The following is a 139,565-nucleotide window of genomic DNA, read 5'->3' as shown; positions in this document are numbered from 1 at the left end:
TTAGTTCCAGCCCCAGTGGGCCATGGAACTAGCTTTAATTTACCTCGTGTGCTGCCGTCCTCCGGTTAGTGTCTCTGTTAGCCATATGCTCTGCAGCCATCCCCTGGTCCCAGCGGTGGCTACCCTCTCACAACTCCCTTGGCATCGAGTTCTGCGTAAGGAAAACACCACACAATAAACTCTGATCCGATTGGTATGATATAATTTGCCCACCCAGACAAGTCAAATCATCCTGTGCGCATCCATCCCTTATAAGGTATCTACATCTGCCTCCATGTTGACTCCTCCTCCTTCCAGTTTCTCCCTGTCTTTCTAAAACTTTTTTCCTGCCTACCTTCCTTCTCGTCCAATGACAGGCTTCGTTTATCTTGAGTCAGCCTTCACCTGCATAAGGACAGCATCTTACAGGCAAGTGACAGGTGAGACCATGGGGCCATAGCCATAGAGGATCTCACAGAGAACCATTCTCAAACCTTGACAAACCCCACACCTGTCTTCCTCAGAGTCTTCCTAGCCTGGGACAGACTGTGAGGCAGGAGCCAAGGCATCTGTGTCCCTGGTCTGAGGCCTTCCATCTGCTACAACACGGGCATAATAAAGCACCTGCTTTGTGAGATACCTTTATGTCTTATAGTCCTCACCTGCTCACAAATGGGTACATATGTCTCTGATGCCATCCTGTTTGGGAATGCTAGGGGGAAGTTCAGGCCAAAGATGAAGAAAGGGTGTGTGTGTGTGTGTGTGTGTGTGTGTGTGTGTCGTGAGGCAGGGGCTCTGTTCTAGGTTAGTGCTTTATGTTTCTCTGCCGTCGGTACTGCCCATGGCCAACAGGATGTTCTTGCTGCCCTAGACCCTGTCTGTCTGTCCCGGAGATGTTCCGTACTGGGATCAGCTTGCAAGTCGAATTCATGGTGGTGTGTGTGGCTTACACATGCATTGGTTCTTCCGCCAGAAATCTTGAGTTCAGAATGGAGTCTAATACCATCATTGTGGGCTGTGCTAAAGCCAGTGAGGGAGAGGGAAAGAAGGGGGAGAAAGAGAAAGAAAAGGAAGGAAGCCATTTATGTCGATGTGAGGCTCAGTTCTCTAGCCACATTTAATTACCACTGAGAACATGTGACCACAGTTCATAGCTGGCCAAACATAGGAAGAAAGTGACTGTGTAAGATATCCACAGTCGGGCTGGAGAGATGGCTCAGTGGTTAAAAGCACTGACTGCTCTTCCAGAAGTCCTGAGTTCAAATCTCAGTAACCACATGGTGGCTCACAACCATCTATAGTGAGATCTGATGCCTCTCTTCTGGTGTGTCTGAAGATAGCAATGGTATACTTATAATGAATAAATAAATCTTAAAAAAAAATCCAGTCACAGGGTTAGTTGGGTACACCTCTCCGTGCCCAAACTGGGTTCTTTCATATCTTGCCTAGTGGCCTCTCATAGTTCCTTCCTTCCTTTTTTTCCTCCCTCCCTCACTCCCTCCCCCCTCACTCCTTCTTCCTTCCTTTCTTTTCCTTCCTTCTGTCTTTCTTTCTTTCTTTCTTGGACAACAGTGATGTTATAAACAGTAATAATCAAACAAATAGAATGTAATAAGACTGAACGTGTCTGTTTCTTTCATTAAATTCAATTGTAAAATTGGCTTCATAGCCAATGTAGAAGAATCCGTGTGGTCTGGGCAGAAAACAGCTCATCTGTAGCCAGAGCTCCGGCTGCTCTGGCAACAGAACTTGGAGGACTCCCTGGAGAGGCCCCTTACACTAGGGCGCTGCTGTTTTCTTCTGCTCTTGGTAGACACAATGTGTCAGAATTTAATTCTGCCTAATAAAAATGTTCAACTTGCCAGCAAGGCCTCTCTGAAGACTCCAGCTGTGTTCGGGAGTGGACCCCAGGGGACGCAACCAAACTCAGGGTGAGCACAAGGGAATCCAATGAGAAACCCCACTGGCACCTGGCACCCAAGTGTCCAGGAGGAATCTCTTGGTGCCTCTCTTCTGTCCCTCAATCAGATGGTCGTTTGATGAAGAGAAGCCGAAGGGGCCACTGGAACAGGGACCTTGGACCCTGAGGAGGTTCCCTGACAGAGCTGAGCTATACTTCCGCATGCAGAGGACTGGGCCTTGCCAGTTAAGAGTTTAAAGGGACACGGTGGCATTTCCCAAGTAACCGGCATGCAGGACGGTCAAGGTTAAGGCCTGGCACCTGTGCTGTTGTGTTTCCGAGCTCAGAAACCTGAGTAGAGCTGGGGCTGCACCTGGGGCAAGACTCCCCAAAGCCCCTAATACCCTAGAGAAGCTGCATGTGCAGGACTCTTAGGACTTGGCGCCTGCGCGGTGGTGCGGCCTCCTCACGCTGATGAGGACAGCTTCCACATGGCCAGAGTTAATTAAGTTGACAATCCCGATAAGTCCCTCAGTTAACTGCCTGGGGAGAAATAAGATGAGAAGGCTTGTTGGCTATTTCTTCTTGCTCTTTTAAGTACCTGATAGTCATTTTTTAAATTAAATTAAATGGTTTATCTGTGCTCACACAAATCGACAAGCCATCTTTCTTCAGCGGCTGAGTGGTTCCGACCTACACTCCCCGGGGAGGCGTGACTTGGCCAGGCCACAGTTTTTGTTTGTTAAAAATTTTTGTTAAATTCCACCGCGGTGGTTTGGGTTTTTTGTTTGTGTGTTTGTTTTGTGGGGTTTGTTGTGGGGTTTTTGCTGTTGCTGTTGTTTGTTTTCAGCTTAGTAATTTTTTTAGGACAAAGACAACCAAGTCCAAACAATTTTTAACAGAGGACAAGGACGGAAGAAAACAGTCTAGCACATCTCAATGACTGATCTGATGGACAACCAAAGTAGGCCTCTCTAATTGAACATGTGATGCTTCTGTCCAAAGACAGACTAGCAGGAAGGCTTTGTCTTGTTTTTGTAGTTTGTAACTTTGGCAATAGGGACTTTCTCATACATCTCACCGCCGAGCTTGGCCCCTTTGAAGCAAGATAGAGCAACACTAGAAGCAATGCTGGGCTTCCCGGACTAACTCTAACCCTGTCCCCGGGGTCGCCCTCGCTTTCCCGCGCGGGTAGGGGGCGAGCGCTGAGCTCTGGTAGAGCTTGCTGCCCCTTGCTCATTGGCGCTCACACTGAAACCTAGAGAGACTGCAGGGAGCGTGCTTGGTGGCTGGAGCCAGATGTCCCAGAGACCCACGATCAGCTCCAGCGGTTCGGCGTGACGCGTGCGCAGACACACACACACACACACACACACACACACACACACACACACACACACACACACACACTCCTGCACCAGGGACCTACCTCCCTGGACGCCAGGAAAGCGAAGGAACAGCACACTCTCCCTCCAAGAGGGCACTGTTTGCAGTAGCTGCTCCCTGACCCCCGTGGCGCCCGCGCTGAGACACTAGGACTGCACAGGGCTGGGCTAGGGTGGGACAAACTTCACCACAGGTTTTACTATGGCACCACAGTGATTTGAATTCTCTTCAGTAAATAAAAGCAGGAGAGGGGAGATGGCAGAAAGAGAGACTTGAACCCTGGTCGGGAGTGAGGGTAGGCAGTGCTGCTGACCAAAACAGAGGAAGAACCAAGCTGGAAGAAAACACATCCCGCAGAAGCGAAGAAATCCCCCAGGAGGGTTTGTGTGGGTAGACTTCTGAGAAAGGATGCAGAGAATGAAATAAAAGCAAATTGCAGATTAAAGAAATGTGTCTCAAACTAACATAGAAAACTCCAACACAAGGCTGAAGAGATGGCTCCATCAATACAGAGCCGGCCTAAGGACTCACATTGAAGACTTAGAATCACACAAGAAAGCCAGGCATGGTAGCTGTGCTGGCTAACTTTATGTCAACTTGACACCTGAGGATCATCTAGAACCATCTGAGAGGAGGGAATCCCAACCGAGAAAAAATTCGTCCATAAGATTGGGCTGTAGACAAACCTGAAGGACATTGTCTTAATTAGTGATTGATGGGAGACCCCAGCCCGTGGTGGGCTGGGCCATCCCCTGGCTGGTGACCCTAGATTCTATAAGAAAGCAGATTGAGCAAGCCACGAGGAACAAGCACCCTCCATGGCCTCTGCATCAGCTCCTGCCTCCAGGTTCCTGCCCTGTGTGAGTTCCTGTCCTGACTTCCTTCAGTGATTTGAACAGTGACCTGTAGGTATAAGCCAAATAAACCCTTTCCTCACCAGCTTGCTTTTGCTCATGTTTCCAGAGCAATAGTAAACCCCAACTAAGATAAATTGTTACCAAAATAGTAAAGTATTGCTGAAGGAGACCTGAACATGAAATTTGGGGAAGAATATGGAAGAAATATAGAACTTTGAGTTAAAAAAAGCCATTGAGTGCTGAGAATTCATTGAGGTGTTCTCTAGGAACTTGGAAGAGAAGAATTTTGAGGGCAGATGAAGGAAGCAAAGACTCTACTGGGGCTTGTGTATGAAGAATCTAGGGTTTTAGTCAGCTGTGATTAACAAGAAACCAAAACTATGGGGCTGGAGAGATGGCTTAATGGTTAAAAGCACTTACTGCTCTTCCAGAGGTCCTAAGTTCAATTCCCAGCAACCATGTGGTGGTTCACAACCATCTGGAATGGGATCTGACACCCTACTCTGGTGTGTCTGAAGACACCAACAGTGTACTCATATACATAAATCTTTTTAAAAGAGATTTATCTAAAACAGAAAGAAACCAAAACTACTAAAGGAAAACCTTTGTTTTTTGGAACAGTGGAGGCCGGTCAGCTGGGGCTGAAGAATCAACTGTGATTAAAAAAAGACCAGCATTATTGAAGTCTTCTAGGAAGTTTTTCCTCAGAGTCAGCACACAGAAAGCTGTGTTCAAGAGTTCTAAGGTTGTGCCTTGTTGTGGCATTCAAACGTGGTCATGTGTAAGGGCTCCCAAGTGTTACTGAAACTATGAAGGAGCTTGGGGAAAACCTGAGGCTTTGCACCGTGCAGAGAGCCCAGGAGAGGCTACTGGTGAAGGTTCAGCCAGTTTTAGAAGACCCCAGCATTTTGGAGATTCCAGTACCCTGGGATGACCACCAAGATCAGCAGACTGCAACTTGGAAGACAAGGTGTGTGTGATGGAAAGATGGAGCTGGAGAAGTGGCCCAAGCCCCGTGTAGGAGCCCAGAAAATCGTGAGTGTAATAAATCTCAAGTATTGTACATTGGCTTATTTATACAGTTGTTGTATGTGTTGCTTTGTTCAGACTGTTACTGTACCCCGGTTCCTTCCCTCTTGAAGTATGAAAGTATTTAACTTTGGTTTTATAGGATCCCACAGTTGAGAGACTTTGGATTTCTTTTGTTTTAATTTGTTTTTTGAGACATGGTTTCTGCATGTAACAGCCCTGGCTGACCTGGAAGTCACTCTGTAGACCAGGCAGGGCTCAAACACAGAGAGATCTGCCTTCGTCTGTCTCCTGAGTGCTGGGATTAAAGACATGTGCCACTATGCCCATTTGAGACTTTGGGTTTTTACAGAGACTGGAGTTTTAAAGTGTTTGAATTAGTAAATACTGTGGATCTTTTAAGTTTATAATGTTTAACATTTGTGATATGTATTAATCTGAGATCTTGGGAATGACCACACACACACACACACACACACACACACACACACACACACACACACAAAGGAAAAGTTGTGGGTTGTTTGTTTGCTTGGTTTGGGTTTTTGTTGTTTTTCAAAAGAGGGTTTCTCTGTGTAGCCCCAACTGTCCTGGAACTCACCTTGTAGACCAGGATGGCCTGAAACTTAGAGATCTACTTGCCTCTGCCTCCTGACTGCTGGTGTTAAAGGCATGTGCCACCACTGCACAGCTGAAAGTAATGTTTTTAAGTGTTGGGTGCAAAGCTGGCACGGGGCCAATTGTGCTGGCTAATTTTAAGTCATCTTGACACAGGCTAGGATCACCTGAGAGAACCCCAGTTGAAAAGAAGGCCTCAGCAAAACTGAGCTGTGGACAAGCCTGCAGGGCATTCTCTTAATTAGTGGTTGATAAAAGAGCCTCACCCACTGGGGGTGGGGCCATCACTGAACTGGTGGCCCTGGGGTCTATGAGAAAAGCAGACTCAGCAAGCCATAGGGAACAAGTTAGCAAGTAAGCAGCACCCTTTCATGGCCTCAGCTCCTGCCTCCAGGTTCCTGCCTTGAGTTCCTGCCCTACTCCTTTCAGTGATGGGCTGTGGCTTAGAAGTGTCAGCCAAATAATTCCTTTTCTCCACAGCTTGCTTTTGGTCCTGGTGTTTCCTCACACCAATAGAAACCTTGACTAAGACAGTAACTTGAACTTATACTCCCATCCCAGGGGAAATGAGCTTCAGTGAGCTTCAGGCCATTGAGAGCCTGTCTCAAAAAGCCAAATTTCCCCTGAATGAATGACCCTCAAGGCTGTCTTCTGGCTTGCACACAAGTATGCATGTGCCGCATGTGCACACACCCACCATTAAGGAGAACATGAAATCTTAAAGGCTATGTTAGTGTTTTCTAAAAGAACAGAATTGATCAAATAACTATCTCTAGCTGTGTGGTGGTGTCTGTGGTGGGGCACACCTTTGATCCCAGCACTTGGCAGGGAGGCAGGCAGATCTGAGTTTGAGGCCAGCCTGGTTTACAGAGTCAGTTCTAAGATAGTCAGGGTTACACGAAGAGACTCTGTCTCAAACTGAAACAAAACAAAGCAAAAGCACCCCCTCAATATTATCTATGACTCTCATTCTCAACACCCCTATAACTATCTATATGTAAGGATATGTATACATTAAATGGGATTTATTGTTGCAGTGACTTAAGGACTGTGATTCAGGTAGCCCAATAATGTCTGTTTCTGGAAAGTGATGCTAAGAATCCAATAGTTACTCAGTCCACAGGACTGGTTGTCTTGGCAGTCCAGTACTGAAGTCTCAGGGGGTTCTTCAAGAGCTGCTGGTCTTCAGTCTACAGCAGGATCCTGAAGAGGTGGGTTCTAATATCAGGGAAGGGTTACCTCAGCAACAATGAGATGTACCTGCCAGCAAGAGCGAAGGCAATTGGACATGTTTATCTCCCATTCTAGTGACCTAGACTTGGGGTAGGTCTCCCCTTCCAGTGTGCTCAACTGTTCAGGCTTTAATTTATTCCAGATGTAGGTAGGTTGAAAACCAAGATTAGCCATCACATGGGCCAACAAGATGACTTCACAGGTAAAGCATTTGCCTCCAAACTCGGCAACCTAAGTTCAAATCCCTGGGATCCACATAGTGAAGGTACAACTCTGTGGTGCCAATCATTCTAAATGAAGGCTACCAAACGCTGGGACAAGATTAAGGCACATTTATTTTATGTAAATCTTGCCTGCAGTTTTGACCAGAGTACACTTAAAGAGCAATGATATGTTTGTCATAAATAAGGCATGTCACACAAATATGGGGAAAGTTTGGCATCAACCCCTGTGGTGTGCCTTCCTCAGGACTTTGCCAGAGATTTCTCACAGCTTCATTTTGCTTCTGGGGTTTCTTTGTCTTTTTAGAAGATTTATTTTATATGTAAGTACACTGTAGCTGTCTCCAGACACACCAGAAGAGGGCATCAGATCTCATTACAGATGGTTGTGAGATGCCATGTGGTTGCTGGGATTTGAACTCGGGACCTCTGGAAGAGCAGCCAGTGCTCTAACCACTGAGCCATCTCTCGAGCCTGGGATTTCTGTAATAGAGTCACTAGTCTATCGTCTCTCCACAATTAGGACAGTTAGGATTGTCATCGTAATCAATAACCACATGGTAGTATCATTGGCAACTGTTTCAGCCATTCCAATGCTAAGGGTAACTAAAATTACACTTTACACGGCCATTCTGGAATAAGAAGACGCTTTGTGAGGGCGTCGCTCTGGAGACTGCTTTCCTACCCTGTGTGAAGCTCTAGGCCCAACCCTTACACTCTCGGTGATGTGTATCTACTTCATGAGGCAGAAGAGTCATGACCCTCCTCTGTCTAGCGTGTTTGAGGCCAGCCCTGGAGAGTGAGATGCTGCTTCCTCACATGTGACTAAACCAAGTAAGAATTAGCTTGGCATGATGGCTCACCAGCATCTGGAAGGCCAAGGTAAGAGGATTGCTATGAATTTGAGGATGGCCTTGGACTACAGAGTTAATTTGAATCCAGACTAATTTACATAGTAAGTTTGAAGGCTGGGCTACCTAGCAACACCTGTCTTAAGAGAAAAAAAAAGCACACACACACACACACACACACACACACACACACACACACACACAAAGTGGTTTTAAAATAATGATGAATGGGATAAAGTCCAGGAGTCTTTATTGGGCTGAAGGAGTCCTAGAGAGTACCTGGAATCCGTCTGCATAAGGCTGTGGGTACAGGACCCCTCCCCTCAAATCCTATGGATACACACCTGGGTTTCTAATACTCGCTCATCTTGTATTGGGAAAGTTCAGAAGTTGGGAATGAGACACCTGCTCAGAGGCCCAGAAGGCAGATGTAGGTCCTAACTGAAACCCTCTGTTGGGACTAAAAAGAGGGGCACTTGATCTTGAAGTGGGTCTGGTTTCTATACCTAACAGCCGAATCGCAGCCAACCATACATAACTTCAGCTCAGAGGATCAAATACTTTCAGCTTCCACATACACATTAGTGCAAGCTAAGCAGTCATACACATGAAGAATAAATCTACAAAAGGAAAGAACCATTGTCCACCCCCACCCACGGTCCCCCTCCTCTAGTCAGGGGCCTTGTAGACCAGCTCACTGACCCTGAGAAGCTGCAGGCCATGGTCCTGACAGTGAGCTCTCTGCAGCCCAGCAGCCTGTCCTTCCTCCCTGTTCAGACCAGCCTTTCCTGCCGTGCTCGGAACATGGATTGTAATTTTATTAAATTCTACATTTACTGTAAAGGGTGAGTTTCAACCTCTGCTGATACCCAGTTCCAAGCAAAGGCTTCTGCCAGGGCATGGAGGCGGGGTTGGAGGTCATAGGTCATAGGGAGAAAGTAGGATGCTCTGAGACATGCCCTGCAAGGCCATGTTCATCTGGAGACATATAAAGGAGTTGTGTGGGTAAAAGTCCTGGGTTGTGGCTGGACCCAGAGCTTATTCCTAAGAACCTATCCTAGCTAGTTTTGGCAAATTGATGCAAGCTAGAGTCATTTTGGAAGAGGGAACCTCAATTGGGTAAATGCTTCCACCAGAGTGCTGTAGACAAATCTGTGGTGCATTTTCTTATTCATGATATGAGAGGGCCCAGCACAGTGTGGACAGTGCTATTCCTTGGCTGGTGGTTCTGAGTTTATTAAAAAAGAAAGAAAGAGCAAGCCATGGAAACCAACGCAGTAAACAGCGTCCCCTTTGTGGCCTCAGCTTCAGCTTCTGTCTCCAGGTTCCTGGCCTACTTGAGTTCTAGTTCTGAGCTCCTTCAGTGATGGGCAGTGACACAGAACTATAAACCAAAATCCTTTCAGCCCCAGGTTTCTCTGGTCATGGTGTTTGGTCACAGCAATAGAAACCTAGAACAGAGACTTAATCAATGAAGGCAGGGAGTTGGGGGTGTGGCTCCACCAGCAGAATGTTTGCTGAGTACGTCTGAGGTCCTGTGTTGCATTCCCTGGATCACAAAGAAAAGGTTAAAATTAAAATAAGGGGGCCTGGCTGGAAGGAGGCATTGGAATCTGGAAGGTGAAAACACCAACAGCCTTGAGAATAGGAGATATTGGTTATAGACCCAGGGATCTCACACCTCTAGAACTGAAAAGAAAGGGACAAATTGTTCCCTGGGTCTCCACAAGGACCTGCCGTGGATGTCTGACCTACACAACACAGGAGCACCAACTGAGATTTAAAGAACAGTTACTTTGCATTATTATTATTTTTAATGTTCTGTATACAGTGTTCTGACTGCATATACACTTGTGGACCAAAAGAGGCCCCAGATCCCATTACAGATGGCTGTGAACCAGCATGTGGCTGCTGGGACTTGAACTAGGGACCTCTGGAGGAGCAGCCAGTGCTCTAACCACTAAGCAATCTCTCCAGCCCTTATTTGCATTATTTTTATGTGGGCGAGACTGTGAATGTGTGTTAAGAGTCCAGAAGTCGTCAGATGCCCTGGAACTGGAGTTACCAGTTGTGAGCCACCTCACAAGATTGCTGGGAACCTAACTTTGGTCCTCGGCAAGAACAGCAAATGCTCTTAACTACTGAGCTACACAGCCCCAACTGTGATGTTTTAAGTAGTGAAGGGACTGGCCTTTGAGGGCTGGCTGGAGTCCCAGGGATTGGGAGGAACTGGCCACCAGATAAGGAGAGGCATATACTGGGGATAAAATGGGCCAGGTCCCTGTCTGTGGCTCTTCTCCTTGGGAGGGCAGATCTCTATGTGCAGTTAGAGGTAATCAGCCAAGGAACTGATCTCCTGCGTGGCTGAGTACTTGCCTGCTCATTAGGTCAGTAATTTGCATTCTGTGTAATTCTATTCATTGATCCCGGGACTCTGTGGTATAGGAGCTGGGAGTGTGGAGCAGGGAAAGGAAGGAAATAGACGATCAGTTAAACAATCCTGTAACAGCCAAGAAGACCAATTAATGGCACTTAGAGACTGTGGGAAGGGGTGAGCCCGGGAGACACGAGCAGCAGGAGGCCTTAGTTATTTTTTATTTTGTCTGATTGGAACTTGCTCCCACCTTTAGATCTGGAAGGGGGAACAGTTTAATCCGGAATCGGCTTATAGCAAGGCCTGAATAAGATTGCCATCACCACTAATGTTGAAAGATGACCCCACTGTCTGAGTTCTCCATCAGCTGGGGTTCTTCTGTCAGGGTGGCTGAAGTAAGTCCTCAGGCTCCTATATCTGAGAAATGGCAAGCTTAAGCAGGTCTAGAGAGCCAGAATTCCCACCCATTCTCAACAAGTCAGGTCTCACCAATACCCCAGTGGGTATCAGTCCTGGGATAAAATGGTGACATAAGTATTTCAGGCTGCATCCTGCTTCTGGGCCACTGCCCCAACTCTTGTCTCTCATATGGCATCAACTCTGGGATGGAATGATCCCAACTAATGCCCAGGAGGAGTATCAGGGATGCTCAACAGATGTAAGATTCTCAGCACCATTCACTCATCCCACCCATAAACAGCAGGACCAGTGTGCGTCCCAAGAGAACAGCTCCAACCGCTGACCCCACTTCTCTGACCCCATGATTCACAGTGTTGCTGATAATTGAACATTCTCTTCTGAGTGGAGGTATCATGGCATCTCACTGTGTAACCCAGCCTGGCCTCAAACTCAGAGAATCCTACTTCAGTCTCTCAAGTGCAAGATTCAGACAGTCTCAACCAGGTCCCGAGGAGGCAGGTTGTGACAAGGCAAAGAACTGTGTCTCCCGTCATTTCTTTTTTAAAAATATTGTATATTAATGTATGGCATGTTTGTTTTTTATTGGGGGGTGTTAGTCAGGGTTCTCTAGAGTCACAGAACTTATGGAATGTCTATATTGAGGGAATTTACTATGATGACTGGAGTCCGACTCCCCAACAATGGTCAGCTGTGGATAGGAAGTTCAAGAACCTAGTCGTTGCTCAGTCCCACAGGGCTGGTTGTTTCAGCTGCTCTTTGTAGAAGTGCCAACAGATGTGCTGGCTAGTAAGTGCAAGCAGGCAAAGGAGAGCACATCTTTCTTCCAGTGTCCTTATGTAGGCCTCCAGCAGGTGTGTACTGTCCACCTGGATTTGCGACTTGTCTCAGGCTGATCTTGAACTCAGAAATCTCCTTGCCTCAGTCTCCTGGGATTAAAGGTGTGTACTACCTTGCCTGGGCCTAAGCTTTTCATGGCCACTGTGCCTCAAGATCTCCATGCCAAAATCCAGGTCAGAAACTTGTGTCTTCTAGCCTCAAAACCTAAATCCCATCTATCTCTCTTCAGCCCAGCTTTTGGCTGTCAGCATCTTTATCAATTAGAAATATTTTTTGGGGGGGAATCCCTTGCCTCTGAGGCAGCCAGCCTTGAAGCCCCCAAATTAGTATTAGGCTACCCCGCTCTAGATGACTGCCAGGATTCAGGTTAGCCAGCAGAACATGGCTGAGGCTTTGTGCAGACACAATCACCAAGGGGGGTGATTTATAGCAAGTTAAGCACATTCTCCTGGTCCTAACGTCTCATGAAGAGAGGCAGGCCGCGCTGAGCTTGACTCTGACTGTCTGGTAGTCAAGGACCTGTGGCCAGCAGATGCTTGTTGGCCCACTTTCCTCTGCAGACATATTGAAATTCCCTGGGCCAATTTCCTGAGTCAGAAACCAACTCAAGTCCAGCGTGGCAAACTGACTTTACAGGGTGATGGACAGATACCAACTGCTTCAGTCTCCCCAACTCACCAACCTCTCTCATGCATCAAGTCTTGTTCTGTTTATTTTTACTTTTTTTTTTTTTTTTTTAAATTATAAAGGTACTAAGGCTACGCAAAATTGAGGCAGATCTGGTTTTAAAGCGCCACCTAGTGTTCACAAAGCAAAATGACTCTAAAGAAAACTAGGAACCACTAACTGGCGGCTTGTGAGGTAGAGTTTCTCTAGCTAGTACTGAAAGGATTACTCTCAATGTGTGTCTATCCTGGGAGTCCCTCTCTCTGCCACTCGGCTGGCTCAGGATCTGAGGGACCTGTGCCAGTCACATTAGGCACATTCCAGGTCTTTGATGGAGCCTATGGATAAGGCTGGGGAAGTGTTAATTTTCCTCCCCAACAGGATATTGAATGGGATATTGGCTGTCTTGTGCCACTGTGCAGAACTGGCTGTTCTAGAGGTAGAATGGAGCAGATAAACGAGGCCAACAAATGGCCCATGCAGGGTAGCCAACTCTATTCAGAGCCTCAGATATTTATACCCTGAGGGTTAAAAAAAAAATGTTGAAAAAAAGCCTGTGGTGGTGTACACCCTGGTCTACAGGGAGAGTTTCAGGACATCAGGGCAAGGGCTGCACAGAGAAACCCTGACCTGAAATGTCATCCCCTAAAGAGAGGCCACATGAGTACATGAATAAAGTTCTTGGGCAAGCTGCATACAATCACATGGATATGCCACGTACGTGTCTTATAGTGGCGTATAGACATTTAATTGAATTAACAGCAGCAAAGCAACAATGAGTAACCTGAAGGGAACTATCTGCTACACCTGGAAGAAGCAGGAGAACACGGGACAATTCTGTCGTGAACAAACTGAGCTCACAGGACTCTTGTCTTGACTTCATTCCTGGCCCGTGCAGACCTGTGCCCTCTCCTGTAGGCCCACGAACTGTGAAGATGAAGAATGAGCCCCCATCTGGTGGCCGCAGGCTCACACCTCTGTCACATCTTTAACCTTCAATCCATGTCCAAGAATCTTGTTTCCAATAAACCAGAAAGGAACAACCAGGAAATGAAGCAAATGCCTGCACATAGAATCAAGTTGAAATAGATAAAGCAGTGACTCTGGGAGACAGGCAGATGTCAGATGTCGGTGAGGAGAGCAGACATCACAGAGGCCCACCCAGGATTAAGGAGCAGGAGCCCAGGAAGGAGCTTCTACTTTGTTTGACACAAGCTGAGAACTCTTGGATTAAAAAAAGAAAGAAAGAAAAAAGAAAAGAAAGCCTTGTGTGTGAGCTGGATTCCTACCTGCCTGGTGGTCCCAGTCATGTGGGACTGAGATATTACTCATATTCAAAGGATATTTTATAAAGGCAAGATCAAAGGGCCAATATAGATAAATGACCCACCCCAGAAAAGAGCATTTTTTGAATTTTTTTAGATATATTTTATTTACATTTCAAATGTTATCTCCTTTCCCTGTTTCCCCTCCATAAGCCCCCTTTTCCCCCTCCCCCTGCTTCTATGAGTGTGTTCCCCACCCTGACATTCCCGTACATTGGGGCATTGAGCCTTGGCAGGATCCAGGGTTTCTCCTCCCATTGATGCCCAACAAGGCCATCCTCTGCTACAGCTGGAGCCATGGGTCCATCCATGTGTACTCTTTGGTTAGTGGTTTAGTCCCTGGAACTCTGGTTGGTACTGTTCTTATAGGGTTGCAAATCCCTTCAGCCCAGAAAGAGCATTTTAAATCTGGTGGCTGATAAAGGAAACAGCAGTGGGGTGGTCAAATACTTCAAAAGAGGATCTGGAAGCACACATTGCAAGTTCCTAGGAACTACTGTCCATCCTGAGTTGGAGGCCACAAGCTGACTTGCACAGGTCTAGGGGTCACTGTCACCACAGCTCAGAAAGCAATGGACGGTAAAGAGGTATGGGAAGATAGGAACTTCAGGGGGACACTGACCCAAGAGGGAATAGGTTCCAGTAACTGTCACTGGCTAAAACCAAACCTGCTTTGTAAGTGGGACTGGTTGTGACCAGCCCCCTTTGATGGTTGTAAGGCCCCCTTGTGGCTGTCACTCCAGCTGCCTCTACATCTCCTTATGGCTAGATGTCAGCCATAGCCTTCTAGGTTTGAGTGGACAGCCAGCAGCTGCTGCAGATGCAGGAGCTTCAGGGGAGCCCAACCATGACCTGTGCAGCTATTTTGGGAAGAGTCACCTGTCCCCAGGTCTAGATCGTGTTGGTCCAAAGATGGCCCGAATCTTAGTCCTCTTACCTTCTACTCACCCCGCTGTGGGAATTCTCATGCAGAAGGAAGATTATGTCTTAGAATACATATTTTAGCACACAGTAATAAATTTAAATCCTACATACTAAAAGGAAAAATGAGAATTCATCAATTAGCTGGAATCTATGCAGCTGAGGTTGTGGTACCTTTTATCACATAATCCTACAGGACAAGCAGTTGTAGAGAGATGCTTAAAGACAAAGTGGGGCAACAGAGACACCCAGAGATGGATTACATAGTACTTTGTCAACGTTAAATTTTAAATGCTAATGAACAAAAACTATGGCTGTGGAAACATCGGACAGTGGGCAAAAACTGATGCACCAAATGAACCTGTTTATTTTTAAAATGTCCTAATGTCAGAATTACTCTTATAGGCATTATGCCTATACAACTTAAGTGTACAAGGCTTAGGCCCCAGTCCTTTTAATAGCTGCTATTACAAATTGTTTAAAATAATTAGGCAATGCAACAAGTTAATAATCAGATAGTCAAACTCATGGTCTCATTAGATGGTAATTTAGTTAATAAGATGTTTTCAAGGTTATTCAAATAGTAAGTAGCTAAAAATAATGTTTAACAATTAAGTTAGGCTAAATATAAATAGGTAGTCTCCAAAAATGTCAAAGATCTACAGAATATGGCACTTAAAATAATTTCATTATTAAAAGATCCTATAAGACAGGTCTGCTCCTGATAGTACCCACATTCTACTTCGGAAGTGATGAACATCAATTCCTCCACATGGAGTTGCTTCAGCTGTGGCAAGCTAGCCATTGGGCAAGAGATGCCCTAAGTATATCTGCAGACAAATGCTGTCCAAAAATGACAAGCAGACACAGGATAGTTGACTGCTAAGCTCTGCAATTCATAATTCCTGCTTCACTTAAGGTTTGTCAGATGGTCTGAGCCAGAAGGCTGAGGATAAATGCTCTAACATTATTAAATATGCTGGGGCTGTCTAGGCATCCAGCTGTCTTTGTCTTTTTTTTTTTTTAAGTTTGGAAGCTGCATTCTTGTGCTTCCCATATATTCAAGTAATATATTTTCCTTCTCAGGTCTCTGATAGAGTTGAAGATAGTTACAGTCTCACAGTTAAGTTGTTTAGCATTGAAGATATTCTAGATTTGAAAAGATGGTTTTAGGATGGTAATACAGGTTAAAATAGATGTTAGGTACAAAATTGTAAACTCATTAAGATAGGTGGTAAAGTACCTCATCTACTTACAAAATACAAACAGGCCGGACTTTTGAATAATTCATACTGGTTAATCTTCATAATTATTTCAAAAATATTTCCTACTATGTACTGTTTGTTACTATAAGAGTCTTTTTAATTGGACACAAAGGAGGAAATTTAGTGTGTTGGCCTGATGGTGTTTGTATTCTAATGTTTGTACTGGTTCCTCAAGATTGTTGCCCCCACAAGCAGACCATCACCTACTCAGTTGATGCCATGTGAACCTTCTTCCCACTTTAACTGGTCAATAAAAGGCCAGAGCCTGTGATTGGGCAGTGGAGGGGAAAGGTGGGACTCTGGAGGCTTGAGAGGTGGTGGGAGGGAGGAGAGAGAGGAAAAAGCCTTGATGGACCAGAACTGAATGTCCAGGAGAAACTGCAAGTAGCAAGGGGTCTTATAGCTGGGGGATAAGTTACTATGTATTAGATCTGCCCAATCTAGGCATATGGCTTATAATTAAAATATATGGATTGTGTGTCTTTTCTTGAACTCAGCCTCCTGGATGTGATCCACCACATTTGGCTTATTTCTTGAGACTGTAGTAGTAATATTCTATTGCTCAGGATAGCTTGCAGCTTCTGGATTCAGGAGACCTCACAACCCCAAGAGTAGCAAGGATCAGGCATGCTTTTGGTTACACAGTGAGTTTGAGACCACCCGAGTTACAGGAGACCTCTCAACTGAGATGGCTCCATTGGCAAATCCCTACTACACAAGCATAAGAACCTTACTTTGAAGCCTAAGCACCCAAGCAAACAAAGCAAGCCAAGTGCAGTGCAAATGCCTATAACAGGACAAGAGGGTTCCTGGGCACACTGGCCAGCCAGCCTAACTCAATTAGTGGGCTCTAGCTTTGGTAAGAGCATTTGTCTTTAAAAAAAAAAAAAAATGGTGGTGAATGACTAAGGAAGGCACCCAGCATTGACCTCTGGCCTTTACATACATGTCCACATACCAGGAAGAAAAAAAAATGGCTATATGACGTTTTACTATAATTTTCTAAGTTTAGTATGTCCCAAATGTTTCATGGACATGCATCTATTAAATGATTTTGTTGGGGCTGGAGAAATGGTTCAGAACCCAGGTTTGATTTTTAAGACCCACATGTCAGCTTGTAAATATCTGTAACTCATGATGCTATTTTTTAAAAAAAGACATGTCATTTATATGAGCACAAGTACACTGTTTTCAGACAGACCAGAAGTGGGCATCAGATCCCATTACAGATGGTTGTGAACCACCATGTGGTTGCTGGGAATTGAACTTGGGACCTCTGGAAGAGCAGTCAGTGCTCTTAACCACTACCCATCTCTGCAGCTTGATTTTTTTTTTTTTTTTAAAACAGTTGAGTAATATAACTCCACTGCCCAGATGTACAACATTTTATCTGTTCTTTAGTTGAGTTGAGGGACATCTAGGTTGTTTCCAGTTTCTGGCTACTATGAATAAAGCTGCTATTTGATGCATTTGTGTGTCAAGTTGAAGTCAGTTCTGGCTAGTTTTAAATCAACTTGATACAAGCTAGAGTCATCAGAGAGGGTGCCTCAATGGGGGAAATGCATTCATAAGATGGGGTTGTAGGCAAGCCTGTAGGGCATTTTCTTGATTGTTGACTGGAACAGGGCTTAGCTCATTGTGGGTGGGGCCTCCTTTGGCTGGTGGTTCTGAGTTATGTTAGAAAGCATGCTTAGCTGGGGATGGTGGTGCCACATGTCTTTAGTCCCAGCACTTGTGAGGCAGGTGGATTTTGCTGAGTTCAAAGCCAGCCTAGTCTACAGAGTGAGTTCCAAGACAGCCAGGGTTACTTTCTTGGCCTCTACTGTTAGCTCCTGCCCTATTTGAGTTCCTGTCCTGACATCCATTGATGAAGAGTTAATATGGAAGTGTAAACCAAATCTTTATCTCTCCAAGTTGTTTTGGTCATAGTCACAGCAACTGTAACCCTAATACCAACCCTTACCACCAGTGCTATGCAGGTGATGCTGGGGCCAGTGTCATTTAAAACCAGAACCTCTCCTCTTGCCTCCTGCAGTTGACTCTCCAGCCACACCTGACTGAATACTAAAAGGATGTCCCCAATACATGCTGATGCCTGATGCATACCTTTAACCACCGCACTTGGGAGGCAGAGGGAGGCAGATATCTGAATGGGTTCAAGGCTAGACAGAGTTCCAAGACAGACAGGGCTACATAGAGAAACACTGGGAAAACAAAACCAAACCACACCAAAAACCAAACCAAACCATTTATTTGAACCTAGTTATTGTGGTGCACCTTTGTAACCTTGGAACTGAAAAGGCTTAGGCAGGAGTACCACAAAGATACAGGCCAGCCTCACATAGTGAGATCCTATCTCAGATATACATACACAAAAACAATTCTTAAAAGGGGTGACAGTCAGGTCAGCTAAGACAGAAGAGCTGGGTACAGAGGTCATCCTGTCGACCTAACAGGCCTTTAGCTGGGATGAACTCCAGGGGTACTGACTCAGGCATCTTCTTCTTCAGGTCCTGCTCAAAGATCTGCAAAGGACAGATGGTGACCCGGAACTGCATGCAGTGGCCCCCGTGGCGTGTACCCCAACAGTCCTGCGTACGACACTCACCTCATATGCAGTAAGCTCCAGGAGTGGTGCGATGCTGACCTCGGGGACAGACAGCACCTGGTTGATGACACTGGCAGCTCTGGACACCTCAGGGTGATAGTGTTGCTGGAGGGTCTAGGAGTAGCACACAGTGATGTTAACAGGGACCTCATGTGACACACCGGCAGGACCTTGGGATGAACTTCAAGCCCTGAGCCAGTGTGAGGTGACTCACCTGCAGTTCCCACAAGCAGCTTTCCAAGGCACGGCTCTTGGCTGGGTCCTTCTCCGCTGCGTCATATGGGTCAGCGTCTAGGTCTAGAAACAGATCAAGGCTTCTGCCATTTCCATTTGCCACCCAGCCTTTCGGGCCACAGGAGGCAGGTAGGATTCTTGACAGGGTGTGTTACCATGTCCAGCTACTTATGTGCTCACCAGGGCCCTGTGGGCGGTGCACCATAACTCGGCAGGCAGGGTGTCTACGCAGCAGGTTGCAGATTAAGGGCAGGACCATAAGCAGGGCCTCAGGAGGTGCTGTTAGCGCCAGCCGGGCCAGGCGTTTGGCAAAGGCAGCCACCAGGTAGGCAGGGAGGTGGCTGGGAGAGCAACAAGTATGAGAAGATAGGCCCCCAACATTTTCCTCCCCCCCAAACAGGACTACAGCCCCCAGGGATAAGAGAGCTGGTTAACCCCCATACTCACGAGGACGAAAGGAAGAGGTCAACCAAATGAAAGAAACGAGCTCTGTACTTCACGTGATAGATGGATGGATCCAGGAGACCATAGAGCTTTTGGTAAAAGTCAGGGTACTCCCTGAGGGAGAGACCAGAGAGGATCCACGAGGTGAGCTGGTTAAAGGGACAGGACCCCAGGCAACCGAGACTTTATCCCTCCTCCTCTTGCACCTTTTCTGCTTCAACCGCCCCAGGTGAGCAACACAGGTGCATCGAGAAGCTAGAGAGCAGACCAATGCGATCCCATCCGATACTCACAGGTTATGCTTATGGATTAGGATGAAAAGCCCGTTCAAGGCCAGGAGGCTGATGGCACCACCTGCGGGAACACAGGAAGACATGAGGCCACACTGGCACACACTGAGCCTAAGCAAGGCTGTAGTTGCAGATGACCGGCCCATTGTGTGACTACATAAGGCCACACGCAAGAAGAGCATGACACTTAGCTCCAGTCTGTCAGGCTGCAGCTCGGCCCATGCATGCTGAGTGGCCCTTGCCAAACAGCCTAGTTGGGTCCCACTTACCAACATCACAAGCACTTGTGAGGAAGTCGATCATGAGGGTAGGCTGAGCCAGGTGGGGCAGGATGGAGTCATGCATGGCCACCAGCACCTTCTTATATAGACTGAGGGGCAGCTGCAGAGATTGTGTTAGTCAGGGAACCAATTTCCCTTGTCCCAATCCCCACACCCAATCTGGGCACTTTCACCCACCTTGTGTTTGAGGAAACCAAGCCACATCTCCTGGAAAACTTTCCTGTGCTCCTGTAATGGGACCAGGCGGTACATGTCTCCTGACACACCAGCCCCTCCTTGCTAACACTGACCCACCTGGCCCTGCTGGACCTTTTACCCCGACAGGCAGTGTGCAATGCCATGTCTCAGCATAAGGAGAGACAAGGTACAGAGAGGTTAGGGACTCAGGTCTGAAAGCTGGTCATAGAGACACATAAAAGGGACATCGCCTGACACAGAGTACACACATTGTCTATAATCTACAGAAAGGAAAAGTCTATACCAAGGAAGGTCCTCAAGTCTGAAAGCATCTCACCTTCAAGTGAACAACCTTCCACTTGTTTGATGTCTCTGTAATTACAGCAAAGAGAGGTCACCAACTTATAAGACAGGGAGTGGCCAACCAGGCTGACAGATCAGGACTCTCTTCAGCAGCCCACCTACTAGGGGACAGGGGACAGGCTCCTGTGGGCCTTAACATGTCCAGAACTCACGTGCATGCTTCACATAGAAGTTGGTGAATTCACGCTCTTGGAGGGGTAGGTTCACAGCAGATAGCAATGTGAAGGCATTGTTCCAGAAAGGGAGTGACACCTGTAGGGAGCCTAGCCTAAGCAGCTGGCCAGGCTGCTGCCACCTACCCGCCTCCCTGAGGTGCTAGGGCACAGCATGGTCTCAAGTAAACCCAGTTTTACCTCAGGTTGCTGGCTGGTGGCCGGGGACACGATGCTAGTGGCCACCTGCATCGTGTGGTACCGGATGTCATCATATTCCAAGTATTCACCGAACTGGGAGATAAGCAGGCTGTGGTCATCCTCTGGTGTGAGCAGGCCTCCTACCACTGCCTGGGGACAGAGACAGGGTAAATGACTTTGTCCCACAGAGCTGTTCTCACATGGCCAAGAAGAGTGCCTCAGGCCTCATACCACCAAGTTGTCTGCCATTTCCTCTCCAACGGACAAGATACTCAAAGACCAGTAAGCAGTCGCCTTGCTCAGCTCCCAGGTCAAGGCAAGACAGGAATAATTCCCCCAGCTACCTTTTCAGCCTGCTGGCTCATGGAACGGCCTTAGGCTGTGGCCACCACAGCCCTCCAGGTCCCACCAAGGCCTCACCCTCAAGAGTGTGCGGGGAAAGAGGTAGTGGCTGTCCCACTGGGGCTTCTCCAGGGGCTTCGCTCCTTCCAGCTGCACGAACTTCATGAGTGTCTTGAGGGCCAGTTCCTGGGATGCAGAGAAGAATGATCATGAGGCCTCCACCCTGCAGGAGGCCCCCCAAAGCTCATATAGCCTCTGGGAGACTCTTTCACAACCACGCTTAGACCTGGCAAAGAACCAGGAAAGCAAGGAGACCAGACCCCAGCTTATCTTGCTCTGTGTTATATGTAAGTGATGATGGTGACATGCTCTTGCCAACTTGTAACAGGACTTGACCTAGGCATGTACACAAGCTGGGCCTGCAGGGGAGGCCGTGTAACTGTTCCCCTGTCTGGCAATTTTGGAGGTGCCTCAGCAAATGTAACAATGTACAAAGTAGATATGCTGCTTAGAACTAGGTTTACAGACTTTGTCTTCAGGGCCAGATGAGTCACAGCACACAGTGAAAAAACACAAGACAAAAAAAATCAGTGATAAAAATGTCTAGGTAGAGGCCTCACAGACAAGTGAGGGAAGAGATGCTCGAATCAAAGGGTCCTACCCCTGCTTTAGAGATGAGGGGAGAAGCTGGACCAAAGACTTCAAGACTCACCTTGACCTGGAAGGAGGAATGGGTCAGGAGTTCCTCCAGGCGGTTACAGCAGCTGTGGTAGCGGTGTCTCATCCACACCTTGTATTTGTATGTGGCTCCCTGGGATCCTGGGGACAGAGTTGGGAGAGCTAACTCACACTGATGTTTATGTGTGCCAAGCTAGACCAACGTCCCAAACCCAGCCCCAACTTCCTACTGCCATCTTCAGTTGTAAACCTGTACTACAAGATCCTAGACCAGGGTTTGGAAAAGACAATTTTTGAGCCCTGCAAACTGGGAGGGGGTATTGAAAAGCAGTTCCTCTCACTTTGCCTCAGGATCTGGATCTCCCAAACACTAGGGCAGCAACAGTATCAAACTGGAAATGCTGCAAATAAAACACGTGTGTGTGGGGGGGGGGGGGCTATGTATACGAATCCATTCAGTCCTGGCAAGTACACGGATTTGACTTCCTGAGCCACAGTGAATTGACTGCGTCCTCTAACTAGACTGCACGGTCTATGACAGGGCCCTGGATCGGGGGCGTTTCTATGTTGACAAGGTGTCCCACCGGAACTGTCTGGTGGAGAGCACCCGACGCCCTCCGGGTCACTCACCTGCTAGGACCGTGTCTTCGCATGGCAGCGAGCCCACGAACAACTCTTCCCGCTCCAGCAAGGTACCGAAGAGTCGGCTGCATGTGCGCACTCCTTCCTTGATCTCTTCAGGGTCCTCGGACTGAGACCAGAGGGCCGACAAAGTGACGCTGGGTCCCGCGCCGTGATTCCCACTTGCCGCCCCAGGTCCGCCCCTGCCGACCGCGAAGCTCACCTGAAGCACAGCCAAGATGTCGAACACCGCGTTCGCCTGGCCACGACTCGTCAGTACCGCCTCCAGCAGGCGACCGAGCTCTTGCCTGGAGCCCGCCGAAGCCGGGTGGCGCTCCATGCCGCTGCTAACTGCTCCCGGGAACCGACTTCTGCGCCGAGTGTAGGCGCGCTCGTGACGTCACCGGCGCCGCTAGGTCGCAGGCCTAGCAGACGTCATCAAAGAGCGCCGAAGAGGAACCACGGCGTGCGGCTGCTATGGCGCTGTTCCACATAGCGCGGTACTCGGACCCGGAGGCTGCGGGGCTAGGAGATAATGAGGCAGAGGCGGGCAGCCGGGCTCGAGTGCTGCTCGAGCGGCTGCAGAATCGAGCCCGTGAGCGGCAGCAGCGGGAGCCGGAGCTCGAGTCCACCGAGACGGCTGGGGAAGCGCCTGTCAGGCGGCGACGGCGGCCCCGACGGCGGCGTGGGGTAAGCGGCTCGGTGGCTCTGAACCCGGACGCTCCGAAGGCGAAGAGGCAGAAAGCGGAAGACGACGTGGACGCAGGTGGGCCATGAGTCCGCGATGTGGATAGGGCATGGAGGTTCCCCGCGTGCGCGGCGGGGTTGACGTCTCTTACGTTGTGTTGTGTTGCTCAGGGAGAGGTGAGGAGTCGCCGGGGGAGCTCAGTGCCAGCTCAGAGGACCCAAGTGAGAACCCTCAGGAGGATATCCAGAGACCCCTGGCTCCAGACCGGGTGCTGGGGGACTTTGCAAGGAAGAAGATACCAAAGGTGAGTGAGCCTGTTGGCGGTTCTTGTTGTCCTCCCGGGACTCTCCAGTCTTAGAGGAGAGTTTGCCATTGTGTGGCTTTAACTACAGAAAGCGGGAGTCTTATAGAGTTCTTTGGGTATGCATGGACGCTCTTGGAACTGAAATCCAAAGACGGGTAAGAACTACTGGGATAAGCCCTGTGGTGTGCTTGTCTGCCTCCATTGAAAGCAACATTTCTTGGTGCATGAAGACATTTGCTGGGTTGGTATGCTTAAGGGCAAAGTACTTAATGCAGGGTGTTCAGTGCACCAGGGTAAGGTGTCTGCTGGTCCAGGTGTCTTGTCCAAAGGTTGCTAAATTGGGTGGTGGTGAAGGGTTGAAGAAAGACTGGTTAGGGGTCTCTCTTGTTGTTCCTGGTTAGTAATAACTCCACAAGCCTGGAGCTTTCTTCTCTTTTCTGTTTAAAGATGTATTTATTTGTTTATTGTATGTAAGTACACTATAGCTGTCTTCAGACACATCAGAAGAGGGCATCAGATCTCATTACAAATAGTTATGAGTCACTGTGTGGTTGCTGGGATTTGAACTCAGGACCTCTGGAAGAGCAGTCAGTGCTCTTAACCACTGAGCCATCTCCCCAGCCTGCCTGGAACTTTCTGCAGAACTCTTGTGGTCTTTTTCTTGCTTCCAGGTTCAGCCTTTCCTTCCAGCATGGTTGGCTAAGCCAAGCTGTGTCAAGAAGAGTGTCACTGAGGATCTTACTCCTATTGAGGACATCCCGGAGGTTCATCCTGACTTGCAGAAGCAGTTGAGGGCTAATGGCATCTCTTCATACTTTCCAGGTGCTTCAGCCCTGGGCAGATGATGGGGTGGACTCACAGCAGCCTTCCCTGGGCTGAGCTGCAGTGTCAGGGTAGTGACTTAGGGGTCCCTACTGCATACCAGATTCATGAGCTTCTGTATTCTTGGGTTCAGGTTCTTGAGGATTATCTGAGGCCTTATCTAGTCCTGGTGCCATCTTTGACCAGAAGAATTCCTAGGTGAAACAGTGTATCACGACATACACTTGACATGTTCCTTCCTTCCTTCCAGTTCAGGCAGCTGTGATTCCCGCCCTCCTTGAGAGCGCTGACAATGGGTTTCTCATAGGCAGAGGTGGCTACCAGCCTAGTGACCTCTGTGTTTCTGCCCCAACAGGCAGTGGGAAAACACTGGCCTTTGTAATCCCTGTGGTTCAGGTAAGTTTGAGGGCACAGGTTTCCAGCTGGAGCACAGCAGGCAGGGTCTGGGTGGCACACATGGTCTCTGTCTCTGCAGGCCCTGTTGCATCGAGTGGTCTGCCACATCCGAGCACTGGTTGTTCTTCCCACGAAGGAGCTGGCCCAACAGGTGTGTCAGCTCTGCATCCGGAGGACTGTATGCCCAGCTTTAGTTGTCCTGCATGTCCATGCTTATATCTTGACCAGCTGTAATCCACTTGGGTCTTTGCAGGGCCATCATCTACCTCAGGCCAGTAACAGGTTGCTTTTTGTAGGTGAGCAAAGTGTTCAACATCTACACGGACACCACACCACTGCGGGTTGCCTTGGTGACTGGACAGAAGTCACTGGCCAAGGAGCAGGAGAGCCTTGTCCAAAAGACGTAGGTGTGCAAGGTGGCAGGCTCTTCGATATGCCCCACCCCCTCAGCCCAGCTGGTGTCCTGTGGTTGGGGTGGTTGGTATCAGTACTTTACACACGAGCTTTGAGTTAGATGACTCTGGGAGGTGCTTCCTTTCTCTTAGTCTCTCTGGTTTGCAGAACGGATGGCTTCCGTTGCCTGGCTGACATTGTGGTGGCCACACCTGGCCGCTTGGTGGACCACATTGACCAGACCCCAGGATTCAGCCTCCAGCAGCTTCGCTTCCTGGTAGGCCACCTTCTGGACATTGGACTTCCAGCTGGAATGGTCTTGGTAGGAAGTCTTCATGTGGCCCTTGCTCCTGTCTGCTCTAGATCATTGATGAGGCTGACCGGATGATAGACAGCATGCACCAGTCCTGGCTGCCTCGGGTGGTAGCAGCAGCCTTCTACAACGAGGGCCCCCCAGGCTCTTGTGCCCTGCTCCAGAGGACACAGCCCCAGGCTGTGACTGCTGCCAGGTACCCTGCCTTGCATACCAGTTGGCTCTGCCATGCGTTTCCTAGCCCCCGTGCTGGCTCTATAATAAGGAATCAGGGTGGCACAGGGAATCCTGTCCTGCTTACATGCGCCTCCTTTTCCAGCACCTGCATTCCCCAAATGCCTCTGCAGAAGCTGCTGTTCTCAGCCACACTGACCCAGAACCCTGAGAAGCTGCAGCGCCTTGGCCTCTACCAGCCAAGGCTTTTCTCCACAAGGCTGGGACACCAAAGCCCTAAAGATACAGTTGAGGTGGATGGAAACTTGGGAAAGTACACCTTCCCTGTGGGGCTCACGGTGAGCAAGTAGGGTGTGTGGGGCAGGTGCGGGCATGTGGGGCAAGTTGGTCTAGGGCTTCTGGCTAGTGTCTGTTTATCTCCCACAGCACCACTATGTGCCGTGTGGACTCAACTCAAAGCCACTCATTGTCTTACACCTGGTCCTGGGGATGAACTTCTCAAGGACTCTTTGCTTCACCAACTCCCGAGAGAATTCCCACAGGTGAGGTGAACTAAGGTGGGTGTAGCCAATATACACTAGACCCAAGTACCACCTGGCTTCTTCTCTACCCAGGCTCTTCCTGTTAGCACAAGCTTTTGGGGGTGTGAACGTGGCTGAATTCTCCTCCCGATATGGGCCTGGCCAAAGGAAGAGAATCTTAAAACAGTTTGAACAGGGAAAGATCCAGCTGTGAGTACTTGAAAAACAGATAAGACCTACCTTATGAAGTTGGGGTGGGTCCCTCAAGTTCCTGGGCAGCTGATTTCTGAGAGACTTGAACTAACCCTGGCAGGGTAGCACAGGGGTGGACGTTTGTTTTTGGCCCTCAGCCCCACTGCCTGTGTCTTCTCAGCCTTATCAGCACAGATGCTACCGCTCGAGGCATTGATGTGCAGGGTGTGGAGCTGGTGATCAACTATGATGCCCCGCAGTACCTGAGGACCTATGTGCATAGGTAAGGGGTAGTTGGCAGTGGCCATTGGGATGTCACATATGAATTCTTGGTCATCCTATGTAGGATCACCTTGCCATGATAGTTATGTACAGTGTGGCCAAAAGAGGTGCTAGCCTGTCAGATCTCTGGACCAGAAGCCACTGTCCCAAAACGCTTATGCTTGGTTTCAGGGTTGGGAGAACAGCCCGAGCTGGGAAAACTGGACAAGCCTTCACACTTCTCTTGAAAGTGCAGGTAAGTTCTCAGCAGATATCAGGAGATGATCTAAGCTGCTGTAGATGCTGGTCTGATCCAAATTCCTTTCCATGAAATGCCTCCATTCCAGGAAAGGAAATTCCTTCAGATGGTGTCAGAAGCTGGGGCGCCTGAGCTGGCACGCCATGAGATACCCAGGAAGCTCCTGCAGCCACTGGTTGCTCGTTACGAGACAGCCTTGACTCAGCTGGAGAAAACTGTCAAGGTGAGGGCTTCTGCAAGTTCAGCCTCTGCTCTAGTACTGTTATCACACACAGGAAAGGGATGCAGCAGGAAGCAGCCTCATGCCACAGGAGATGCCTCCGTTAGCATGATGGCTGTTGTCTCACAGTTGTAGGGTAAGAGGGTTGCAGCTAGTAGTAAGGATGGAATGGTGCAAAGCTCCCTTTTCCTCCACAGGAGGAACAGAAGCTGAAGGCAGCCTAGATGGGAACAGGGCCCCGGAGCGAACACCCTGCTGACATGAATGTTCCCTGTGGACAGAAGATAGTTTCTTGGGGTTCCAATGGAGACAACCCTTCTTCCCAACACTGTGGGCATCTCGTCGTCTTGGGTCAGGAAGCCTAGATGGTGGCCTAGTCCTGAAAAGTAGTGGCTCTTGAGTTGGACTGCTGGCATCCAGTTGATCTTCAGAAATAAGCTCAGGTGAAGCTGAAGTATGCCTTCAGAAGTGACCAAAAACTATGGTGACTGCAGATTAAAGCATCTCATGTCTACAGAGAAGTATGGTGGGTCTGTGTCAGGCAAGTCATTAGAGCCAAGAATAGGTTGGCAGCAGCCTTGAAGATATTTCCTTGGCTACTAGTCTTCCAGATCATACTTTATAATTAGCCACCACCTGTTTAAGTTCTTAAAGGATGGGAGAGTCCTTCCCTGAGCATAGTCAAGGAGACTTAGCACTTACCTGTTGCTTATAAGAAGGCCTGTTTTCAAAAAGTTTATATAGCAAAAAAGATAAACTTTTTATTTGTAGTCAGAAAGAAACAAAACGGATCACTTGAACCCATACAGATTCCCCGATAACTCCAACAAAGCCACTGCACTGGCTTTCTATCTGAATTGGTGATTCTAAAAGGGATGTGCTAAGGTAGCTGGCTGGGTGTTCACAGTGTTAGAGCAAGCTTAATAACTTTAAGACCAAACATATTTAAAGTGCATGAGAATTACAGTTGTAATGTTTGGTTCATGTGTATCAGGCCCAGGAAATGTTTTTCCAAAGCATGTTTTAACTAGAAATGCCTGTTTTCTAACAAAATCTTAGGTACAGCCTAATACTATGAATAAAGCAGGCAAAGCCACTGTGGGAGGCACAGAACCTTTGGCAGCAGCAGACACATTTTGCAGAAGAGTTTAAAACTGGGGTAATAATTTTCGCAGAAGCACCGCAATCAAACATGGGCTCATCTCAGCATTAACCCTGCCAGGCAGTTGCCACTGAAGCCACCTTATCACCTTGATCCCTGAACACAGTGGTTTACCAGTGCCCTGCCCCACAGGAGGACAGAAGACAGTAACCCACTAATCACATAGCACCTGTCTGTTTTCCTGACCTGTAGTGGTTACCTTACAGCATTCTCTGGCCTGGAACCTGGCTTGTGTTAGCGCTGTGGAATTTGCATCTGATCCTAGCCTCTTGCTGTGTAAGTGGTTGCTCACTGGGGAGTAGTATCCTGAACTTTTGCCTTTTAAATGTCTGTATGTTTATCCTTGCACCATGTGTGTTCAGTCCACTATGGAAGCCAGAAGAGGGCATCAGATCCCCTGGGACTGAGTTACAGACTATTGTGAGTTACTATGAGGTGATGGGAATTGAGCCTGGGTCCTTTGGAACAGCAACCAGTGCTCTTACCTGTTGAGCCATCTCTCCAGCCCATCATTATATCCCTTAAAGCACAGCCTTTATGGATAAACACAGCTACTGATCTATCACAGGGTAGTCAGGGTTGAGTTTTCAAATAGCCGGTCTTTTCAAAAAGTTCTGTTGACTGAGCAGGATTCTCTGCATAGTCTGGCAGTTGCTCTGTAGACCAGCAGCCTTGAACTCACCTGCCTCTGCCTCTTGAGTGCTGAGATTAAAGGCCTGTGCCACCACCACTCCAAACCAAATACAGCTGGTTGAATGAGTTATTAGAGCCAGATACATCTAGTTTGAATGTGAGTTATTAGAGCTAGTATTTTTCACAGACAGCTGATTTTGCTGATGAGAAATCTTTCATACTAACCCTTCAGAATCGGCTAGCGCCTGGTCTGAAGGTCAGACTTCCTTTTGAGTCACTAACATTGTATTACTAATGCTTTCAGCATTTCATACAATGGAATTTGGTCATATACACCCTTCTCCACTTATCTCCCCACCCACCTGACCCCAAGATTTTCTGTTGTTCAAACCTGTTGAATTGATTGGTATTGTTGACTCTTGAGTGTGGTTCCTGGCCTGCAATGTGGTCAGCCTACCAGGGGACACAATACCAAAGAAAAGTGACTTCTGCTCCCAGTAAGTAGTAACAGTAGCTCCTCAGCTTACACGGGTCTTGTGTGTACCATCACAGTCACTGTGAGTTCATATGCCCTACTGCCGTACTGGGTCTTGAAAACACTTTCCCCTGAAGTTATGTACCGCCTCTGGCTCTTAAATTTTTGTGTACCCTCTTCCTCTGAGATCCCTGAGCCTTGGAGGGAGAGATGTAAAATATCCACGTAGGGCTCGACACTCCACACACACTTATTCTGGATTTATTGAGCAGCTGCCATCCGCAGCTTCTCTGACAAGAGTGGAGCGGTACACTTACCTGTGGGTTTAACATTGTCACTAAAGGTCGTTTTAACATTCTGCTCGTTTAACAGAATAATAGTACTTGTTTCTCAAGCCTGTGACCTATCCGGCCACAGGTTCTTGGCCCCATTAACAGCACCCACTATTTCATAGAGTAGGCCTTAGAATCAGAAGGTGGTTGAGCAACTAGAGAAGGCTTAGCAGTTAAGAGCATTTACTTGAATAGGGTTTGGTCTGGTTCCTAGAACTCACATGGCTTACAACTGCCTGCAACTCCAGTTCCAGAGGCTCTGATGTCCTCCAAGGGCACCAGTCACACATTGTACTTGGACATATTGGGGGGGGGGGGAAGACAGGATTTCTCTGTAGCTCTGGCTGTCCTGGAACTCATTCTGTAGACCAGGATGGCCTAGTAATCAGAGATCCACCTGTTTCTGCCTCCAAGTGTGGGCCACTGAGCCAGGTACCAACCTCACAAAGATCCACCTGTCTCTGCCCCTCAAGTGCTGAGATTAAAGGCATGTGCCATTATGTATGAGTGTTCTGTCAGCCTGTTTGTGCACCCCAAGCAGTGCCTATGGAGGTCAAAGATGGTCATCAGATCCCCTGTAACTGGAGTTACAGATAACCTTGAGCCATCATGCTAGTGTTAAGAATTGAACTGGATCTCTGAAAGAGCAGCCAGTGCTCTTAACAGCTAAGCCATCTCCCCAGCCCATTGTATCTCTTGAGAAATTTGTTTAGTTCCTTGCTTTATTTTAAAGATTGGCTTATTTGCTTGTTTTTGAGATTTAGGTTTTTGTTTTTTAAGACTTTTAATGTCCATGTTTGTGGTATGTGAGCCCAGGTTCTTGATAACAGCTCTGCTATAACTGCTAAGCTGAGCCACCCTCCCAGGCCCATGTTTTAAGTTTTTTTAGTTTTTTGTGTCTTCTAGACACTAATTCTCTGCCAGATGTGGAACTAGTATAGACATTGTCTCCTTCTGTAGGCTTTTCTCTTCACTTGAATGATGTCCCTTTGTTATGCCGAAACTTTAGTTTCTTGAAGTTCCATTTATCAGTTGTTTGTCTTACTGGCTGCAGTACTGGGTTCCTGACCAGAAAGTCCATTCCTGTGCTTTTAAGTCTACCCTCCACACCTCCATTGGAGTCAGGGTATCATGCCTTAAACTGAGGTCCTTTGGTTTGGGCAGGGTGAGAGGTAAGATTCCAGTTTACTCAGCACGCTGCTGCTCAGTTTGACCAGCACCATCTATTAAAGATAAGATGTCTTTCCTCTGGTATTAGACTCAGATGGTGGTGGTGGGTATGTATGTAGGCTTCTTACACATTTACCTGAGTCCTCAGTTCTATTGCATTGGTTAATGTGTCTTTTTATGTCTGTGCCACACTCTTTTACAACTGTAGCTCCACAGTATAACTTTAAAATTAGGGGTGGTGATAACTCTGGAAGCTTTTACTGTTCAGGATGGTTTTTCTGTTTCTATATGAAGTTTGAGATTGCTTTTCAACTTCTGTAGAGAACTGTATTGGAATGCTGTTGGTGACTGCATTCAATTTGTGAAGTGCTTTTAGTAGGATGTTCACTCACAATCTTAATCCTACCAGTCCATGAGCACGTGAGGTTTCCCCATCTTTTGTTTCTTCAGAGTCTGGAAGTTTTTCACATACAAGTCTTTAACTTCCTTAGATTTATTCTAAGCTTTTTACTTTTTATTAATTTATTACTATTATTATCATGATAGGTTTCTCTGTGTAGCTCTCTCTGGCTATCCTGGAACTTGCACTGTAGATCAGGTCGGCCTCATATTCAGAGATGCCCCTGCCTCTACCTCCTGAGTGCTGGGATTAAAGTTGTGTGCCACCACCACCAGCAAGCTTTTATTTTTTTTAGGACTATTACTGATGTGATTGTTTCTCTGGTTTATCTCTGTTATGTCTGGCATTTGTATATATAGGAAGGTTACTGATTATTGTGTGCTAATATTGTATCCTGATACTTTGCTAAATGTTTATCAGATGGGGGGGGTTACTGGTGTGTGTATAGTATGTATTTTATATATATAATCAATAATTTTATACATAAATTTTTGTGTATAAAATCATAGATATAATTTATGTATAAAATCATATAATTCTTGGACTTCGTTTCCTGTTTTCCTTTTGTCTCCTTGCCTCACTACTCTAGTTAACATGAGAAGGGAGAACAGACATTCTTGGTTTGTTTGATCTTAGTGAAAATGCTTTGAGGTCTTCTCCATGTAGCATATAGTAGTACTGGCTATAGGGTTATTTTTTCCTTTATTGTGTTCAAGTATGTCCCCCTTGCGGGAATTCTGTCACAGGCCCATTCTGAATCCAGTGAGATGACCATGTGGTTTCTGTCTTCGTGTCTGATTATGTGTGGTATAGTTTACTGACTGACCCATGCTGAATCCCTGGATCTCTGGGATGAAGCCAGCTTGGCCAGGGTGTATCTTTGAAGTTTTTTTTAGATTTAGCTTTTAATATTTGAGAGTTTTTGCATTTATGTTCATTTAAGAGGTTGGTTTTGGCATCAGGCTAAAGCTAAATTCAAGAAATAATTTAGTACTACCTACTTTCCAGAATAATTTGAAGAGTACGGGGATTAGTTTGTTGAAGGTCTGGTAAGAATTCTCCATTGTCTACATCTGACCTTTGACTTTTCTATTTGGGAGATTGATTACTGCTTTTATCTCATGGGTTTTTATAGGTATTTTCATTTTAATTTTGCTAGGCCATATGTATATAGAAATTCATCAATTTTAGATCCTCCAGCTCAGTAGAATATAATTTTTTTAAAGTATGTTCTTAGGATTCCGTCATTTTTTTTCTCAGTATTTATTGCAATGTTTTCCTTTTTGACTGGACTGGTTTTAATTTGGGTCCTCGTGTTTCTTTTGGTTAGGGTTTGCCAATATTGCTAATGATCTCAAAGAACCACCTCTCCATTTCATTGTTTCAATTTCACTAATTTTCGCTCTGATTCTGGTTATTTCTAATGTGCTCTTTTTGACTGTTTTTGAAGGTCTCCAGTTTCTGGAAGGTTTTTAGTGATATGAGCTTCCCTCTTAGGACTTCCTAGCATCCTTAGGACTGTATTTGTAGTATATTGTTTGTTCATTTTTCTTTCTTCTCCTCCCTTAGGTTTCAGACAGGGTTTCTCTGGCACCAGTTGTCCTAGAACTAGTTGTTCAATAGACCAGGCTGGGCTTGAGAGCTGCCAGCCTCATTAAAGTGTGGCACCACTACTTGGTGTGTTTTCATTTTCATTCTAGGAATTTAATTGCTCTTTTGATTTCTCCCTTGACCCAGTTTTCATCCATGCTGTTCAGCTTCTATGAGTTTTGGTGTTTCTTTATAGCCAAGTACACGCATAGTGTTTTCAGCTTTTCTAAATCTGTTGAGAGACAAATTAGACTTATGTATGGTTGGCACTGGAGAAAGTTTTCTTGCATTGGGATCTAGGTATTAGGAATGAGATCACTGGTAGTGTTTTTGATATAGTTATCTGGTCTTGCCTTTATGGAATGGGTGTTTGGATCTGGTTTTCAGTTCTTGGGGCTACTTTGTGTTGATCTGCAAATGGAGTGTCAGATGTAAATTCAACCTGAGTCTAGAAGTAGCCCTTGATAGTCCTAAGCAGAAATGAAGCATTCTCCCCCCCCCCCCCCCCCACCGGAGAGGACTTTGTATGGTTGTGCACTGGTCACCTGATCATCTAGGATCGAAGAGGAACTCTGTATCAGGAAGTAGAAATGAGCAGTCTTGTTGCCAGGTAGCTAAAGAGGAAAACTTTGGTGCCAACATTGCTTCTTTTGTTTATTAACCTTGTAAATTAAACACATCCTTAACCCAAACAGTGGTCTATAAAAGACAGAACAAGAAGGGTGTAGAAAGGTTATTTATTAGCCTTTGCTTAGTAGGACATCTTGTCCTTTTAAAATCCTATTCAAGTACAAATGCTTGTGTTTACAAAGTATTTACAATTCAGTCCTGTTTCTTACACTTTTTAAAAAACACAACAGCTATCTGGTTTAAAAATAAAAGCAACTGCCAAAAATGAAGACTCTGCTTCTCTCACCAAACACTTGGCTTGGGCACTGAAGCCATGGACCTACAGGGAACAGAACTGCTGCTGCTGGGAGCCAGGTACCAAGTACCCAGGAACCCCCAACACACAAGACAAAATGATGGGGCTTTGTTTGAGACCACATACAGGACCTCTTAACACCTGCTACTCCCCCCCCCCCCCCAAGTTTCACATTAAGAGCTCAAAAGTGAGTTCTGGGTGGCATCAGGATGGGATATATTGTCACATTCCTGCCCACACAGGACACAAAGGCGGTTCAGACATGATAGATGGCACACGGTACAATCACTTCTGTCTTCCAGGCTGTGGTTCTGACATGACGGCACAGGCCTCGGGTGACCTAAGCCATAAAATAGGTTTCAGCATGGATGTGGAACATGGACCTTCTACTCTGGCAAGTAAGAAGGCATAGTTAGCTTGTTATGTCCATGAATGCCACATGTCACCTTGCAGTAGTGAGAATAGTAAACACATAGGACTCGGCTTCATTCTAACTGACCCCTTTCCCTTCTTCAGCTGCAACGACCATAACAGATAAAACAGTTCAGTCAGGACAGCTGCCAGGGGTGGGGTGGACCAAATGATGCCTCCAGATTAAGCCTAGACCAGGAAAACAGTGTAGTATAGTATCCTAGACCCAAACTAGCTTGTTCCAACTGTAAGGGATCCGTGGAAGTGCCTAGTAAAAGGTGTCTAAACAAATATGCAGAGATGGTGTTAGCCCCAGCGCTTCATTCAAATCAAAGGTAATGTTCACTGGAGCAAGATGGATGCCTGTAACATAAGCCATGTCGAAAAGGATATATGCACTTTTGAGAGGATCTCTGATGGTCTGACATCTTCTGTTGAAAGATTACAATGCATGTGCACAACAATGGTAAGATATGCAGCCCTACTAAGTACTGAGCGGTGCACACTAAGAGAAACTCAACTGTGTGCACTGCCTAAACAGGGACTGTCACATACATACAGGACAAAGTCAGCTGTGTAGCCACCCTACATCAGCAGATCCCAGAGTCCACAGTGCAGAGTTCTACCAGGACAGCCTTAGCACAGCGCCCACCAGTTTCCATCCTACTGGCAAGGAGGTTTGGTGGGCGTCTTCAACCTCACAGCAGGGACTCTCATTTGTAACTTTGGCTGCTGGCTCGGGCTATCAGAGCTGGTTGGAAGCTGTGCTGGGCTTGGGCCACCAGGGGTCTGCAGTGATGCTGAGGCTGTAGTCACCACCTGCTGCTGGATGAGCTTCTGCTGCACCACCTGGGCTGTTGCAGTCACCGTTGGGATCATCTGTACCTGTTGCCCTGCTGCTGTTGCCTGTGTGAGTGTCACTGTCTGTGGAGAAGCCTAAGCCAAGATCAGAAAGCACACATCACCAGAGAACAGCTCTGGCTAGCCTACCCCTTCTAGCAAGGAACTACTGCATACACCCCATGGTCTCAGAAAAACAGCAAAGGATTTGGACCAGTGTAACATTGTTTGGTTTCTTCACAGGCAGCTTAAAGTGAAAATATTTGAGACAAATGCTGCACCAAAGTAAAGACGGCTCTGGGTCACAAAGGGGTGTTGTCACTTGCCACCTTGCCTCCAACCTGGATCCTACAAGTGCCTGTCGAGGGCAGGTTCAGGCAAAAGCCAAGTCCTTAAGCTTAGTGGTCCTGCTCTGAAAATTCCCTGGTCATTTTCCCTGCAAGTTCATCTTGTGGTGTGCACTATGAAAACCAAAAGCTCTTAATCACTAGCATCACTTTTCAATGAACTGTGACCACCCCTCCCCCAGGTCTCTGCACAGCTTACCTGCTGAGAAGCTGATGCGACTTGCTGTATGCTGGCCACAGGTGTTTGTTGCTGCACAACTTGAGGAAGTTTTGCAACCTTTGACAAAACAAGGCAGACTTAGGATTCAAAATGCCATGTTTTTTTTTTTTTTTTTTTTAAAGCAAACACAATAGCAGGTAATATGGACAAACAATCTCAAGTGTGCTCACCTGGATCCTAGGAGGGTAAAGAACAACCTTCATAACCCATAACTCAAGAGGATTTTTAGTTTCATATTCTAACTTTCTCTTTTAGTAAATTGGACTTCAAATTTGAACTGCAACATTAGTGCAAATTAGTGGCACCGTGTCTAAGTGGACCAGGAGACTTCACCAGGACAGGCACTGAGACTTCCAAGTTGTTTCATCCATCATAAGAGCTCACTTCTGTAAAACAAAACTTCCTACCCTGTGTTCACCTCCTGCAGATATTTGCTGCACAAGTCTCTTGTCACAGAAGCTGCAGGTTGAATTCCCAGAATTATAGAAGCTTCACCATACAGACTGGCAGCACCTACAACCCCTAGCACTCAGTTTGAGGTCAACATGGACTATATCTACAGCATGTTCAAGGCCAGCCTAAAACCATCTTCAAACTACCTGTTTTATTCAGATTTCTGTAACCTCAAGTATGCACACAGGGGATCCTAAGGCCTGTTGCAGTTCATGAATCTAAAAGTTCAAAATGTGTGCAAACACTCATACAAATTAATACTTGTGGGAAGTAGACACAAAATCCCACCTCTAACCAAGAAGCTTTCTGCAATTGTAACATGCTGGGAGAGAGAAAAATCAGTTTTCTTCAATGAAGTGTCACTGGGAATTATCAACCACAGGGTGCAGTCCAGAAATACTTCTCCAAATAAATTCCATATATTTGGTAACTTTGGTCTTGGTGTTTTCTCTTCCCCCACCACCGCTCTCTGTGTATGGGGGTGGGGAGTGGTGTCAAGGTGCTAGGTGATTAGAGAGTGGGGCAGGATAAAAAGTCTGGGAAAGCAGAAAAGTAGTAGTAATTTTGGAGAGGAGCAAGATGGAAGCAGGCATGGATGCTTATCTCAGCGCATCTCTAGATTGATAAGGTCGTTATGATGGTTTCTAAGCGTCTATTTATCTTAACTATATGTACAGTTTATATTTTTGTCCACTGGTTGTAAGCTTACTGTGTAGAGGGTTTGTGGATTGAGAATTTAACATACAAACCTGTTTCATAAGTTAATGGTTGTGGAGAAAGTGAATGAAAACAACACAGGGGGGGGGGGGAGTGACCCACGCCTGAGTTCTTAGAGGCAGCATGGAACCACTAGGTTAGAGATACCCTGCAGTGCCATGTGGCCCCATGGGTGACAGCCATAGCACAGGATAAAAGGCTACCATTTTTAATATTTACCGCAACAGTGGGGGGTGTATACAAATCTGACTGGGACATCTCAGTGTCTTTCCTGGAAAGTCCCTGAAAATAACAAGTACTTCTCACAGTGCCACGGCATGGAGTTGCACACAGTACCAGGCTTACCTGGATCTGAGTCTGCACCTGCTGAGTCCCAGCCAATTTCTGGGCCTGGGAGATGGGTGTGGTCAGAAACTGGGTTTTAAGGGCTGGCTGGGCAGCATAGGCAACCTTCTGCTGCGGGCCCTGAGTAGTGATCTGTTGGGTGGTTAGCTGAAGAAAAGAGACAGCAGAGGCTCAGAGTTGACAACTGGGTTCCTTCCCTACTCAGAGCCTCCACAACTGCTAGATAACAGTCAGGACCATCCCAAGATCCTGGCATTGCCCTACCTTTCTGCCATTAGGTGATACCTATGGCAGTAAGTCACTATGTACAGGAAGCAGTATCTCCTGTCTGATCCCACACAGTCCCAGTGAGAAAAAAAAAAATCCATACCTGGTGTCCAGCTTGAGTTCACCCAGCCTAGCACCATCAGCTACATCTGACCACATTAGCACCCCCACACCTTGTGAGGCCTGTAGCCCATTTACTCTGGACCCTTCCCCCAGCACAAAGTAAAACTTCACACAAGAAACCATACCTTCTGCTGGACAGCAGCCTGGCCCTGGGCAACCTGTGGCTGGATGGCCTTCTGCTGCTGGACAGCCTGCTGCTTGAGCTTCAGCAGTTGTTGGACATGTACGGGTTGGGCCACAACAGTCTGCCCTACAAGAACATATGTCAGTTAGGCAGGTCCTGGCAGAGGCTCCCTGCTTATCCAGGTTCTGTTCAGAAAAAAATTAAGTACTAAAATTGTCCTAAGGCAAACAAACTAAGCAGACTCTAGGTGTATGTTGTGTTTCTATCTCATAAATGATGAAACGTGGAAAATATCAGAATGTTAATGGTTAAAACCAAGGGCCAAAACTTACACTCAGCCCTAGGGACAACATGTGTAAAGCCAATGTTAGGACAGAGCAAGGCAGTGACCATCTCCACCAGAAAAACCTCCCTGTGTACCACACGGCCACCTGGGAAAGGCATGCAGCAAGAGGAGGCTGCAGGAAGGTACCTGCTGTTTTTTGTGGCTGTCCAATTGCCACGCTGATCCCTGCAACGTTCATAGGCAGGGTCGTGACCCCTGGCGAGGAGACCACAGCTGCTGGGACAGATACCACCGGAGGCTTTGCCAAGGCCACCTGAGCAGGCTGGGGCGTCTGAGTTTGCATCTGCCCTTGTGCCTGCAGCTGAGAAGTAGGGACTCGGGTCTAAACAGTAGAAATAACAGGAGAATCCAGAGAAATTCAGACATTGTGTGTCTTCTCTTTCCTAATTTTTTAAAAACATTTTTTGACCAGAAGTCAAGAAAATTGATAAGGATGGACTAAATGGAAAATCTAAAATCGTGAGGCCAGCCCAGGGTCCTCTGCTTGCCAGAAACAGATACATGGGGACAGGATCTGTACAAGACCTCTGGGTTGTCAGTCCTGCTGCCATGTTCTGATGTCCGTAAGATTCCAGACATAGCTCTCACCATTCACGTGCCACTTATTCTCCATCCTCTGGCTTCCACTCCCTTCTCTCCCAAGATTACTGCTACAGCCACTCAAGGCTACCTGATCCTACAGCTATTCCACACTGCTACCAAGTGCTTTTCTCCTAAAATTACATTCTACAAAAGGACAATGGAAATTAGTCAATTTTGTATATAGAGATTATCCAAACACATGAACAGAAAGAAACTTAAGAAAGTAAAAGCTACCCACAGTAAAAGCCCACACACAGGAAACTGAAAACGACATCCTTCTAAGCATCTCTTCCATCTGTACAAAAATAACATAGTAGGACGAGTCACTTGTATTCCATACCCTCTCCCTTTACAACAGCCACTTTTAAAGCTCTTGATGAAAGGTTAGCCTTCACTGTCAATCTGACTGGATTTAGAACTGCCCAGGAGACAACCCTCTGGGGAAAGACTGAAGGGAGGTTGCACAGCTGAGGGGAAGACGAAGACAGGCCCTGAATGTGGACTGGGAGCCCAGACTGAGCCTGATGAGCTGATGTCAGCATTTGTTTTTGTTCCCCAACTGCAGAGACGATATTGCCTGTCTCTTTCTCACACTGCCACAACTCCCCACCATGATATCACATCAAGGAGGAAAGGAAAGGAACTAATCCGGTTGCTAACCAGCCTTCTGAATGTCTCTAGGTTACAGCCCAACCAACAATTTCTATCGGAGGTAAGAGCACTGTTGTATTCATGAGCATGTGAGGTTTGTGGCAAAATTACTACAGTCTCTCTGCAACAGCCATTACCATTCCGCGGATTTGCAGTTTTGTAAACACAAGCACAACAGTCTTCTTTTTGAAATAAGTCATCCTCAGACTTCCTCTTTGGTGGAGGGACCCTTGACAAAGACTTACTACACACAGCAGAGCCCAAGTGCCTGGGACCGAGGCCCTATCTCAAGCTACAGTTACTAAGTACAGGATCTGAGCAGGTATTTAGCCCATGTGCTACAGTTCCTTCATTTGTAAAATGTAGCTCAACACAAAATACCGAGAGACTGGTGCAGAGTGCCTAGGGGTAGCAATGGCTGCCAGCCCTCCAAGGAGCACCCATCATTGGCTGCTGTGTGTGACACAGAAGATTCCAAGCACACCAACCACAGTGTGTGCATCTCCCCCAAACACCACTATCTTGATTCCTTTATACCTCAAAGTCTCTCTCCCTGCTGCCAAGTGATCACCAGTGAAGTGGCACCTGTGTGTCTGCAACACACACACACACAGTGGTCCTGTGCTCTAGTTGTACTGCCATTGCCCTTTCCCTTCCCTGGCAAAGAATAGGACAGCTAATGTGCTGTGCCTCCCTTTGCTGTTCACCTGCTGTTCCCAACCACTTGGTCACTACAGGCCTGGTGACACTCGCTGGTTCTATAAGAAGCTCTAGCACAACTTGCCACAAATCTAATACCTCATCCTCTCTAAGAACCAAATCTTCAGCAGGTAAAGGTGAATGCTATGCAATCCTAGCACTTTGAGTTTAGTCTCTAGAACTCTTGTAAAGATGGAAGAAAACTGACTCAAAAGAGTTTCCAACATAGACATACATCCCCCCACAAATGTAAAGAACAAAGCAAAAGCTTTGGGAAAATGCAGAGATGGTACTTTGGACAACACACATATGAACTGGAACTTACAAGCCGGGCCACTTGGAGGTTGGCAACTGTGGTGCCAGTGAGCAAAGCCCCGGGCCGTGGGGCTGTGACTGTGGTGAGCTGAGGACTCTGCTGTTGCTGTGGGGGCTGTGGAGTCTGCACTTGTACTTGCGCTGGTTGCTGTGGGGGACCTGGCTGGGCCTGTGGTGGTGGGGGCTGTGGTGGCAGCTGCATCTTCTGTTTCTGCATCTTGATGATGTGTTCCTGAAACCCAAATAAGATATGTCCTCCACACGAGCTAACCATAAGCCACCATCCATCTCTGAGAAATCAGGTACATTAACTGAGATGCAGAATGCAAACCATCCGCACTGCCAAGTGGGCACTGAATGAAACTTAGTACCTCACTGAAGAAACAGAATAGCAACTCTGACAGATGACTAAGATCAAACCAAGCTTTCCAGGCTCTTACTTCTCACAACCAGTCTAAATAGTTAATGACTTTGTAATTAAGCTCCACCAATAGTAGTAGTAACTTGGCAATAAACCGTATGCCTTTCAAAGAAGTACAAACATCAAGAAAACAAGATCATGAGCTGAGTATGGTGGCTCGAGACTGCAATTCTAGCACAATGCAAGTAGAAGAAAAAGTCCAACAATAACTATATGATACCATCAGACTCAAAACCACAAAGATGTCAAGTTCAGAAAACACTAAAAAAAAAAAAAAAAAAAAAAAAAAATCACCCTCCTATCCCCCAACTATATGAGTTGTTCCTAACAGATCTCTCTGGATGTATAAGAGATGAGAATGACTTGGAAACTGAATTAGGAGAATGTGGGTAGGACATGCTGACTGGAGCAGCCTCAGTGACAACCTGCCTCTGCTGGCCTTATAGACAGAAAGGACAGACAAGGCTGTCTAATTCAGCGGCCACAGCTTTTCAGGAGGAGGTGGGGCGCTATGGGGAGCTTTGAAACATAACTATTGAATGAGGAGCTGAATGAGTTTGTGGCATTTCAAATGATTTAAGACATGTACCTAGTAACTACACATAGCAGGGTAGCTCCTAACTGAGGTACCTGATTAACACTTCTCAACAGGATCAAGGTTAAAGTGATGATAAACACTCAAGAGGTCACAATAGAACAAGAACAGACATAGTCAAAAAAAGAACATCTCTGGGTCCTTCTTAAGCCTCACAGAGGTGGGTCTACCTCATCTCTAGTGTGTCAAGCCTCTGACCAGCAGCTCAAAGGATCAAGCCCAGCAGTGAGTAGGAATCACCAGAAAAGTCCTTGTTCACATTGTATGTATTTTTCTGGTTTCTTTTGATGCTGCATACTAGTGATTCTGCATTTGTGGCAAAAACATAGCATTACCTTCTACAGGAAACACATTATCACAAAAAACAGCAAGATAGCAGACTGGCAAAAACTAGAAAGAAACATCAATGTTCAAAACAAGCAACAAAGAGAAGCTACTGTGCTGTGACCTAGCTGCTCCTGAAGAGGAGCCCCGAGGAGTGCTTTTGTACTGTCCTTCTAGAACGCTTCCCATCTTAGTCCTATGGAAAACAAGCTATGGCAATACACTGTATAGGATTCCAGATTACCTCCAGCAGGAAACCCAGGTTTCCCAATGCTTCTTAGAAGCTTGATGCATGCTTACTGGATGGAAAGTTGTTTAAATACAAGAAAGCAGGCTCTTTACCTAGAGGCAATGCTGGATTTTTGCAAAATAGGTTCTGAATTGAAGAAAGACTAGGCATGCTTGTGACGTTATAATGAAGGACATATTTACCGGTGCTAGCTTGCCCACAGCTTTGATCTGTGCAGGAGACTGGGCCTGGCCCTGGAGCTGTGGAACTTGCACCTGGGAAGTCTGCTGCTGCTGCTGTTGCTGCTGCTGCTGCTGCTGTTGCTGCTGCTGCTGCCTAAGAAGCTGGAAATGGGCAGCAGGGGTGATGGTTTTTCCAGGTAGCTGAACCCCTGTGGCTGTAAAGAGGCTGGCTTGTTAGACCTTCGTATCCTCAACTCCTCTGGAGAATAATTGCAAACTGAAGCTCTAATAGCAGACACTGGCTCAGGGAAACACCAAGCCCCTTTACCTTGAGACACCTGGGTTACTAAAGAGCGGGTTGGGGTCTGCACTGGAGTCAGGTTGGTAGTGACCACAGCTGAGGCTGTCACGGAAGTGACTGCTCGAACACCTTGAGTTGTTGTCATGGACACAAGGTCAGTGGTGGCAGTGGCTGGAGAACCAACTGCTCGTTGCTGGGTGTGGACCACCTGAGCAGGAGCAGAACCTCCAGACGTCTAGAAAGGTAACACAGGAATGTTATCACAGCTGCCCACCATAAGGCAAGATATTATCTTTCCCTCCAGAAGTCCATACTTTCAATGGCTTGTCACATGCAAAATGAATTCAGCCAGGCATAGTGGTGCTCGCCTTTAATCCCAGCACTCGGGAGGCAGAGGCATAAAAAGAAAACAAACAAAAAGGTGCAAATTGTCAAGATTCATTTTTACTGTATAGCTCCCCAACTGTTCTGGTGTCATCTGGTGAGGACAGTGCTTTCCTTTCTGGCTTCTCTTGGCATGCTCAACAATCCCATTGACTACACACAGCATGCGTATCTATGTATGTGTACCATCCCTAACTCCATCCATTTTTGGGTCTATCTCTGTAGGATATCATAAACCGCAGTGGGAAACAGCATGCTGATGTAAGAGTATTAGATCTTTGAGATGTCACTTCTTATACAAGAGGCAGGCTGCTGCTTTTCAGGCTTGGTATCAGAGAATCAAGTATATTGTAATGTGTTTTATTTTGACTGTGGGCTATGAAAAGAAAAGCAGGTGGCTGACACTAGAGAAATTTTCTGACCACATGCCCTGTGCTATGCCACAGAGGGCACTTCCTCTTCACCTAGGGGGATCATCTTCCCACAGCCAACCTTAGTGCTTGTGATGGCTCTCTCCTGTCCAGTTGCCTTCACCCTGGAGAATCAGGTTGCTTGCTCTCATACAGCTCTGAGCCCCACTACCAGAGCACACCATACTCTCTATAATGGCAAGTAGGCCAAGGTGACTGGCTGCTGTTTCTTTATATACCACCTTTCTTCTCTCTGAAAACTTGTCCTATGGGGACATTCATCCTTCCCTAATTATACAAAAGAAAACAGTTTCCTAACACCTGACTGATTCGCAAACTAATCAGCTGCTTATTCAAGAAATTCAAACTAGACCAGTTACTTTTTTCATCTATGGTATGTTCAAGAAGCAGTCTTCCCAGAATACAAGTCATGGTATGCTCTCTGACCATGGGAACAACTCACAGTCAAAGCTCCAGGAGCCACAGGTGATGCCAGACGCTTGTTAATGGACTGGAAAGTAGCAGCAGGGACACCGGCTATTGTGTTCACAATCACATTTCCACTTACAGTGCCTAAAGAGGACAACATGGTCGTGAGGCCAGAGGAGAAAAGAAAGACTGAGCTCTTGTTTTCAAGCCCTCTGCACCCTCCTCACCTGTTGGGATGCTTGTCCCAGTGACTGATGTTTTAATGGTTCCTGCCTATTGAAAACAGAAACTCAGGTTAACTTCAGGCCAGGCCTTCTGCTGCATAAACTCTGCAAAATCAATTATCATCAGCCAATGCAAAGTCCAGAGCATATTTATTCCCTTGGCTGCTTTTAGTCTGCTCACCATCAGGGCTGTCTCCCTTTCCCATGCTGCCCCTCACCGAATGCATTATCTTCAGCCCCGAGTCCCTTCCCTCACACTGGCTACATGCAAGCCTCTGTACTGGCTGCTTCCCTTCTCGCCAATGCTACCCTGTCACTTTTGAATCTTCCTATCAACCAATCACTGTCCAAATTCGTCCTGTGATTATTATTCTATCCTATATAGGAAGACAAACTTCAATGGGCAGGAGTTATTGCCCATCAAACTTACTTAGAAAGTCCCCCCCATACAATATAGGGTTTAGTAAATGTATCATCTGAGTGAAGGGAGAATGCTGCCCAACCACATACAAAAACCTACCACAGCTCAAATCTAAGGAGTAAAGGTCTGAAGAATGTCTCGGTAAAGTGCTTGCTTTGCGAGTATGAGAATCTGAATTTAACTCTCATGGATATAAAAACCTCCAAGTAGTGTGTGCCTGTAATTCCTGTATTGGGGAAGCAGAGACAAGAGGATCCCTGGGGTCCACTGGCCAGCCTACTTAGCCAAATCTGTAAGCACCAGCACCAGGTGAAGGCCCATCCCCAAAACAGGAGTGGATGGCTTCTGAGAGCAGTACCCAAATCTTTGACCTTTGTATGTAATAGCATTCCTGTGTACTTGTACACACCACACAAATACTTTCATGCCTGGCTGACAGCCTTAAGTGTCATCCAACTTAGCACAGAGTCTGTTCTCTTCAAATGTGACTACAAATGGCTTCAATGACTGTGTGATGAACACCACAGAAAAAGAACTTAAGCACTTATGTTAACACCGGTGCTGGCCACACTATGAACTTCCTTTGTCTGTTTGTGCACTTATAGCTTGAGAACGTAGGTGAGCTTGAGTGCCATCCCCAGGTGGTAGCGGTGCATGCACAGTGACCCAGAAGGCACTGCTCTGTCCACTTGCAGAGTGACATCTGACTTATTTTACAAAACACAGCTTCTCTTTTGTCTGAGTTGTGGTCTTGTTTAACAGCTAGGGCTGCATTCATCCTCACAATCTTGTCTTAATCTCCTTCAAGCTTGGATTAAAAGTGTGTGTGACTACAGCCAACTGTAGGACCAAGGTCTCCTGAGTCCTGATCCTCAACCAAAGAGTGGCTTCAGCAGACCAAGCTATCAGGATGGCTCGGCCGGCTGAAAATGCAGGCATACCCCAGGATGCACCCTGAGTTCTCAGAGAGGGAGGTGTACAGACTGTGGGTTTAGAGGCTCTCACCAGCACAGCAGCACTGCCCACAGTTGTCATTGTGGGCTGTCCCTTTGACTGTGTCTGTACAGGCTGTGGCTGGGCCTGGACCTGGGGCTGGGGCTGGACAACAGGCTGCCCTGCTGGTGTCTGACTGTTTGCTGCCTGTGGCTGGGGCACTGGTGGTGGTGGCTGCTGTGGAGGTGGTGGTGGTTGCTGCGGCTGCTGTTGCTGCTGCGGCTGTTGCTGTTGCTGCTGCTGCTGCTGAGGAGGTGGCTGTGTCACCGGCGGCTGCTGTGCCTTCTGCTGATCAGCCAAAGCCTAAAAGGACCAGGTAGGAAAAGAAGCTGCTAAAGGAACTGGACCCAGCGTAGGATGACAGCATGTTACAGCAGCATGTTTTTGAGAAGACCCGGGTTTCAGGCACTGTACCTTTTTTTCTTTTGCAATTCGCTCTGCACGGAGAGATGCAACTTGAATGGGAGGCAGTGGCTTGTCATAGTTGATTCCACTTAAAAGTAAAAAGCCAAAGTTAAAAAGCTATCTCATCTACAGCTTCAGTTACATGTATGAGCCGTGGTCAAAAATATTGCTTGAGAAATTCCAGAAACAATTCATTAGGTTTTTTGTTGCTTTTAAAGATTTAATTTAAAAAAAAGATTTACTCTTATCTGCTGAGCCAATCATCAGCCCTATAAATCATTAGTTTTAAACTATATGTTGCTCTCAATAGCATACTTTGTCTCACTTATTCCAGCTCAGGGTGTGAGCTCTGTTTTGGTCCAGGATGTATACTGTATACACTACTCAATTATTATAGTAACTGTCACAGTCTCAATTACCAGAATGACTATATTTCAGGCTTTCGTTAAAAAACAGTCAGACAGGGGTGGTACACTCCTTTAATCCCAGCATTTAGGAGGCAGAAGCAGGCAGATCTCTAAGCTCATGGCCAACCAGTCTACAGAGTTCCAGGATGGTCAGGGATACGCAGAGAAATCCTGCTTCTAAAAAGAAATAAAATAAACAAAAAACCACCAACCAAAGAAAGGACACAAACAAAAACCCCAAATAAACAAATTTACAAAAAGAGAATGATGGGAATGTATATATGTCAAAAAAAAAAAAAAAAAAAAAGAGTCATGTAGTGCTTAAATCAAAAGTGAAAGGTTTTTACTTAAGAAAAAAATTGTACAGCACATGGTAGATCACGACTGCCTGTACAGGATTACCATCACTCTGGAGGCTGAGGCAGGAGGATTACCCCAAATTCAAGGCCAGTTTGTACTAAAGCCTTGTCTCAAAAAGAAAACATACAACCAACCTCACCCACTTCCCCAACATACACTACTTTCTGCAGTTTCAGGAATCCACTATCAGGTAGTACTCCATGAACTCCACAAGTCTTCCACGGCCTACCAAAGAACCTAAAGCCTGTCGAAAGCTATCCCAGAATATCAGACAAATGCCACCCCACCTCCTATTCCCGCTGAATAGACAACCTTTGTTCTAACACCTCAGAGTAGATGCTGTAAGGTTTTCACCCAGCTCAATTACACAGTAGACCAAGGTGACCTCATTATTGCTCACGTCTAGCTACACGAGTGCCCTGCTCAGCCCATGAACGTCTCACAGTCCCTACAGCACACTCAGTTTTCTGCCTATACTGCTCTGGTGACTGAGTCTCTTTTGTCTTCTCTCTCCAGGCCCAGCTCACAAACTACCTTCCTAGGAGGTAACTAAACACCCCCTAACACCTGAAACTATGCTTCCCAAACCCTAAGCATCCTCCTTTATGTCCTATACTATACACAGAACACAACTACCTCTGAAGATCCTCTCTTTCCTCCTTTATGCTACACACACCTCTGAAAGGCATACCAACATTGTTCATTAAGCACTATGTGCTCTGCTAGCCCTTGACCTATTAACAAAAACAACAACTGAATTACCTGATTATTTCACCCAACCAATAAGCACTGCTGCTGAGGTGCCAATGAGTTATACAGGGCTGGGCTTTCGAGTTTGCACATGGTGGTCCAATACTGAGATATAGAACACTGAGAGGTGAACAGCCCAGGTCACACAGGCACTGCTAAAGGGAGCCTTGAACTGCTACTGGGCTCTCAGCAAATGTGCCATGAGTTGACTCTTGGCAATGACCACTCTCACAGCTTTATGATAAGGAGACACACAGGACTTAACAGAAAAGTAGGTGTTAGACAGGAAATGACCAGTGTGTACACATGTAGTGTTGAAGACAAAGAGGTGGCTGTTTCACCCAAGCAGATCTCCTTCCTAATAGTTAACCCAGAGAACATATAAAAGTGCTGTTTGTATCCAGCCCAGAGCTCAATTCCAAAGAGAGTTTCAGCTTCTTATTTCACCCTCCACCCGCTATTTTCTTTTTCCTCTATTGAATAACCAAGAATTGTCTCTAAACTTAATGTCCTTTTATGGTACAATCAACAAAAGTTGTACTGGGAGGGAAGAGGAACCTGCTAAGAAACTTCCTTGCAATCACTCTCTCAGCCTTGGAACACATTAGCTGTACCTGGCAACAAAGCCTCTGCCACAAAGCATGGATGATGACTCTTTATAAATGCAGGATATGACTCTTAATGTGTCTGTCTATCTGGCAGGGGCTACTGTAGAAAAACTCTGATCAAGGGTAATAGCCCTCAAGTTTTCTCAAGCTAAGGTTCTGTATCATCATGGTTAAAGCTTAGATCATGCTATTTTATACTATAGATCAGTAGTCTACTGAACCTACTAAAGTAACTACACAAACTCATTTCAAAGGCAAAAAATGTCAAATTCATAGAAGTACCTTTCTGCCAGCACAGAGGCATGCTTGGGGTTTTTCTGAAAGGGATTCATGCCAAGCCTGCAACAGAAACAAGAGAACAGTTACAAGGGCAACCAATCAGAAGCAAGTTTCAGTCGGCAGCCTCTAAGCTGACAATCTAAATAACACATTAGAACCCAAGGAACATACAGAGGCTTGATTGGGGGACTTCTCTTGCCAGCTGTCATCTTCATCAGCTCAAAGTGGCTTGTGTACAACTGGGTGTGAGTTGCGTTCTCATCCTGAGCATAAATCTGGCTTGTGCGGAGTGGACGGTTGTTCTTACTCTGAAATAAAAATGACAGGAGCTCATCAAGTTTAGACCATCAGCCTGATACACAACTACTCTGGAAACAGCATTTGCTGAATCAGAAGCCTGTGTCTAAGCTCCAAGGGCTGCACCCAAGTCCCATTCCCTTCCTTTCTTTCTGGGATAACCTAATACAACAGTAGCAACAATGAGTGATCATCATTTGCTGGTACCTGGCAATGTTCCCCAATCCTTAGGAACCTTTGCTCAATTGAGCCTTCCCCTTCACTAAGGAGAGAATTGTTGCACAAAATATTCAGGGTCACACCCTGGAGTTAACACAAGGCAGGTGACAGGGCAGGGCTGGCTGCAAGTCTTCAACTGTTGAGTCTAATACCCACAGACACTAAAGGGCAGTGGCAATCTAACACAGACACCTTCTACCCACAGTAAACAGAAAGGCAAAAGGGATGTCTAAGACTGCATTCCTTCAAGGCTGTGACATCATTTGTACCTCATGATCTTTCCTGTTTATAATGTAGATGAACAAAAGGACATTCAAAAGTTGTCCACTTGCTACCCAAATACCTGCTCTCAGATACAAAGTCCAGATATAAGTCTGTACGAGGTCAGAGACAAGCTCACAACCCCGCCTGGCCCAGGACTCTGTCTCTTAGTATCTCTGAACCCTGACTAACTCCATTACTGAAGTCAGTTACCCCTAGTATAACTGTGATATACTTAGGCAAATAAACACATGTACACGTCTGTTGCTGGAGGAATGCCTTAAGTTCAGAGAGAATGCCAAGGAAAGTCAGAACTAAAAAAAAAAATGAATGTGCACGGTTTCGGTTACATGGATCAGCTTTGTGAACACTGTCCCCTATATAAGCATTCTCCAATTTAAACAACAACATTAAACAAAGGGAAGCAGGGAGAGGGGAAAGTAAGAGTCACACCCACCACCAGAGCAAAGGCAAGACAAGGCCAAAGGCAAGAAGGACATATATTCAGCAACAAATGGCATCTAGCCACCATGTTACAAGCCTCAACAGGGTGTGGATAACAGGAAGGCTGTCAATGTCCCTGAGGGTCTGTCTCAGTGAGTCACTGTGTGGTTCCATCGGGTGAAGAAGCAAAGGTTCTACTGTACAGGAATGAAAGGCACTTGAGAAAACCCTGAGTGCTATCTCTGGCCTACAGCCCAGGCTCAGCCTGGTCTCACTGTGCTGCTCTGCACGGCACTTACACAAAGCTTTCCATCTCATTCAGACGCCTCCTCGTACCTTATAAATATTTTGTGCCTTTTTCTTTGGATTAGCGTCACATATCAGCTATAAGAGAAGAAAATATTTTAGCTTTATTTTTTTCAATATTAAGGTAATGGCTGCTATTATTATAAATGCTTCCAGAACATAAAAGAGTGAATGTGATACTTCAGGAAGTTTTACGGTAGAGGAATCACAGAATGGTATCATGAGGAAGGCTTGCTTTTTTATTTTAAAAAAAAGCAAACGAATGTTTTGTTCTGACACAGTGTTTTAGAAATGACAAGAGATGGTTCAAAGAGTGGTCACAGAAGTAAGGTGAGTGTGGCATCCTCATCCTGAGGGCATACATGACTCTCAAAGCCAAGGTCAGTTTCACAAATTGTACCAAAACAAAGACTAGATGCCTGTCTTGTCAACATTACTGTTGCTCCTAAGCTAATGAACATACTGTGGTGGTCAGAAAGACAGTGTTCTCTGCACATATGCCTTGGCAACAGAGCTGAACATCTGCAAATGTTGGTATTACGTGGGAAAAACTAGGGTTAAGTGGTGAGGGTGAGAGAGAGAGAGAGAGAGAGAGAGAGAGAGAGAGAGAGAGCGAGCAAGAGCAAGAGCAAGCGAGCTATGTAAAGAAAGCCAAATGGAAAAACAGAAACAGACAAACTCAGAGCAGAAAGGAGAAAAGCTGAATAGAGGCCTGCATGTCCCTGAGCAGCAGCACCGACTCATTTTTGTCCAGGATGCAAACCATAGTAGGCTTCTTAAAATGAAAGACACAATGGTTTGGCCACATTATCAGTCAATAAATACTTGCAATGCTCAGTTATCCCAGAAAGAGACTGCTTGTCAAACCACTGACTATGCTTGCAGCACAGAAAGTATGAGCAGACTCTTCTGTAAATGAACTGGTTACCAAATAAAAAGAAGAGTTCTTCCTCACTCATCTGAAGTTAAGTACAAAAACTAGCGATGAAAAAGGACTGATGGCGGAGTTCTCCACACTGCAGAAACAGCACAGATGCTGGCACCTGGTTCATATGCTGCTAATACCAACCCTGTCTCAAGGGCAAGGTGGCTGATGCTCCACAAATATCCACACTGTGTGCCAGGTACTATTTACACGTGGCCCTCACTGGTCAAGAAGGCTGACTTCAACACAGTCACGGGGACGGCTACACTGCCCAGCAATGCACAGCAAGACCTAGTCAGTGCAAAGGCCAGATCTTTCCAGGAAGACCAAGGAGTCCAAGCTCACCTTCCCCTCTTCTCTGGGAATGATGACATTCTCATAACGATTCCGGCACTGCTTGGAAGAACGGTAGATTCGACTACAGGAGTTGACAACATCACTGACAAGGTCCCAATTAGGAGTGTGGGCAGGTGACACAATCGTGAGGTTCAAGGGCAGCTCAAGCAACTGCTTTACAGCCTGGAGGTTGAGGTTTCAGAGCACATAGGTCAACACACTTCAAATGCATTGGTGATATCTTTATGTGTCAAAGACACTCCATATAGCACTATGAATTGCCAATGTAGGGGAACAAACAAACCACAGGAATGCTCAACCCAAAGATAACACAGCCACTCACCTGTAGCAAGGCCCAGTCCTCGCCAATGAGCCAGTCGGGACTGTCCTGGGCAGGTTCCCCTGAGGACTTGACATAGGTGGGCAGAGGTTTGGCAAAGGGTGTCTGCTGCTTCAGCAGCAAGTTTTTCTTCTGCTCTTTGCCTTCACGCCGAATTTTCAACATGCCAGGTGTTGCCCGGTCAAACAAGGATCGTGGTGGGACAACCGCCTCGCCATGCCGCTGCTTCTTCTTCCGACCTGCAGCTGAACAGGAGCAGAGTTCAGCAACACAGGACACTGAGATATCTCCTCCCCAGTGAGATAAAGAAAAAAGAAAAAGGCACACAGAGGCAAGTGGACCAAGAAACTATGGAAACAACTGCTGAAGGCAAAACCAGTTTCTTGAGTTTAGTATTTATGTTTTGGGTTTTCAAAACAGTCTTACTACTTAGCACAGGCTGGCTTGGAACACTTATGATCCTTCCACCTCAGCATCCCAAGGGCTGTGAATGCAGATATATGTCATGGCACCCGACCTCCCAGTGGTTTTCTAGTACTAACTGTAAGCATCAAGCCCCTTGCCCTAAAACAGAAGAACTCAGAAACAAGGTACAAGAAACAATGTGTGGGTCCCTCCTCCCATGCCAGCAGAGGGAGGAAGAGCCACAGTGAATTAGCCTCTCATCAGCATGGCAATTCCTAGAGGCAGAAGTCAGTGAGGTGCACACCTGAGGGGTCTGTTTTGTGCCGCTTGCGCTCCTTCCTTACATAAACAGGAGGTAGCTTAGCTTCTGGGATGGGTGTGGTCTCATACATGAGACACATAACCGAGTCAATATAGATATCATTGTCATCCTGAGGAGGGGTGGGCGGTGTCCAGAGCTGTAGAGAGAAAGCAGGTTCCATAAGCTGCCAAGCTGTGGGGAAAGTTGGCCCTTAATCAGGTATTCAGGGAGAGGGGTCACATACCGGCATGACTTCTGTTTGTCCATCAGCATCTTCATAGACATACTCCTATGGAACACAGACAAGTTTGAGACACACAAAGGCTTTAACACACATGTTGCTGTCTCTCACACATACTGTGCTCCCTGACACTGTAACTTTGGTGAGTAAGGCTGGTTTTTTGGGTGGTGTAGTAAAAGATAGTTGCACACAAGTAAGATGGTGCACATATGGCTATGAGTATATACTTAAAGCATATAAAGGCTGACACAAACATATCGTCATGCTATATGCCACAAATCTATATTTGACCATGGATTTAAAATTATGTCTTATTTAAATCCTAGTAGTCACATCCCATCCATTAAGTCAAGTTAAGATCTCAAAGTGTCAATTATTGCCAGCAGTGGGGGCACAAGCCTTTGATCACAGCACTTGGGAGACAGAGGCCAGCAGATCTCTGTGAGTTTGTGGCCAGCCTGGTCTATAGAGCCGGATTCAAGACAGCCAGGGCTACACAGAGAAACTCTATCTTAAAAAAACAAAGAAGTGTCTACTGTCAGGACTGTGCTTCAGAGCAGCAGTCAGGTGAGGAGAGAGCTGAGCTCTCCGAAGAAGTGCAGGCTAGTTTACCATGCTGTAGGCATCCTCCCGAGTGTAGGTGAGAAGCTCTGCCTCTTCCTGCTCCAGCTGCAGCCGGGCCTCCCTTTCCTGTAGGGCTCTGGCATTGCGGGTTTCCCAGTCCTTCATTGATGCCATCACCAAATCCTGTCAGAACAAAGCATAGGAAAAAGAACTTCTGAGATCAGAGCAAGTGGTCAACTCACCCAGCCACTGTGGACACACAGTGGAGCTCTAGCTCCCCAAAGGGATGTCTCAGTTCTTACTGCTATACATGTTCTGCCCCTCAACATATAACCCTTGATCAGCCCCAAGCTGCTTCCAAACAAGTGCAGTGACACCAAGGTAAAAAGACGGCAACCCAGCTGCCTGCACAGGACTTCAAGATTGCAGTCTCGGTGAGGCCTGCACTGCTAGGATTTGGATGTCCCTTGATCTCACAAAGTCATAGTCACTTCAAATCAAATTCTACACCAAGAATTTTTACTTTTACTATGTCACACTAACCAAAACTTGATTCTCTTACCTCACTGCTTCTCTCTTTCTCTTGTTCAGTGGTCGTATGGAACAATTCCAAGTAATTCAATGCATATTTTTCAATTGGTGTAAGCTATTTCAAAAATATATTTTTTGAACTGGGTTAGTAGCAACTTAATAAAGATCAATAATTCCTTATAAAATCTTTCACCAACATTTAATTTTAAAAGTAACTGTTCTTAGTCAAAAAAAAAAAAAAAAAAAAAAAAAAAAAAAAAAAAAAAAAAAAAAACATAATTTATACAAGGGTTCAAATGTTAAAAATCTTAACTCTAGAGAAAAAAAAAAAATCCTCAAACCTGTTCCATAAAGTCAGCCAGCTCCTCCAGCTGTGATGGTTCCTCATCATATCTAGAGCCATCTAAGTCTGAGGACACAGCTATAGTGCTGGATCCAGGCATAGCTTCCTCTGTGGACCTCTGCGCATCTTCCTCCAGACACTCGATGCTCTTGAGGGCCTATAGGGAGTCTGCACTGAGACTTGAAGGCGGACTTGTCAAATGAAGGAGTCTGTACCGTAACAAACAGCAAGCCTCCAAAGGTAGTTCCCTTCGTTTAAGTTTCACCCATAGGCTGGATGACAGGCATTCCAATGACAGACATGTAGGTAGATCTAAAACTTCTAAAATTCACGCATGTGCATATACAGACGCCCCCACTCACACACACTCTTGCATGTGAGTACATACATTTGAAAATACTAGGCTAGAGTGATGGTGCACTTGGTTTTTCAGAGGACCTGAATTCATTTCCTAGCACCTTGGGTAGTTCACAACAGCCTGTAATTGCAGTTACAGGAAAACTGACTCTCTTTTCTGGTCCATGCAGTCACTAATACTCATGTGCATCCACATGCACACACACAAAAATAAAATACATCCTTAAAGTTTCTAACATCCAAAAACTTGACCAGGCAATTAACATTAATGATCCAGGCACTGGGGTGGCTCAGTAGTAGAGGCTTACATGAAGCCTAGGGTTTCATTGCCAGCTTTGGGGCAAGGGGGATGACAGTTAAATGGACATTAAACTCATGAAGAAGGTGTTCAGATTCACTATTCAACAGCAAGATGCAAAATACACCTACCACATGAGACTATAGCTGCTGCAGCACTCACATGCTGCTGAAGCATACCGCTCAGCTGCATCTCCTAGTTGTACATGCAAGACATGCTGGATAGAGCCCCTGCCTCAAGGCTTACATTCAGTAGGAAAACATACATGTACATGTTCACACGAGACACTACAAAAGCAAACTTCAAAGCAGTCATTCATACGTAGGTCTCATGAGCAGTATGGCAAGTTCATAAATACTATTACGCAGAATGGGAGCAGATACACTACTGCCACATGAAACTAAGAGCAGTCCCAAAGCACAGAACTCTATTCATACCCAACTCAAGATGGACAACTGTAAAAGGAGGCCACAAGAAGAGTCACTTCTGGAAAGGAGGGACTTTCTGAATAGTTTGGCTTTAGAATTAGAAAGTAGCTGACCATCACTACTGTTGCTAAAGCTGTGATAGCATGGAACACAAGCCAGTGCACACCAGGGCATTGCTGCACTCCATCATTCATGGCTTTTGCCAAAGAGCAAGCAACAAGTCAGTTGTTTTCCTAGACAAACAGCAGAATCAGAGGTGGAGCAGCTTCCAGGGGGAGGACATTCAAAGAGGGTGTAGAGAAAAGGGTCTGGAGAGGAAGGGACCCCTCTCCTTCATGAGACTGCAGTAGAGAAGGATATTCAGCAATCGAGGGGCAAGCAAGGCCCCTGGGGTAGAATGGGCCTTGATCAAGCCAGAAGTGAGAGAAAGAGGATACGTAGTCCCGACAGGTATCTGCTATGTGCCTGTAACAAGGGCCACGGCACAAGACCCATTGTGCAACTCCACACCTTCAGTGCCTGAACTCAAACAGTAATATCCCTTACATGCACCTAGAATATTATACCCCAACAAGGAATCAACGTGAGAAGTACCAAGCAGAGACATTCTGGGGCCTCATCTAAGTCTTCAAAGTCAGCTGTGTATTTTACAGGCAGATGTATTTTACATCTTGGGGGCCAGATGGGATGTGTGGCTCTTTAAGTCAATACTAGAAATCAAATATGGCTCCGAAAGTCCTAATGGAAAGAGGACAATGGCTAGCATCTTCTTCTTCATTCCCTTGATACTTCTTTACAGTTGGGGCAGAGCAGGAAGGAAGGCAGGAAGGCTTCAGAATCAACAAAGGGGAGAATCCAAAAAGAGTAAGGGCTGAGACTCAGAAGCCAGGTGAGGAGTGAAAGCACACAACTACACTGGGAAAGCACATGCAGTCATAACTCAAATATTCATTGTCAAACAAGCATTATGGTAGACCAGGTTTTCACTCACCTCTATGAAAGGTCTTGCAATTTTAGGTGCGATAGTTTCGCTGACAGATGGTTCCTGAGACAGCACCACAAATTCTTCAGCTTTCACAGGAAAGCCGGCATCATCCATAGGTGAGTAGACTTCAAACAGCTCCTGGATAGTTCGCTAAACACAAATAACAAGCACAGTGACTTCCAGGAACAGACACAATCCTGTGTCTGACCTGAGCCCACCCAAAAATTAACCTTCATTAGTGAATTCACATTAAAAAAAAAGATTCTGCTCACTGTGGCATTCCTCACTGTGAGGAAGTGAGACAGAGTCTCCCTGTGTGATCATAACCAATCACTAAGGATTCCTAACATATGAAGGCTACCTGAGTTAAGAATGCCATCGAGTAGTCATTTCCCTGAGCAGCTACTTCTCGGATCAAATCTTTAGTTCCATTTTTCAACAATTTCTCTTCAATAGAATTGCCACTGACAAGCCTATAAAATAAAGGGGAAAAAATGTACTATATATATATATATATATATATATATATATATATATATATATATATATATATATATATATATATGAAATAATAGTTATATCATCTAGAAACACAAACCAGTACCAGACACAGGTGTTCAAAGGATAGCCAGAGAAGCAACTTCTACCTAAGCCACTCTGTTACTCCCTCTCAAATCCTGGTTCTAGAGTCTGCCATACAACCTTCTGCCTACCACTGTTTCTCCCACCACATCAACCTAGACCTTTCTCAACTGGTTTTGGATTCATCCCTACTGTCTGTCCTTACAGACTACAACAGGCAAAGCTGATAACTTCCCTGACTTTCAAGAGGTGTCCCACTCTTACCTGTCCCCTGCAAGCTGCTAGTCCCCTAGAAGGTCTTGAGTACTACCCCAAGCAGGGCTCATTATTCAGTCTATTTTTTTTCCTACAACATTCACTGCTTTGCTTTAAAACATACTTTAAAAATTTTAAGCACATAGATGTTCTGCTTGCATGTATGTGTGTGCACTATTTGCATGCCCGGTGCCCATGAAGGCCAGTGGGTGGCTCTTCATTTCCAGAAACTGGTGTTACAGATAGTTGGTGAGCTGCTATGTGGGTGCTAGGAATTGAACTTGGGTCTTCTGTAAGAGCAGCCATCTCTCCAGCCCTGAGTACTTGCTTTAAGGATGTTAAACACTAAAAGTCAAGAAAGCTTAAGTTAAACCATTTTTACAAAAATATTCACAGGGATGAAAAAGAAAAACGAGAATTTTCCAAGAGAAAAAGAAATTCTAAATAGAAAACATATTAAGAAGTGAGCAATCAAGGTTCAGTGCTGTCTCTTCTCATGTTAACTCAGGTCCAAGACACAGTGCCCTTATGTTTGTGCTTTAGGGGTAGGAAAAACCCGAGATAGCACTGAAACAGGATGCATTTTTGTCTACTTCTAGGTTTATAAGCACATCAACATTCTGCAGCACAGAGCAAGATGGCACCACCTTACACTCGTGTAATAATACCACACACATGCAGTAGGGTAGGTGTTGTTAAAACAGGATATTACAATGTAGCCCAGACTAGCTTCAAGCTCATCATCTTCCGTCTAAGCCTCTGGAATGCATGGATTTTAGCATTTGCCACCATGTCCAGTAAATATCAAGTACAAAGGCCAGACAATACAGCAGCACTAGAAATATGTCTAAAAGAAAACTAAACCTCAGTTATGTAGGAACTTCTAAAGTTCAACTGCAGCATAGTACCTCTGGCTCTACCTCCTGTGTTTGTTACTGAATTCATTCCCCCACACCTTCCACAAAGCTCATTACATACACATCTAGGAGTTGGCCAGGATTATTATCACCTGTATATGTGGATGTCCTTGCACCTCCCAATTCTATCACACCACTCCTGGGCTTTGGCATCCATAACTGGATTTAGGTCATTATCATAAAATACCACAGTGTCAGCCTCAACAAGGTTTATGCCAGTGGCACGGCTATGGGTGGAGAGAAGGGCACAGAAAATCCGCCTGTCTCTGTTGAAACTCCTCATCAGCTCCTGAGAGGAAACAAAGTACTTAGGTTAACATTTCTGGAGAACAATGGGAGACCTTGGACACCTTCTATGATCTGTCAATTCAAGTTATTTTGTAACAGTCTGATATGTTCCATGAATAACATCTTAGCCTGGCTCTCCTGCATGCATGCTCTTCCTTGTATGCACAGCATCTCTACGTCATGTTTAGATAACACAGACATCATGTGCCTAAGATGTCATGCCTATCTAGTACTTGCTGTCAGCCCAATCTGTAGGCCCCACAAGAAAGCAGAGTCTTGCTAGGGAGGGAGTTGTGCTTTCTCCTTTTTCCTCAGGCAATGCCAGGGCACTCTACAGGCAAGAAGCCCCTGGAGTAAGGCTGAGGAAGCACAAAAACATCTCTAACCATGCGAGATAACAAACTTCAATGAATGTTGAGTACTTTTGTAAATTATTTCCAGGCCAAAACTAAAGTTGACCAACCTCTCTCTTCAAAGAACTACCCAATTTTCTACAATATTACAAAAAAGCTAGGGTCCTTTCTATTTGCATACATAATGTATACAAACTTTGCATTTGCTTTAAAACATAAAAAGAACAACTCAAGTCTTCTTCAGCACCATGTTTTTCTTACCCACTCATGACCTCTGTACTATATACTCATGCTTGTGCTGAGACACTTCTGGTAAGGACTTTCTAGTCTGTCATTTGGAGTTCTGAAGAAAGTTGGGGTTCACTGCCAAGGCACAAACTTTCTTTGTGTCCTTTCTTCTGCTGGATATTCACTGTTAATAATCACGCTTATCATGTGCACTTATGCACAAATCATTCAATGAAGCACTGTTGCTACTGTGTGAAGTCCTAGACAGGGATCACTACATCAACTGTCTATCCATCTCTGAGGCTGCTAACCCATGCTGCTTTCTGGGAGGTGTGCTACAAGCACTATACATTAACCAAACGTTAAATTAACAAACACAGCCAACAAAAACATGGAAAAACTTCTTAATTTCTATTTAATTGTCAGTTAGTCTAAAAAGTACTCACATTTTTGCTAGATAGCCACCTCTTAAAGTATGTTAGTACTATCCCAGTGTGACTACAGATGACCCCAATTTGTCCTGAGACACCTAGGACCAGACATCATCCAGCTGGCTAAGAAGCTTGATGAGGTGAGGAAAAAAAAAAAATCAAGAAAGTAGTCAGTCTGGAACTCAAAAAGTTCTAAATGCTACCTATTCTGCATTTAGAGGCAGTGAACCTCACAGCTGTAGGAAAATGAGGCCTAAATCCAATGATTTATGGTTATACCATGGAATCACCACAAAAGGATTATTTCTTACCTGTCGCTGTTCACTGTTGGCATTTTCATCAATCCGAACATAGGTGAGATAATGGAAGTTCAAGAACATCTCTAAAATGTCCAGCATAAGAACCATCTGAGATAAAATCAGCACCCGACGTCCTTCAGATTTCAGTTTCTGTAGCAGGATTGCTAAAGCTTCTAACTTCCCTGAGAGAGAGAGAGAGAAAGAGAGAGAAAGAGTCTTGCACTGCAGAACAAACAGTATTTCTCATCCCAAACTATGCCAACAGGGTCTGTCATACCTGAGTCAAACTGCACCAGCCTCAGCTCCGGGAACTGCAGTGAGCGCAGTGCTGTTAGCTGTTGCAGCTGCCGGTGGTAAGGGCCGGTGTGTTCCCTCAGGCACTGCCTCAGAGCTCTCAACCTGCTGCTATACAGTGAGGGCGGCCTCGCAACCCACAAGGAGGGTGGTGTAGCCACCACTGGAGGAATCACACAGGCCACCCTGAGGAGCAGAAATCATGTGTGGTCACTATGTGGTACTCTGGCCCCTCTGGCAGCAATGAGGTTTCTGGGCACGGCAGAACCCTCTGACAGTGTGAGTTGCCAGACAAGCAGCGAGAACTAGATCCTGTCACTGCAAGCAGCATAATCTTTCAGAGCTCAAGGACACAAACCCAAAACAACATCAGTCAGGACAGGCCTACATGACTACCACAGGCTTTCTCCAGACTATAGCCACTGGCTCAGATATTCTTTTGAGGACTCTTGGGACAGAAGTAAATTGTCTCTAAATACGAACCTTCTAAATAAATACTACGGGTGACATGTAACTTGAGAGGAGACAGAGGACACCCTATAGACAGAACTGCAAGGCCATGACCAACCTGATGATCCCACTGACCTCAAGTCATTCACAACACAAAGCTTTCTCTTCTAGACATTAGCTGAAGCTCTGCTTTAAATGTTACTTATTATACTTTGTTTTTCATTTGTTTTAAACTTTGAGACTCACTGGTTAACTCTGAGCCTGGAGCTCAGATATCCATCTGCCTGCCTCTGCCTCCCCAGTGCTGGAACTAAAGGTGTGCATGCACTCCCATGCCCAACTACATTTATTCTGAGTTATGCTTGTGCATATGCATGTGGTACCTGCAGAGGCCACAACTCCCTAACTCAGTGTCTAGAAACCAAACTGGGCACTCTGTAGGAGTAAGATGGGCTCTTAAATGCTTAGTTGTCTCTCCAACGTATGAAGCTGGGTCTTAGTGGTTTGTTCCCAAGTACATCTCATCTGAAGTGGCCATCTGTGATGTGTGAAGATGGCCAGCATTTCAAAGACAAACAAGAGCATGAGAACAAATGGCAGCAAATCTACCACACAGCCTGGGAAGGCCAGGGACGGGCTTGGCTCAGCCTAGAAATTTATGTATCTTCATTAATTTATGTATCTGTGAAACCTGGAAGGCAGGCTCTGAAGACTAAGCACAGGCACTGGGTAATCAGGGACTCTCTGGTCAGGGAGCAACAATGTAGTTCAACGTAGTTCAGCTAGAAAAGAAAATGACCCTGAAGCTGAACCTGGGAAGCAGGGCTGGGCATACAGAAACTTGCATGGACTGTCAGTAGTCTGAACAGCAACAGACATATCAAGGCCCAGCAGGAACAGTGTGGCTAGTTGTGGTGTTCAGCCCACTGAGGATGCTCTACTAACTTGTTCTGAATTCTACTCTTCGATGTCTCCAAGTAATATATAGATAGTTTTGTGGGTCAGTTTTCTAAAAGAGCTAGTTAATAACCTAAATACCAGGCCCCTGTTCCCAAAACACTTCAAACCCCAAGAAACTCAAAAGACAACCTGAGGAAAAGTAATTGGAAATAAACAGTATTAAAAAATAAAATCCAAAAAATGAACTACAGGATGTGGCAACTCATACTAGCATTGAGAGGAGGAGGCAGGAGCATCAGGAAGGGTTCAAGGCAAGCCTAGTCTAGCTATATAAAATTGAAGGGCAGCTACATGAGACCCAAAATTAAAAAGAAAAAAGAAAATTTCTGGTGTGCATCAGAGTGAAGGAAGAGAAAATAAGGGTAAAGATACTCACCTAAATACACTAACTCACCTGTCTAGAACATCTCGAAGAGACTCTTGACGCTGACTCAATGTCAAAATCAGGTCACCTTCACTTTTTGAGAGTGACATGTCATAGTTTACTCCTTTAGGACCCTTCCCAAGGTTGCTAGACCAGCACAAAGGCCTCTTCCTTCTTCCAGGCAAGGAACAAATCCTCAGCAAGTCTCTGCCATACACTGGACTCTGGGAACAACGCCGCTCATTGATAAAATGAATCTGATCTAACCGTTCCTTCAAAAGTCTGCTCTTCTCCTCCTTGATCAAAACACACCAGAAAGACAAAACATGACGGGGGGGGGGGGGAGGTTATGTGAGCAACAACCTGACAAAAATCACCTCACTGAAGATTTTTGGGAACTATTATGAACACATTCATCTCAACATCCACGACCTACTTCTATGAAACTACTGGCAGAAAAGATGAGGAAGCAAAGGAGCCTTCCTTCTCTGTCCTCCTAAGATATAGAAGACACTGAGAATAAGACAAAACAAAAGGAATAAAGACCACAATGTCTGCAGTCAGAAGCCTATGTCAATTTCTCTCGTTGGGAACAAGGGTTAAACCAAGGCCCTAATTCAAATAGCATGTGCATCTCTGAAATGCATAAACAAGAAAGGACCCACAGGCGCCTTGGCTGCCACAGAAAAGCTACTTGCCAGTGTGTGCCCTTGCATCTATGCACCTAAGCCTTACCTGGGTTGGCCCAGCAGCAGGAGAAGCTGGTTTGGAAGCCAGGCCAGGTTCTCCAACAGCCATAGCACTCACTGCTACTCGACCCGGAGCACCAACTACAAATGGAAAAGCAAACAGCTGAAGGAAATATAGGTGCAGTTTAAAGTAAAGCACTTGCCTGGGATGCTTGAGGAGTTCCATCCCTAACACCCTTGTGCTCCTGGCTCCCAAAGAAAAAAGGAAAAAGGAACACCAATATTCAACAGATCCATTCCTAAAGGTAGACTGTAAGGCCGAGGTGTAGCAGCATGCTTCTCCTCAAATCCCAAGAAAACAGAAGGAGCTGGCTCTTAAGAGTTTGGCACATCAGGGCACTAGAGAGATGGCTTAGCAGTTAAGAGCACTGACTGCTCTTCCAGAGGTCCTGAGTTCAATTCCCAGCAACCACATGGTGGCTCACAACCATCTGTAATAGGAGTCGATCCCCCTCGTCTGGTGTCTGAAGATAGCTACAGTGTACTCATATACATAAAATAAGTAAATCTTAAAAAAAAGAAAAAAAGAAAAGTTTAGTACATCACAGCTATGTCCAGAACCAGAGTCAAGACTGTTCTGGCACAGACCAATCACATACCTGTCCTAAGTTAGCCTGATAACCTCCCCTGTCCCATAATGGTAAAACACCAAAGGTAATCAGCATATAAAGAACGGCTCCTTGCTTGCCCAGGAATCAAACTCGCCTACCAGCTCTAATACACTGAACGCAAGCAGGTAAGGACTGGTCCTTAGAAGAGAAGCTGGCAGAGAATAGGTTAGATGCTCAGAGCCCAGCAGCCATAGGCCAGCCAGAGCAGTGTGCAAACCCTGTACAAAGTGCATAGCTCTACTCTCAGGGAGCTCTAGGCACACTTACTAAATATTTGGTGGTTCCAAAGGTTTCTTTCTTAAATATAAATAAAACTGTATATATATGTGTATATACATGTAGGATCATGAAAGGTAGCCTTGTTCCCGGTGATGACCCTGAAGGGATGATAGGTGCTTCGCCTGGATTCCAGGCACCAGACCCCTGTCAGTAGCCACAGCTTCCCATAGATTTATGGCCTCCAGTCACTTAAGCTCAAGACAGATCTCCATTTTAATGAGGTACCTAAAGGCCTGGAAGACTTAGCCAATAAACTCTCCTTGCCAGACACTCCTCCCTGTAAAAGGTATTTAACCTCAAGCCCACCCTGAAAAGTGGGGTATGGTCTACACTTCCACTTTCCCATGACAATAAATGCCTTAAAATCTCGGACCATCTCCTTTCATTAAGATCCACTGTGGGGAGCCATGAAAAAGGCCTTTGCCTATATCCACAGCCATCACCAAGCCAAGCCAAAGCCCCACTACCACCAAGTTAAGAACTTTCTCCAGTTAGAGCTTCCCTCTTCTCCCCCTTGGCCCTGGGCTAGATTCAGCCTGAGGGCAGTGAAGGGACGGGGGGGGGGGGGGGGGGCAGTCTGTTCTCAGCCTGGGTGTCTGAGAACCTGAGAACCAGACGACCCTGACCTCCTTGAAGGCCTGGGAACCCCCAGCCAGCTCCAGCTAACCCGCGCCTCAGACTGTGCTTCCCCAGCCCCAGAGAGGTGTCCTGGGCTGTCCTACAGTCTAACACCCACCCAGCAACAGTGTGGCCTCAGTGTGGTCAAACTTCCTGTGCCCTGACTCCCTGAGCAGCTGAGTCCTGTGGCAGAACAGGCGCAGGACCCCACTAACCCTACATATACATACATATATAAGAAAAATTAAATAAACACTTATATGTGTATATTTTTTAATATATGTATACTGAACTTTAAAATATATTTATGTGTGTATATATTTAAATATATTTAAATATATATACCTATACATGTCTATAAATAAAAAACTATGTATCAGTGGTTTGCCTGAATGCAAGTATGTGTGCCACATGTGTGCCTGGTGCCTGTGGATATTATAAGTACATGACAAGTTCCCTAGGACTAGAGTTTTCAATGTCTGTGAGCCACCAAGTGCAACAAGTACTCTTAACTGACCCCCTAAGTTTTTTTTTTATTAGAACAGTGGGTTTGATCATATTCAAGCAGTACATTTGAGAGAAAAAGAATATACCAAGTTGATGTCATGACACATGTGTGAAAACCAGACTATCATAAATAAGGCTTTGACATGTATAAGGCCCAATGGCCAGAGGTGCATGACTCCTGCCAGTCAACCCCCAAACCCCCACCCAAAAAAAAAACAGTCCATAAGAAGTTCTCACCAAGCCTTCTTCCTGCTTGGAACACCCTACCTTGTGGGGTCAAGGGTGCAGGGCTGGGGCCACTGGTTGGGGGCTTGCTTCCCAGGGTGCTATGCACGGTGCCTGCCTGAGACACAGTCTGCATCACCACAGGGCCTGGGGCTCGAAGGTAGGGCTGCCCAGGAGCTGACACGATCTGGAGTACACTACCTGTAACCACATGTCCACCAGGAGCATCAGTAACAGGTGTGCACACAGTATAATTACACACTAGCCACTTCCAAATGGCATAGAAACAAATGAGCCATTATACTGCATACACATAGTCTCATTTATACCAGCAAATATATGCACAGCTCAGCAACTCTGACAAAGAAGGGATTATTTGACAATCTCAGATAAAGACAGAAAGCCATCTGGGGAAAGAGTGCTTTACACCAAATCAAGAAAAGACCATTAACCCTGAACATACCCAGGTAATATATCCACTGGTGACCACAGCTGTCCTAGAGTTGTGAAGGTCACAGAAACATTCACAGACCCATGTAGCCATTGCTGAAGGTATAAAAACTACCAGAAAGAGCTGGGCTTAGCTCAGGTGCCCATGACTCTGTGGCTAATCTTCAAGAGTCTGCCAAATGTCTATTATGTGCCTGAAGCTTCTTACCAAATGTGTGAGAGATCAAGTGACCACCTCTACACTCATGATGGCCCTGACAGATATCCTAAATCTCACCAAGAGAAGCATTAAAGTGTCACAAGAAACTATCACTCATCTAGAATCTAGGGCAGTGTCTTTCAGAGAGGCTGCTGGGGCAAGGTGCAGGGAAGCTAGTGCTGCTTTAGAACCTGTGAAACCTTAACCTAAAGGTAAGCAGCTGGTGCTAGATGCAGCTAAAGCTGCTGCAGTTGTCACCACATACCACTTAAGATTGATTAATTTTAACGAACTATTCAAATCTTACCACCTCCTTTCCTTTGAAAGCAGAAACTACATGTTCTTAGCCAAACGTCTGAGATGTTTATATCCAGGTGCTAAAATTAAAACTTTAAACTGACACATATCTTGGAAGTCTCAACTACTTGAGAAGCTGAGGCAGAAAGATGGCTTGTCTCAGAAGCCATAGGTCAACATGGGCAGCACAGTAAGAACCTAAATGATAGAAACACAGGAAGGGAGAGAGGAAGGGAAGGAGAACGGGAAGGAGGGAGGGAGGTAGGAAGGAAAGGAGGAAGAGAGGGAGGAAGGGAGGGAGAGAGGGAAGAAGGGAGGGAGGAAAAGAGGAAGAGAGGAAAGAAAGGGAGGGAGGAAGAGAAGGAGGAAAAGAGGAAAGAAGGGAGGGAAAGAGGAAGAGAGGGAAGAAGGGAGAGAGGAAGGGAGCTAGATAGACAAAAGCATTTCACCTACAAAAATTGCTGGTCTTTTTGGCATTTTTAGGAAAATTTGACTCATTCATACGAGAAAGCAACAAACACTTATACCTTAACTTAGAAGAGAGGAAACGCATCTCAAAGAGCGAATGGAATTGATAAAAATCGAGTATCACTTGCTTAGGGAACTGCCAACGTGACTCACAAATGTCATCATTTCTCAATAAGCCCTCAGGTCAGACTTGTTCAAGTCACTCCCTGGGGAAGACCCTGAACCTTATAGGAACTGACCCTTTTTACCTGGTACCCAAATAGGTTTTCAAGTGCAGTGCTAAGAGTGGAGTACCTCTATCCTTGCCAGTGACAGTATCAGCTGGTTGTCTCTTACCTTGCAGCTGCAGAGGCTGGCCGGCTGTGAGCTGCCGCAGCTGGCTATGTGACAAGGTGAATTTGTTCCCTTGGAACTGCAGTGTCACAGGTGTCTCTGGCTGGGCCACCCGGCTCTGTGGCCCTGCAATGGACGCCAGCTGAGCTATTTTCACTACTTCCCCACCTGTTAAAACACAGAAAAGGAGCTGAAGTGACATCCTGTGGAATAAAGTTACTGTACCATTGTACAACACTGTCTCACTATGAACCAGAACTGCTTATGCTATACTCAAGTATCTTCAACATAGGTTATTTTAAGATTAAAAAAAAAAAAAGACTATTAAATACCAGACTTTAGTGGTTAATCTATTAATCATAAACAACAGGGACTTTCAGTATCAACTATGACTCATCAGACTATTTAAGAAATATTTTTACTTTTCTCTCCAAATAATAAAAGGGAAAAAGAACAGTAAATATTAAAAAAATTCAGAAATTTATTGCATTAAATTGGAAACTCTTCAGAAAACTTACAAAATTTGAAAAAGTTTACATCCAGTGAATAAGATCATATCACCAACATATAAAACAACAAACTTCAATCACACATGCTTTTTTGTTAAAGTCTAGGGAAGCTTAAAGTCAGACATAAAACTCTTGAGTTTGTGTTAATTCAAATGAGCTCATGGGATTCGATATTACATATCAAATGATCAGAAGCTTAAAGACCTTTTACCCAATGGGTGGCTATCCAAGTTCAAATGCGCCTTTCCCAAGAAAAATCCATGCCAGGGTTAGTAAAGGTGCCATAAGGAGAACCGTTAGTGAAAGACTAGTAAACTATCTAAAAGGCGCCCTGCACACAGAATTAACTGTGCACAAGGAAGGGGAAATGAAAGTCAAAGACAGAGAGTTACACACAGACACTTAAATCTCTCACCAGTCCTCCTAGATGGATAAAGCCAGCTCCATCACTAACCTCACACACTACATGTAAGGAACTCCACACTAATGTAATCTCATCACCTACAGTATATGCAGCTCTTTCCTCTATTGTGACTGCCTAGGACAACCACTCCCCACTGTTGGACACAGAAGAGACTCCCAGTCTCCCTTGATGCTTTTTCCTCTCTTTCCAGTTTTCCAAAAAGGCCTCAATGTGAGTCTGCTCCATAACAAATATGAAATATTTGTGATCTGTAATGTTTTAGTTGGCATAATTTCTATGGTAGCCTGGATAATGGCTGTAGATGACTGGGAAACCTGCTAATTCCATGCTGGCAGTACAAAATTCAGAGTCTGGACACAAGTTTAGACAAAATGAGTAACAATGAGCTGTTTTAGTCTCTAATGAGCAAGTACTCACTGCCAAATTTAAACTTGGTAATGTGTGAGGAACTAAAGAACTAATAGTGTCTAGGAACCTAATGCTAATTCTCGTGGTCTCAACACTTGCCCCACAGTGTGAATGCTGGCACTGCTGGAACAGAACTGTGGCTAAGGCTAAATGAGGGTGCTAGCCCTTAACACCAGTGCAGCACAAGAAGAAAGCAGAGCTGGTTGAATGGGGAGGAGAAAGAGTAGAACAGAGCAGGGCCCTGGACAATGACCGTAAGCAAGGCCCCACCATGACCGGCATCACGCTCCAGGCCTGGATTGAGGGACAGACAGAGGCAGTGGACAGCAAAGGCTCTTCAGACATCCCGTGTTCCTGACACACTGCTCCAAGGCAGTGAGAGCAGACCCTGGACAGTAAGGCCACTTACTGGGCAAGCGGGCCTGGGCCTGCGAGGTAAGCACCAGCCGCTGGGGCGGTGCACTCTGCCCGGCCACCAGCGAGGGGGCCTGGGGCGGGGGCAGGGGTGGGCCTGGGGTGGAGGCCTGGACAGCGGTCTGAGCCCGCAGTTTCGAAGGATGGGCTGGGCCTGCTGCTGTGCTGGTCGAGGTGGGCTGGTGTCGAGGCGTGCCGATGGAAGCCTGCGAGCTCTGAAACGGGGCTGCTGCTGCTGTAATCAATAAGGTTGTGTTGTGCAAAGCTGTTAGAGGGTCTTCATAACATGGAGTATTCCACAACCCAACGTTAAATTACATAAGCATTATTTCACAGTCTCTCACATGAGAAGCCCACTCTTAGGACACAAACATGGAGGGGCTGGTACAGTACTTAGGTTGAGAGAACTTAAGGCTCTGTCTGTTGTCAATTAGTGAGGCTCCCTGTGAGGTGACAGAACACACAAGGCACACATCCTGGACTAGACTGGACAGGGCTGTCAAATGCTACCAGCTGTTAGAAAGCACTCTGTAAGCACGCAAAAGCTCCTGCTGTCAACGGTACAGAAACCTCAAACTGCTATTTTCAGATGAGGTTACAAGACCACTTCTAGGTCTTTCCCTGCCTCTTTACTATTAAGTGAAGCTAAAACAATAGCACCAAATGCAGCAGGAAGGCTCACAACTTCCCTCAACAACATTGACATACTTTTAAGAAAAATACTTTGCAGAGGTCCCATCACCTGTTCAGTCAAGAAGAACTTTCTTTTAGGAAAACCCAGTATAGGAAACAAACTCTACATCCAGGCACAGTGTTTGTTACATGCCTGTAAATCCCAGCACTTGGGGACTGGAAGCAAGAAGACTACTAGTTCTAGAGCATCCTGGACTACATAGTGAGGTCCTGTCTCAAAAAAGAGAAAGAGAGAGGGGGAAAGAAGACAGTATCTTCAACTCATCAAGATTGGCAGATGGCTCATTTGCAGGCCATTCAGGTGTCCACACCCCCAGCAGTGGCTATTATCACTCAGTAGGCCAGGAACAGAGTGTCAGGAGCTTTCCCACAGCCTTCCACAAAAGAAAGCTCATTATGTGAGATACCTTTTGTATCTGGGTTGGCAGAGAAAGTAGCAATCGGTGGCCGTCCTCGAACCTGGCCTTGTGGAGTAGCAGTGGATGCATTGGTGTTAGCCATCCGAGGTGGATGTGTGCTGGGGAATGCCACGGTGCGACCCTCAGGCTTCTGGCCATACTGCACAGGCTGAAATAACCTAGATGCCCATTGGCCCAAGCAGAAGACACAGCATCAGCACATTGCAAACAGTATGTGTTCTAGAGGACTGTCCCTCAGACCTCAGATAGGAAGGCAGGCTAAATGGTATCGAGCAGGAGCAAGGTGGCTACAAATATAGTTGGCAAGAATCTTGCATCAAGCCTGTAGGGAATGCTAACAAACTCTGTATTCAAAGGTTAGGTATCTCAACTGATAACACAATTATTGCACATTTTTAGGTATATGGCAAAGAATGTTAAGAAGAAAAAAGCTTGGAATATAACATCCATGTTGTAACTACAGTTTTGAGTAAGAGCCAAGAAAAAGCAAATTTTCTACCTAGTACATGTGACAAGATTGCTTATGAAATGGACAGAAAGAACAGCAGCTAGGAAGATGCACAAAGTGCCCAGCTAGGCACCTGTGTGATCACAGAGGTATGAGTTCTTTGACCTAGAAAATGGAAGGACAAACAAGGAGCCAGCCATAGAAACCTTGTAACAAAGCCCAAGGAAGACAAGTGGATGGCCTTGTCTGTATTCACAGGGCTATGGACTTCCTGTATGGGCTGTCGGGCTTGAGCTGAACTGCAAAGGAGGCAAGCAGGTCACAGTCATGAGGAAGCCAAGTTTAAAAAAAGCTTGAAGAATGGGCCTCTGATCTGTACAAATGCCCTATTTATAAATAAAAAAAAAATAAAAAAAAAACAAAAAAAAAAAAACAACTTTCTGTTTTGCTTTTTCACCTCAGCCAAGGATTTCGCTTCTTTTTTTAATCACTGGATTTAGTTTTTTCAAAAGCAATTACACCGATTTCATCCTCTATCCCTCCTGTCTCATGATTTCCCTCACTCCAAATCATCGTTTATATCATTCTATTGTTACCTATTTTGGTTTTTATTTGTTTGTTTTTAAGACAGGGTTTCTTCAGGCAGCCCTGGCTGTCCTAGAACACATTCTATAGACCAGGCTGACCACCAGCCTCTGCCTCCTGAGTTGTGGGATTAAAGATGTGCACCACCACTACCTGGCTGTACTACCACTTGTAGAACTTCAACTCTACTTGAAGTGCACTCACAAACAGGAAAACCCAAACTGTAGTAGTGTTCTCATCAGCTGTTGCTGAGCAGACCCCATGTCTGCCTATGCTCCAACCCATGAGCATACTCTGGATTCTTCCAAATGACATGTATGATTTGGCCATGCCAGTTACTGCCACAATAGACAGCTGCTGCTCTCGGACCTGACATCTCCCCAAATCCAAAAGCTTACTTTATTAAAGATAACCAAGAAAAGTAACTCTTGGGATTCGCTGCCTCTTATTAATGTAGTTGTGCTCACTGAAAACAAGGACATTCAGAATATTCAAGAACACAGCTTTTCTCATCTCAATAGACTGTCTAGGGTCAGCCAGAGGAAGAGACTGCTCATGGCCCAGGCATCTGACTTGCAAACAGCAGACAGTCTTGGGAGGAGCCACATGCTGCTTCTAACCCGTGCACAGACCTGCTGGCCTTGAGCTTCACTGCTGCTGGCCGGGCTGGCGGAGGAGGTGAAGCAAAGACTTCCTCCATGAGTTTCCGAGTCACCTTTTTCTTATACAGTAATTCAGCCTCATGTCGAGTGATTTTATTTTCTAGCCCAATGAGATCAAATATAGAAAGATCAGCTTCCTAAGAAGAAACAGAAATAAAAAAGAAGAAGAAGAAAACATTTAGTAATAGGTGGCAGAGGAAAACACTTGAATCAACTGAGGAAGCTGTTTTACAGTGTGGCAAGTCTTCTAATACTCAGGCCAAATCCCTTTTCACAGTGGGACAACAGCTATGTGGGCCTCCCCAGCATCATGTGGACAGACACTGAGACAACCTGGAGTGCAGAGAACAGTCATCATTCAACAGTGCAGGGATAAACAGCAGTCTTCCCCAGGAAAAGGGATGGCAGTAGGTTCTATGTGCTAATCACTTAGTGGTGGTGATGCCTGTAACACTCATTGTAGAAAAGGGAATCAGTCAGATTCATGACCGTGACTGGAAAAAACATGTGCCCTGCTTTCTACAGCACCACTAATGTGTATTTCTCAGAACTTGAGATAACAAGAAAGCAGCATCACACTGAAATAAATGAAAGAGAGAAAGTGGGTCAAGGAATCCTGTATACTGCAACAGCAAGTCAAATGGTTCAGCGGCAGTGGGACAGTTGGCAGTTCCTTAAAGAAGTAGATGGAATGGCTACATTAGCCAGCAACTCGAAGTGCACTCACAAACAGAAAAACCCAAACTGTAGTAGTGTTCTCATCAGCTACACTAACAACAGCCATAAGTGGAAACCACCTAGGTATGCATCAACTAACCAAAGGATAAACAAAAACATAGCCTTTCACAGCAGAATGTTACCTAGCCACAAAAAAGATGAACCTTGAAAATATTCTAAGTGTAAGAATCTAAATACAGTTCTATGAGCTGCCCAAAACAGGGATGTCCACAGACAGCAGCAACTGGGGCTCAAATGACCCTTCCACAGGGGTTGCCTAAGACAATTGGAAAAGAGATATTTACATTACAACTCATAGTAGCAAAACTACAGTTATGAAGTAACAATGAAAATAATTTTATAGTCAGAATCCCCACAGCACGAGGAACTGTACCAAAGGGCTGTAGCATTAGGAAGGTTGAGAACCACCAAGCAAGAAAGGGGTTAGGAACTGATCCATACAGCTATGTGGATTGTATCTAAAGAGTACTGGAGATTCTGAACTATCTTTCTAAATCTTCTACTTACCTTCCAGAACTCTCTCTCCAGAACTCTGAGAATTAGAGAGGCCGACCTATATTGCAGAGAGCCTGCTGCATAGGAGGAGCCTGGTACCCGTGGCTCTACTAGGCCAGGATGGTTGCAGATTCGCTGTAGCCGTGTCAGGACACTCAGGACACTGACAAAGTGGCCACTCTTCAGAGCTTCCTGAGTCCTGCTCATGGGAAAGAGACAGACAGCTCAGTGTATGTTCACCATCCAGTCTCACCATCAGTGACTCCCGACTTCAGAAAACACCAGAACTAGCCACATTTCCCAAGACTGGGTTAAAATGTTACATTGCCCCAAGTCTACATTCCTGAACAGGTTTTTACTGAGTCACTCCAGAGAGCCTGAGACAAGGGGTGGGTACAGGCAAATCTCAGGGACAGGCTGTTCCTTTATAAAGGGACCATGTTTCAGTAACATCAGGATAAAGTGCCCTGACAGACAAGTAGAAGCATCCAAGGTTTGATGTGTTAAAGAAATGATTAAGCCAGGTGGGATGAGAGTTCCTTTATAAGTGTTGCCTTGGTCATGGTGTCTCTTCACAAGAATGGAACCCTAACTAAGACAACAAACTCACGCAAGCAACAGCACTGGGCAGTGAAATAGATATCAAGATACACAAAAGGCAGGCGTGTAGATTAAGCATATATAATGGGAGAGTAAGAAAAAGGAAAGAGATGATGCTCTAGGTTTCAGAGTTTCTGGTTGTCTCACTGATAGGCACATTTACGAAGACAACAGGGTACATTTGCTTCTCACTGGGCAGGTGGGCAAACCAGCACTTACCTAGGCTGTAGAATGACATCCTCATATAAGGCCTTCTGTCGACTGGAAAGGCGGCACTTCAGAACATGCTCATACTTCCTGGTTAGCTGTTTCTCCACATCTCTCTTGGTTCTCCTCAAAATAAATGGCTGTGTGACCTGAAGAAAATAATAATCATTTTTCTTGCCTATATGCCATGGTGTATTTAGCAGAGGGCAGATATGCTTTAAATGAGTCGGCTGTAGTCACAAAAGCAAACATACCCTGTGTAATCTTATGACCATTTTGTGATAGTAATCCTGGTTTTCCTCATTGGGGGCTTTCAAGGGAAAGCTCAGGTAAGGCCTGGAGATCCCAGGAATGAGAAAGTGTACCATGGTCCAGAGCTCCAAAAAAGTGTTGTGGAGAGGCACATCGATCAGAAGCAGGCGCTGCTGGCTATAAACAAAATGGGGCAATGTTGGAACTTTGAAAAACATAAGTAGGCTGCATAACTTCTCTATAGCAATGTATAAAAAAAGTGGAGACAGAAACTCTACATATATCCTTGGGGAACAGACAGGCACAGTGGCACGCACAGCACTTGGGGAAGGGGAAGGAGGGTCAGAGGCAGGCAGACCTCTAAATTCAAGGTCATCCTGGTCTACATAGAGAGCTCCAAGATAACCAAGACTACATAGTGAAACCCTGTTTCAAAGAAAGGGACTGAACAAAGGGAATGATTATCTCTTAGGTCCAACAATGCTGTGACAAAGGAAAAGGAAATTTCTTTTCACTAAATTGATATATGTATGCAGTGATTTAGATTTCTTTAAGATGATTCCTTAGGTGAAGACAGAACACTTGAGGATGGTCAGACCTCTGCAGCTTGAAGATGGCTTCCCAGTGCCGCTCAGTCATGCCCTTCACCCGCTGCATTTCATCAACAACAAGGCATTTCCAGTGAACTCTTGAGAAGGCAGTGTAGCCCCTGAAGAACTGCTTATAGGACGTGATGCAGATGTGGAAGTTATTGGGCTCAGTCCACTCCTGCAATACAGAAAGAAGCTCCGTCTCCCCTGCAACCCTCTGTAGGCTATTGCTAGGCAATCACCTCAGTCAAGCTGGGCTTATCAACCAGCAATCCAACCCATTCTGCAGAACAACTAGACAAGAAAATAGAGTACCAGAGAAGACACTGGCTTTTATAATGTATAATCCAAGCAAAAAAGACAAAAAAAAAAAAAAAAAAAAAGATATCTACATTGCAACTAACTGCAATGAGATTTTTAAAGTAAACCTACGGTCTAATACATCTCCTCTAAAATCCATGGGAACGGGATCCTCACTGTGGCAGAATTAAAATTTGGACCTTCTCAATTCCCAAGAATGAGTTGGTGCTTTATGAAAGGGTGGCAAAGATCCAAGTAAAACTATTCTGCATTTCTACCCTCACCTAAGTAAGTACACAACAAGAAATATGTCATCTTAGAAACTGAAACCAGACCCTCACCAGATGCCAAACCTATCAGGAACTTGGTCTTAGATTTTTAATCTTTAGAACTATAAACAATACATTCCTGTTCTTTATTAATTTTCTTTTGTTTTTTTCTGGGGGGGGGTTCTTTATACTTTTACAGCAGGAGAAAAAGACTAAGATGATAAAGGATCTCTTAATAAATTTTGCTTGACATGGTATCTAACATGAGCCAAAACTTCAAATGATAGAAACTGATCTATATACATTCACTTGGAACCTGGCACTATTAAGTACTGGGGGCTAAAAGAAATGTGTATCTGTCACAAATATTCCTGTTTAATCCAGAGAAATCATACAGAACTCAGGAGGTCTCACACACTTCATTAGCAGAGTCTTGAGGTAGGAAATATTGCATTCTCTCTCCAGACAAATACTCCATTCTGAACTATTTTCATTACAGTACTGGGAACTGAACTCAGGGTCCATACATGTCAAGAAAGCAGTCTATTACATCTGTAGCCCAGAAGGAAAATGGGCCCTCAAACATAAGCAGCATTTCCCCAAACAACTAGGAATCCACCTGTGTCCTCTCTGCTTCATGGGGCTCAAATTCTAGACCTGAAAATAGGTTTGGTAACTTACAAATAGGTGAATAATATGCATTAAGCAACATGCAATCACACTCAAAGTGGCTGAAGCAGGAGGATCAAATGTTTGAAGCCAGCCTGGGATATATAGATTTTATGTTAAGAAAATCTAAGGTGTTTGGCTTTATTTCATGCTTAATTATTATTAAGGGACATGTGAGATATGTCTGTGTAGATGTGTACGTAAACATGCCTATAGGGATCAGACAACTCTGTGGAGTTGGTTCTCTCTTTTGTACCTTCAAATGACTTCTAGGGATCAAAATTAGGTTGTCATGCTTACGCAGCAAGTGTTTTTTAATCTGCTGGGCCATCTCTCCAGCCCCTGCACAGCAAGCCTAAAAGATACTTGGCTAAAGGAACAATTCCCTGGCACACCTCTTGTCTAGGAAAAAAAAAAAAAAAAACCTGGGTACATCTCTAGCACTGCAAAACAAAAAGAGAGAGAGAGGGGACAGTGGCAGTGGGGTGGCACTACCTGTCTCTTTGCCTTGAGTTCTCTGTGGCTGCCAACATAAGAAAGAGTTTTGAGGCCAGGACACCAGCGTTTCAACTCGAGTTCCCACTTGAGTATGTTACAACTCCTCATGACAACAAGATGAGGGCCCCAATTACCTATAAAAGAAAAAAAAAAAAAGAATCTGTGAGATCCAGTTACCTAAAGCTAAGTTTGATCATAAGTTTATTAAATATGTGGCCCACAAAGAAATGCAGAATCCAAGTAAACAAAACCTATCCATCCTCTACCATAATTACACTATCCAGAATAGGTACAGGCATGTTCCCTGTTGCATAACAGGGTTCAGGCTCTCCAGAAACACACAAAACCAAGACCCACTGATAAGCATATGAACTTCTATCACTTGAGCCTGAGAAAAGGTGTTTGTCTAGGTCAGATGTGGTGGTGCATGCCTTTTATCCCAGTATTCAAGAGGCAGTGGCAGGCAAAGCTTTATGAACTCCAGGTCAGCCAAAGCTGCAATAGTAAGACCTTATCTCAAAAACCAAACTAACCACCAAACAAACAAACAAACAAACCCTTTATCTATGGCAAGCAACTATCTAAAGCAAGAAAGCTGCTGACTTGAGACCTCAGGCCCCGATTAATCCTTCCCAGAAGAAAGTACCCTACAGCTCAGACAGACAGGCACCCACTTCTTGGCAGAGCACATTCAATTTACCCAGTGATCACACTTTGCCTGAAAACTGCATTTTATAAATCAGTGAGTACAACCCAGAGAGTTGAATGCACATAGAATCAAAGACGAGAAATGGCTGGTTTTAAGATAAAGCTGCACTTCACACATTTGTGGCCATAGCTGCAGCACTGCTACTGAGGCTGAAAGGAACTACTCAAGAGAAAAATGAGCCACTGCATCAGCAGAAGTTTCAGAAAAATACTCAGCACAAGTCAATAAACCTTTCTTTAGTGGTGATGCTAAGGATCAAGCCAGGACCTCTCTAAACACTAGGCTGAAGAAATGGCTCTTTCTGAGGACTCGTTTGACTCTCAGCACATAACTTCAGCTCCAGGAATATCTAACAACTCTAGCTTTGATAGGCACCCACACATATACACACATGTCTCTACACACAAACACATATATGTACACATAATTTAAATGGTGAAAATACAATCTTTAAATCTAAACATAGAACCTTAGAGGTTTAAAAAAAGAGAGAGAGAGAGAGAGACCAAATCTAGGAGAAACCTAAAACAATATTCTCTCCAGAAAGGAAAAACCTAAACTAGGGATAGAATGGTGGCTTAGCAGTTAAGAGCACTACTTCTTTTGCAGAGGATCCAGGTTTGGTTCCCAGCACCCACAGGGCAGCACACAGTTGACTGTAACTCCAGTTTCAGGTTATTTAATGTCTCTTCTGGCCTCTATGGGCACCAAGCATCCACATGGTACACAGACATTCACAGAGGCAAAATACTCATACATGGAAGATAAAAATAATGGGTAGAGTTGAGCATGTGCATTACTAGTAAAGGTTCTGTCTAGCATATACAGGGCAGGAAGGAAGATTAAGTTTGAAAGATGGCTCAGTGGCTAGGAGTGCATGCTGCTCTTACAGAGCACCGAAGTTCAGTTCCCAGTACTTATAGGTGCCTCACAACCACCTCTATTCCAGCTCTAGGGATAAAAAACTCCTCCTGGTCTTCAGACAGACCAAAATAAAATTAGCCTTGAGGCCAGACAGCGGTAGCACACAAATTTAAGCCCAGCACTTGGGAAGCAGAGTCAGGGGGAAATCTCTAAGAGTTCAAGGCCAGCCTGATCTACAGAGCAAGTTCTAGGACAGCCAAGGGTACACAGAGAAACCCTGTCTCTGTGTACCCCTTTTTAGAAAAGGTTTTTTAAAAACTTAAAAAAAAAGAAAAAAGAAAAAGTCAATAATCCCTTATGTAACAGTACCATGTACAATGAATATACACAATGAATATCTTCTTTCTTTTTTAGACAGATTCTCTCTATGTTATCTTGGCTGACCTGAAACTTACTAAAAATAGATCAGCCTGTCTCTGTCCCAAGTGCTAGGATTAAATGTATGTGTACCAGTACAACCAGAACAATAAAAATTTCTTTATTTTTTTTTTTAAACCTAACAGGCAACATGGTTGTGACCATGTATGCAAAGATGAGGCTAGACAAGACACACCAGGCTATCCCACAGTCACTACCATGGAAAGGAAATAGGTAACAGGGAGACTATTTTCTTCCTCCTTGTTGTTTAAGTTGCATTTATGTATTTGCATATTTACATGGAAGGAAGTGTGTGCCTCAGTAAGTATAAGAAGTTGAGAGGACTCTAGAGGAGTCAGTTCTTTCCACTCTGTGTTGTCTAGGTGATTGAATTCAAGTCTTCAGACTTCAAGGCAAGTGTACCTATTCACTGAACCATCTTCAGCTCTATTTTCTTCTTCTTCTTCTTCTTCTTCTTACTAATTTCTTTACGATATATAAGTACACTGTCACTGTCCCCAGACACACCAGAAGAGGGCATTGAATCTCATTACAGATGGTTATGAGCTACCATGTGGTTGCTGGGAATTGAACTCAGGACCTCTAGAAGAGCAGTCAGTGCTTTTAACCGCTGAGCCATGTCTCCAGCCCCTATTTTCTTCTTTAAAAAAACAAGACAAAGATAAAGCCACAAAACAATGTAGGGTTGATGAGCAATTTTTGTGTGCATTTCTCAACACACTGTGATAAACACTGTAGCAGGGTATGGCTGGTGCTCGCCTTGGATCCTAGTACTCAGGAAGCAGAGGCACATGGATCTGAGATCAAGGTTGGCCTGCTTAGCAGAACAGCCAGGGCTCCACAGACAAACACTCCCTTGAAAAACCAACAACCAAATAATAAATTATTTAATAAATTAACAATTTGCAGAGAACCAATGGTTATCTAGGACAAGGATGAGTTCAACGGACATTAATTTAGGCTAGAAAGAGAGTGGGACAATAGGAAAGGTCCCAAGTAAGGAGTATCTACTGGTTCTCCCAGGGGCCAGGCAGAGCAGGAGTGGCAGGTTGAGCTAGCTCCTCCTCCTCCATGTGTCCTGCTGAACCAAGTCACAACAAAATCCTCACAGAGTCTATCTCTTCTGGCCTCAGCAGCTATCAGTAAAGTGGACAAGCCCTCCAAACCCAGGCCTGCAATGATGCTATCTTCTGGCTGAAGCAAAGTCATATCTGTACAAGGACCTCAACCCTTCTTCCATATGCCACCTACCATCTTTCCAACTGTACCTGTCCACTGCACTATCTCTGGATATCCCATGGCATTCCAGACCCACACCCATGGCTCTAGTTCGCTGGTTCCCTCACATATAGTGTGATGTGCTTCCATGCCCTGCCTGAGACTCCTCCCTGTATGTCTGTGTACCTGTCATCCCCCAAAGATGAAGGACACACCTACTCATTCCCTCATGAGTAACACCATGAAGACTCCTACTTTAGAAATATAGACAGTTTTCTAACTATGTAGTTCCATAGTAAAACATTTCAACCATTGCCTTAAACATTAATTGGAAAATTGTAAAAATAACAACTCACAAATTTTAATTTGTCTGGGAGATGGGGCAATCCTTTGGTCTACTTTATCCACATTGTACATGCCATCTGCTTGCTAGTACCTGGTAGAAACACTGGCTATCAGATCCATGGTCACGGTAAGGGCTTGTTCATATGACACATTACCTAGTAAAAGTTCTAAAGAAGAAGGGTAGTGAAGTTGGTGCTTAGGGTGTGTCAGAGAGAGGCCATCATGTGCTTATTTTCAGTAAAAGTTCTGAACTTTATGATGAAACACAGGACAGTCTAGGATTTCAGCATACACTGGGGGTCCTAGAACATGTCTCCGGAAGACAGGATAAACTTGTAAATATAGCAACATGTTTAATACCCCTTTTCCTTAATAAAATAAGATGGGCTGGAGAGATGGCTCAGCAGTTAAGAGCACTGGCTGCTCTTCCAGAGGTCCTGAGTTCAATTCCCAGCAACCACATGGTAGCTCACAACTCTCTGTAATGAGATCCGATGCCCTCTTCTAGTGTGTCTGAGGACAGTGACAGTGTACTTATATATAATAAATAAATATTTTTAAAAAATAAGAGTATTTTTTACATCTTTATTTAGCTTTGTAGGTGAATCTACTTTAAAATAAAATATATTTAAGGTATTATGACACCAGAAGGACTAACACTTGGGAGGCAGAAACAGGTAGATCTCTTTGAGTTCAAGGATGGTCTACACAGTGAGTCCCATGACAGCCAGGCCTATGTACAAAGACCCTAATCTCAATAAGTAAGTAAGTAAGTAAGTAAGTAAGTAAATAAATAAATAAATAAATAAATAAATAAATAAATAAATCACTTGCTGGTCTACACAGTGAGTTCTATGACAGCCAGGTCTACGTGTGTAGACCCTAATCTCAATAAATAAATAAACCAATCAATTAATCAATCAATTGCTTGCTGGTCTACACAGTGAGTTCCATGACAGCCAAGTCTATGTACAAAAACCCTAATCTCAATCAATCAATCAATCAATCAATCACTTAGTGATACTAGGCCTAAAACAGAAACAAACCAACATCAAATTAACTGAGGAGAAAAATCAAAGCAGTTCCACTAAGATCAGGAACAAGACAAGAATTCAATATAGAAATTCAATATAAAAATTAAAGTTCTAGCTAGAACAATAAGACAACTAAAGGCTACAAAGTAGAAAGGAAGAAGTCAAAGTATTGTTATTTACAGATGATATGATAGTATATATAAGCAACTCCAAAAATCCTACCAAGGAACTCTTACAGCTAATAAACATCTTTGGTGAACTGGTTGAATTCAAGATTAGCACCCTGTACCCCACCCAACCCACAGCAAATAACAAATGGGCCGAGAAAGAAACTGGGGAGACAACCCCTTCACAATATTCACAAATAATAAAAGACATCTTGGGGTAACTCTAGCCAAGCACATGAAAGATTTATATAACAAATTTCTTCAATTCTTTGAAGAAAGAAATTAAAGATTATCATCAGAAGATGGGAAGATCTCCCATGCTCATGGATCAGTAGAATTAACCTAGTAAAAATGGCCATCTTACCAAAAGAAATCTACAGATTCAATGCAATCTCTAACATAATTCTTTACAAACTTGAAAGCACAATATTCAACTTTATATGGAAAACCAAAAAAACCTAGCTAAAAAAATATCTGGAGGTATTACCAGCCATAATTTTAAGATGACAGAGCTATAGAACAAAAATTGAATAGTATTAAAATAAAAACAAGGGGCTAGAGAAATGGCTCAGTGGTTAGGAGCACTAACTGCTCTTCCAGAGGTCCTGAGTTCAAATCCCAGCAACTAGCTCACAACCATCTGTAATGAAATCTGATGCCCTCTTCTCGTTCTTCTGATGTGTCTGAAGACAGCTACAGTGTACTTATATATAATAAAAATATAAATCTTTAAAAAAAGAAAAACAGAAAGTTCAAAGGAATTGAACTGAATATCCAAAAGTAAATCTATACACCATTTGCAGGAAAATAGATGAAACTAGAAGAAAATCATCCTGATGAGGTAATCCAGAAAGACAAACATGGTATAGATTCACTTATAAGTAGACATTAGCTATTAAAGGATTACTATGTTGTAATCCACAAAGCCAGCCATGTAACAAGAAGGGCTTGAGGGGGACACACAGATCTCTCTGTGAAGGGGAAATAAAACAGGTTTTGTGAGTGGATTGGGATGAATGAGGATAGAACAAGAGGGTTTAATTGGCGGAAAAATGCAGGGAGAGAGTACTGGGAGACAACTGGAACTGGGGCATTTGGGAAGTGATGCAGAAACCTCGTGCAGTGGTAAATCTGGGATCTACGAGAGAGGGATCCTATCAAAGCCTCCCAGTAATGAGGGCTATGGAGCCTGAAATGCCCATCTTCTATAACCAGGAAAGGCTCCTAGCAGTGGCACAAGGACAGCAACCCAGTGACAAACCTCTGACCTACAATATGTCCTGCCTGAAAGATGTGCTGGGGTAATGGAGGTATAGAACTTGTAGGAGTGGCCAACCAATGACTGAGCTAAGCTGAGGCCTACACAAGGAGCCCACACTTGACACTGTGTGGATGGTCAGCCCAGAGACCCAGGATAGAACCAAGCATGACTGTCAAAAAAAAAAAAGTCAACAGAAAGTTTTTCAATGATACTCTGCTATACTCATAGTCTAGCCCAACTATCATCAGAGAGAAGACATCCAGCAAATGATTCAGCTAGAGATCCACAGCTGAATACTAGGCAAAGCCAGGGATATCCCACAGAAGAGAGGGAGGCAGGGTTATTGGAACCAGAGCAGTAGGGCACTACAAGAATAGGGTCCACAAGAATCAACTAAGCAGGGCTCAGAGGGGCTCACAAAGAATGAAGTAACAATCCGGATCCTGTGCGGGTCTGAGCCAGCTCCTCTACATATACAGTATGATTGTGGGACCCTCAACAGAGAGTGGGAGTGGTGGTGTCTCTAACTCTCTTGCTTATGCTTAACACCCTTTTCCTTCTATTGGGTTGCCTAGTACCGCCTTGATATGAGGTTTGTGCCTCATATCATTGTAATTTGTTATACCACATACAGTGGATATTCCTAGGATGCCTGATTTTTTTTTTTTTTTTTTGGAGTGGTAATGGAAGAGTGGCTCCTGGGGAGAGGATGGTGGGGGAAGGACATGGAATGGTGTGGTAGAGGTATAATGTATGAAAAGAGTAAAAAATAGATAAAAAATTAAAAAAGAAAGTCATTTCTTGGCTAAAGAAAAGGAGAAGAGCAGAAGAGGCTAACAAAGTCTTTTCCCTCAGATCTAACACATGCTGACACATGAAAGAATCTTACCTTCATTACAGGCAAGGTGAGCAAAAAAAGCAATGATCTGCACAGTTTTCCCAAGCCCTGCTTCATCAGCTAATATGCCGTTGAGATTCTTGCGGTACAACTTGGCCAACCAGTCAAGGCCTATCTTCTGATAGTCTCGGAGAGCACCATACAGCAAGGACGGAGCGCTAAATTTCACCTAGTGACAGACAGACCAGCAGAAGAATGATCACATCTTCTTAGAGCCTAAATCTAGAGACATCCCAAATGACTTACAGAACTTAAGGACACAAGAACTGCCTTTTCTAGCAATTCCTGTGGAGCGAGCTGGGAGGCCAGAAAAGCTTTCCTCACCGCAGTTGTGACTCGGGCACTGCCCTTAGGGAGGATGGCCTCAGCCACAGCAGTAACTTCTGTGATGTCCTTGGTGTTGGATTTTCCTATGCTCATTCTCTCTGCAGCTTTAAACTGATCCATGATGAAGAGCGAGTCAATGAGAACTGAGTCCCTTCGGCTCTCTCTTTCACTAGGACAGTCTTCTGCATCTACAACAACAATGAAATAGACACAATATTCTTCATTGCAATTCATTTTATGCATCCATAATGCTGTAAATGAATGACTCTTAGGAAACACCACAATAAACTACATCTGTCCCAGCCTGGTATCCAGGAAATGACTCTGTTGATTGAAAGCCAATAATGTGGACAGGAATACAAGTATCTTCTCAGGTTTAATGATTTCCCTTCTACTGCCATCAAAGGGGGAGTGGAAGGGGGATTAAAAACACCCAGGTGTGAAAACAAGGAGGGAGCTTTTTGTCTCTGACCCTAGGTCTTGCTATAGAGAGGACTGTAAAAAGCCCTCAATTGCATGGGAGAACCTCTGACAATGGGCTCAACCCTTCTTGTACCCTCTCTTCCCTCTCATATGCTCTTAAATCTATTTAATAAACAGAAGATTCAGAATAAGAAAGGACAACCTGCAGGTCTGTGTATCTGTATGGAATGCCTAGTAAGTAAAATTAACCACGAAAACCCTGCAAGTTAACAAGAAAACAACACAGCCTGGGCAAAAAAGGAGAGGCTTAGGTTCAGAAACCACAACACAGATCTTTAAAAAAAAAATTCTCTCATCCTTCATAGTTCACCCAGTACTCTGGTAAATGCACCAAGTTAAGTACAAATAACAGAACTTGGGGGTGCTTGCATGCCTTTAATCCCACAACCTGGAGACAGAGGCAGGCAGGAGTTTGAGGCCAGCATAGTCTATAGATAGAGTTCTAGGTCAGCACAAACAAAGCACCACAGTATTTAACGCTTACTCAGTAAGAAAGCTGCACATAAAATACACATTTTTCCCCTCACTCAAGTCTTTTTACTCTTTGTTTACAGGCACACGCAAGCTTTATCATATTCAAAGCAGACAACCCCCTACAACTCACATGGACTGAAGAACCTGCCCTTGGATCCAATACCTTCAATTTCTTACATCATATTAAGTCTTATTTTGACGTTTACTTTGAATTCTTTTTTTTTTTGAGATTTATTAATTTAAAAAATTTTTATTTACATTTCAAATGTTATCCCCTTTCCCAGTTTCCCCTCCATAAACCTCCTCTCTCATCCCCCATCCCCCTGCTTCTATAAGAGTGCTGCCCCACCCATCCATTCCTGCCTCCCCACCATGGCATCCCTCTACACTGGGGCATCAAGCCCTGGCAGGACAAAGGAATTCTCCTCCCACTGATGCCCAACAAGGCCATCCTCTGCTACATATACGACTGGAGCCAGGGGTCTGTCGATGGTAAACCTGAATTCTTTACAACACTAAAAACATACCTTCTTCCTCACTTGACTCTTCATGATCAGATTCAGGCTGCGGCCACTGAAAATTTGGCAGAAAGGCACCTTCATACAACTTCATCAAATCAATTAAGGGCAACTCAGCTGGAAAGAATGCCAGGAAGAAACAAGATCATTTTATAGCTGTAATTTAGCTGCAAAGGAAAGAAATTACTCAGAAAAGCACAGCAAAAAACTGAATGGATATCTTGTCACATACATTCCTCTGCCTAAAACAGCAGCTGCAGGATGGCATTGTTTATCCAGAAAGGCTAGGAAATTAGAAGTTCTCACAGCTCTTGGTTTTATGTATTGGAGATTATCTATCTACATATAATCTACTGAGCACACATCTAAAAATTCACTATCTAAAATGCTCTGAAATCTCAAACTTCAGAACACTATTTTTTCTCAAAAGAGTTTTCAATTCTAAAGTATTTTGGATTCTGAATTTTTAGATTAGAAATTTATACCTTGCAAATTTTAAAAGTACGTTTATTTTTCCTCCAAAAACCAGAATGATGCCTATAATTAATACAAAGTCTATTTTCTTTTTCAGTTAACTTTTTTAGTATTGACATTTTTAGTTTTAACTATTTTATTTTATGTGTGTTTTGCATGTGTGTGTGTCTGTACCATATGCAGGTCTGGTACCCACAGATACCAGAAGAGGGCATTCCCTCAAAACTGGAATTACAGATGCTGCCATGTAGGTGCTAGGAATCAATCCTTGTCCTGCAGAGGAGCAGTTGGTGCTGTTAACTACTGCGCCATGTCTCCAAGCCCTAATTAATTAATTTTCAGACAGGATTTTACCATGTACTCCAGGTTAGAATGGACCAGGCAAAGACATTAACGTTAATCTTAGAACTTGAAAGTCAAAGGAAGGAAGGAACCTCAGTAAGGTCAAGACTAGCCTAGTGTACATGAGTTTCAGTCCAGCCATGGCTATACAGTGAGACCTTGTCTCAAAAACATAACTAAATATAGGGGCCAGAGAGAGATGATGGCTCAGTGGCTAAGAGCACTTACAGCTTTTGCAGAGGATTCAAGTTTGATTCCCAGCTTTCTCATACTAGTAAACAAACATCCATAACCCCAATTACCAAGGATCTGCTACCAGAAGACTGACCACAGCAGCCACCAAGCACACATGTGTACATGGGGTACACATACACAATCACAGGTAAAATAATAAAATGAATAAATGTAATTTCAATTTTTTATTTAAAAGTTTAAAAACTTACTTAAAGCTAAGTTTTTCTTCCACCTGAGACTATCTAATGAGTGGAGAACAGTGTGCTCCCCAGCTGATGGCAGCTCCTAAGTCTCTGTATGGAAACATGCTGAGTTACATGCTTAAACCGATAAACCTGCTAGAGTTTCTGGAAACATGGAAAGCTGGGAGATTTTAGATTAACAGTTTATTATATTCCACTTTAGAAAATTCCTGGGAACAAGCAATTTGTTTAAGTGTCAAACTATGACACAAAAACACTTGGGCAAATATACACAGAAATACTCTGAGAAAGAGACCAGCATTACCAGCTCTGTGAATTCACTCACTCATGATTTTAAAACCCAACTCACTAAACTATCAGACAAATGTGGAGTAAGCCACATGAAATCAAACATCAAGCACAGGCATGTGTGTAGTGTGTGTGATACAGTTCACCCAACTTTTCTGAATATCTGAAAATCTGTCTCCCTATCACCCATGTCTATATACAAGTGGATAAAACAGAAAAGTGTTAATATGACCTTTCAATAAAATATCCTAGAAAAAAATTAACTAATGTCATAAAAGCAACGTCATTCACAATGGCCAAACCGAATATATATAGCATGTCCTTCCTTTTTGGATAAGACATAAATGGTTCAAAGTAACCTTCAAATTAATCTTTGCCCCATGTCTAGGAAGAAAATTCCAACAGGTTCCTGAGGTCCATGGTGTTGTGTCTAACCCATAAATTTAGTTTAAAGATTAGACTCAACCCCATCCAGACAAGAGAAGGCCCAGCAACTCTGCTTCCCTCCTGATAGTCCACCCTCCACACTGACCAGGGCTGGCTTGTCCTAACACTTACTCTGGAAACCAGTCCAGGCTTAGAAAACCCTCATCAACCATTGAGATTCCTCAAATATGCTCATATCAAGCCTCTTGAAGGCTTCACCTTATACCAAGAAGGTGTAGCCATAGTTACCAGGAGGGCTGCCCAACTCCTGAGCCACAGAGGGGTGAAGTTGTAAGTGCTAACTCCACATTTACTCCTGCTCCAGCCAACCAAGGACACCCAATGTCATGAGTCAGCTATCACAATGGGAAAATAGAGGAGGACATCAAGCAAGATGTTCATGCCCATAACCCTTGCAGAGGAAGGTGGGGAGGGTCAAACAAGGACATTGGGTGTTCTCAAACACAACTTAAGGAATACTGATTAGAAGGCATGAGAAGATGGTGCAGATGGTTCAGTGGGCAAAGAGCTTGCTGTGCAAACAGAAGGTCTGGAGTTCAGATCTCCAGCACCCATGCTACATGGCTGAAGCAGTCCACCTATAAACCCAGGCAGACAGGGAAGTGAGCCATCCAACAGGAAAGCTATGAGTTTAAGTAGTCACTAGCACTCATGCACATGCCCACATGCAGACACATCTCAACACATAATTAGAAATAATAAAAGATGAGACAAGAATTTATGTCCAAAATATTTAAGGAACTCAGGTAGAAAACCTCACAGCCAAATGAGCAAAGACAGACATGAGAAAAATGCACCTCGCTGTCAAAGAACTGCTCCTACTAGCCACTAGGGGGCCCTATCACCACTGTACAGCATGTGGTCCGGCACAGCCAACTGTATGATCTATGTGAATCTACAGACCAATCATCTACCACCACAGAACATATGTGGAGCCATTTGTGTACAAACACTGTAGAACAAGGGAATACCGTCAGCAGCACTTCTGGAATAAACAAGTAACTGATGACATGTTTATGTGTGAAACGGTGTGTAGAGTTATGGTGTTAACAGCAATACCCAGCAGTCTAGATCAAACTACAGGGCAGAACCACTGGACAGGAAGAACAAGACACACCTTACAACCCCACTGCCAAGGAATTCTGCTTCAGTCTAAAAAGAATAGCTAGGGAGACTCACAGAGGTAAGAATTCATGAAACCATCCACAAAAAGTCTAGGTCAACTTTGATCAACATGATAGAAGTAACAATACCAGAGATCTGTTCCCTTGAACTCAGTAGCACAATGTTCCATGTACTGCTGTCATTTGTATCCAACATTACTTTCAATAAGTGTTTCTGGGTGACTGTTTAATGTTTAATACAATTATTTTTAGTAAGATAGTGACAACCTACCTTCTTTGGCCAAATTAGAAAGTTCTGTGTGGTGGTCCACAAGCCCTTCATGTGCTTCCTCCTCTTCAATGGTCTCTTCTTCATCTTCGACTAAAATAGTTATCAGAAGTCAGGCTCATGCAAAACTTCAGCTCAACACTACTAATACTATTAGGCTTCAAAACTGTTCTACAGCTATTAAAGAACCTGAATGTAAATTCTTTAATTTTTCAAGTTGATTCTGGAAACCACTGTTAAACAAGCAATTAATTGGAAATATTTTCTCTTTTTTATCAGCTTGCCATCCACAACCTGGTTCTTTCAATATGCAATGGACTTCACTAGCTCAGAATGCTGATTAACTTCTCACCCACTACAGAGCCACCCTGGGAGACTACATATTTTCCATGCTTTCTAGGAACTCATCACTGCCTACCAAAGGCAAAGAACACAACCTACACCAACTCACACTCTCTGCCCTAACCCTGTACCCTGCCCCTCTCCTACCACAGGAGCCAGAACTTTTGCAAAGAACTCTTTAGCATCCCCCAAACACAGCTCTTCACCACTAGGCAATCTCAGAGGTGAGAAGGCTGGTTAGAAAAGCTGCCTCCATCCTCAGCAGCATTCTTCTTGTCTATACTATTTGGTGAAGTTTCTTTCCTCAAACACACATACATGTGCATGTGGACTCATACACCCTCACTCACAAACACTCTACCACATCCCCAAATTCCTTAGTTCTTCCCTACAAATCCTCTAGCACCCATCAAAGTTGACAAGGCACTAGATTCCACATCCCTGGGCCCTGGGAACATCTAGTCCTAAACACAAACAGCCTGGTGTAACCTTACAAGACAAGCCAGACTTGTCCTGGAATGTCTTTCTGCCATTTTCCTGCACATAACTGAGTAGATGGCTTAGCAGAAAGAATAGTAAACAGGTGTGATGGCCATACAGATGTCCTAACTGGAGGACAACCTGGGGCTATGTAAGGTAACACCATTACCACCTACCTATCAGGCAAAGCACTTTCCTACTGCTTTTTCCTACTTTCCCTAACTTAACCCACTACCTAACAAGGGGATGACCACAAACCAGCCAGTCACACCTATACTCTACAAAGAATGTCATCGACAGTCACTATATAAAGCTGAATTCCCCCCAGCCCCTTTTCAGTCATCCTATCCACTGCTAGCTCCACTGATAAACATATCCTAGCCTCCCAACATCTACAGGTAGCCAGGGAAAGAGAAAATCTGCTTGACTGGAGGAACCAGGATTGTGCCTGTCCTCCACCTTCTGCCAGCTTCAGTGCCAGCAGTCAGAGCTGTGGGCGTAGCTAAAGACAGAGAATAGCTTTAAAAAAAGAGAGACAAATGCTAAGGCAGAAGCACTCATGAAAAACAAGGGCCTTTTGAAGAAAACCAAGTTGCTATGTTGACAAAGGGCAATGGAACCCAAAGTCCTAGCTCCAGTGGGCCACTGTTACTTGTTGATTTATCTTTTGGCGTGAAACTTAATACTGACAGTTATTACACTAATCATATGGCCAAACTCTACCAAACAATAATCAACCCATAGTAAAACCTCAAACTTTCAAAGTCTTGAAGTTTACATATTGCCAGTCAAGCCAGTAATGTTACAGCTGCTGCGACCCCCGGACACTCCTTCACAGCACCTGTTCTATCACACACTGTCATGTATATCCTCTAACTCCATCTCTACAACCAGGAGCCAGTACACATTTGTTTGCAGACAGGTCAGAAACCATAGATATAGTCTGATCCCAACTCTCTCACACTAGAGCTAAATCTGTGTTTTACTCTGAACCCACTGCCAACATTTAAACAAGACTGGGGCTCCTCCCCAAAAGCCCAGCGTAGGAACTGTGGTGGGCACATCTACCCTAATGTACTGAGGGGTCTTGAGGACAGAATCAGTCCTGGCCCTCAATCATCTCTGTGCACACCTAAGGCTTTCCTGGGTTTTCAGAGAATCACAAAATAAGATACCACGAAATTGCAGCAGAAACACCCCAAGTCCTCTGAAGATACCAAAAGTTACTCTTTTTATGCAAACATTCCAGGATAAATACAAAGATTAAACTTTCTAACCAACTGAAAATAACAGTCCATGGGCAAAGTCACCACAGTACATGGCCACGTACTACCATACAATACAGACTGCACATTTTGCTTGTGATCTCAAGGCCCTAATAAAGCATCAAGGGAGTAGGGAACAGACCTTCATCATCAGTCAGAGATGTGCTGGCTTTTCTTTTCCTTCCAGATATTCCTAGATCCTAAAAGAGAATAAAAGTCATGTGAGATGTAGCAACACAGGATGGATGTCAAGGCACAGATGTCATCACTGGATGCCCCGAGGAGACGATCAAGGCACCTGCTGGGTAATCCTAGGAGCATGGAGCAGAGTGAGGGTACAGACCCCAACCACTGTGTCAAACACATTCCCTCACCTCACAAATTCATGCCCAAGGACAGCTGTGAAGTGGCACTGCATCATCATCATCTCTTCCTCCTCTTTCTTCTTCCTCCTCTTCCTTTTCCTCCATCCCCTTCCTCCCCTCCCCCTCTTCTTCCTTCTTTTTCTTGTTTGTGTTTTTGGTTTGTTTTTCAAGACAGAGTTTTTCTGTGCTGCCCCTGACTGTCCTGGAACTAAGTAGACCATCCTGACTTCAAAGTCACAGAGATCCTCCTGTCTCTGCCCCCAGTGTGCTAAGATTAAAGGTGTGCACCACCAGCACCCCAGCACCACACCATTTTCAAAGTACACTGATATCATAGATTAGTAACTGCTGCAGGTAATACAGAAAGACCACTGTGTCAGACCACAACAAGTACCTGTACTCACCAGAGAGTGTTCTGGTGGTGTATCAAATCCCTTTAATCTGGACTCTTTCCCTAAAGACAAGAAATACAGTGTTTTTACCAAAGCTGTAGCAAAGTAATGCTTTTTAACTCAGCAAGTGCTGTCTACTTATGCAAGCTGAGTCCTATGGCTGTCGACACTCAAAGACAGGAAGTGTCAGTCCCACCTCATCCCCCTGTAGAATGAACCCAGCCTCATTCCTCTCAGTAACCCATGACAGCTGTTTTCATCTTATGGCTCTTTTTTTTTTTTTCCTTCAAGTGCTTGTTGCTGAGGTTTTGTTGTTGTTGTATTTATTTATTTATTGGAGTCAGAGTTTCACTGACTGAGTTCAGGATGGGTTCAAATTCACAAACTCCCTGCCTCTAATTGCCAAGTTCTGGGATTCAGACTTGTGCCTTGTTGTGAAGCTCTTTACAGCGCCAGGCTCTCATTTTACAGTTCTACAACTTTAGCCTCTCAGCTGCTCCCTCACCAATAATTTGAGAGGTATGAGGGCTCTTGGAACATTCCAAAGGCTCAAGGAAACAGTGAATGCCACTTGTGTTGGTGTAAGGATTCAGTAAGTAGGGAGCAACTACTGCAGAAATATCTCAGTGGGACAAAGGCACTGCACCAACCCAACCCCAAAGGGTCCTGTACCTGACAGATGAGTCAACTGGTTTGTTCGATGACCAGAAACATGACCTAAATTCTGAAACCATTCAGAGATAACCAACTTTGGAGTACTGGCACATACTATTGCATGACCACAAGAGTTGAGATTAACAAAAAAAAAAAAAAAAAAGATTGTTGCTGGGCCTGGTGGTGACACCTTTTAATCCCAGCACTCAGGTGCTGAAGACCAATCTTACCTACATACTGAGTTTCAGGCCAACAAGAGTTACAGAGTGAGATCCTACCCTCCCCCTTCATATGGATATTTGTGTGTGTGTGTGTGTATGTGTGTGTGTGTAACCATAAAATAAAACAATTACGCTATGGTTAAAATTAAAAGAGGGCAGGCACAAGGCCTGTCATTGGACAAGAAGGAAGGGTAGGCAGGAACAAAGTTTTAGAAAGAGGAGGAGAGGAGAAGCCAAAGGAAAAGCAAGATGGAAAAAGAGGAGACTGAACCTCTGCAAGTCTCTGCATAGCTACAGGTTGTTGTCAATATTTTATAAGGGATGGATTTGCATAGGATGATTTGTCTTGTCTAGGTGGGCCAATTATATCATTTGGCTCTAAATTTATGGTGTGGATGTTTAGTGGAGAGTAAAATTTGCTGAGAGAATCTGAGATAAAACCATTGTTGAATTACAAGTTTCTGGAATTTTGAATTTGTTGGGCTGGTTGGAGTGTGGTTAGAGTTCACAGCTGGTCCTCTGCTGGGGAAGGCCTCCGTTGAGATAAATATGTGTTAGTTCTATATGACCTGCTGGTGCCGAAGCTAATGTGTGAGGGGGGTCAGAGTACCTGGGGGCAGCGTGGAGTAGTGACATGCTGGAACCAGTCGCTGTCTTGTTTAATATTTACCACAACATTAAGCAGAACAAATGCATGCACATGCTCTTCCTGACCAATGAGCTCTCTAGCCAAAAACAGGAAGCTGCATAAAATATAATCTGAAAATTTCAAAGCCTATGCGTATGTGTTCTGGAAGATAAACACATGGTCTCACAAATGCTATGAGGTACTCTTATTCCTGAGATTAAGATTGTCTTTAAAAGCCTCACAAAATGGCTCAATGGGTAAAAACACCTGACATCAACCTGATATTCTAAGGCCAATCCCCAGAACCCATATAACAGAAGAAGAACCAAGTTGTATTAGAACTTCAGAGGCACATGGAGTTGTAGCACACATTCACCCATACACCTCATACAATACACGATAAATAAACCTGCAGAACATTTTTTAAAAATCATAGCTGGGCCAATAAGAAGATCAGAAGTAGAAGACCCTTACCACCAAACCTGACAGCCTGAATTTGATTCTTAGAACCCACATAGTAGAAGGAGAGCCATCTCCACAAAACTGTCCTGACCTTCACACATGCCATTTGTCTTCCCTCATGCTCACACCAAATAAGTAAATGTAATACAAAAATAGTTTTAACATCATACCTCTTATGGAAATTTTCTGTAAATTTAAGGCTTTTTTCCTTTTCTCTTCTAATTCTACTTGTAGTTTTATTTCCACAACCTAAATACAAAAAGAAAAACCAAAAACCAGAATAAACAAATAAGCAAGTCATTAAGGATACAAACTGTACAATTCTGCACATAACTGTAATAATTCTAAACATTAAACAGCTAACCAACCTCATTCACAACATAGAAGCAGAAAACTCAGTTTGGTGCTCTCCTCTTTATTTTGTATATGAGTCTAACCTGCTCAAATTCTATTAGGTAGCAAAAATGTGAAGTTCTTAAAAGAGAGAAAGAATATAAAGATGGGAACAGATATCCTGAAAAAGATTTTACTTTTGATAGCCACAGTACACCAAGAAGTACCTGACAGGCTGTCACTACATTGTCACCTCAAAGCTGTGGCTTCTGAGAGTACAAAGGAAAGCAAAGAGGTCAGAATAGGAACATGCTAAGCCTCGCAGAAGGCTAAGTAAGCACAAGGACCCCTGCTGCACATGCAGGAATGGAGCTGCCCCTAGCACACAGCCTCACAGCTTGGACACATTACATATTTTTTAAGATCCTACTCAATTCTAGCATTTACCTGTTCAATATTTGACCAAAAATATTCTATTTCTCGGGCAGTGGTGGCAGCAATGCGCCTCAGTCTGCTCTGTTCTTCCTTCTTCCCTCTTTCCTCACGAAGTTTCTTTTCTTCATGATGCCGGGCTACAGTTCTGACAAGCTGGCAAAGGAAAGTTCAACACAATCTGTTGTAATCGGGCTGGCAAGACAGGTCAGCAAATAAAGTATCTGGTACCATATGGATTGAAAGGAAAGAGCTAATAACTCCCAAAAGTTGTTTCGGACCATACATGTGTACATATAGAGGGGAAAAAATAAGAACCTAAAAAAATGTTGTATTCTATGGCATGCTAGGAATAAAGGAGATAAATTTTAGGTTTCTCAGCCTAGCTGGTCAGTAGTAGCCTACAACTTTAATCCCAACGCTCAAGCAAGCAGATCTCTTGAGAGTATGAAGCCCCTAGTCTACAGAGTGTGTTCCAAGACAGGCAGAGCTACACAGTGAAACTCTGGAGCGAGGAAAAAAAGATTTCTCAACTTAAGAGTTACATGAGGCAGGAGGCTAGAGCGGGAGGATCACAAGTTCAAGGCCAGTGTGGTCCACAGAGAGAAACCATAACTCAACAAATAAAGCCACATATAAATCACCGTCAGGTATATCCTTCTAGGTTCTCCAGTGTTTGAGATAAAAACATAGCTTCAGACAAATAAATATTTTCATTTTCTTTTGCCTGACTTTTCTAGAAAGTTACTATTTATATTTATTTCTCTCAGCTATGAAACACTTTATGGTACTTAAAATCTTCTTTCCCTGTTTCACATAATTAATATTTTCCTATGCAACAAACAAATTAAGATGTCTAAAGGGTCACTATTTCATTGCATAAATGCAGCTAAGTATCTATGTATACAAATTGTTGGGTTAGGATAACTCTCATTTTCCCTAAATATAATGATGTTTATGTACTTATTTTTGAGATAGGGTTTTGATGACATTTTTAAAAGTTTTTTAATACTGATTTTCTTTTTACTACTATAGCATGTGTGCACACATGCATGCAGTTATGGGGTATGTGAATGTTAGTGCCTTAAAATATACAACACTTCACAAATCTGAGTGTCATTCTTACACAGGGGTCACACTAGTCTTCTCTGTATTTTATCATATGCACTGCTGAAGCACACGCTGACTTTTTTAAAGATGTATTTATTTCTACATGCTGAGTATTCTGCCTGTATGTGTGAGCAGTGGTACTGAAGATCAAATCCAGGGCTTCCAGACTGCTAGGCAAACATTCTGACAAGTGAATTACATCACAGATGGAAGATCTTACTTTTATATATTTTTAGAAGACAAGGTATCTCAATATAGCTCTGTCTGACCTGGAACTGACAGTGTAGACAAGCCTGGGTCTTAATTCAGAGTTCTACCTGCTTCTGCCTCCCCAAAACAGGGATTAAAGTCCCATTCCATCTCTGGTCTAAGATTTTAATTTTTTACAACATATTTGCATGTTTTGCCTAAATGTAGGTATGTGCACCATGTGTGTACCCACAGAGGCAGAAGAGAAAGTCAGATTGCCTGGAACTTGTGTTAGAGATGATTATGAGTGCACATGTGAATGTTCTTAACCACTGAACAATCTCTCCAGAACAAAATTCTACTTCTAAGCATAAGTCTGTGGGAATACTCTAAATACCTGGCAGGCATGGCTCCACACAATAGGATAACTGAAGGTAAAAACTGACTCAGTATAGACATGCCTAAAGTCACAGTCTACCTCATCTGATATAGAAAAGCCATAATGACACCATGCACTAGTCTCTCACCAATTCTCTCATGGCTTAGCTCTCCTTGGAGATGGCATCTGCTCTCCTTGTTCCAGTGAGAAGGATGTTTAGATGAAGGCTTACTATGCAGAGCTGGTCCAACACTAAGGACTACAAATTCTGTGCTGCTCTTTGCCTTACCCGCCCCACCACCAGCCAGGTCTTGCCTGCCCAGCCTGGAGTCCACATACCCAGTCTCTAACCTCTCCACACTAGTCCAGGTGTCTACTCCACTGCCCACATGTCCATTTCACTAGCTGTATGTCCATCCTATCTAGGTTTGTGTCCACATGCCCAGGACCATGTTCCTTTGTAACAAATATTTAAAAGGCTTGGGGGGGGGGGTTGTTTGTTTGTTTTTTTTAATGTCTATGGATCTAATCAGAAACCCTTTGTCTCAGGTTTTTCCTTCCTAAACCAGGTAAAAAGAAGAGTTAAAAGATGGAAGTGATTAGGCCAGAGGACAAAGAATCTACTCTGACCTTGAGGATGGTACCGAGGGAAGCCTGGGCATGAAAACAACGCTCCATGATGTGTATAGTAGGCACAGTTGCCTATATAATGAAAGGAGGCCAGAATTTTCCAGAAACCTGTCTTATTTCCACTTTTGTAAAGTGAATAGTGCCACCTCTCAAGTCTCTGAAAGACCTGCCTGCTGTGGGAACAATAAAACAGAACAAACTCTCTACCAAAACCAGAGACAGCACAGCCACACAGCAGAAGCAGAAGTGAAGGGAGGGGAGGGGATGAACGTATGACCTATCACCCTAGGCCTGACTCCAACTCCCAGCCTTTGCAATCACCTGACAAGCTCTGGGGGTCCTGAAAGAATCCTAATCCTACTTGGCAAGAAAACTGGAAGAAAAAGGAACCCAACCTCTGCACCAGTACTGCAGCAGGAGGCTGTGTCTGCCTGGCACTAAGGACTCTATCTCAGTCAGTTACCACCTTTCTCCACACTTGTTAGAATTCAAAAGTCTTCAAGGAACAGGGCAAGAGTCTGATCCACTGCCACTTACAGCAATTGAAATCCCAACTACTCCAACAGACACAAAGATGAATAGCTACCCATGTTTCAAACTTACCTTCTTAGCAGCAGCCAACTTCCACCTCCGCTCTTGAGCAAAGTCTGTAGCCATCCACTGCATCTCTTCGAGCAGATAGTCCCAGTGAGATTTTGGGCGCGGGGCCTCTTGAAGCTTTGGCAACCGCCTTAGGGACCACAAGCCTTCCTTCCTTAAATCTGCTATTCGCTGATGGATCTGGTTTTCCTGTAAGGAGCATGGATGTGGGTAGTAAGGGTCAGCATATAATAAATGTACTCTACTAAAACTTACTGTGTGAAAGGCTCAGCAATTGAAAGAGAGAGACTCAAGGAAGCCACAGCCTGAGGTAAGTGTGCACACAATCAGGAGGCTCTACTGTGTGCACACAGTCAAGTGGCTCTACAAAAACAAAGTCAGACTCTCCCAGACACCTTCAAGGAAAGCAAGCAGTAGTGGTCCTGCTGTCTCTAAGGAGCAAGACAAAATGACCCAGATCTACCTTGGCAGTAAAGCATCCCAAGCACCAGTAAAAAAAAAAAAAAAAAAGACAAAGAAAAAAAAAAGCCAGAATGAAACTAAAAAGAACCAATATTTACATCAAAGAAAGTGTGTACAAGAGAAACAACCATGCCAGAATTCACTTCAAAAAGTAGAAGAATCAACGAAGACTGGCTACAGAGCTCAAACCAAACCAGATAATAAATTTAATGTAATGTATCCTTCTTTTTAATCCTTTGAGGAAGCTGAACAAAACAGTTATCCAACAAAACCTAAGTACCAAGTATTGGGCAGCAACTGCCTCTTGAGGAAGGGTGTTCCAATCCGTCACTCCTGCCTGAGTCTTAACTTCAGTCATGACTGGAAGAAAATCAGCCTACCATGGTCAGTTTCACCACAATAAAAGCTGCAATATTTGGTCCTAGTCATGGTTCCTAATGATAATAAACCAAGTGTTTAAACTATCACAGCCTTAAAATAATAAAATGTATGTCACAAACCAGAATACTAATGAGTCCTGGCTGTGTTATACTGTGACATACCTCCTTATTTTGTTCAGCTACTCTCTTAGTCAAGATGGGAGCACGGATCTCCCAACCCAGGAACTAGAGGCTAGCCTAGGAAATAAGGAGATCCCCAAACCAAACAAATGTGCCCCTTATTTGCCTATGTATACTTACCAGTGTTATTTGTTCTGCCAGCTTATCCTGAGAACCATCCTGGGATGGGGCTGCATTCTGAGCAGGGCTCTGTGGCTTAGGGGGAACTGATACTGCCACCCCTGGAGACCGAGAAGTGATAGGAGACAGAGCCTTGTTGGTGGCAGAAGAGGGTCTGTTCACTGGTGAAGAACGTGCAGGCGAGGGTCCAGGGCCTGAGCCACTCACAGGTACAAGGGAAGAGGAAGAGGAGGAAGTGGGCAGAGACCGCTGGCAGGGCTGGGCAGAGTCCAAGGGGGGCCTGGTCGATGCCACTGTCTAGTGGGCAGAAGACAAGTGAATGAGGGTCAGGACAAGGCTTCTACAGGTTCAGAGTGCCCAAATTCCAGAGAGCTCAGTCAGCACAAGCCAGCAAAGGCCAGCACAGTCAGTGCCTTCCTCTCCACGGCAACGCATGCACACAAAATCAATCCCAACACAAACCACAACTCAGAACCACAAGAGAAATGGTATCCAAAGATTAAATTGCTGTTCAGCACAGGATCTAACAAAAGCTCCATTATAAACTACACTTTTGTGGTATATTATCTCAAAGCTTATGAAAGCTTTTCCTTTTCTTCAGCTTTTTCCCCCTCTTTTAAAAAGAAATTTGTTTTTCTTTTCCCTTTAAAGTAAACCAAACAAAACAAAATAAAAAGATAAACAAAAGAATCGCTTATTATACAACCTATGTAGGCCTTGAACTCTATCTTCCTGGGTCAGCTTTCTGAGGGCTGGATACAGGTACACAAGGTCATGTGCAGTTTTTTCCTTGCATTTTTTGAAAGTAGTTGTTTTCCTGTAATGCTTTTTGAGTCTAAATTGGCAAGTTTTACTTTTAATTTTTAAGTTAAGTTTAATTTGTTTAATAAGTTTCATTTAAAGGAATATAAGTAAGGAAGGGCAGTTGCTTTAGTCATGAAGTCACAAGAAAGCTGTAAGAAGCCATATGACTGAGCACCATCCTTCCATTCACCTCCCTCTGCTCATTGATTGCATATTCAATGTGACCAGACAATGAACACCCCGGTTCCCACAACCTCCCCATCATAATGGGCTGTACCTCAAACCATGAGCCAGAGCAAAACAAAATCTACATAGTTTTTGTTTTAGCTGTAGAAAAAATGAATAATGAACTGCTAAACTAAACTTCATTTTTTATTATGTTTTTATGTAGTACCATCATCCAAGTGTCAGCTGGGCTTACTGTTTTTATGTATCTTTTTTGGAGACAAGAGCTCTCAATATTGTAGCCCAGGCTGGCCTTGAACTCTCCATTCTCTGCCTCAGCTTCTTGAGTGCCAGGATTACAGGGGAGAGCCACCACGTCCCAGCTTGGCATCTTGCATCTTTTTAACATCCATGTATGTCTCTTATGGCAGGAAGATTGGAGAGGTAGAAAACTTTTCCTACTGTCCAGAAACCACATACACAAAAGCGGCCTCAACTCCAGCAAGTCTATGTGAAAATTTCCCAGGAGCTCAGGAAGAAGGCCACTTAGAGATAGGTGAAAGACAGGAATAGACTGGCAGGAAGGCCAGTCAGGATTTCCAGGACAAGGAAGACTCAGCAAACAAAGTCTCAAGATTTAGCAATGACCCCGACTTGTGTCAAACCTCAAAGGGCCCAGAAGACACATAGATATGGAAATAAAGCTTTGTGGGAAAGTAGCCACCTCTCTCTATTCACTCACAAATTGACTGTGATTGAGGGACTCAGACACAGAATGGCCTGCAAAACCAAATGCTATGGCCCTTTGCAGAAAAAAGGGGCTAGTCCCAGTCCAACTCAAAAGAAACAAGGGCCTCTCCCACCCTCCTACCATACTGGGATTGACCTTAGGATACTCTAGGCAAACAGTCTACTCAGCTTCCTTTTTACCTTTTGCAATGGGGTCTGTAAGTCTGCCAACAAAGCCTTAAGCTTGCAATTCTCCTGCCTCAACCTCCCATGTAGTTGTTGTTACAGGCCTGTGTTATAAGGTCCAACTATGTAATGGGTTTCTATAGATTCATGGTTTCATTTGTTTTGACAGATTTTATTTATATATGTGTCTTTGTGTGGGTATGTATATGCACATGAATATAGGTACCCTTGGAGGTCAGAAGATGTTAGAACCCATGGTACTGGTCTTTCACACTATGAACCATCCAATGTGGTGGATGCTGTAAGCTAACCTCAAGTTCTCTCTGCAAGAATAGTATGTGCTCTTAACTACTGAATCACCTCTCCATCCCTGCAGTTTCTAAAGCCATTTATCATAGCTGATCCTTTTAACAACAAAAGCAGGAAAAAAGTAAGAAAACCCAGTGCTGCTTTAAGTCTGCACTGTGATTCCAAGAGAAGAAAGATCACTCTCATGAAAGCCACAGGGAGCCAGGTGTAGTGGTGCACACCTTTACTGCCAGCACTTAGGAGGCAGAGGCAGGTGGATCTCTGTGAGTTCCAGGACAGTCAAGAGATACACAGAAAATCCTGTTTAGGGAAGAAAGGAAGAAGGGAGTAATGAAAGGAGGAAGGAAGGAAGGAAGGAAGGAAGGAAGGAAGGAAGGAAGGAAGGAAGGAAGTTAGGGAAGAAAGGTGGGAGGGAGAGGGAGAAAAAGGGAAATAAGAGAAAGAAAAAGAAAGTCAGGCAGCCATCAGCCAGCTATGGGGACAGAGTTTAGTGGGCCCACCACTCTCCCCTAACCAAGTGTGCAGGAGGCCTCCATACATACTTGCCTGCCTCAAAGCTCAAGAATAACCCTAGAGCTACACAGAGCCCTACCACTTAGCTGACATGGCAAGATTTTAACCTTGTGGCCTGAACTTCCCAGAAAATGGGAACAGCAATTCCACTTCACAGAACTGCTAAGCTGAAAAACTAGTGACAATTAACTCATTACCATAGCACATGGCCGTCCGTACAGATTAATCTTCCCTCTCTGTTTCCATCTGTTTTAAGTCCTTACTATAAATCCTAACTGGAACTTAAAGCTCTTCTGAGTAGATCCCTTATTAATATGAGGGAGGTAAGAACGAAGGGAACCAGCACTGATTCCCCATCTATGCTTCACAGCTGTTGTGCCCACGCTGCATATCTTACTAGACTCCAGGAACTGGGTAAGTATTCACAAACCCACATAGGTGTAAAATCAGTGAGGAGGGGCAGCATGCTAAACACTACAACAGGCACAGTACAGTCCACACTTGTGGAATTCATAGTATTGGCAAAACAGAAAAGGTAGCACTGAAAGAGAAAGCCTAGCTGATGATGAAAAATCCAACTTCACCTTTGACTAAAGCTAGAGTCAACACTCAATTGTCACTTCATCTCTTTGATGTCCCACAGCTTTCAAGACTGGTAAAATTGGTCACCATCTAAGAGTTCCCAAAAGACCAAATGGGGTGATGAATATAACGCCCTCTGAATAGCATGTGACTCAAGAAGTCGAGGTTTTCTCTACTAACAGCAACAATAATAATGGTTTTCTATTACTTTAATGATTGTTATTACAAAGCCAAATAAAATTAATTTGCAACTGCTACAATAACCAACTATGCTAAGAAGGCAAGTAAAGCTGCTTCCAGAAATGTTCAGTGCAGACCATACTACCAAATACCTAGACAGCAAGCCAAGCCACCTTTGCAGGCTGTTTCCTCTTTTCTTCTGCACCTCACTAGTAAAACGGCCAATGTCCACAGAGTACCTGGGTCTGGGAGGAAAGCTGAGAGGTCTGCATCTGCGCCTTCCCGGGCATCGGAACATGTAGGGCTGGCTGGGCGGGCTGTGAAGAAGGAGCAGGGAGCTGGCTGGGCAGGGGAGCAGGGATAGGGGCATTTAGCTGTTGAGTCTTCACTGGGATTTGAAGCTGAGTTGGAGCCTCCACCATCTGTGACTGCTGTGAAAACTGTAAGGTGGAAGGGAGGGCTGTGGCTGGGACACTGGCCGGAGGCAGCCTCGCAGGGAGCTGTGGTGGTGGGGTATGCAAGCTGGCGGCGTTCTGCACAGGAGGCCCTGTGGAAGGGTCGTACTGCTGCTGACTCTGCTTCTGTCCAGTGAGCTGTGTGGCCTGAGGAGTTGGGGGCATCCCTCCTGCAAAATAAGAAAGAACCCAAAGCACTGACCTCAGTGCATATAGTAGCTTCTACCAAATGAGTCACAAGGACACACACTGGACATTCTGCCTCTCACATGAAAACTGTTACAGTCAAAATGGGAATGTACTAGAACAGACCTAAGGTCAGAATGAGCACATAAAGAAGGAAAGAATGCACCCAACTATTGCAAGTTAGTACTAAGCAAAACAAGCATTAAATAACCACAGGGTTTCTGACAGCAATAAGGGGTTAGGAACACAGAAATCAAATCACCGGAAAGCACAATGCAGAGATGTGTTGCTTCCACTAGAGTGTCAAGACTGTCATAGACCTGTCTCTGGGGGCTTTCTCAGTACTGAATTGACTGGGGTGCAGAGACATGTTCCCACAGGGGAAATTCAACGTCCATTACACAACCTTGACTGCATGGCTCCAATGTGGGCTGGGCTTCAAGTTTTGGGCATTCCCTCATGACAAGCTAAGAGCACTGCTCTACTACTGGGTCTTACCTTGGACTGTTGGCATTAACTGCTGCAGAGGGACTCCTGCATTCACCCCTGGATGCTGGAAAACTACCCCTGGATGACCCACTTCAAGACGAGGTCTCTTAGACTGCTCTAGAATAATTTTCAAGAAAGGTGTCGTTTCATGTAAAAATAAAACCATAGAAGTAGTAGAAAAAAACATATATAAGTGTTTTTATAATCTTTGAAAGGGAAGCCCTTCTATGCTATAAGGGATAAGATTGATATAGTTTCATTAAAGTTTTGCAAGTACAAATAAAGGCATCAAACAAAGGCCAAAGGACAAGGAGAGACATTGCAACATGTGACCAGCAGAGGCTCACTTAACTATTCTCAAAGCACTCACAAATAACATGTGAAGTTTCGATGCCCAGGACAGTGGACAGAGAACATCAATAGCGAGCCAAGAACAGAGTCACAAATAGTGAATGAGCAATAAGAAGCTCCTGTGCACCCTTACTCAGAATCAGATATCCACAGGAACTATGACTTCACCCTTAGGATTTATTAAAGTAAGAAAAATGGAAAGATGTGAGAGAACCAGAGACTACTGACAGTTAATGGAAGTGGACATGCTTGCAAGCAGGCAATCTGTCAGCAGCACTACATCTTATTCCTCAGGAACTGGGAGGCTGTTCCTTCAGATCAGCTACCAGATATGACAAATGAACATTTCAGACTAAATGTTAACTCTCTGTTCATTCTCATAGAAAAAAAAATGTGATAACCAGGGGAGACCAGCAAAGACTGACTGATAAAAGTCAACTGTCCATAGCCATGTGCAGTGGCACACACCTGTAAACCCAGCACTGGAGAGCCAGACAGGAGGGTCCCTCCAAGTTCAAGGCCAGCATTGAGAGTTACAGGCCAACTAGGTCTCATGAAACAGTACATACTGATGATGATCATAATAATATTTATTATTATTAAAGATTCATCCACATACTGGAACATCGTGCTGACAACGGAAAATTCAGGTGCACTAAATGGGAAGGTGACCTATTACAGTTGGCTTTTATTTTTAAGTAACTCTTGTCTATATATTTATATCTGAATTTTTTTCACAATGACTCATATGTAAGGAAATTTTGAGTATGAAAAGAATAACATCTGTGAGAATCACAAAATATTGACAGTGGTCCCCACTGTGGTTGCAGAAGCAGACATAAAAGTTAGGGGCAGCTATGTGTTACCTTCTTGAGGCTCTCACATTTAAAAAGAAGGAAAAAAATAAATAAATAAATAGTATCACATTATGAAGCAAGGGGAAAGGCAGCTTAAAAGCAAACTCCCACCAGGCAGTGGTGGCATATCCCTTAATCCCAACACGTGGGAGGCAGAGCAAGCAGATCTCTGTATGTTTAAAGCCAGTGGGATCTACAGAGCAAGCTCAGGATAGCCAAAACTACCCAAAGTAACCCTGTCTCAAAAACAAATTAATTAATCAATGCTTCCCAAAGTGGCTAGGCAATGCTAAACAGTCAGCCAGACCATAATGGTTGTTCATGGGAAGTTAGATGGAATGCACACAATCAACTGATAAATTTCTAACTTTAATACAGATAAAAACTTATGTAAACATCTTAGTTGATAATAACCCAAGCAAAAATTAACTTTGAAAGTAGAAATTAAGTTCTTTAGAAACATGTCCCTACTAAACTGCCACTGCACTGTTGGTCAAGCTGGGCATACCTGTGGGTGGCATCACCTGTTGCCTCTTAAAGGGGTCGGCCTCTGTGGTACTGCCAGGCCCCACCACTAGGCTCCCAGTCAGGGCTTGGTGCTGGAAAAAAAAAAAAGCAATGAGATTCCTATTGTTAGTCATAGCCGTCAGAAAAGTGACACACACTACACCTACCACGCCTACCCAACACGGATTTAATCCTTTTAGTAAGGAGGTTGCTACCTACCTACCTTCCAATGTCTTTAAACACACATACATGTAATGTGCATTGATGTATCCAAATATATTCTAACTTACCTCTGAAGAGAAAAAAAAAAACTTAATTCTGGTTTAAATGGAATTTCAAATCATCACTGATCTACAACCTTCAAAACTAGCTCTAATTACTGAATGACAAGAGGGCTGGGCTGTGAAATCTTCCTTTCAGTTCTGAGGCTACAGCTCTGGATGACCTAAAATTATACTACCTGCCCAATTTCACAACAAAACTCAGTAACACAAAGAAAAGTACAGGTGTCTTCCTACTGGGGAACACATACAAACCTGAACTAATAAAAATCTATCCTGATTGGGCTGGAGAGATGGCTCATCAGTTAAGCACACTGACTGCTCTTCCAGAGTTCCTGAGTTCAATTCCCAGCAACCACATGGTGGCTCACAACCATCTGTAATGGAATCCAATGCCCTCTTCTGGTGTGTCTGAAGACAGCCACTGTGTACTCACATACATTGAATAAATAAACAATTCTTTTTTTAAAAAAAATCTATCCTGAAACTTCAAGATGATGATTTTTTTGGTTTTATATATATAAATATATATATATACATAATATATGTACACATATACACATATGCATGTATATGTGTATATATGCAAATGAAATATGTATGTTCTTTAAGTAAGGCTTAAATAAAGTAGAAGAACCCAATCTGTACAAGCTACATGGTCAGAAAATGTTTAGTGGCTATAAGAAGTGGGGAGGGATGGGTAGAATGCAGCATGTCTTACCCAATCATAATGGCAGTCTAAACCTACAAAAAGCATAGAAACAAGAGCATGTTCCGGCATGTACTATTAACTCTGGAGGACAATAATGTCCATGCAGGATCAGTTGAACAAGTGAATCCCTTTGGGTGGAGTCTACAGGAATAAGGCTACACATGTGACGTGAAAGACAAGAAAACTATTGATTTGAACAATCTTTACCTTATTTCTGTTCTGCTATAAACCAAAAACTGCCCTAAAGTAAGTAGCCAGGCTTGGTGGTACATGTCTTTAATCCCAGCACTCAGGAGGCAGAGGTGGTTGGATATCTCTGAGTTGGTTGGATATCTCTGAGTTGAACCTACCTTGTTCTACATAATGAGTTCTAGGCCAGGCAGGTCTAATAGAGTAAGGCCCTGTCCAAAAAAAGAGAGAGAGAGAGAGAGAGAGAGAGAGAGAGAGAGAGAGAGAGACCTTGAAGCTGGACAGAACATGCTTGTAATAATCCCAGCACTCAGGAAACAGAAGCAGAAGGAGACCACCTGGGCATGCATTAGTGAGACCCTCTCCAAAAAATAAAAAATAAAAAACAAAACAATCAAAAACCATGAAAGCAAAGAGTCAGACAGATCTCCATCTGAAACTGTCCTTGCCATCTTAGCAGGTCTTGAATAACAGTGCTCCCCAGTAGCTATAGGCTGTGCAATCTATCTCCAAAGGACTTGGGTCTTCCAATCTTCTCAGTGAAGCACCATAAACACCAGTTGTGGAGTTAATCAAAAAGACTATGCCATAGGCATAGTACTGAACTAACTCTAGGCCTTGAGCCCTAGAGAAAGGCAGACTTTGGCTCCTGCAACCCACAATGAGCACAGAGGTAGTTCATATTTAACAAAAATAGGAAGAAGAAAGGAGAAAACAGGAGACAGAGAATGTGCTGACATAAGCTAGAGTTATCTGAAAGGAGAGAACCTTAATTGAGAATTTTCTTAACTAGTTATTGATGGGAAACAGCCCAGACCATTGTGGGTGGTGCCACCCTTAAGCTGGTGGTCCTGGGTTCTGTAAAAAAAAAAAACAGGCTGAGCAAGCCATGCAGAATAAGCCAGGAAACAGCACCCCTCCATGGGCTCTTGCCTCTAGGTTCCCGCCCTATTTGAATTTCTATTCTGGCTTCCTTCAGTGTTACATTACAATATGGAAGTGTAAACCAAATAAACCCCTTCCTCCCCAACTTGCTTTTGGTCAGTGTGCTTGATTGCAGAAGTCCTAAGACAAGAGGTAGACAAAAAAGGAAGAAAGAAATGATCTCAAAAATCAAAACATGTTTAACAGTGGCTTCTCTGTAAATGGGATCATAGATAACTTAATTCATGTTTGTGTACTTTTTTCAGTTTTCTAAATACTCTGAAACAAATGGGTATCACTTATATATCCAAGACAGTTAATTCTTTATTGGAAAGTGATTTGCATGCAGTTAGAGGAAACGTACTACAAATAATCATAAGCTCTAGAGAAACATGAGAACAGCAAAGAGATAGCAGGCGATATAGGAAGTTCTGGGAAGAAACCTACCAAGTTTCCCACAGTTGGCATGTGGTAGGAGGGCAGTCCCCAAACTACACTCTGTAGAAGGATGACAGGAAGAATAGAGACCGATAGACAGAGGAAGCCAGGTCTCCTTGCCCAGCTCTGACTGGCAGGTGTTAGACGTATGGCTGAACCATCAACCATACAAGCAGATACCCAGGCAGCAAGCAGAGGCCAAGATAAGAAACTAAAAGGTTAAGGACCACCTGCTTTAAAAAAGAACAAATCTGCAGCTGCAACACAGTAGCTAGATACAGTAGGCCACAGTAGTAATACTACTACTGTGTAATACTGAGTAATACTTAGGGGACTGCAACTATAAGGTCAGCCTGGACTACACTAAGAAACTCTTGTCTTTAAAGAAGTTAGCTAGGGAGCAGTAAGATAGCTCGGCAAATAAAGATGCTTGCCACCAAACCTGATATCCTGAGTTACATACGAGAGATCCTTGATACACGAGATAAGAAAACAATCAAGTTCCCTTAGTTGTTCTCTGAAATATATACATATGCCATGCACTGTGCTCCTATAGTAACAGTCGCACTTGCATACACACACTTGCACACACACACTTGCACACACACACTTGCACGCACACACACACACACACACACACAATGAATGTGTGTTACTCAGCGCACAGACTACACAACATGGGAACAAACAGTGGAAGGAATGAAAGACCTGTAGCCTACAGAAGATCCAACTCAAATGATTGCTGCCTACACAAGAATGCACTTGCTTCCTCCTGGAGGAAAACTTGGCAAAATATCTGGACCATGGCCTTTGTAAGGCTGATGCTGTCACCAAAAGTAGAATAGTGTCAAAGAAGAAGAGACCTTTAAAGACATCTGTAAATGGAAGAGACTCAGTAACCTATTACCTCTTACTTCAAAATTTTTGGACACTGGAATTTGGTACAGAAAACAAATACAAAATCCACCTGAGCCTTCTTTTCAAAAGCACGTCAGGTGGAGCTGGAGAGATAACTCAGTGATTAAGAGCATTTTGCTCTTATAGAGGACCAGAGTTTGATTCTCAGTATGCACATGGTAGCTAATAAGCTTCTATACCTCCAGTTCCATGGCATCCAATGTTCTGGTTTCCATAGGCAACAGAACAAATGTGGTACACATACATATATGTCAGCAGAACACTCAAGTACATAAAATAAAAATCTTTTAAAAAAAATAATAAAGAGCTGTACTACTTGTTGGTACACATCTTTAAAGATCCCAGCCCTTAAAATAAATGCATTTTTAAAAATATGTACAATAAAATAGATTAAGATCCCACATCATTCCTACAAACTTTCCAGTATACACATAAAAACATGAACACATTCACAAGATAATACAGAGAACTCTGGATCTGTATTCAGACTAGCCCAAACAGCTACATAAACCAAAATCCATCCTAAAATTGTTTTGAGAATGTTTAGTGTAACTGTCAGGTCAACATATGTGAGAACATGAAGGCTGGGATATTCATATATATCCATCAATATTCTTGGCTAAACATGATATAACATTATGTCAAGTCCCATATGCTAACCCTCTTCTGACTCACAAATGCTACACCCTTAAGAGCACTTCCCTATGGAGACCAAAAGCCCAAACCTGAACGCCAGTTGAATGGACTACAGATCTCAAACTGATGGAATGCATAATGGAGTAAACCATGTGGTAGCACACACATAATGCTAGCAGTTTAGAAGCAGAGGCAGGACTGCTACAGTTCAAAGTCAGTTGTTCTCCGACTCCCACATGTGCATGTGATTTAATTAATATGGAATAATAAATGACCTATTCCAAGTTTCTGTATATTTGAAAATTTGCATAAAACTCAGTGAGAAGGAGAAATGGAGAAGTCACTGCATACAACTGAAACACTAATAATAGGGCAGAGGAGATGGTTCAACAGCTAAAACATAGTGTACAAGCCTAAACAGCCTAAGCTTGATCCCCACAATACACACACACACACACACACACACACACACACACACACACACACACACACACACACGGAGGTTGCGGGGAATAAGGACCAGGCTGGCATGATGTAGCTCATGCCCTTAATCCCAGCAGCACTTGCAAGGCAGAGGCATTTGAAGTCAGCCCAGTCTGCTCAGAAAATTTCAGGCTAGCCAGGCATACATGGTAATAGCCTACCTCAAAACAAAATAACCAATAATCAAGAACAGTTAGATTGGGACCAATGACCACACACTCTCATTGTCTCCTGCATTTTTAGAACTGTGTGCTTGTCTTTATAGTATCACCACTGACAGACTTTTAGTGTATCTGCTGAGTTCTGCGTTCTGATGAGTCTTGACTTTGTGGCACAGTCCTCATTCACCCAAAGAGCACTCTGGTTGATACTCCTCTGCCTCAATATATATAGCCACTGGCCCATGCTGCTGCCAAAGGATCTTTAGTTCTTTCCAGTTAGGGGGTATTTACACACAACGCTGCTTGAGAACACCCGCTACACCTATGCTCTGGTACACACGAAATTCAAAACCTCCTAAGGGGTACATTGCTGAGTCAGGGTTGTGCTCATCACTCATCTTTTCCAGGTGAAACAAAATGTCTCCTCTTGTCTAGATCAAGCACACTCCACCACAAGAGGGTGAAAATCACCACATACTTACATGAACACATATGCCTTGCCTAGAACCCATCTCTGATTGCTGAGTATGTTTAAATGTGAATCTGAATGGTTTAGTCTGCACTGAAGGCATCTTTTCATATATTTGTAGGTACCCTTTACCTTCCACAGTCCCACTGTTCTTATACAAACAAGCCTCTGTATGATATATAAACGCACTAATACATTACATTTCTCCAAATACTGACAGGGATTCCACACATAAATTTGTTTTGTTGTTTGCTTGTTTGTTTGTTAGGAGACAGGGTTTCACTATGTGACTCTGGCTGTTCTGAAACTCAGGGAGATCTGCCTGTGTCTGTCTCGCAGTGCTGAAAAGATTCATCTTCAGGGTCTAGAGAGACGGCTCAGCATGAAGAGCAGCACCAGCTACTCTGCCACAGGTTCTAAGCCTGAGTCCCAGATCCACATCAGGTGGCTCACAATCACCTGGAATTCCACTTCCAGAGGATCAACAGTCTCTGAATAACTATAACACACATATGGCATACATATTTATCTCTAAGATCATTATAATAAAATCACAAATAGTAGAATCAGGTTACTGCTCCCCACAAAAATGAACCATGTCTCTGGCTGGTCTCAAGGCTAGATCAAGAACCAAGATGCATTATCTATCTATCTATCTATCTATCTATCTATCTATCTATCTATCTATCTATCTATCTATCATCTATTTAATTTGATGCAGGGTCTTACTAGGTAGCTCTGCCTGGCTTAGAACTCACTGTGTAGACTAAGTTAGCCTCAAATTTGCTTTTTTTTTTTTGCTTCTTGATTCCTAAGTGCTGGATTACAGAAATAAACCAACACATGCATCCCAGAAGACAAATCTTAAAACATTTGTGCCATGAAGGGGTAGGGACATGTCAAAAGTACACTAGAACCAGCTAGAAGAGGCCTCAGTCAGTCAGTTACAAGTATCCTGAGCATCAAAATAAATAACAGGTGTGGAAAGGGGGCTGTGTAGGAAAATGAAACATCCTGGTGAAAAAAGTAGACACAGCAAGTACCATGTGGGTTATATTGGAGAGAGAGTCTGTTCAAACTCACTGATGAAGATGTGCTTTCCTATTATAAAATATTCCACAATTTAAGGTTAAAACACCACATATTTAGACTCAAGAGAAATCACAAATCACACTAATAGACACAGAAGCACCACTTGACAAAATTCAGTATCCACTGATAAAGGGAATTTCCCCAGCCTGAAAAAAGACATCTACAAACTGATGGCTCCCACCTTCATGTTTCAGAGAAGATCCTATGAATAAGACTGAGCGTCTAGTCTTCCATTGCTATAAGACACTATCTCACTGAAGTCCTGTCTGTACTGGTACTGCACACTGCTTGGGATAAAAAGTTAAGACTTAGGACTAGAGAGAGAACACAATGGTTACTCTTCCAGAAGACTGGGGTTCAACTCCCAGCATGTACATGGCAGCTCACAAACATCTGAATTCCAGTTCTAGCTCCAGAGTAAGGATGCCCTCTTCTCAACTCCATGAACACTGCATGCACATGAAGCAAAGACATATACATACAGACAAGACACATAAAATAAAAATGAATCTAAAAAGAAATTAGAAAGAGTGAAACGTTCTATTTGTAGAAATGATTCTCTATGCTCCAAAATCAAATGAATGGGTTTAGCAAGAATGCAGAATATACGTTAAAATAGCTACTGTATTTTTATATTTGGAATTAACAGCTAGGAACTTTTGTTTGTTTTAAGATTTGCTTATTTTATGTATATGAGTACACTGTAGCTATCTTCAGACACACCTGAAGAGGGAATCAGATCCCATTACAGGTGACTGTGAGCCACCATGTGGTTGCTGGGAATTGAACTCAGGACCTTGGGAAGAGCAGTCAGTGCTCTTAACCACTGAGCCATTTCTCCAGGCCCCTAGAAACCGTTCTGAAATACTATTTATAACAGCAAAAATATAATAAACTTAAATATAAATCTAACAAGTTAACATACAACATTAGCATGCTGAAAATTACAAAGCACCAATCAAGAAAACCAAAGAGTCACATTCAAGAACTGAAATACAGTATAGTAGGACTATGAGTTCTCCCCAAACTGGTTTTCACAGATACAATGCAATCCCCATCATATTTTAGCAGAATATCAAGCCTATTCTGAAACCTACAGGAAAAGGGAAAGGAATACAAGGATAAAAACAAAACAACAAAAGAAACAGAATCAAGGTGAGAATCATGGTGCCTGGGCCAGTGAGATGGCTCAGTGAGTACAGGTGCCTGTGGCTAAGTCTGATGACCACAACTGATCATGGTGGAAGGAAAGAACAGAAGGAAAGAAGAAAAGAAGCAAGCCTATGACATCCGATTGTGTACCATGGTATACACATTCCTGAACACACACACACACACACACACACACACACACACACACAAGAAAAGGAGAGGGAGAGAGAGACACACCAGGCACTAGCACAAACATCCATTTGCATAAACTAACATCCACTAACATGTCACCTCACATAGAACTTCATTACTTGACATTTAGACATGGATCACAGGTCTAAATGTCAAGTTACTGAACTTCCAGGCAGAAACACAGGAGATCTCTGTGACCTTGGATTGAGCAGAATTCTTAGAAATGATATCAGAAGGTCAGTACATCACGTCTAGGCATTTTGGCTTAGATCAAGTACAAACACAATCCATTTAAAAAAAATGTTGTTATACTTCAGATTATTAAATAATTGCTCTACAAATGATAGTCAAAAAAACCCTGCAACTAGCACAGTACTGTTGTACAAAAAAATTGGTATCTGTACCATGCAAAAAGCTTTATGCTGAAGTGGAGAGTAAGGAACATGACTCTCACTACTGCTGAGAACAGAAAACCACACAAGGAGGAAAAAAAGTTTAGCCCTATAAAGTTGAGCATACTCTCCACATAAGACCCAATAATCACTCTTGACTCGCAGGCATTCATGCCAATGAAATGAACGCCCATGTACACACAAAATGCTCTCTGTAAACATTATAGCAGTTTTGTTTGTGAATCCCTAAAACAGAAACATTCAACTACCCATCAAAAGATGAAAGGGTAAAACTACTTCCTGAGAACATCACCAAGAGAACAGTCTAACTTGTAAAAGCAGTCAAGGCTGGACAGACTTCTTAGTGTCTTAATGGTTTTGCAGAGAACATGGGTTTGACTGCCAGTATCAAATGGTGGCTCACAACTATCTAACTCAAGTTCCAAAAGATCTGATGATGTCTTCTGGTTTCCACAGAACCAGGCACACACATTCACACATATATGCATTCAGACAAAAACACACACATGAAATAAGTCTAAAGAAAAAATTCTCAGAATGGAGGATGCCTGCTAATTAGGGAAACAGGAAAGGCAACCTAGGTAAGCGACCTTCCTCCTTGGAAAGAACAGTAAACCCAAACTTTGTAACTTTTGTTTCAATAACTTATAAAGACTGCCACAGCCATGATAGAGAAAAATTAGCTTTTTCCCAGTTGGCAAAACTGTAAGAAAATCTGCTTCCCTTAACCAATTTCTGCTTCCTAATTTCTTTTGGAATATAAGAACCTGCCATGACAAGTTATGGACCCAAGTAACAGGAAGTAGTAACAGTATTTGGCAATCAAAAAACAAAAAACAAACAAAACAAAAAAACCACAGGCTGGTCAGAAAGATGATGACCCGTGATTCCAGTACACCCCACCCTAGAAAAGTCACAAACTTAAAATGCTGGAGAATACTCACCAAAGGGCAGGAAAGGTCAGACCATACAAAGAGTACATGAGGACTTTTTTTTTTTTTTTTTTTTTTGGGAAGCTGTGCTGGGAAGTAGACATCTCTGGTTTATCAACATTAACACAACTAAAACAGTGAACACTACTGAATGTTAGGTAAACAAAACCAAACAAGTACTTAAAGTGTCATGTAACTGACTAATTAAAATTTCATCTTTTGATAGGTAGCTGAGTGTTTCTGTTTTAGGACTTCACAAACAAAACTGCTGTAATTAATTGTTTACAGAGAGCATTCTGTGTGTACATGGGAATTCATTTCATTTATGTGAATACCCAAGAGTCAAGAGTCTGATTATTGGGTCATATGTGGAGAGTATGTTCAACTTTATAGGAGAGGGCTAAATGAGGGAATGTAACAACAGAAGTGGTTAGCCTGTAAATGCCCAAGGAATGTGAGAAATAGAAATCCTACTTTGGAGCAGGGGACATTAAGGAGGAACAGAGGAGCTCAAGGTCTTCTAAGTTTACATAGTGAGTTTGAGATCTGGTGATTGACAACTATATCCGACCAGCACTTGGGAGAATGGTAAGAGAACTACTGTGAGTTTGAGCTACAGAATGAGTTCCAAGTCACCCTGTGGTAGAGTAGAAAATAAGGGAATGGAGGAAGGTGAGAGACAGGGAAGAAATCCACCTGAGGACTTTATAGTACTAACTCAGAGTGACTCATCAATAGATGCTTGAAATAGTGGGTAAAAGATTATAACATGTGAGGACATTTATATAATTTACAGAAGGAAAATTAATGTACATTAAATAGGCCAGGTGGACACTACCTCAGATGCTTCAAATTAACATCATCAGTCAGGACTAGGGAATACCATGGCCTGGTGACATGATACACTGATACAGACACACAGTCATTCTATGACAGGACTACATGACTTGAACATGATACTAGGGTATGTCAGACAATCCCATACAATAGAACATTTCACAATATAACTGGCCTGTATACTTCAGAAACAACCATTATAGAAGACCAAAAACAAACAAACAAAAACCGAGCTTAAAGAAAGCCAGAGATGCATGACAAGGAAGGAATATGGGTATCCTGAACCAGGTCCACAACTAGGGAGAAAATTGCAAAAGACTAGGTCCTGCAGAATTTAAATCTCAACTGTCAGTCACATAGCAGTACCAGGTTACTGTGGCATTTCCTGATCTGCCCTTATCTATTAGTGGAAGCCATTTAAAGATAGGGGTCATGATACCATGTGGCACTTCATAACCATGAGAATGAAATGCAAATGAGTAAAAGCTAATGGCAGTGAGTCAGAAAAGGCACAGAGGCGTATGTATGGCTATATGTATGACTATATCAGCTTTCATGTTTGAAATTATATAAAAATTAAAAGCAAAAACAAAAATATCACCAAGGACAAAACTGCTTTCAGAAGCCAGTATACACCAAAGCTATCATGTACATGAACCCCAGCTTCATGAATGCATTCTAGTCTCCTTCACTAAAAAATCTCAGTTCTAAGGATCTATAGGTGATTCACATCAATATTTCCTCCAGCTAAGGAAAAATTCCTACTTTGTCTTTTCACTTGTTCTGTTTTGCACTGTTTTCAAAATACAAGTAAGACACAAGAAATCACAAACATTAAACATAGCACACGAGGAGCCCTAAGCAATAACAACAACAATTACAGTAACAGGACTTTGAGTATTAGAGGACATGCACACTACAATCTGCCACCACACTGCAGGTCACAGGAAACAATGCAGTAAGGTCTGTGTTGTCATTCACTCATGCAACTGAATTTCACAACTGTAGATGCAGAAAGACTTTGATTGTTCAAAATAAGAAATGGGCTCTGGAAAAAAAAAATGCCAAAGAGCAAATAGTAAATTGAAAGTTAAAATATCTGGATGAAAGAAACGTTTTGGATGAGACTACAATTTAGAACCATCAAAAAGTACCTGAAACGGTTGCTGCTGGGATGAAAAAGCAGCAGAAACATTTGGCGGAAGCTGGGTTGCTATAGCAACGGGAGTCCCAGTCTGCCCATCCTTGCCTGTCACAACCTTTACCTGAGAGAAATATTTTGAGAAAAAAAAGGTAACAATTTTTAAGACTGCTCAAAATTATTAGAATTTCACTGCTGACAGCTCACTAATTTAGGTGCTTAAAAATGGGATGTTTTTGCATCAAATTCTGTAAAGGGACCCTGAGCTGACTGACAGGTTCACACTACAACAATCTAACAGCCGCCAATCTTCAGCACTCCAGTCTTGATCACAGGCAACATTTTAGACTCTTCAACTTCCAACTGTAAAATGGAAGTGGCGCTCAGGTATCAGTGTCCCACAGGAGGCTTCTTGAAAGATCTGCACTACTATATCATTCTATAGCCTACCACATGCGTCACACAGCAAAGCTGACTTTAGTAGAAGCTGTGAGAAGTGTTTTTCTTCACAAGTGCAGATAAGGAGGCTAGGCTTACAGAAGACATCGTTAAAATACACAAAGAATACTCAGTTCCACTGTTGCATGGTACTAGTGGTGGTCCTCAAATCACTGAGACCTGAATAACAAAAACAGTTCAGCCTAGGTCCAGTGTTGAAGAAGACACAGATGGCTAAGCCACACAGATACATCCACAGATGCTCGTGAGGACTCTGGAGCAAAGGAAAACTTGCTCACCAAAAGCAGGCGTCATTGCCAAAGGGCTGACAGCAGTTTATTTTAGCTCTGTCATAAAACAAAATAAGCTACACCAACATAATAAACACTACACAAGACAAAGCACAAAAGACAGTGCATCACAGTACAGGTCACTAAGACCCCAGCATGCCTCAGATTACTTCACAACTGCTGTTCTGTTAGGGGATTTAGTGTATAGCACTCTAGGAACCCAAAACCTATCTACAAAAGCTTTGTTTCAAGTATCACTCCATAGGTGTCTGCAAAGTGTGAGCTTAAAATAAGACTTCCCATTTAAGACTATATCTAAAACCTAATATATGTAATTGCTTGACACTATCTGTACTTTAATTGTGAACATCCCACACAAGATACACCTAGTGACTTAAATCCCTAGTTTAAAAACTTTGTTTTTATGGACAAACCTACATAAACATATAGTGAAACCAGGAAGTCAGTGGAGAAGAGCTAAGAATCACAGCACTGGGAGAACCTTTCCTATAGGTTGCCAGAGGACTGGCAACACTGTATCGTTGGCCAAGGAGCAAACATACAGACGGGGGAAGCCTAGACAGTGCTGGCTGAGCTCTGCCCATGATAGGTTTGGCTGTCAGTGACAGCACCTGGTTCTGAAAAGGCATCAGTCACAACAGTTCTTCACCTTCCTCCCCAGACAGCTACACTGGACAGCGCTTCCTCTACATGAAGGAAGAAGGAAAACACATATTTTACTGCTCTTTGGATCCTGTGACACCCAAACCCTACATTACCCCAAGCTCACACATTTTTCAGGCTGCTGTTGCAATCCATCTATTTTGCTTTAAGTAGCCCTTCTAGACTACTGAACTGCTATTTCTTACCTCATCGTTGATAACTTCAGATTTTTCTTCTTCCTCTTCCTCCTCTTCCTCCTCCTCTTCAATGTCCAAATCATTCTGCCTAAGATATGCTTGTAAGGGGGCATAGTGCTTCTTTTTAAATGCCAAGAAATCCATCATGTTCCCCTGTAGATGCTGCAAGAAGAACAGTTCGATCAGGTACTCCTTGAAGACCTCCTTGAGTGCATCCATTTCCTTGTAGTGGTAGTCCAGGCACTGTTTCCTCATCTGTGCCATCTCTTGGGAGGCTGGGGGAATCTCCTCCAACTTCTTGGGAACTTTCTTTATTCCTGAGCTTCCCATAGATGTAAGAGGCACACTGGAAAGGCCTGGAGGCATGGTGGTTCTGGAAGGGCTGGTGGGTGGTGGTGGGGATGTCATCCCAAATGCTGAAGGCCCTCCCACACCAGGCAGCAGCACTCCAGGTGTCCTCTCAAATCCCAGAGACCGGTTCATTGGCTGCCCCTGAAGCACCTGCTGCTGTTGCTGTATCAACTGTCCCTGAATAATGCTGCTGATCTGGGGTGGCAGGCTGGCTGTGGTGATGTGGTTCGGGCTGGCCAGAGGTTGCAGTCCAGTGCCTCCTGCAGCTGCAGGGCTCTGAGGCCCTAGATGGTGGATGGTGCCTCCCGACTGTGCATGAGGTTGGGAGAGTCTCCGTTCTCTGACTGTGATGGGAGCTCCTGAATGCTGAAGTTGAACCTGGGCTCCCTGGGTCATCTGAGTCAGGCCTGGTGCCTCCTGAAATACAAAGTGACCACCACTTGATGGACTCAAGCTGATCTGCCTCACAAGCACACTGGCATCCACAAATCCTCCAGAGGGGCTGCTGCTGCAGATGCCCAGCCCAGGGCCTGGGGCACCTGCACGCACATTCTGCAAGGTTTGCCCTGGCCCGGGGTTAGGCTGTGTAGGGCTTTGAGTCTGGACCTGCTGCGAAAGTGGAGAAGTAACTTGAATGTATGATGGAGAGCCATGCTCAAAGCGCCTCTGCTGTGCACCAAATTGAAAACCTGGAGACGTGGGGTTGGGCAGTGGCAGAGGGGCCAGTGTGATCTGCTGGTTTCCTCCCACGACTGGGCCAACATTCTGCAGTGTGATGTTCACATTCTGCCCAGCCACAGGACTTCTGCTCATCAGCTGCTGTATCTGGTACCCTGGGGACTGGGGTGCAGATGGGCTGGCTGATGGAGCGAAAGGTGCTGCAGGAGATGGGGGTAAGTTGGGATGAGCTGGCTGCTCCTCTTCACTCCCAGTGAAGGACCTAGACCTCTGTAGCTGATGCTGGACATTCTGAGGACCACTGCCATGGTGCATTATCACCTCCCTTTTCTATCCAATGTAATGTTCCCCTAAAAAAAAAAATTAAAATCAAGACATTGGAATGCAAATATAATCATTTGATTACCACTTAATACTAATTACCACTTAGTAGCCCTGAAAACATGCTTGAACCTACATTCACACTTGCATTTGATCCAAACAAGAATACTTATTATTTTATATCAAAGAAAAGGTGGTTACTTAACATATAACTTCATAACTTTCTTCTATCTCCTTTCCTCCACCCAAGATTCCAAAGGAAAGAAGACTAAGGGAGAAGGTGCCCTATCCTCTATCATAATAAAGAAATAGAAGACCAAAAGTTGGTGAATCCCATTAAGAAAAAACTATGGCACTACACAGCACATTCAACCCAAAGGAGCAGTTGTTACTTTGTCAATGACCCTGTGACATCTGCCACAATGCCAAAGAATCCCGCTCTAGTACCTCTTGGGATTTACTAGTCTAGCCAGACCTTCCTTGCGTGCCAAAGAGCTCTATCTGCCTCCCAAGAACAGACCAGAACAGTTACACTGTTGACCCAAACAAGAAAGCTGCTGGCAGGAATGTGTTCCCACTAAGAGACCACCAGTCCCTTAGCACAGATCAACACTGTCATCACCTTGCTGAGGAGAGCTCAAGTGTGATGACTATGTATGACATGGCTCCCAATGAATAGCAGTCTTCCTGTCAACATATATGGCAACGAAGGGATCCTCCCTATGGCATAAGCAAAAGGAAAGCCAAGCTGAGATGGTTACAGACAGTGATGAAAAGAACAGAAAGGACTCAAGGAGGAAAGGCTTCTGGAGGAAACAGAAGACAAAGCAGGGAAGCACAATTTGGTGTCAGACCACCAATATTGCCACTCAGTCTGCCTATTTTCTACCATAGTTGACCAAAACCACAGAACACCATCTTCTCCAGAAAAAAACAATGGTGCAAATCCATAGCACTGACATTTAGCAAACACAGGACAGACATGTCTCCAAGTCATGGCACTGGGGTAAAGACACACCTGCTACCAAGCCTCAGGATCTGAGTTCAATTCATAAGTTCCATATGGTGGAAGAAGAGGTCAAACCCCCCAAGGTGTCCTCTTACCTTTTACACATACATCACAACACATCACACAACCTCTGTGTGTACACACAAATATTTCATTTAAGGGCACATTTTTGCCACCAAGACAAGGAGCAACCTTATCTCAAGGATACCACTGCTTATCTCTATCAGAAAATAGAAAGTAAATAAAGAAGCCATGAACTTGAAAAACTTAAAAAATATGTAAGACTTTCAAATCTAAAACATATCATCTAGCCAGGAATAGTGGCACATACCAGCAACTCCAGCCCTCCAAAAGCTGAAGCAGGAGTGTTGCTGTAAGTTCAAGGTCATACAGTGACTATATAGCAAGACCCTATCCCAAAAAAGAAGTAAGGAGAGGGAGATGAAAGAGAATATAAATAACTTATGTATATACTGGGAAGCGTTGGATCACACAGTATTTTCAAAACATGCTATGATTCCTGCAATGGTTTGATTATGAAAAGCTCATCACTAAGGGCTTATGGCACAATGGCAGATAGTGAAAAGCTGAAGATGGGGATAGATGGAGTAAGTAGTCACTCAGAGTATGGTTTGAGGGTAGGTCTTTTTGGTTTATTTTTGGTGGGTTTGTTTTTGATTTTCACGACAGGGTTTCCCTGTGTTGTCCTGGCTGTCCTGGAACTCACCTGTAGACCAGGTTGGTCTTGAACTCATGCTGGGATTAAATGTACAAGGGTATGTCTTATCCACATTTCTTTCTTGCCTTACTCACCTGTTCCTGATGGCCAATGACGTGAGCAGCTTTGCTCATACACACACACCCCCTGCTGTTCTGCCTCACCACCACCCAGAAACAATGACCTCATGGAACCACAGACTGAACTTCTGAAACATGAGCCAAAAATCAATCTTTCCATGATAATTTTTCAGGGTAACAAAAAGCTAAATCTTGGGGGCTGAAGAGATAGATGGCTCAGCAGCTAAGAGCACTGACTGCTCTTCCAGAGATCCTGAGTTCAATTTCCAGCAACCACATGGTGACTCACAACCATCTGCCTTCTTGTGGTGTGTCTGAAAAGCTATAGTATATGCACATACATAAAATTAAAAAAAAATTCTAACCATGGCACAAAACCAGAAAAACACATATAATGATCTCTTTACAAAAATCCCAGAATGTCAAGTCAACAAAATAAAGCAAAAAGAAGCACCTCCACATATAAGAATTCATAATCTGGATGTGGTAGCCATATCCATGGCCCCAACTATCAGGAGGTCAGGGCAAAGGCAAGGCAGCTCCTAAGAGTGCCCCAGCTCCAGAATCAAAGTCAAGTAGAAGAAGTCACAAAACCAGGGCAAAGAGATGGGAATAAAAAGTCATGATATACTGAGAAAATTCAACATGAACTCATCAAAAATTAAATATTTAATATGAAATAATTAAGCATTTCTATTAGCTAACACTTAGATATTAAATGTAAAAGACATAAAATAAAAATTCAGAAATATAATAATCCCTGAGAAGAATTCAATTTTGTAGCCTCCAAAATAATAAAGTTGTATGTAGCTAAAGCAATAGAAGAATTTGAAAGGATTTCAAGCTACAGAGATAACTCAGTAAAGCACTTGCTATACAAACAAGAGAATCTGACTTTCAATTCCCAGGACCCATGTAAAAGCAGGACAGCGTAATCTGTAATCCCCAGGCTCCTACATTGAAACAGGAAACTGAGATAGGAGAACGCCTAGGTCACAGGTCACCAGCCTGGTATATATGTAGGTTTGAAGAGTCCCTATCTCAAACAAAGTTAATAGTAAACACTAGAGATTGCCCTCTGACCTCCACACAAACATCTGCACTCAAATACACACACGCATACAACACACATATACAAGAGAGCACTTGCATTACATATATACAAAATAAGAAAACACATACAATTTAAAATGTTAAATACCAGGAGTAGAGATTCTCCTTTAATATCAACACTCAGAAGGCAAAGGCAGGTGGATCTCTCTACATTCAAGGCCAGCTGGCCTACAGAGAAAGTTCCAAGCCATCCAGACATACATGTGACCCTGTCTCAAAAATGAGTATGCAAGAATAAAAAATGTGCCAGGCTGTAGTGGTGCACACCTTTAATCCCAGCACTTGTGAGGCAGAGACAGAAGGAACTGAGTTAAAGGCCAGCTTGGTCTACAGAGAGAGTACTAGGACAGCAAGGACTATATAAAGAGGAAAAACAAACAAACAAACAAACAAACCAAACCATAAAAAGAATAAAATGTTAAAAATTCAAAAGGGCTTGGAGAGATTGCTCAGAGGTTAAGAACACTGGCTGCCTTTCCAGAGGACCAGGGTTCAATTCCCAACACCCACATGGCAGCTCACAACTTCTGTAACTCAGGTTCCAGGGTATCCAACACCCTCACATAGACATACCTACAGGCAAAACATCAACGCACATAAAATAAAAACAATTAAGTAAAACATTCAAGAACAGGGACTAGAGATTGAACTGGGTAGTAGGAGCACTTCTCTACCACAAGCATCTCTGAAAGGGTATTTGAGTGCATGACAAAAGGCTACCACCAGCACCACAGAATACACTTGTCAAAGACACTGAAACATTAACCAAGAGAAAACCAAACATCTGCCTAACAGCTTGAGAATGTCTAAGTCACCACTTACATACCCAAGATAAACAAGCCTGCAGCCCTAAACCACACAAGTGGCAGACCACTAGACACATTGCTGCAGGGGATCTGGGAAGCAAGGTGAGGTGACAGATTTCAAATGGTCCTAAACCCATAAAACACCAAATGGAAATTAATTCAGAGGGCAGTATGAAAGTGGAAAGGGCTTGGATACCCTATAACCTTTGATGTAGTGACTCATTTCCAGAATCTGTTCTAAGAAAATTGACTTATCAGGTTTTTTTTGTTTGTTTTTTGTTTTTTTGCTTAAAAATTTGACCGACAGTGACCGACATAGCTCAATGGTTAAGAGGGGTGGCTGCTCTCCTCCAGAGGACCAAAATTTAATTCCTAGCATCCACATGGTGGCTCACAACCAGCTGTTATTCCAGTTCTAAGAAAACTGTGTCCTCTTCTAGCCATCCCCAGCAATATTCATATATATGGTATACAGACAAATCTAAACAAAACTTTTACACATATAAAGTAAAAATAAATCTTAAAAAAAAAAGCCCACAGATGATGTAATGGGCAAACTAATCTATCAGCTTGGCAACCTGAGTTTAGTTCCCAGGAACCACATAAAAGTTAAGCAGGTGGGGCAGGAAAAATGGATCAGTGGTTAAAAGCATTTGTTGTTTTTGCAAAGAACCTGGGTTCAATTCCCAGCACCTATCATTGCAGCTTACAAAAGGCTCTAATTTTTATGCAATCTGTGTGTGTGTGTGTATGTGTGTGTGTGTGTGTGTGTGTGTGTGTGTGTGTGTGTGTGTTTCAATACATTTTTCAAGACAAGATTTCTCTATGTACCCTTGGCTGTCCTAGACCTCACTTTGTGGACCAGGCTGGAGTGGAACTCACAGAGATTCACCTGCTTCTCCCTCCCAAGTGCTGGGATTAAAGGCATGCACTGCACCACCTGGCAGTCTCTAATTTTAATTCCAGAAAATCTGACACCCTCTCTTTCCTCTGCAGGCACTGCATGCACATAGTACAGAAGCATATGTATAAAGAAAACACACACACATTTAAAAAAAAAAAAAAAAAGTCAGGTAGGTATGGCAGCCTGCTATAATCCCAGCACCTGAAATGCGTCAAAACAAAGATCCCTGAACAAGATGGCTAGCTATACTAGGCTATATTGTGAGATGTGTCCCTGACCCCAACTATGAACACACACACATACAAATAAATAGCAAATACTATCAACTATAAGGTAAAGAAGCCACTCATCTAAAACTGCTTCCCAGGGGGTTGGAGAGGTGGCTCCATGGTTAAGAGCACCAGCTGCTCTTCAGCAGGGAATAGGTTCCATTCCTAGTACATGTGACATAACACATAACAGCTCACAACTGTCTCTCACTCTAATCTAAAGAAACCTCTTCAGGCCTCTTCAGATACTGCATAGAGGTACACAGACATACATGCAGGCAAAACACCCATACACACTATAATTTTTTAATAAAAAAAAAAGAGTGCTTTCCCAGAATAAGGTGCAGATACCCAACAGACAGCACGGGACTACCAACAGTGAAACTTAAAAACAAAAAATTGTTGTTTTTTTAGAACAGGGTTTCTCTGTGTAGCTCTATTTGTCCCAGGTACTGTCTGTAGACCAGGCTGGCCTCAAACTTGAAATTTACCTGCCTTTGCCTCCAAGAGCTGGAATTAAAGACTGCACCACCATTGCTAAGCTTGTGTTTCTAATTTTAACTCAGCTTTTTGTAGTTTTTATGAGAGACGGCGGTGTAACCATGTAGCCCAAGTTGACCTAGAACCTATGTATCTCAGGCTGGCCTCAAACTCACAATCCTTCTGTCTCAGCTTTCTTAGTGTTCCTATTATATGACAATTTGGCCTGCTTTTGTTCTTGTTCATCTGTTTGTGGAAGTGAGGAGGGAGGAAGAACAAGAGAACAATTTTCCTGTAGAGCCCAAGCTGACCTGGAACTTGGAGTGATCCTCCTAGTGCAGCTTCCTAAATGCTGTATTAAAGACACATCAGCTTTTAGAAACTGACATATCCTTTGTGCATGTTCATGGGTGCAGTGGGGTGGTGATATCTGCACCTGCAGTTCTGACATCATGGTCATCATATCACCTCTGTGCTGAGAACCCTCAGAAACGCAGGACAGACTGTTGCACACCCAGGATGCTGCAGATCTCCTCCCACTTACCTGTAACTTGGTATCCATCACTTAACTAATCTATTCTCAACTTCTGAAATTTACTTTACTCCATGCACAAATAAGATCACAAGGTACTTGGCTTTCTGTATCTGGTCTAAATGTGAACTGTCCCCCACACACTCATGTTTGAATACTTAAGTCTCAGAGTGTTTTTGTAGGAGGTAGGGAGAAGCATCAGAAGTGTGGTCTGGCTAGCAGAAATAAGTGATGTGGTGGGCCTTGAAGTTAACATTTCAATTTTTGGTTCTAGCCCAAGCTCCCTGTTTTCTGATCTACCAAGATGTAAACAAGCCACACTGCAACCTCAAACCACCACCTATATGTTAACTTGAGATACTTATCAAATATCGTATTACAACAATAAGAAAAGAAGCTAACACAGAAAACTGACACCAAGAAATCCTTGCAGTTATCATCTAACCAAGTAGTGATTCACAGGTCTTTGGAACTGAGTAAAGGAAAGGAGATATGGAAAGGTGAGCTGAAGAATTTCTGCACTATTTTTTTAAAGATTTATTTATTTATTATATATAACTACACTGTAGCTATCTTCAGACACATCAGAAGAGGACATCAGATCTCATTATAGATGGTTGTGAGCCACCATGTGATTGTTGGGATTTAAACTCAGGACCTCTGGAAGAGCAGTCAGTGCTCTTAACCACTGAGCCATCTCTCCAGCCCAAAGCCCTTCACTATTGTGCTAGCATCTCTTAATAGGACAATCCTGTGGGCATGTGGAAGAACAAAATGCCAACAGAAATGTAGACAATTAAGACAACACTCGTGAGGTTTTAGGTGAGAACAAAGTCTGTCAGAGCTGGACTAGAGACATTCCTGTTACATCCTGGCAAAGAACATACATTCTGCCTATATCCTGAAATTTTGAGGCTGACCTCAAAAGTAAAATACTAATTAATCTGGCAGAAAAAAAATTTCAAAACACTGAAACATTCAAGGCATACTACTGCTGGCTGCCATTAATTAGATTTACAGTTGGAAATTCAGAGCAAATACACACTTGCTGAGGAAAAAAAGAATAAGCACATTTACAGTTACAGACAAAAGCAAAGCTGCTGTAGCTGTAAAAAAAAGTCACACTGAAACCAGAGCAAAGGTGCCCTAAAGGCAAGACTTTATGAACGTGGGCTGAAGAGAGCTCTCACTGAGGTCCAAATCTGATTCCAATACGTACAACTCCAGAAACTCTAGTTCCAGGTAAATGTGATGCCTCTTATCTCCACAGGCACCTGTGTTCCCACACAACTTTAAATTAATACAAATAAATTCTAAAATAAATACTTCACTAAAGCTCCCATAATATAAAAATATAAACTCATTTGAAAACTTCTCTTCTTTTTGTTTTTTCCAAGACAGGGTTTTGCAGTGAGAATTTTGGTTTCTTTAAAGACCCAGTTAAGTTACATGAATATGTTTTGTTCTAATCCCAGGTATGGGATAAGAGGCTGTTTCACAGGAAATGATTATGATTTGCTAGTGCACTAAGCAGGGACGTGATTTTTGCCAGCTGGGATTTGCAGCTATGAGATTGCCTTAATTCTGGGGTAAGTACTCTGGAGAGGGTATAAATGAGAGAGCCACCAGAAGACCTATATTGCTGTTTGGAGCTATTCTGATGGCAAAGACTGGACTTGCCCCTAGGAACCCAAAGTCCCTAATCAGCAGGACGTAATCTAAAAAGGTCTATGCCACTTTCCCCCCTATCTTTCTTTCCTACCTTGTGTTAAGGGGGTTGGAAGGGAGGTAGAGACAGAAGACCCCAATAAAACAGCCCATACAGGTACACCAAACAGGGTTTCTCAGTGTAGCTCTGGCTGCCCTGAAACCCCCATCTGTACAACAGGCTGGCTCAAATTTAGATATCTGCCTGATTCTGCCTCCTAAATGACGGAATTAAAGGCCTGCACAACCAAGAATGTTAAATGCAGAAATGGTAGCACATACATTAAACCTAAGTACTTAAGGCAAAAGCAGTAGTACCACAAATGGGAGGTGGCCTGATCCATACAGCAAGTTCCAGATCAGCTAGGCCCAACTAGCAAGACTATTTCTAAATAAACAGATGAAGAACCTCATCAGGACAGGTAACCACAGGCATACAATGGACATATCTCAAATGTACTGACTACATTTCCCTTGGATATATATACCTAGGAATGGGATTGTTCCACCATTGTTCCATTTTTTAGTCTTTTTAGGTTTCTTCCATTCTGGCTCCATTTTAGCAGTATTAATTTACGCTCCCCCCAACTACATACCACAGCTCCCTTTTTAACAGGCTCACCAATCGTTACTGTCTTTTTGTTAACTGTCACTTTAACTGGGATGAGAGCACATGTATAATTTTAATTTACATGCCCTAATAACCCATTTAACACAGTTTAAATTTTAGCTTTATTTTCATTTATTTCCTTTAAGGCATAACTTGACTACTTAACGCCTGACTAGCCTCAAACTCATAGAGATGCAACTGTTACTGCTTCCTAAGCTTGGGCCACAATATCCTGATAAGTTCTAATTTTGGTCAAACTCCGAAAGACACACACTCTCACACCCACACACCCACCCACACACACCCACACACCCACCCACACACCCCCACACACACCCACACACACACTGAAAGGCAGGAGAGGTGAAAATGGCACTTGGAGAAATGGCCACAGAAAAATCACAAAGGGAAAGGCTCACTTGAACAGTAAACTGTTTTATCACTACTCCCATTGGCCCATACAGAGCAGGTTTTGGGGGTTAGTAGTTGTTACAGCCAATATTGGTTAAATGGTCTCCATCTTATATAATGAAAACTCAGTAAGAGCCAGAACCCAACTGGGTTGAGATCAAGCTCCAAAGCAGTCAGTGGCAGCTACACCTAAAGGCCTTCTAACATCTGATCACTGAGGTCTAGCTACATAAAACTGTTTCTCTTCTACCCAACAAAGTACTCTCACATTTCAAAATTCTCCCACAAACGTAGTCTCCTTCAATCCTGAGAAACTGTTCAAGAACACTTTCCATACCCAAACAAGTCATTTGACAGACACCAAAAACTTACACCCTTTACTAAGAGTATTAAAACATTAACTGTTTAAGGATAAGGGTTAGGCATAACTCAATGTTAAGAGCTTGATTAACATGTGGAGGAACTTGAATTTGAGATTCCCAGTACCACACACATTCACAAAGATTAAACACATTAAAAATTAGGCTTTTTGCAAAGTATGGTAGCACATACCTGTCTGTAATGGAAGTACTCAGAAGGCAGAGGCAGGAGGATCACAAGTTCAAGTTGAAATAGGTCTACATAGTTCAAGGACACCTATGGCTCACCAATCAAATAAATAAATGTAAGTAAAAATGACAATGCTTCCACTTCTTTGCTTTTTAACAACCTCAAGAAACTCATGATCATGGGCTAGAAAGATGGCTCAGCAGTTAAGAGCACTGCCTGCTCTTGCAGAATACATGAGTTTAATTCTCACCACCAACACGGTGACTTACAATCCTCTACAACTCTAGTTCCAGGGTATTTGATTCCCTCTTCTGGCCTCTCTGTAGGCATCAGGCACCCAAGTGGTACAGAGATATACATGCAGGCAAAACACCTATACATATAAAATAAAAACGCAAGGTTGAAGAAGGCTCAAGAGTCAAGAGCCCCTGCTGCTCCTTCAAGAGGATCTGAGTTTGAATTCCCAACACCCATGCTGGGTAGCTCATAACCACCAGATCAGACTCCTGTCGGCAGGCACTTACACACAGCAGACACAGACACACACAGAATATATATATATATCACATATATATATGACCTCAGAAACAGTGGAGCCTAATCACTGGAGAGGAGGTGACCAAAAGGCTAAGTAAAGCACTACAAAAAAAGAAGGAAATGGTGGCTGAGAGCACACAAAAAATTCTCTCCCACCCAGGAATACAAGGCAGATGAAAGCTGAAAGGTTCAACTGGAGGGAGGCATTAACCCAAGGAAAGCTTACTATGTAGTTGTAAATAAGGTGGCCAGAAAACAACTGACAGCCATTCTGCAGAATGGCATGTTATTGCCCTGAGTGGGCCACAAAGAGCAATCCAACACAGTGGCCACGGCACCAGTAACTGCCTCACAGGGACAGTACCAGCAACATGATGAGGCAGTTATTGTACAACTCATAGTACAAAAGATCATAGTACCTACACAACTTAAAACACAGTTTCATTACATAATCCCAAACAAAATAAGGTTAGAATTGAGTAAGAGAAAATAATGACACTTTCGTTATTAGACTATCTTGAGTTTTTAAAACATTGAGATGGGCAGAAAAGAAGTATGGAGTTCAATCCTTTAGTACTCAGGTGGCAGAAGCAGGTAGATCTCTTTTGAGTTCGAGGCCAGCCTGTTGCAGTCCAGCCAGGACTACTCAGTGAAAACATGTTTTAAAAAAAATAAATAAGGGGGTGAAGGGCGGCACCGCAGCAGGTACCAGCACTCCTAGCTACTCAAGAGACTGAGGTAGGATGACAACCTGAGGCCAGGGTCCGAGGCCAGCCTGGGACACAAAGATTCATCTCAAAAACAAGTAAATGGAACTGCCAGGCACGATGGCTCACACCTGCAACTTACCAAGGCTGTGGCATCTGGATTGCTAAGAATTACAGAGTAGCTTAGGCTACTCAATGAGTTCCGTCCAGGCTGATTCGGACTTCCATGAGACTTTGTCTCAGAAAACCTAAATACGCACACCCAAAATTTAAAGTTTAACATACAGTTTGCCTTGTGGTCATTCAAAGTCAGTCTCAGTCAGTCAGTCTCTGTCTCACTACACACATACACACACACACACACACACACACACACAATGTACATTCAAAGTCAGTCTTAGTCAGTCTCTCTGTCTCACTACACACACACACCATGTACATTCAAAGTCAGTCTCAGTCAATCTGTCTCACTACACACACACACACACACACACACACACAATGTACAAGAACCGAGGATCTTTGTGTGCTCAAGGCCAGCCTAGTATAAATGGCGAGTTAAAAGGCCAGGGCTACCCTGTCTTAAAATGGAAATAAAAACAAAAACGAAACAAAACAAGAACCGTTTTGTCACACATAAAATCAAGAGCACAAAAAAAAAAAAAAAAAACGCAAATATACTGCCAGGAATGAGCGCAACCCCCAAGTCACTGTGCTCCCGGATACTGGACTTAGACACAGACCAGCGGAGAGACGGCTACGCGGTTGATGGTGCACCTCTGGGCCCCAGCCTGGGGAGCTCTCCCAGGTCCCCGGCGTCTCTTCCCGCTCTACCTCAAGGATCTACGTCGCGAAAGGAAGCCGCGCGCCGCCGACCAACGGTGCAGCGGGCGTTAAGAGCCCCGCCTTCCCGAGCGCTCGGAAACGGCCGCGCGCCTGCCTAGAACCCGGCCCGCTAGAATGAGGAGCAGAGAAGGGCCTTCCCGAGGCCGGACCACGCGCCGAGCCACCGGTCCCTCTCCGCGCCGCCCGGCCCCTCGGCCCCGCCCGCCCACGACAAAGCGCCGCCGCGGCCTGGGCCCGACGCGACAAGGGCGGCAGCACCGCTGAAGACGACCGCTCGGCACGCCACCGCCGCCTGCCGCCCACCGTCCCGCCTCTCACCCCGGCTGACGCCGTCCGGTTGACTTGCACCGCGAGCCGCGCTCCCCCGCGTCAGGACAGCCGGGAGGCTCGAGCGCGCCGCAGCCGCTCGGCGCATCCGGGTCCGCGGGCACAGGAAGTAGCAGCGCAGGGGCTACGGCGAGCGGCGAGGGACTAACGGTACCTGTCCTGTAGCGCCGACCACAGCCGCGCGAGGTCGCCTGAAGCTGAGGCGCTGCAGATGGCGGAGGCAGGACGAAAGCGGCTTCTGAACCAGTTTAGGGGTGGGGCTATATGCGGGAGGCGCGTTGGGCGGGGTTCGGAGAGCGGAGAGCTACGTCGGAGCCGCCTCCGAAAGGGCTCTTCTATGCGAGGCGGGACAGCTTCGGTCAGTACGAGGCGAGTCAGCGCGCGCGCTCTGGGCAGGTCTGGGAACTGGGACTATGCCCACGGGCTGGGGCGTGGCCTCGCCGGTATGAGGCGGAGCCTCAGGGCTCGGGGAAGTTCGGGTAGACTCGGGAAGGGGCGTGGCCTCACCAGTACAAGGCGGAGCCTTAGGGCTCGGAGAAGTTCCGGTAGACTCGGGGAGGGGCGTGGCCTCTTCAGTTGATGCTGTAACTTGAGTTTCCCTCAGCTACGCCACCTGGGGACTCGTTCCAGCCGGTGAGGCTTAGTAGGAAAGTTCCCCCGACCTGATTGCTTCCTCTGGGTACTCCCTGTCTTCATGGGAAATAGGGGACTAGCCCTCCAAACAAAAAGGAGCCTAAGACGCAGTAAGCAGGAGTCTGAAATACATCCAGCATCATTAGGCGTAAGAGAAGTGCGCAAAAAACCACAACCAAGAGAAGATAGGATTGCTGTGAGAGTTTGAAAGAGATTATAATTTTCAAAACACTATAAGAGAAGGGAGGGAGGAAGGAAGGAAGCCTGTAATTCGGTGGATCTCAACCTGAGCATCACATAAATAATAACCCATATAAATAAAATAAATAAATATTTTTTAAAAGTTCAGGATAGCTGGAAAGATGGCTTAGCCATGAGAAGTATAATTCAGTTCTCAGAATCCACATCAGGTGGTTCACAGCCATTTGTAATTAGCTCCAGATCTGACATCATCCTCTTCTGGTTTCCACGTGACACAAACACACGCAATAATTTTTAGAAATTTTTTAAAAGACATATTTATTATATATTATTTATGTGAGTACACTGCAGCTGTCTTCAGACACACCAGAAGAGGGCATCAGATCTCATTACAGATGGTTGTGAGACACCATGTGGTTGCCGGGATTTGAGCTCAAGATCTCTGGAAGAAAAGTCAGTGCTTTTAACCACTGAGCCATCCCTCCAGCCCTAACTTTTAGAAATTTAAGCACTACTGCTCTTGTAGAAGACCAGAATGAGGTTCCTAAAACCCACATGGGGGAGCTTACATGTACACACACTTTCTTTTATCTTTTAATAAGGTGTACATACTAATAAGTGCCCTCGGGGGCCAGATGAGGAGACCGAGTCTTCTAGAGCTGATTGTGGATTGATATAAACTGCCCAGCATGGGTGCTGGAAACTGAACTTGGGTCCTCTGTATGGACCCAGCAGCCACTTGTAACTGCTAAGCCATTCCACTAACCCCTAAAATAAATTGTCTATTAACTCTTTTGCCTGCCTGCCTGTCAGATCATCTGGCACTAGATACAGAGTTGCCAGCCACCATATTGGTGCTGGAAAGCAAACCCAACTCCTCTGCAAAAACAAGGCTACCCATTTTGGGGACCTGACCCCTCCCTGCTTTAGGGAGCTGTGACTTGCTTACCATTCTGAACAAACCAAAAATATAGGTCATGGGATGATGTGCAGGCCTTGGGGCCCTGTGGCACTGACAGTGCTAGAAATTTGAGAATGCCTCCCCATAAAAGGCCAGAGAGGTCTGGGAAGAGTCCACCAGGCTGAAGGGGCAGTCCAGGTCCAGTGGTGAGGCAGTGGCCGTGGGTGTCCAGTGAGGAGGGATATGTGGAAGCCACCAACGGCTGAGGGACATGAACAGTCACATGGCATAAGAAAGGAGAGCCAGAAGGAGGTAAAGGACACCAGGGCATGAAAGTGGGGGCTACTGAGACCCAGTCCCACCTGAGGTCTCCCCAAGAACAGGCAGCATGAAATCACCAGTGTAGTCACTTCAGAGAAACTGGAATAGTCTCAAAGGATAGGTCAGGATGGAAGGGAGAGTATCGGAAGCAGCTGTGAGCAGACCGCTAGTGGCTGCATCTACTGCCTACCCTGTCAACCACACCCTGCGCTGACCCTCACTGTGCTGACCCTCTGTGCCTGCCCTTCAGATTTCCCCGACACAGCAGTGTTCTACTAATCTCACAACCAGAGAAGAAAAATAGGAAAAGAACAATTCACTAAGCAAAACATATTTAATAGAAAAAAGTCACTTCTTTTTTTTAAAAAGTGTCCTTTCATGCTAAGGTGTATGCACACAATGCATGGGCTAAAATAGGCAGCTGATTCCTGGGATGAGAATTTAATATCCTGAGGTATGAAGCCAGGCTACATCCACATGCTGGCCCCCGAATTCTTGGCTCCCCTGTCCTGGGTGACAGGCGGTGCGGAGATTCCAGCCTCGGCACTCACAGCAGTGGCAGCATCTATGGTTTCAGTCAGTGTCTCCATCCCCTTCACTGCCCTCCAGGGAATTGGGGACCTGTAGGAAAGGGACAAGCAGGAAAAGGACCATGAGACCCAACTTTGTAAGCACTCCCATGTGTGGGCCTAGGGAAAAACAACGGAATCCTGGGTATAGTTCTGAGCAAAGGTAGTCTTGTAGAGGGAAGGCCACAGGAACAGACTGAAGCTGAACAAGCAGGCACAAACAGCCCGTGCCTTTAGAGGTAGCCAGACACACTACTCAGCAGCTGCAGCCCAATGCCAGCCCATGAGTAAACTTTGCCTAGGGGTTGACAACTACTTCAGCAGGCAGCCAAGACCACAGGGTGGAGCAGGAGGTAGCCCACTCCTCCAAGGGCTGTGGCAACTTTGGGGATTCTCTGGGATGCAGCTTGTTACTTACAACTCAGCCTAGCCAGCTAATAGGTGCACATGATGCATACTCTAGACTAAACTCCTACCTTGGCACCTGTGCCCGCCGCTCCAAGTGCAGTGCCACTGAAGTTGTGGATTGGCAAAGTGTTGAGCCACTGAGCCATGGACCGCTCATCCCGCTCAGTGCTGACAATGGTAGGGTAGATGTATTGCTCTTTGAAAGCCTTCACCTTCCCTTCCTCCTGAGCCCAGTCCAGGGGCTCATGCAGCCCGTCACTGCCAAAGCGTTGGTTGTACTTCTCAAAGTGAACCCTCTCCAGGACTAAGCCAAGCCCTGGTGCCTTGGGCACATCCACCTTCTCCTCGCCCCAGCTGCGCTCCAGGACACTCTCAGGGGCATAACCCTTCACAATGGCTACCACCAGGCCAACCATCTTCCGGATCTGGTGCATCATGAAGCTCTGGCCTTTCACCTTGATCACAGCAAACTCTAGGCCCTCCCGTACAAAGGGCTCCTCGCAGTACATCTCCAGTATGTATCGGCGTGCACTGGGCTCTCTCGGCCCCTTCTGCGAGGTGAAGTTATGGAAGTTATGGGTGCCTTTGTAGCTGGCCAGAAGCCGGTTGACCTGCTGCAGGGTCTCTGCACTCAGGCGGTAGCTCTCATCCTGAACGTCCCGGTCCTTGTGAGCAAAGGCAAAGGTAGGCAGCATGTAGAAATAGGTTCTGGCGTCACACTTGTTCTTGGAGTTGAAACCGCCTGTGACCCTCTTCAATCCTGGGGGACAGGATGACAGAAACCCAGGTGAGCAGAAACACTTCCAAGGCAGGACATCCAGACAGCATGGTTCTGGTACCACATGCCCGGGAGTGGCACCCAGTCCTGATTCCGAACTCAGAATCCACACAGTGCTGAAGCTCAGAATGAAACAAACCCAAATAACAAAGAAACCTAAGGGTCTGCTGAGAGTGGAGTTGGCAAACAACACCAAGTCCAGGCTAAAAATCTGCAGTGCAGCTTCTGACCAGGCCTTCAGTCACGAGTCATGGGAGGGGGAGTAGCTAGGACCCAGAATACTAGAAGCCTTTCTACAGATAAGGGAGCAGATTTCAATAAGAAAATGCTAACTGAACAAAACTGGAGGTTCTCAGCCCTAGCTAAGGAGCTGTTGGCAGCTGATGGTTGCTGGACAAAGAGAGACAGTTCTCTTCAGACATGCAACCATGCTCCAGCTGAAGCTCCTATACTAAGTTAGGGGACAAGGAGAAGTTACAAGAGCAAGGAGAAATCAGGGACATTCTGATCACACCATATACATGTATGATCAAACAATTAAAAAAAAAAAAAAAAAAAAAAAAAGCCGGACTAAACACAGTAGCAAACGCCTTTAATCCCAGCACTCTGGAATGGAAGGCCAGCCTGGTCTACATACTAGAGGTTATTTCCAGGTAATTCATTAAATATTCTTTTCTTTAATTTTTAAAAAATATTTATTTATTTATTATATAAGTACACTACCACTATCTTCAGACACACCAGAAGAGGGCATCAGATCCCATTACAGATGGTTAGGCATGAAGACCACAGGCTCAAGAACAGAATGGAGGTAACAGCAAGGTCTTCAAAAGGCTGTCTTCCTTTGTTTGTTTAGGTATTACTTATTTAGACTTTATTCTTGAGACAGAGTTTTACTGTGTAGTCAGAATGGATAAGAACTCCCTGCCCTCACCAAAGTCTTAACAGGCTAGGGAGTATAGCTCAGAGACAGAAAACTTGGCTAGTACTAAATGCTTTAATCCCAGCAGTCAGGAAGCAGATCTCTGTGGGTTCAGGGCCAACCCTGTCTATACAGCAGAGTTCTAGACCAGCCAGGGCTACACAAGAGCCTACCTAGAGATGGGGGGAAGGAGATGAGTGCGGGAGGAAGAGGGGAGAAAAACAAACTTGACTAGAGTATACAAGGCCCTGGCCTTAATCCCTAGCATTGCCAACAAAATAACTAACTTATTTAAAATACCAAGGCTTGATTTGTTTTGTTTTAAAGCCAGGTGTGGTAGCTCACACCTTTAATCCCAGCACTGAGAGGCAGAGATCATCAGAGTTCTGTAAATTAAAAGCCAACTTGATCTACAGTGAGTTCCAAACAGCCAGGGTTATACAAAAAGACCTTGTCTCAAAAACAAACCCAAGAACAGGCTGGAGAGATGGCTCAGCAGTTAAGAACACTGACTGCTCTTCCAGAGGTTCAATCCCCAGCAACCACATGGTGATTCACAACCATCTGTAATGGGATGCCCTCTTCTGGTGTATCTGAAGACAGCTACAGTGTACTCATAAACATCAATCTTTAAAAAAAAAAAAAAAAAACTTAAGAGAAGTTAAAGGGGAACAAGCATAAGGCTCCAGGTTCATCCTCTTACGAGAGCACTGCTGGCACCATCTCAACAGTCTGCATCCTCATAACTACTGTTTATGGGGAAAGTACCCACAGATTATCCCAGCAGTACAGCCAAAGGCCGTGGAACTGATCTCTCAACACCGAACCTTCACAGCACCCCACCCCCTGCTTGGTACCTGCATGGCCAGTGGCGGCAGAGCAAGCACAGCTTCTGTTCATACGAGGTCACTCAGGTGGGTTACACAGGGAAGCTTACCCAGAATCCGAATGTGGGATGGAAGGTGGCTGTTGATCTTGTCCAGAATGTCATCGATGAGCCACACCTTGAGGGATACCACCTGCCCGGCTGCAGACACACCCTACATAGAAACAGAGCAGAGAGGAGAGGTGGGCCAGGGCCTTGTTCTCCAGCACAACCCTCACACCCTGGTCCTAAGGCGGAAGAGGAGGTGCTTTTGGGAGTGGGTCTCCAAATGTGATCCTAGGTGGCCTGGAACTCACTCACATACACCAAGCTAACTCCAACAGTCTTGCCACAATCCTTCCTCCCCTGCAGGGATGAAAAATGTGCATAAGAAAGCCCAGTGTGGGGCTGGAGGTTAAGAGCCCTGACTGCTCTTCCAGAGGTCCTGAGTTCAATTCCCAGCAACCACACAGTGGCTCACAACCATCTGGAATGGGATCCAGTGCCTTCTGCTGGTGTGTATGAAGACTGTGTCAGTGTACTTATATAAAAATAAATAAATCTTTTTTAAAAAGGCCCAGTGTTCTGCTGCTTGTTTGTTTTAAGACAGAGTCCAGCTGTATAGAGAAGGCTGGCCTTAAACTCTGAAGCCTAGACTATCTTTAAACTTGCAGTTCTCCCAAGTTCCGGGACACTTGCCCCATGCCTAGCCATGCTGTGGAATATCCGTTATCACCCCGATCTATACACAGCAGGCTCCTTCACAGGTCAATCCAGTCATAAAGACCTACCAACAAGGGCCTAGCCATATGGTTCTGTATGTCCCAGGCCCAGGAATGTGATGTATCCTCTCAAGATGTGTCCCCAAGTGCCACCATCAACTAAGAATTGAATCCAGATGGATATCCATATCAATCACAGACAGTGGGACTTGTTCTTGTGATGTGAAGTACAAAAGCTAGGCCATCAGTCACCTCTTCTGTGGAATGAGCCATGTGGTAATATGCCTACCATGTTAGTTAGGCAATGGTGTCAAAGACCTCTCACCCGGGCTGGAGAGATGGCTGAGCACGTGGTAACACTGCCATGCAAGCCTGCAGACCTGATCTCTGGAACCCAAGGAGGACTGAAGTCCACTTGTGCACACCCATACCAGCACACAATGATGATGATTATGATACAATTATTAAAATTATAATTTAAAAAGTCCTAGTGTCACAGAGTGAAGACAGTTCCCTCATACCGACTGGCTGTTGAAATGAACACACCTTGGCTGTGCAGATAAATGACAGACTTAGGATTAGCCTTCCTTGTGGAGGAAAAAGCCAATGTACAGGCAAAAGCAGGCAGAGGTCCCCAAAAGCTATGGGGACAGAGGCTGGGGACACAGATACAAGTGTCTGCACTGTAGGCTACTTACTGTTCATAACCTGTTTCTCTTTGAGCTAGAACTTCCATCACTGTGACACTTGCCTAGTTTAGAACCAAATAGCCTCCGGTGGTCTCTGCCCTGAACCTGCTGCATTCCAGACTAGTGTGTATATCCCTGGCTGTCCTGGAACTCACTCTGTAGACCAGGCTTGCCTCAAACACAGAGATCCACCTGCCTCTGCCTCCCAAGTGCTGGGAAAAAAGTTGTGTATCACCACTACCACCCAGCTAGCTAGTCATCAATTTCCCAAAAGTTTTTAACTATTGTATATTCTCGATATGCATAATTGTGTGAGCAGGTACCCAAAAATGCCAGACATATTGGATCCCCTGGAGTTGGAGTTATGGGAGGTCTGACCCATAGGATGTGGGTATTAGGAACCAAACTCTAATCCTCTGAAGAGTAGTAATTTTTCTTAACTCCCAAATCCTCTCTATAACTCAATAAATTATCTCTCTTTCTTTTTCTTTCAGAACTATCCAAGGAAAGCAAAGGCCAGTGAAGACAGGGTCTTGCCCATCCCACCGGGGATGCAGCACCAGATAGTAATCTGCACTCCTGGCCCTTCATACAACAAAACAACTATTCTTTCCCTGGAATACTGGCATGACAGACAAGCACCACCAACTCAGCCAACCTAAGCTCTTTCTTTCTTTTTAAAGTAAAATAGAACACAAACCATGTCACTACTACCACAACTGACTCAACAGGCATGACCCCTGGCTAGGATCCCTGAGACCATGGGACAGTAAAAGCCACAGGCAAGTAGGACACATACCTTGTCTGTACGAGCGCACCGCTGGAAGGACATCTTCCTCATATCTGTGCCATGGTTTTCAGGGATACAACCTGCCTGGACTAAGGCAGATACCAAGTCATCTTCGATGGTCCTGAACTGGGAGGACCCCAGATTCCTCTAAAGAAAAAAAGCGGACAACCTGTTTTCATGAGCTCATGGGATGGATGCATGCCAGAAAGCTGACCTTCACTTCCAGAACCAGCTCTAATGCTGTGCCTCTCAACCTTTCCTAGCCACAGGGTTCATGGTGCTGATGACCCCATGAGGTCAGAAGCATCCCACCAACCCTCAGAATAGAGACTAGAGCCAAGACTCTCAGGGAAATCCTTCCCAAGGGAAGCAGGGCACGTGAACACTTCAACCAGGCTCCCTGGTTGAGGCAGTCTTTTCAAAGCCTGCTCTACCCTATGTTTCCCACTGCTACTGATGAAGTCAGGAACACTTACCAAGTAACATAAAAAGACCGTAACAAAAAGGACCACAACCCTCACTCAGCTCTGTGAGACGGGCATCTCTGTCATATCTCTAGTGGGGCAACTGAGGCAAATGGGATATTACTGAGAAAGCCCAGAAGAAAAAAAACCTTGCACCATCAGAACTACTCGAGAAAAGCAGACCAGTGGAGCCGGAAGCAGTACAGTCTGCACGTCCAAAGGAACATCAAAGCCTAGACCACATTCAAAGCACTGTTCAGCCTGAAGGCACCGCTCCCTACCCACTCTCACTGCACCACGATTTCACTGCTGAAGCCTATGTATTTCTTACTGGAGAGGGACAAGGCCCGCCTGTAGCCCCAACTATCCTTGAACTTGGCAATCCTCCTGCATCAACTTCCCGGACGCCAGGATGACAGGCTATATGCCACCATCCCAGTCAGCCTACAGTTTATTAAAAGTAAAACAGAACATGACTTATGTCACCGCTGTCATTCACTCTCGAAGTCACCATCATGCCTGGTCAGACGTTATGTTCTGGAGCCACTGTTTTGGTTGGACACATCACAGCAGTGAACTCCATCCTGTGGCTCAAGATTAAGGTTTGAAAAGTGGGGAAAGTGACCAGAGAGATGGCTCAGTGTTAGAGCACTGGCTGCTCTTCTAGAGGACGGAGTTTGATTCTCAGCAACCAGAAGGCAGCTCCCAAGTGCCTGTCACTCCAGCCCCAGGGGATAGTACACCCTCTCGTGGCCTCTGAGAGCAGTACAGGTACCGCATGCAGGCAAACCACCCATTAACACAGAAAAAATAATAATAATAAAGTGAAAATTTGTCTCAAAGAAAAATTAGAAATTAAAACAATGTCAACAGCAGAGGTGACAAGAATGAACAAGATTCTACCCACACTGGTCAGGGTCCCTTTTATAAGACACTGTCTAGTTAGAGACAGAGCCTATCTTGCCGCAGGCTCCTCAGGATTCCCGACAAGCTGCACCTGGCAGCAATCTGGTCCCCACTCTCAGTAAGCCTGCCCATGTCACATAGTTCCCCAGGTACTGTGCAGGCACCACCCTAAAAATGAAGATTCACTGCTCCCAAGGTCACATGTGAACCAGCCACAGAGCTGTCCTAAACATAGAGGAAGAAAACCACCCAAGACTGATGGTTTTTTGCTGTTTCCTGGGACTGGCCTTGCTCTGAGTAGCATCAGGGGAGCTGACTCAGGTAGGGGCTGTCTAGGCGCAGCCCTCCTCACCTGCATGCCGTGGTAGCCCTTTCCCGAATAAGCCATGAGCAGCACAATTTTGCGCTTCGGTAGCTTGCGTGGAGGCTCTTCATCCTCACCGCCCTTGACCCTCTTGGCAGGATGTTCCGTCTCCTCCCAGACCCAGCCACCTCGGCCCTTCCTGTCCGGTTGGTGTGAGGCCAGCGCTGGTGGCACCTTGTTTCCAGCCATAGGCGGCAGGCTGAGAAAAATAGGCATGAGTGACCAAGGTGGTAAAAGGGCACAAAAACAGAACCCAGTGAGAGGACCCAGTTCTGCCTGCCTCAGCGGCTTCTGAAGACCTTGCCTAATGACAAACCAGCCTGGTTCATCAGTGACAGAGTGGCTGGGGTTGGGCAACAGGAGCAACTCAGGGGTGGAGTTTGAGGCAGAGTCGGACACAAGCCGGCAGTGCTCCAGCAGGGCCGTACAGGGCAGCGATGGAAACAAGGCACGGATAAGCAAAAGGAGGCAGACAGCTCAGGGCAGTCGTGGGGACTCAGTACAGAGGCAGCGGGGTCGCGGGATCTTTACCCGGGCACGCGCGGGCCTGGGAGCGCCGTCCACCGTCCCCAGGCTCTCAGCAGTGCGGCCCACAGGCGGGGGAAGCCCATGCGCTGCGGGGTGGCGGGCGCCGACCCCGGACTTCAACGATCCCTGCCAAACTCTGCAGCCTCGAAATCCCTGCCCCGTCTTCCTGATTTCTGGGCTCCGGCCCTGCGGCGCCCCTGATCCTAGGCTGACCTGTGACCCCGCAGCCTCTGCCCACCCCCACGCCAACCCCCTAGAGATCGCGCAGCCAGAGCGCTTAAGAAAGGAGAAAAGTCCCGCCGGACCCACTCACGGCGCCGCGGAACCCCCGAAGCTGACCACGTGCACGAAGGCGGAAGCGGGCAAGCGTTGGAAGGCGGCCGAAGGCGGACAAAAGTCTTTCTGGGACGTGCCTAGTGGGGTGGACCCAGTGGGTGGGGCTTCCCACCAGGATCCAAGCCGGTCTAGCTGCAGCTCTGCAGACAAGGCAAAGGCTCAGCATTGCCGCGGCTTGAAAATTGAAACCACAAAAACGTGAAGGTTAGAGTACACCAGGGAGCCATTCAGCAGGTTATAACTGCTGACGTCCAGATAGCCCCAGCACCGATACAGTGGGACTGAGCAGGTCCTTGCCTGGCCCGTGGCACCAAAGTTAGCATTGGGAGATCACAGCTGCACTTGCAGCCCCACCACTGTCTTTGTGGTGTGCGGACCATCAAGTCTGCCAGCATTTGTTGTTTCCAGAAGCTGCTCCAATTGCCAAACACTGATATGTGTAATGACATTAAAAAAAAAAAAAAAATCTTCTCACTATGTATCCCTCACCAGCCTGGATATCTCTTCTCATATATATCTTCCCAGATGCTGGGATTAAAGGTGTGTTCCACCATACCCAGCACCTGTCCTCCAATTTCTGGCAACCCTCCTGCTTCAGCCTCCCAAGTGCTGGGATTACAAGTGTGAGTCACCACATCTGACGTCAATTTTTCTAATTTGACCAAAGAGTGAACCTGGACAACATGAACAAGCTGAACAAGAAGCCACTGGTACATAAGCCCCAGTTCCTTCTCTGTGACTTCATCCCCCACTTTCGGGCTGTCTGATTCACCCTGAGCATTCTCACCCTTGGTGTGTTTGCCCTTTGTTTCTCTTCCAGAGGAGTTTCACCAATCTCTGCTTCCATCCTTCCTACACCCATCTGACTCTTGGCTTCATTAGATATACAAATCCACACAGGGAGACTTGGAGAACTGGGCTGGACACCTCTAAAGGCCATGACTCCACAGATTGAAATGGGACAGGGAGCCATGTGTGTATGCTGGGGGAAAAACATAACCAAGGTGACCAGGGACCAA

General features: G+C 44.5%; 4 protein-coding genes across 14 annotated transcripts; 1 reads left to right on the top strand and 3 right to left on the bottom strand.

Annotated features, from left to right (window-relative positions):
• Window positions 1-18,116: 18,116 nt before the first annotated feature.
• Window positions 18,117-22,636, bottom strand: NOC4L (nucleolar complex associated 4 homolog). Of its 2 annotated transcripts, XM_080940407.1 has the most exons (15): window positions 22,497-22,636; window positions 22,283-22,403; window positions 21,687-21,793; window positions 21,053-21,160; window positions 20,633-20,782; window positions 20,432-20,531; window positions 20,254-20,288; window positions 19,917-19,967; window positions 19,728-19,839; window positions 19,462-19,522; window positions 19,172-19,282; window positions 18,905-19,065; window positions 18,705-18,787; window positions 18,491-18,604; window positions 18,117-18,407 (listed from the first exon to the last, which is right to left on the bottom strand). In XM_080940407.1, the coding sequence occupies exons 1-15, from the start codon at window positions 22,611-22,613 to the stop codon at window positions 18,288-18,290; spliced, it is 1,551 nt and encodes a 516-aa protein (XP_080796533.1). In that variant the 5' UTR covers window positions 22,614-22,636; the 3' UTR covers window positions 18,117-18,287. The 2 variants fall into 2 exon arrangements, with proteins under 2 accessions (XP_080796533.1, XP_080796534.1); XM_080940408.1 differs by lacking the exon at window positions 20,254-20,288 and having other exon boundaries at window positions 19,917-19,996.
• Window positions 22,637-22,750: 114 nt separating this feature from the next.
• DDX51 (DEAD-box helicase 51) lies at window positions 22,751-27,150 on the top strand (the record flags this gene model as incomplete). The annotated part of the gene is made up of 15 exons (XM_080941311.1): window positions 22,751-23,039; window positions 23,132-23,265; window positions 23,937-24,087; window positions 24,338-24,483; window positions 24,563-24,634; window positions 24,780-24,886; window positions 25,045-25,153; window positions 25,240-25,385; window positions 25,509-25,701; window positions 25,790-25,905; window positions 25,978-26,094; window positions 26,258-26,359; window positions 26,530-26,593; window positions 26,685-26,819; window positions 27,014-27,150. 15 exons carry the CDS (start codon window positions 22,751-22,753, stop codon window positions 27,038-27,040), a joined length of 1,908 nt encoding a protein of 635 aa, XP_080797437.1. The 3' UTR covers window positions 27,041-27,150.
• Window positions 27,151-33,030: 5,880 nt separating this feature from the next.
• Window positions 33,031-128,242, bottom strand: EP400 (E1A binding protein p400). Of its 8 annotated transcripts, none has more exons than XM_080941060.1 (54): window positions 128,141-128,242; window positions 115,204-116,573; window positions 102,638-102,728; window positions 100,931-101,038; window positions 100,031-100,416; window positions 96,324-96,620; window positions 95,185-95,370; window positions 92,289-92,429; window positions 91,679-91,757; window positions 89,556-89,605; window positions 88,929-88,986; window positions 86,703-86,792; window positions 83,329-83,436; window positions 81,842-82,032; window positions 81,509-81,686; window positions 74,581-74,717; window positions 72,856-73,025; window positions 72,260-72,434; window positions 72,018-72,154; window positions 71,211-71,397; window positions 69,936-70,102; window positions 68,259-68,428; window positions 67,154-67,393; window positions 65,407-65,571; window positions 63,699-63,857; window positions 61,403-61,497; window positions 60,698-60,963; window positions 58,877-59,079; window positions 58,612-58,781; window positions 57,093-57,289; window positions 55,608-55,719; window positions 55,253-55,396; window positions 53,177-53,335; window positions 52,867-52,950; window positions 52,353-52,487; window positions 51,744-51,788; window positions 51,503-51,656; window positions 50,797-51,038; window positions 50,463-50,636; window positions 49,223-49,270; window positions 47,837-47,973; window positions 47,669-47,725; window positions 45,271-45,349; window positions 44,869-45,159; window positions 43,446-43,491; window positions 43,253-43,362; window positions 42,023-42,230; window positions 41,716-41,909; window positions 39,954-40,175; window positions 37,823-38,018; window positions 37,352-37,476; window positions 36,837-36,983; window positions 35,301-35,378; window positions 33,031-34,850 (listed from the first exon to the last, which is right to left on the bottom strand). In XM_080941060.1, exons 2-54 carry the CDS (start codon window positions 116,536-116,538, stop codon window positions 34,578-34,580), a joined length of 9,396 nt encoding a protein of 3,131 aa, XP_080797186.1. In that variant the 5' UTR covers window positions 116,539-116,573; window positions 128,141-128,242; the 3' UTR covers window positions 33,031-34,577. The 8 variants fall into 8 exon arrangements, with proteins under 8 accessions (XP_080797186.1, XP_080797188.1, XP_080797187.1 ...); XM_080941062.1 differs by having other exon boundaries at window positions 33,031-34,838; XM_080941061.1 differs by having other exon boundaries at window positions 50,797-51,032.
• Window positions 128,243-130,580: 2,338 nt separating this feature from the next.
• Window positions 130,581-138,539, bottom strand: PUS1 (pseudouridine synthase 1). Of its 3 annotated transcripts, none has more exons than XM_080940478.1 (6): window positions 138,524-138,539; window positions 137,671-137,881; window positions 135,958-136,095; window positions 133,820-133,922; window positions 131,251-131,942; window positions 130,581-130,826 (listed from the first exon to the last, which is right to left on the bottom strand). In XM_080940478.1, the coding sequence occupies exons 2-6, from the start codon at window positions 137,869-137,871 to the stop codon at window positions 130,779-130,781; spliced, it is 1,182 nt and encodes a 393-aa protein (XP_080796604.1). In that variant the 5' UTR covers window positions 137,872-137,881; window positions 138,524-138,539; the 3' UTR covers window positions 130,581-130,778. The 3 variants fall into 3 exon arrangements, with proteins under 3 accessions (XP_080796604.1, XP_080796603.1, XP_080796605.1); XM_080940477.1 differs by lacking the exon at window positions 138,524-138,539 and adding an exon at window positions 138,214-138,515; XM_080940479.1 differs by lacking the exons at window positions 135,958-136,095; window positions 138,524-138,539 and adding an exon at window positions 138,214-138,516.
• Between the last annotated feature and the right edge of the window lie 1,026 nt (window positions 138,540-139,565).

The sequence above is a fragment of the Micromys minutus genome, assembly GCF_963924665.1.
Source record: "Micromys minutus genome assembly, chromosome: 29".
In the NCBI taxonomy this organism is placed as follows: domain Eukaryota; kingdom Metazoa; phylum Chordata; class Mammalia; order Rodentia; family Muridae; genus Micromys; species Micromys minutus.
This window is presented reverse-complemented; position numbering and strand designations above follow the sequence as displayed.

Bases quoted from the DNA above. Each gene is read 5' to 3' on its own strand.
- NOC4L (XM_080940407.1), bottom strand. From the start codon at position 22,613: ATGGAGCGCCACCCGGCTTCGGCGGGCTCCAGGCAAGAGCTCGGTCGC. The intron at 20,289-20,431 runs GTGAGTTCTGGA...CTGTAATTACAG, and splicing joins CTTCTATGTGAAGCATGCAC to AGACATCAAACAAGTGGAAG. The intron at 19,840-19,916 runs GTGGGTGAAAGT...CAATCTCTGCAG, and splicing joins TTGGTTTCCTCAAACACAAG to CTGCCCCTCAGTCTATATAA.
- PUS1 (XM_080940477.1), bottom strand. From the start codon at position 138,293: ATGGGCTTCCCCCGCCTGTGGGCCGCACTGCTGAGAGCCTGGGGACGG. The intron at 136,096-137,670 runs GTGAGGAGGGCT...TTTTTTCTTTAG, and splicing joins AGGGCTACCACGGCATGCAG to AGGAATCTGGGGTCCTCCCA. The intron at 133,923-135,957 runs GTATGTGTCCTA...GTTTCTATGTAG, and splicing joins GGTGCGCTCGTACAGACAAG to GGTGTGTCTGCAGCCGGGCA.
- EP400 (XM_080941060.1), bottom strand. From the start codon at position 116,538: ATGCACCATGGCAGTGGTCCTCAGAATGTCCAGCATCAGCTACAGAGG. The intron at 81,687-81,841 runs GTGAGGAAAGCT...GTCTGTCACTAG, and splicing joins GTGCCCGAGTCACAACTGCG to GTGAAATTTAGCGCTCCGTC. The intron at 72,155-72,259 runs GTATGTTTGCTT...TATTTTCTTCAG, and splicing joins TGGTCATAAGATTACACAGG to GTCACACAGCCATTTATTTT.